This window comes from Centropristis striata, chromosome 3, assembly GCF_030273125.1.
Source record: "Centropristis striata isolate RG_2023a ecotype Rhode Island chromosome 3, C.striata_1.0, whole genome shotgun sequence".
Classification (NCBI taxonomy): domain Eukaryota; kingdom Metazoa; phylum Chordata; class Actinopteri; order Perciformes; family Serranidae; genus Centropristis; species Centropristis striata.
Genome location: NC_081519.1, coordinates 12,796,155 through 12,940,333, shown reverse-complemented (window position 1 = coordinate 12,940,333; position 144,179 = coordinate 12,796,155). Strand labels below are relative to the sequence as shown.

At 39.4% G+C, this 144,179-nt stretch overlaps 6 protein-coding genes across 12 annotated transcripts in view; 2 read left to right on the top strand and 4 right to left on the bottom strand.

Annotated features, from left to right (window-relative positions):
- hipk1b (homeodomain interacting protein kinase 1b) overlaps window positions 1-13,980 on the top strand; it is a 16,162-nt gene extending 2,182 nt beyond the window's left edge. The window contains exons 2-18 of one of the 4 annotated variants that reach the window (XM_059329259.1): window positions 1-474; window positions 1,485-1,676; window positions 1,805-1,986; window positions 2,105-2,228; window positions 2,773-2,892; window positions 3,376-3,462; window positions 3,586-3,770; window positions 4,235-4,385; window positions 4,481-4,667; window positions 5,397-5,515; window positions 6,685-6,819; window positions 7,846-8,003; window positions 9,104-9,175; window positions 9,795-9,959; window positions 11,023-11,237; window positions 11,345-11,457; window positions 12,502-13,980. The exon at window positions 1-474 is cut by the window's left edge and continues 257 nt beyond it. In XM_059329259.1, coding sequence (XP_059185242.1) covers window positions 1-474; window positions 1,485-1,676; window positions 1,805-1,986; window positions 2,105-2,228; window positions 2,773-2,892; window positions 3,376-3,462; window positions 3,586-3,770; window positions 4,235-4,385; window positions 4,481-4,667; window positions 5,397-5,515; window positions 6,685-6,819; window positions 7,846-8,003; window positions 9,104-9,175; window positions 9,795-9,959; window positions 11,023-11,237; window positions 11,345-11,457; window positions 12,502-12,957 — 3,135 coding nt within the window. In that variant the 3' untranslated portion in view covers window positions 12,958-13,980. Of the gene's footprint in view, window positions 475-1,484; window positions 1,677-1,804; window positions 1,987-2,104; window positions 2,229-2,772; window positions 2,893-3,375; window positions 3,463-3,585; window positions 3,771-4,234; window positions 4,386-4,480; window positions 4,668-5,396; window positions 5,516-6,684; window positions 6,820-7,842; window positions 8,004-9,103; window positions 9,176-9,794; window positions 9,960-11,022; window positions 11,238-11,344; window positions 11,458-12,501 lie in introns of all 4 variants that reach the window. The other 3 variants (XM_059329258.1, XM_059329261.1, XM_059329260.1) reach the window with 3 other exon arrangements.
- A 6,755-nt stretch (window positions 13,981-20,735) lies between these two features.
- On the bottom strand, window positions 20,736-22,338 carry LOC131968971 (RING finger protein 208-like). Its single transcript, XM_059330066.1, has 3 exons — window positions 22,259-22,338; window positions 21,784-22,155; window positions 20,736-21,364 (listed from the first exon to the last, which is right to left on the bottom strand). Exons 2-3 carry the CDS (start codon window positions 22,104-22,106, stop codon window positions 21,292-21,294), a joined length of 396 nt encoding a protein of 131 aa, XP_059186049.1. The 5' UTR covers window positions 22,107-22,155; window positions 22,259-22,338; the 3' UTR covers window positions 20,736-21,291.
- A 3,385-nt stretch (window positions 22,339-25,723) lies between these two features.
- ube2j2 (ubiquitin-conjugating enzyme E2, J2 (UBC6 homolog, yeast)) lies at window positions 25,724-34,272 on the bottom strand. Its single transcript, XM_059328536.1, has 7 exons — window positions 34,108-34,272; window positions 31,873-32,003; window positions 28,262-28,302; window positions 27,982-28,084; window positions 27,023-27,161; window positions 26,848-26,928; window positions 25,724-26,751 (listed from the first exon to the last, which is right to left on the bottom strand). The coding sequence occupies exons 2-7, from the start codon at window positions 32,001-32,003 to the stop codon at window positions 26,461-26,463; spliced, it is 786 nt and encodes a 261-aa protein (XP_059184519.1). The 5' UTR covers window positions 34,108-34,272; the 3' UTR covers window positions 25,724-26,460.
- A 3,150-nt stretch (window positions 34,273-37,422) lies between these two features.
- Window positions 37,423-101,565, bottom strand: acap3b (ArfGAP with coiled-coil, ankyrin repeat and PH domains 3b). The gene is made up of 24 exons (XM_059328537.1): window positions 101,310-101,565; window positions 70,114-70,171; window positions 65,781-65,900; window positions 64,471-64,524; window positions 59,670-59,728; window positions 59,273-59,456; window positions 58,756-58,800; window positions 58,524-58,619; window positions 57,402-57,476; window positions 54,732-54,743; window positions 46,970-47,082; window positions 46,063-46,114; window positions 45,728-45,828; window positions 45,405-45,516; window positions 45,070-45,302; window positions 44,464-44,533; window positions 44,247-44,341; window positions 43,721-43,941; window positions 43,506-43,598; window positions 43,177-43,269; window positions 42,694-42,917; window positions 42,211-42,320; window positions 41,749-41,859; window positions 37,423-41,319 (listed from the first exon to the last, which is right to left on the bottom strand). Exons 1-24 carry the CDS (start codon window positions 101,354-101,356, stop codon window positions 41,172-41,174), a joined length of 2,526 nt encoding a protein of 841 aa, XP_059184520.1. The 5' UTR covers window positions 101,357-101,565; the 3' UTR covers window positions 37,423-41,171.
- Window positions 101,566-102,746: 1,181 nt separating this feature from the next.
- Window positions 102,747-121,705, top strand: pusl1 (pseudouridine synthase like 1). Of its 3 annotated transcripts, XM_059330221.1 has the most exons (10): window positions 102,747-102,995; window positions 103,108-103,235; window positions 103,346-103,438; window positions 103,516-103,576; window positions 104,464-104,651; window positions 110,279-110,428; window positions 114,164-114,334; window positions 120,001-120,055; window positions 120,217-120,379; window positions 121,134-121,705. In XM_059330221.1, the coding sequence occupies exons 2-10, from the start codon at window positions 103,129-103,131 to the stop codon at window positions 121,166-121,168; spliced, it is 1,023 nt and encodes a 340-aa protein (XP_059186204.1). In that variant the 5' UTR covers window positions 102,747-102,995; window positions 103,108-103,128; the 3' UTR covers window positions 121,169-121,705. The 3 variants fall into 3 exon arrangements, with proteins under 3 accessions (XP_059186204.1, XP_059186203.1, XP_059186206.1); XM_059330220.1 differs by having other exon boundaries at window positions 102,747-103,235; window positions 121,134-121,703; XM_059330223.1 differs by lacking the exon at window positions 114,164-114,334 and having other exon boundaries at window positions 102,747-103,235; window positions 121,134-121,702.
- A 2,285-nt stretch (window positions 121,706-123,990) lies between these two features.
- On the bottom strand, window positions 123,991-131,011 carry LOC131968715 (ATP-dependent RNA helicase DDX19B). Of its 2 annotated transcripts, none has more exons than XM_059329714.1 (12): window positions 130,647-131,011; window positions 130,144-130,183; window positions 129,961-130,062; window positions 129,719-129,854; window positions 128,133-128,225; window positions 127,829-127,931; window positions 127,580-127,694; window positions 127,256-127,433; window positions 126,793-127,030; window positions 126,304-126,466; window positions 125,358-125,549; window positions 123,991-124,311 (listed from the first exon to the last, which is right to left on the bottom strand). In XM_059329714.1, the coding sequence occupies exons 1-12, from the start codon at window positions 130,701-130,703 to the stop codon at window positions 124,250-124,252; spliced, it is 1,479 nt and encodes a 492-aa protein (XP_059185697.1). In that variant the 5' UTR covers window positions 130,704-131,011; the 3' UTR covers window positions 123,991-124,249. The 2 variants fall into 2 exon arrangements, with proteins under 2 accessions (XP_059185697.1, XP_059185698.1); XM_059329715.1 differs by having other exon boundaries at window positions 129,961-130,050.
- Between the last annotated feature and the right edge of the window lie 13,168 nt (window positions 131,012-144,179).

The following is a 144,179-nucleotide window of genomic DNA, read 5'->3' as shown; positions in this document are numbered from 1 at the left end:
AGTCTGCCCCGTGGATCCAGCCGACGTGTGGCAGAGCAGGCAACATCTTCCTCTTACGTTCATCCCGAGACGTTCTCTGAAACGAGGACGCACAGGCACGGGCAAAAGAGGAAAATCGAGGAAACCAATGAAGGCAGTGGGAGTGGATGTGGCAGTGTCCAAATATTGGAGGAGCTCTCAGCCCCTGCAGCAACTTACTCCACCCGTACGGGTGGTGGGGGAGGAGGCACCGGCCAGTCGATACCTCACTCAGCTCCAACCACCAAGAGCAGCAGCTCCAACGGGGAAGGGGATTATCAACTAGTGCAGCATGAGATCCTGTGCTCCGTGTCCTGCAGCTATGAAGTGCTGGAGTTTTTAGGAAGAGGCACGTTTGGACAAGTGGCCAAGTGCTGGAAGAGGGGCACCAATGAGATAGTGGCCATCAAGATCCTGAAAAACCATCCTTCGTATGCTCGTCAGGGCCAAATTGAGGTAAGCACACATCATGAGGTTAACAAAATGTTTGTGTATCCTGCTTTGATAACACGACTACAAGTACTATGGTTACTGCTTTTATTTGACAACAGTGGCAGAGAGCTGTTGGCAGTGTGTGTATGTAAACGTAGGCCCTGACGATGTATTGGTCTAGCTCGAGAAATGTTGAATTCTTCCTAAGCTATGCAACAATACATTATGCACTTCCAGAAATCCTGCAGATCCTTTGAAGTCTTAAAATGCATTAAATGAATTCATCTAAAAATAAAACCTTCGTTTTAAAGTGTCCTTATCTTTCGAGGGTCCTAAAAGTCCTACGAAATGAATAAGTAGGATTTAATCATTGTTTATTCATTGTAGTGCCCACAGAGCCTCTTACTCACTCACAGAGGAGCTTCACATTATTTGTCTCATTTTCTTGTGTCCTCATTGGACATAATGTTATGTTCTATTTTTTTCCTCTGTGGTATCAAAAATAGTCTTGAATAAATATATTTTTCTAATATTTTCAAGTTTATGGCAGCACTATAACAAACACCAGATATTTACCTGTTCTAATCTACCTCTGTCTCCATCACTTGACTAACAGGTCTTGTTTTGTTGTGATGGAGATTTGGAAAAATTGTCAAAGCTAATTTATTAACACTCTGTTACCCCGTGTGCCAGAGGCTCCTTTTGTGTTGGAAATGGTCCGTTTCATTATCAAACTAAGGATCATAGTAGGGCGTTTATATGGGTTCCTTTTTACCTACAGATGCTACCAGGTTGTTGTTGGTTATGGCTGTTAAATTGAAATGCAGCTGATGTGAAGTGACTTCCTGTCTGTGATACCACTGACATGCAGCATTACTGATTATTTTGGAGCAAACTTGTTAAATAAAACCTGCAGCCATTGTAAAAAAGCATTCTTGTGCACTTCCCTACTTCCCTTGTTCATGCATTTTCTTGTTATGAAACATGAGTGAATCAGCTTTTATTGATACGTTACATTCTTTTCTCTCTAATAGGTGGGTATTCTGAACCGGCTGAGCGCAGAGAACGCAGATGAGTACAACTTTGTGCGTTCATATGAATGCTTCCAACACAAGGGTCACACCTGCCTGGTGTTTGAGATGCTGGAGCAGAACCTGTATGACTTCCTCAAGCACAGCAAGTTCAGCCCACTCCCCCTACGGCACATCAGACCCATCCTGCAGCAGGTTGGTGAACGTCTTAGCAGACATTCATAAAACATTTGTTTTTCTTTTCTTTTTGTTGTTGTTGTTGCTGTAAACGTTTTATTCTAAGTATTGCGGCCAAATTAATACTTGTGTGTTTGTATCTTTAGGTGGCTACAGCGCTGATGAAACTGAAAAGCCTCGGTCTGATTCATGCAGACCTGAAGCCAGAGAACATCATGCTGGTCGACCCCCTCAGACAGCCCTACAGGGTGAAGGTCATTGACTTTGGCTCAGCAAGTCACGTGTCCAAAGCCGTCTGCTCAACGTACTTACAGTCTCGCTACTACAGGTTAGTAGAAGAAAACCAGCTGCGTTCTGTTCACCTAACTACAGCTTCACTTGTGACACTTTGTAGCTCAGCTCTGTTTACCTGATGCTAGTCATTTAACCATCTTTCTGTTTTCCAGGGCTCCTGAGATCATTTTGGGTTTGCCATTCTGTGAGGCTATCGACATGTGGTCTTTAGGCTGTGTGATTGCTGAGCTGTTTCTGGGTTGGCCTCTCTACCCGGGAGCCTCCGAGTATGACCAGGTCAGTACCAAATGCCTGGAAAAGGCTACCATGTTGATAGCTGCTAGTTTTGCTTAAAGCCAAGAGATTCAAGAGATAAGCGCTGCAGACGAAGAACTGGTACAGACTGTCACACTGTACAATAACAGATAATAGCCTGGTTCATTACATACTGTCTATGCACTTTATGTGTTTTTTATGCACACTGTTCATTGCACCTTATTTGTTTCATAGCACCTACATTTTTATTCTGTATATTCATATTTATTCTGCACTGGAATTCTATTCTACTCCTTAATACATACTCCTTCTTTAGACACTTTATTTTTTATTGTATTTTTATATTTTATTGCTTGAAGTATGCCTAGGTTGTTCTTTTTATTTAATTGTGTTGTCATTGTCTATGTGTGTAATGCTGCTGCTACACTGTAATTTCCCAGCTTGGGATAAATAAAGTATATCTATCTATCTATCTAGTATTGCATGCAATCAGAATGTTGTCATGTCTATGTTACTGTTCTGTCTCACTGTGATTCTTAAACTTGAATCCCCGTTTCGTCTCCAGATCCGTTACATTTCTCAAACTCAAGGTCTGCCTGCCGAGTACTTGCTGAGCGCCGGCACTAAAACTGGTCGCTTCTTCAATCGAGGACCTGACTCAAGCTACCCACTCTGGAGGCTTAAGGTAAATAAATAACCTTATATGAAAATTCTGAAAATGAATGAAAATTAAATAGTGAATGGGATTTTTAAAAATTAGATTTTTCTGCACAAAAAATAAAAATGCAACTGATCTGAATCAATGTTTTTTTGCTAATCATTGATATACTGTATCATACTGTGGGGAAAATGGATGAAATCATTTTTGTGTTGTTGTTTTTTTTTTCCATAGAAAACTGGCATGATGTTAAACTGTCACTTAAAAGGTTAAAATTGAGGAAATGACTAACTAATGTAGTTATGATCAGGAATGATGTTTGTTAATAGATTTAACTTGGTGAAAGTGAAAAATAATATCAACACATAGTTTTGAGGCACAAGGCGTAATATAAAGACATTTTGCTGCTAGATTAGATTATTTGTTTGGAAACCGCATCTATATCACTTCACTTCTTATCTTAATAGTTTTGGCACATAATGATAAACAGAAATGATTTTCATTTTGCAGACTCCATCGGAGCATGAAATGGAGATGGGTATCAAGTCCAAAGAGGCCAGGAAGTATATCTTCAACTGTCTGGATGACATGATGCAGGTAGATGACTTTCTCACAAAGCATCTAATTAAGTTTTTGTGCTTCACACCCAGGAAATCACATTACCCATCCCTGATATTGTTTGTTTGACTCAATTTGTGTATTATTCTTTTTGTATTCCAGGTGAACCTGTCTTCTCATTTGGAGGGGACAGACATGTTGGCTGAGAAAGCAGACAGACGAGAGTTTATAGACCTCCTGAAGCGGATGCTCCGTCTGGATGCCGACAAAAGGATCACGCCTACAAAAACTCTGGGTCACCCCTTTGTCACAATGAGCCACCTCATGGATTATCCCCACAGCTCACAGTAAGTATGATGGGAAGACCGTCTTTTAAGCACTGCTGCATGTACAGTACAGGCCAAAAGTTTGGACACACCTTCTCATTCAATGTTTTTCCTTTATTTTCATGACTATTGACATTGTAAATTCATCGAAACTATTAATGAACACATGTGGAATTATGTACTTAACAAAAAAGTGTGAAGTAACTGAAAACATGTCTTATATTCTAGTAAGCAAAGGGTGGCTACTTTGAGGAATCTAAAATACAAGACATGTTTTCAGTTATTTCACACTTTTTTTGTTAAGTACATAATTCCATATGTGTTTATTCATAGTTTTGATGCCTTCAGTGAGAATCTACAATGTAAATAGTCATGAAAATAAAGAAAAACGCATTGAATGAGATGGGTGTGTCCAAACTTTTGGCCTGTACTGTATATGTTGATTACCATGTACTCACTGAAACATTTTATGCCACCCTCTCCAGTGTGAAGTCCTGCTTCCAGAACATGGAGATCTGTAAGCGCCGGAGCTCCTACGATAGCAGCAAATCGCTGTACTCCACCAACGCAGTGCCCAGCGCTGCAGCGGGGAACCTCACTGTTACCTTCAGTAGCCAACTCAACCAGCATAACCAGGTATGATCCATATCTTCGTCACTGATTCTTACACCTGTTTCGGGACCTGTTACTCCTCGAGTAGTAATCAGCTGTGTTTGTGTTTTCTCTAACAGGTGCCTTCTGCGGGGGGAGCGGTGCCTTTGCTGAACTACCAGCCAGCTCTGTACCAGCAGGCGACTATCAACATTCCCGGGCTCACTCAACAGAGTGTCCCGATTCCCACGCGTCCTGCTGGGCTGTGTAGCCAGACAGAACCCTTCCAGCAGACTCTCATCGTCTGCCCACCCTCCACTATTCAAGGTAAAACAATAAGTTGCGATCAGACAGAAAAAGGGGGAAAACAACACAAGGGTTTGCGGTGGTGTGGAGGGCTTATCAAACGTCAAGTAATTCAACTATGTTTTTTTGGGGTTTTTTTACCTCATTTTATCACAGAAAAAAAGCAGATGGCAATCAGAAACCTCAATAAGATGCCTGTGTATCCCACTTAAAGTTTCTGGAGTAAGGCATAGTAACCCCCTGAACCACAAGGGCATTGTTTTAGTCCTGACACATCGTACTCGCTGTGGCCTTGTTGAAGTCCTGCATCTCTACGGAGAATTCACAATTATGGTTAGAAGTAGGAAGAATTGAAAATGTCTTTTTTTGCAGTATATCACAGTTATAATAAATAAATCATGAACATTTTCAATCATTTTCAATAATGAATTTTGAAGAAGTTTGTTTTTACAAAAATGTTCCATACAGCATGCTGTTAAGTTAACTTTCCCTGAATTCATCGCTTCCCAGTTGCCCTGAGGAGCACAAAATTGGATGTTTTCTTGCAAGATGGCAAATGGTTTATTTTGATGAAAACTTAAAACAGACATGTAGACACTTTCAAGAAATGTCACTATTTTAAATTTAGATTTGGCTATTTTTCCTGACAGACTGGAGTGTTGGCAAATTTAAAAGCAAACAACGATTTCTATTTTTACAGTTTCTGGCTATGGTAAATGGTGTAATTTTGGCATTTTGTTTGTTTTCCAGGGCTTCAGCCATCCAGTAAGAGTTCCAGTTTCCCTGTGAGGATGGAGAACTCTGTACCCATAGTACCTCAGAACCAGTCTGCTCAGTCCTTGCAGATCCAGCCAAGTATGCTCACACAGGTAAGAGTTTGTAATGTGTGTGGGTGTCAAATTACAGAGGTCTGTGAGTCGGCTAATTAAAAAAATTATGTATTCATGATGACTTCGACTGAGACACCATGCTTGTATTGTCTTTGGCACACTCGCTTTGACAAATTTGCACAAAGAAATTGGCCTGTATAAAAGAGAGAGAGAGATATGGGCAGATTGAAGAAAAGCAACAGATACTTAAAAGAGTTATTTGATAATCTTTCAGTGTTATGCCGTGTATTTCTCTGGCTCAGTGTAGTGTATTGATGAATGGATCCAGAGTGGGTCCCATGTACACCAAGTACCCTGGTGTCATACACACATCTCCTGTAGGAGGGGGGTATTGTAGGGGAGGTGCATGTGGGATGAGGTATGTATTAGCAGCAGTATGCAGTCTGAGACTGGCTAAGAGGGAAATATTCACCTTTTGTACATTATGACTTCAAGTTCAGCAACTTTAAAGATTTCCTTGACACAGTGCACATGAGCACATGTTTTTGTCATCTTTCATTTAAAAAAAACCCTCAACTCAGGGTTGCAGAAAAAAATCTGGCATCAACCATGAATGATACCATATCATTAGCGCCAAGCTGAGCGAAATGATGCCCAGTTTTGCTCATTCATGGAGGCACCGAGTGCATCCGAGTCTTCCTATTGGCGTTCTCTTTTCATGCCCACTCCTTCTCCATTTGCTGCCAGCAGAGCAAGTTTAGTGGATATCAGGTGAAGACATTTCCTTCAATAAAAAGGTTTGCTTTCAGTGGAAAATGCTGTTTCATTTAGATGCATTTATACCACTCACTTTTGAAATAACAAAAAATTAACGCAGTCCAGTGCTGTTTCTCTTTGTTTCTGCTGTCGCCTTGGATTTGCTTTCAGGACTGATTGGGCTGCCAGTCAGGGCCGAGCCTCTCTTATTCCCAGTCTCTTATCTGGGATGGAGGCCAGATGTTTAATGCGGAAGACTCATCTGGCTCAAAAGTCTACTTAATTGCTGTTTGCTAAAAGTAGGAATAATTGGTGCTCACTGCAGAGGTCAGGTGTCCAGATGGCCAGTGGTACCAGTGTGCATCTCTTCACATACAGCCGTTTGAAGGACTTTTTACTTTTCACCGTGCCTAACGCTACCCTCCCCTATCCTCCCTCCCTCCCTCCTCCAGGGTTCCTGCACACCCCTGATGGTGGCCACCCTGCACCCACCCTCAGCAGGCATAGGCCCCCAGTATTCACTGCCCCTGGGGCTGGGCACCGGGGTGGGTCGGCCCACCCTCCTGGAGCACACAGCCACAGTGCTGGTAAAGCAACAAGGACATCCCAGAAGAAATACATGCACACGTGCACTCTTTATACCACTAACAATGCCATCTTTCTCCCGCCCCACTCCAGCTTTTCTTTTCATTTGTTTGCAATTTTTCCTCTCCCTCTGTGCCACGCTCTGTATAAGGCTGTCTTTATTTTTTCATGCATCATATTCCTTCATTTCAAATGCAGACTTGTGAGAGTCATGTTTGCTCTGTGCTCATTTTTGTAGGAAAATTAATCTTTTTGGGGGCCTGGATTTCCTTCTCAGTATTCTTTTTCAAATCTTTTTTTTTATTCCCCCTTGACATTAAATTAGAATTGACAAAACTGTACAAACTTTTTTCCACTCCAAAGGACTCCCCCTCCCCACGCCTTTCACACACTCTTTCATTCGCTCCCCCACAGTCTTTCCCCATAGGTGTGCTGAGGGCATGGAGCGCATGTGTTGCTGAATTGGTCTGCGCTTTGCTTGCAGCTTCTCTTGTCCTGTCCTTCCTTGGTTTCAGCAAAGGAGGTCGCAGCTACAAAGCCCACTAAAATCCCTCCTCAACAGCCCGACTCTCTGACACACCACTTTTGTTTTCAGCCCCAGAACATGTGGCATGCCTTTTCCCAAGACAGCTTATCAGCAGACTGTTTGGCATCAGTGAACTAAACTAATCTCTTTCTTCAGTATTTCTTCTTTAACAGGAACCATGGTCCTGTGTATCTATAAACCTGATCTCACTATTTACAGTGCTTCATTGTTCGTGCTTTGCATGATATCATCTTGTGCATTTGTTGCAGGGCAATGCTAAAATAAAAGAATGGCTTGGGAAAGGTTGCTCGCTTATCTATCTTTGTGCTTTTGGCCAGTTGGTTTTTCTTTTTGTCTTTTTGGTCTTTGGATTTATTTCTCAGCATGGCTCAGTTTGTCTGGCCCATTTCAGCAATCATATAACTTGTGTTGACTCATTAATATCTGATTGATGATATTACATGTACTGAACTGTTGGTTGTCTGTTGTTTTTATTCAGCAGGCCTGGCCCACCGGCACTCAACAGATCCTCATACCATCATCATGGCAGCAGGTCCCCGGTGTGGCCATCCACAGCTCTGCCCACCAGTCGAGTGTTGCTGAATCACCTCTGGAAACGCTTCACCCCGATGCTTCCACGCAGCAGGGACACAGCTGGAGGTGGGTCATCCAACCACTGTCAAGTCCAAAATGTCTAATTGTTATAGCTTCACATTTATTATAGAGATTCCTGCCATTCCTTTTCAAAATATCACAAAGACTTCAAAATACAGACTTTTTTTTTTTTTTTAAAAGATGCCTTTTTGCTGAGAATCTTTGGTTAAAAAAACTCCTCTTTACATCACTTAATACCTATTATCCTTTTGGCTAATATGACTTACCTTGCATTGTTGTAGATCATCTCAATCATATCTAACCAATTTGATCAATATATTGACCCATTAGTCCATAAAGTGGCTGGACAAGTATGTGAACCCTTTTGAAATGTTTAATTGATGTGTGCAATAAAGACAAGAAATGCTAGGTAACACTTTCTATGAAGACTACATCTATAGTGCATTATGAGCGCATTCATAGTGAATTATAATGCTCATTATAATCAATCATAATGCATTATGACTGCATTCATAAACACATATAAAGCTTCATGATGCACTATGTATGTATGAGTAGTTGTAATGTATTATAAGCCTCATCAGTCAGCCTGTAGTTTATAACCAGTCAAGAGCACTCATAAGACACTTGGATTTATAAGTCATTATAAGCTATATTTATAACTGTTGATATAGTGCATCATGAAGCTTTATATGTGTTTATGAGTGCAGTCATAATGCATTATGATTGATTATAATGAGCATTATAATTCACTATGAATGCACTCATAATGCACTATAGATGTAGTCTTCATAGAAAGTGTTACCAAATGTTATTATTGTTTGTGTGGTATTAGGTTAGGCACATTGTATTTGTCTATACTTGGGACTTGGATGCAGACCAGGTCACATTCTATGATAAATTAGTGCAGAAAACAAGGTAATTTCAAAGGGTCCACATAGTTTTTCTTGCTACTGTAAGGCAATGGAAATATATGCTTGAATAACAGCAAAGTGAGGGATGCAATGCAGGGGATAGACAGTGAAGTAAACACTGACATGCTGTGGTTTTGTGATCAAAGTAAGCTTTCTTTGTGTTTCTGTTTCATGTCCTGATTTTACCTGTGGTGTCCACCTCTGACTTGTTTGATCTTTGGCCCTCTACAGGAGCACAACTCAAGCTAGGAACCAGCAGGAGAGGAAGAAGGTGAAAGCCAGGCGTGCAGAGAACAGAAACAGGTTGGTAGAGCCCTGCAGGTTTATATCTCCAATTTATGATTTGATTTTTGAGTGGTCATCATCGAGGATTAGGCTTTCAAACCAAATGATACAAACTTAGCAAGTGTTTATCCCAGTTTATCATGTTTTTACACTTTGTGACTGAGATGTTAGGGGTGTTAAGATACCAGTATTGACATATTAAACAATGAAATATTGATATCATGTCAAGAACACGCATGTGATAATATCATGTTAATAATCCAGCGCCTCTTAAATATGTTTGCTTTTGTACAGTTATGGTTACAAACACTGAATTTGACTGATAGCATATTTATTTATTTATTTAAATGTTCTATAGATATTGCAATAATATCATTCTGGCCATTATCATTGTGTAATATAAATCTGGTATTTTGACAGCTGTAATAGATGTAAATGAAGATAAACAGTCAAGTCATTTTTTGTGCAGTTAATGTAATATTTTATGTTGTAGAGATGTAGTTTTTCTAAAGGACACTTTTTTTTTTTCCAGTCCGATAGATTGAAACAAAAGATTTGCCTTTATATTTTTTCCAATCACAGCTAAAATCATGTTTAGGTAGGAAAACTCAACATTTACTTTTGTTTCCTTGTGTAGGGGTATATCTGCTGCATCATTATTCAGCACCAGCGGTGTGTCTCCACCCAGCGCCACCTTGTCCCAGCCAATCGTCATCTCCGATACCCCCAGCCCGGCGGTCAGCATCATCACTATCCACAGTGACACCGACACGGAGGACGAGCGCAAATTCCATCCCGCCAGGTGAGGACAAGATACTGCTCTTAATATTTAGTGGGGGGGTTTCTGAGCCTATTCAACTGAGAACTGCTATAGCTAAAGGGCCCATTGGCATCTTTTCTCTTCCATCTTGGCTGCAACAGGTCAGTATTTATAGTTCAGAAACTATCCTACATCCTGGCACTTTTCTAAAATGCTATGACGAGTATTGATGAAAAAGAGTACCGTAATTTTTGGACTATAAGCCGTGCCTTTTTCCCCATTTTTCGATTCTGCGGCTTATATAACGGTGCGGCTAATCTATGGATTTTTACAGCTAACGGCCACTAGGTTACCTCCTAAATCTGGATTTTACAGGTTACAGTCCACCAACTTTAACTCTATGGGCTCTATGACCGGTCCGCGAGGAGCGGCGGGCTCCAGCAGGAAAAGCTGGAGGCAGGTGTACGTACCAGATCGCCTCGGGGTCCTTCATATACTTTTAAGCTATTTTTCACTTGTCTGTGTGTATTTGTGTCGAAAGCTACTTAGTTTGTCGGAGTCGCCGTGCCGTAATCAGCAGCAGACGAAGGACCCCGAGCCAATCTGGCAGCGCGCCGGAAAAGAGTGAAACAGGTAGCGCGTAAAAGTAAAAGTGAAACCGAGAGTGGTACGAGAGACAGAACGAGAGCAAGACCGACATTACGAGAGCGAGATAGTTTGTGCAAAGGAAGTTTTCATGCACAAACCGTCATTATGGAAAACAAATGTAGAAATGCACATGATGCAGCTTTTGAGTTAAAGACAGTCAATCTGGCTGTAAAAGAAGCTTCCTCAAGCAGCCAACTCTTTCCCCACAATCCCCTCTGTGCACGAACCCTTACATATGGTAATTTAACATTAAAACACCTGCGGCTTATAGTCCAGTGCGGCTTATATATGTACACATCATTCAAATTAGCTGCTGCGGCTTATACTCCGGTGCGCCTTATAGTGCGGAAAGTACGGTACTTGTTGAACACAGATCAAAACAGGACTTTTCAAGACTTTGATATAACTTTTTTTAAATTTTCTTGTGCAATAACCCTGTTTTGTTCCATTTCCATAGTGTCAGCATGAGTCAACGCACAAACGTTATCAGCTGTGTGACGGTGCACGACTCGGACTCCTCCACAGCCAGCCCCCTGACTCCTCTGCCCCGCACACTTCACCCTGCTAGCAGCATTTCAACCCGCCAGGCGAAGTCTCTGGCTGTGGTGGCACCCTCAGTCAAAACCCAGGGCTCTGAGCGAGGAGCAGTTTCACGTGGACGCCTGGAGACTGGTGAGAGTCACTCATCTACCGTTGCCTGTGTGTTATTAGGAACCAGTTTTATTTTCGGTAAGAAAACAGTTTAATTTAATAATACTTTGTATCTTTTTACCTCACAGTGAGTTACATGAAACCTAAAAGATCATCAAACCGTCAGCCCTGCAGCTCCGGGGAGAGCATGGAGCGCCACGGACTGGTGCCGAGCCAGTCACACCCCTTAAACCTCAGCCAGGTGAGGCTTCTTTTGTGGTTGTGGTTTTTCAACCGTCGATGTTAATAAAGCTTTGTTGTCGAATTCCATGGAACTGTTTTGTAATATTTTGCTTAACCAATATTAAGATAATTAAAGAGGGAAAGAAAGAAAGAAAGAAAGAAGTTGGCAACCCCATAAAGGATTAAAGATGAGGTTAACAATACCATGCTGTTTCTGAAAGGAAACTTATGTTTTTTAGGAGTTAGATGACAATGTAAGCACTTGATGGAAAATGCTGTGAACCGTGACTGACTTGTCAGGCATTCAATGAACTAAAGCAGGCATGTCCAAACTATTCCACAAAGGGCCATGTGGCTGCAGGTTTTCGTTCCAACCAAGCAGCAGCACACCAGACTTGACTCAGTTAATCAACTGATCTCAGTCTTCACACAGTTGATTGGTCGAACTATGTGCTTTTGCTTGGTTGAAATGAAAATATGCAGCCACACGGCCCTTTCTGGAATAGTTTGGACATCCCTGAACTAAAGTGAGCAACACGAGACAGATTTATGTTGACCTGTAGAAGAGGTCATAGAGGAGTCATAAGTTGCAAAAGACATCTCCCAGAGATGTCGAAGTCATGTGTTTGTTATCTGTAGGACACGCATTTTTTTTAAAACTGATTTTTAAAAACAACAACAACAACCATGCATTTCTCCTTTTAATATATATTGCAAGTATTCTGAGAGTTTGGGTACTAGAGAGTTATACAAACAATCCAAAGTCCAAAGTGCTCTCTGCTGGACAAACAAAGTAATGGCAAATGAGAAACAAGTTTTGTTTTTTTCACATCTGTCAACTTGTGTGCCATTTTTCTGATAGGACACAAGGGCTTGTCTTAAATGAGTCCTGCGTTATTAGCAGGATAGGAAATTTCCCTCTTGCAATCTCTTCTTTATTTTTCTTGTGAAATAGTGGAATGTACCACTTCAGGACTGTGGCAATCGGCCAAGAAAACAAACGTTATTTTGATTTTTAACCGCTTGCACTTCAGAAACAGATCAACATGTTTTTTCATTTCAGGTTCAGCCGGTTGTTTCTTCATCTCAGGAGCGTTCTCACAGTGACTCATCTTTGCGCCGCCAGCCCACGTTCCCTCCGGCTGTCTCCTCTCACTACAACTTCCCCGAGGTGTCGGCCCTGGCCTCGGCCTCGGCCCCCGGCCCCAGCCTGTACGCCTTCCCAGCCTCCACTGCCCTCTCCTCAGCTTCTCAGGCCATGGAGCAGCTGCTAGGCCGCGGTCACGCCAGCCACGGACACTCCCCCTCCGCCTATGCAGCAACATACACCTCATCGTCTTCCTCCAGGAGGGACTCGGCCAGTCGTAAGGATTCTGTCAGCAGCCTGCTACACGGCCTCCCCGCGGCCTACCAGCACCCGTTTGCCGCTTCTCCCTACGTTAGCGTGACGCCCCGGGCCGAGGCTTACAGTGCCTACCAGCTGAGCCCCAGGCGCCTCACACAGTACCCGTACCTATAGGGAGCCACACACACTTTGAACAAAGAAAGAAATCTATTTCCCCTCATACTATGACAAAGGGACATTCAAGCTGTGTTTTGAGTAGATAAATGTTCGTCACTTATTTGTTTGCTGCTTTTGACTCCAAGGCGGCATTTCACCTCACAACTCATTCACATGCTCTTTTGGGTCATTTTTAGTGTTTTTAAAATGTTCTTAGGTATTATTTGATATCATATCAGTTTATTTTCCCTTAACAATATTGTTTATAGCCTGTATTTTATCCCCATTTATCCAGAAGTATGATTAAGGCATTGTGGTAAATGTATTTTACTCCTGTTATCTTGAGGTTTTGTGTGAAGAGAGATTATGCTCCTGTCACAAGCTGCGACGACACTTTAGGCGAGCGTTTAGACGCCTGACTCACGAGAGTTTCTCACGACCCTTGTTATAAAGTTTTCACACTAATCCAGTGAGGCCCTGTGTTTTTAGCTAACATAATAATGACTGTACCTTACCCATGTTCGTTTGCTCACGTCTTTTACTATGTTTTTAAATTATGTTATCCGTGTGAGAAAGGAAGAGGAAGGTCCATGAAGATGTCGAATAAGAGAAATAAGAGATGTGGTGAAAACTGTGATGGATTCATGTTAATTTAAGTGCACATGTGGTAGTCTGTTAATGTAGTGTTTAGGCAGGATTAATCATGTCCTTATGCAATAGAAACCTTTTTTTTTTTAACTGAGTGCTGAATGTATTTATGAAGTACAGAGGAGTTGGAGCACCATCCTGAGGAATGACGTGAAAATTTAAATTGTTTAAAAAGAAAAAAAACAAGATTAACCTTCTCTCCTACTTTTCTCTCCTTGAAATCTAAAAAAAATCTGAAAAATATTCTATATCTGTGAATCCTGACTATGTAGGACTTGCTCATTTATAAATATGGATTTATGGCCAGTTTTACTGGTTTATATAGGAAAAAAAAGCTGATTTATTCCCCATTTTCTCTCCATGACACTTTGGAAAGTTGTAACAAACTACCCACACTGCTGTACAATGACTGATAAGTAGATCACAAATCTGTTAAGAAATAGGCCTTCTGCTCAGATAAGTGTCTGATGAGAAGCCAGTTTAGCAGTTATGTCTTTTAGAGTAAGTCAGTCACCAAACATACACAGTGTATTCCCCCAGAAAATGTGTTAAAGTGGCCACTCTGGCATCATTCTTGTGTGAATATAATACGTTGATATCCACTGTTTTTCACACCTGGATTACTGCAGTGTGCACACAACCGTCACACTGTTGGTCTCGTCTGAATACAGCTGATCTTTGGCTTCTCCTGCCACCATCTTTTAGTTAAAGGAGGTGAGTCTCGGGATGACTTCTGTGGGTTATGAAAGCTTTTTAGTAAATCCTTCCCTGTTGTGTTTGCATTAGTTTTGTGTTGTAATGTCTGAATATTTAACTGTATTTCATCTTAACATAGTATAGTTAAGAGGCTATTTGGTAGAACTAATTCAGGGAAAAGGTTTCAGCTCAAATAATCCACTGTCACTGTTTTCAATAAAAAAAAATAACCACACATTCAGAACAGTTTGTTTTGGTTTTAGTTTCTGACTTTTTCTGCTTGTTAACTCAGTGTCACATCCACAGACAAGAAATGTGTGTTTATCTCTTAAACTTTGAACTGTTAAACATTCCAGCAAAATATTTTGAGCACTAAAACATTTCAACACAATATTTCTACAGCTGCAAAACACTTTGCATAACTCGATAACTCGTTCACAAACCGCGGATAAGCTCAAAATATTACTGACCCTTATTGGATCCCACTTTTTTTCTTTACCTTTCACTGGCATAAACAAACTCACACCTGCCTTGTAGTCACTATACAGTACATAGATTGGAATAACAATAAGGTCCCTCAGAGTTACTAAGCATTTTCTGTCTTACCTGTGGCAGCTCACAGGGTTAATGAGTTTAACTTTGACAGTGTGGTGATAAGTGGCGGAAGAAATATTCAGAGCCTTTACTTAAGTCGGAGTACTAAAATGACACTGTAAAATGAATCCAGTACAAGTAAAAGTCCTGCATTCAAAACTTGAGTAAAAGTACAATAGTATCAGCATCTAAATGTACTTAAAGTATCAAAAATAAAAGTACTCAATATGCACAATGGCCCACTCAGATTGTTATATGTATTCCATTTTTTTATTATTATTGATGCATTAATGTAAGCAGTGTTTTAATTTTGTAAAGATATGGCTCCTTTTTTTTTTTTTTGAACTTCTTTTTATTTCCTTTTTTCCAGGTGCAGTCATACATTCACAAATTCAAAGAAACAGCACAGGTGTACATGGGGTAGAGGTCGTCCATGGAGTTTGGCATCCCAACAATATCCAGACAGAGTCCGTATTTAAAAGTGGGCAGTGGTGCTCATTAAGCGATAAAATTACTATACAGTGTACAAACATTCATTATTCATATTTGAATGGCGAGGGAGGAAAAAATAAAATAGTTAAAGAATAATAAATAAATCAAACAAAAGCAAAACACACACATATAGAACACATCAATCAGATCAAAAGTCATATCAGTTAACAAAATGTGAAGTAATTGGGGACCATTTAGTCAGGAATACATCAGTTTCAAGTGTAACCTTGCGGTTATATTTTCCATATAGTAAACATCCTTAACTTTCTCTCTCCATTGTGCTACTGTGGGGGGCTGCGGTCTCAGCCAGGATATTGTAATCATCTTCTTAGCAATTAGAAGAAGGATTCTCAGCAATACCCTCTGATTATTGTTATCTAGATCTTCTGGCAATATTCCTAACACAAAACAGGATGGTTCTAAGGGAAGATCTACATTTAAACACTTTTTAATTTCATTTTGTATGTTTAGCCAATATCTTAACAATTTTGGGCGATATGGCTCCTTTTAACCACTAATAACACTGTTATGAGGTTTACGTAAAAAAAAAAAAGTCCTATCAATTTAAATGTATCATGTTTTTTTTTATGTTAAATCTTGACCTGAAAAGTAACCAAAGCTGGTAGCTAAATGTAGTGGACTAAAAGTACAATATTTGCCTCTAGCATGTAGTGGAGTAGGAGTACAAAGTTGCATAAAGTGGAAATACTCAAGTAAAGTACAAGTACCTCAAGTTTCGTACAGTACTTGAGTAAATGTACTTAGTTACATTCCACCACTAGTAGTGATCCTTCTGGGCATTCACTTCACATTTTAAACACTCAAGTGAGTCTTTTCACTTTGAACTAAAGTTCGTTTATTGGTCTTTTGGTTGCTGAAAGCTGGATCTCAAGTAACTTGAAGGCTTTTGGCATGTTATACATGAAAATGTGAAATAAATAAATTGCCTGTGAATATATAGCACATATGAACCTCAGTTTATATAAATGCAGGATTTATCTAAGGGTGTATTAATGATTGTTGGAAATATTTGGGATGATCTAAGTACGCAAAATTTAGAATATTGGTGTAGTAAGTGTGACCCACTATCTCAGATATTACATAGTTAACAAACTAGATCAGCAGGAATTCACTTTTAAACATATATTTATGGCAGTCTTAACCCTCTATGGTAAGCATCATGATGCCAGTTAGGAAATAAATGTTGTTGTTTTTGTCTCAAAATAGACTAAATAAACATAATCTGAAGAAATTATTTTTTTGTTGTTTGTTGTTTGTGTAGTTTTTGGGGTTAATTGCCCGTAGGCAACATTGTACCATAATATGCACAAGTGAAAAAGAAAAGTTTTTTAAATTTTTATTTACATTTTAACATCATTTATTTAATAAACATATATAAACGATTCAGTAGCTTCAACAGGGTACAATACATAACATTTTACATTATAAAAGGAACTTTTTAAACCTGTTTCTTGTCTGATGATGCCTGAAGGCATTGAACCAACCACCCATTGAAATGATTGTCTTGAACAGTCTAAGTGTATGAAACTATCAAAAATGAAGGTTTTGAAAAAGAATTTTTTTCCCCAGATGGAATAGGGCCAGAAAATGACATTTTGAGTGTTTTTTTTGTGGCGCAAAATGGCAAAGCTGTTTCCTTTGGAAAAGTCTGCAAAATACGGTTTCAATAAGGCCTCCTGGAGGTCATGCAGGCCCTCTTTTTTAAAGTATTGCGTTACTCAAAAACATGGATTGTAGAAATTTAACAGGCCAAAAATGGGTATGTTGCCTTAGGGCAACACCGTACCATAGAGGGTTAACCTGTGTAGCCACAGTCTGCTGTTGGGAAATGGTAAAGGAAGTACCAGGTACCTTTCCTGCTGCTGCATTAAATTACGTTACCGTAAACTTCAACAGGGTGAACAATTATTAATGCTACATAAGTATGTAGCATGCATGCATCCATATCAGAATTCTGTTACAAGGTTATAAGCAGCTAATTTAATCACTAAACTTCATGCATTGACTAAGGAAAACATTATTTACGGACTGCAGCCTAAAGGGTAGATAAGGAAATGATGCCAGATGTGTAGACTGTATTTGCAATAATTAATTGGAATATTTAAGAAAAAAAGTAAGAGTCTAGTTTCTTGTTGAAGGAAACATTCAGAATGTCACTGTTAGAAATTAGAATTTATCTTGTAAGGTATTCTGAAATTCGCACATTTCTTTTCATAATTTATTCAACATATTTATGGTTGAAAATAGACTATAGAAAGATGGACTAATTATCTGATGTTAGGAAACCTTAAAGGTTCTCTATGTTATAGATGTTAATGGTTGTTTAAGTTGATTTTTTTAAACATGTCTTGCCAAAAAATATTGTATTTTATGTTTGTTTATTTATTCTTGTGAAGCAGTTGTGGGACACATTTTAAAGTAATAAATAAAACAACAAGATAATCAATAATTATGGCTTTATTTATGTTAAATAAATAGATCTAGAGTCAGAGAGGTGGGAAAGGAAGGATAAGATATTAAATGCTTAACTAATCATTATCAACAGGTTGGAGGTTTTAGAGCCTACTTAACTCATGTTGAGACAGGTAATTCTTTGCCAACTGAGTACAGCATAGAAATCCTATATTTTGTTGTTTTAGGTAGTCAAACTATGCACTACATGTTGCAATCATATTTGTGTTTTTTGTGTGTCCCTTAGAGCTCTATGCTGCTCTTATTTTTCCCTCACTCATTGCCCTTTTCTCTGCTGTTTTATTAGTGGTTTCAACTCAGTGCTGAGTTCAGTAGAATCGTCACCAAAGACCTGCTGGAGTCATTCCTGGATGGACTTGATGCCTTGGTGCAAGGTGTTCTACAGATGTACGGAGAAGCTGCTGCATCAGGCAGGAGGTTGCGCCTGAGCAGTGTTCTCAGTTGTCTTCAAAAGGAGATATGTACTGCACAGAAATAATTTCTTGTTAATGTACTAAAATTAGTATTCTGGCTTGGGTATCTTATTCACAAACTCTTGTCTTGTTCTTGTAGGACAAGAACCAAAACAAAAGAACAGCTGTCCTACTTGGTCTTCCATGCTACCTTGCAGAAGATTCCTCTGACATAATCAGGATGTGTGATGTAAGACACCGTATTTACACATTTTATATTACATTGTTTTGTTTTAACATTTTTTATTTTCGTAAGGGGTCATTTTTTACAAAGAAAATAGTAAATGAGTGAAAAATTTATGAAATGTGCCCTTAATTTAAATTGAAAATGTAATGAAACCTAGAATGCAGTAACTTAACCAATATGTAATAAAATATCCAGACTCATATTATAGATTGTTTTTAAATAATGTAATGTTAACTTATCACATTAGGCTACTTTTTAAAATAGCTTAGTATGTAGTATAGTATATCAGAGAAGGGTTTGCTGGGATGATAAAGTAGTAGGCTACATCCTAGATTTATTATTTTTGACCACATGTTATATGCTAGTTCAGAGGTGTGTCCCGGAGTTTCTGTCCATGTGCATCTAGCTGTATGATGCATAGTCTATTATAATCATTCTTTCATTTCAAATGCAATGTATATAACATTGAATTCTTATTCATACTTAAAATCAGAATATACTACATTTTTGAGAAATAGAGAACATTCAGTACATTTTCTCTCAGTTTAGCTCCTCCTAGTGGCCAAAATTACTGTTTTGTTTTATTATTTGGGCTTAACAATGATCATTCAGAAAGGCAATGACAACACTCACTCAATTAATGTCAAAGACATCTGTAGCCTTTCTCTATTAGCCTAGCAGTGATGTTTAAGTCAGTCAGTTAAGATGTGTGTTTTTGTCTTTCAGGCTCATGGTGAAACCCTTGACGTGCTAATGAGCGGGATGCAAGTTGGACTGTTGATTGGACACGAAGGCCCTCTGCATGATGCATTTCCCTTGGATGTTTTCAACGTGGCTCTGGTAGTAGAGGAGAAGATCATCATACATGACCTCCGAGATGTGCCCACAGGCTTTGCCATGTTACTGGATGCAATCTACTGCCTAAACCTCAAGTACCCACGTAATATGAAGTATTCTTTTGAGTTCCTTCAGAGGGTTGTCATGAAAATTAAACCGGACCAATGTTCAGCCAGAATCCATGGACTCAGAAATAAACTGCTTAGATATCGCATGTAAACAAAGAAATGCACTTGTCAAGCAACTACTAGGAGGCAGCAGTTATTTGGGAAGCTTGCCTTGTCAGACTTGACATACCTGTGACACATTTGTCACGCATACCTGACTTATGCTTGACAAATGTGTCACTTGTGAAGTTGAAAAATCTGAAATCGTTGAAAAATCTAAAATAGTTTAAATGTGCAAAACATTTTGAGGTATAATGAAAACAAACTTTTGTTTCAAATTGTGGTTAAAGAATCTTTTAGACGTGGATGTTGATGTTTTGTAAAGCTCTGCGTATACCAGATTTTTCCTCTGTACAACTTCGCCATACTTATTCTCTCATTCACAGTTTTAAAATGTTGTCAACCTAAGTGAGGTCTGTTTTGATGCCAAGACATGTTTAAGATGTATCAATGTTCCACATTGTTCATATTCATGTCGAGATTTTATGATTATTTGTTTACTATCTCACATTCCTCATTGTTCAACCCCACCTCACCTTCTTTCTTTCTACGAGTCCACCCTCTCTCGCTGTCCTGTCTTTCTGCAAGTCCACCCTCTGTCTGTCTGTCCTGTCTGTCTGTCTGTCTGTCTGTCTGTCTGTCCTGTCTGTCTGTCTGTCTGTCTGTCTGTCTGTCCTGTCTTTCTGCAAGTCCACCCTCTGTCTGTCTGTCCTGTCTGTCTGTCTGTCTGTCTGTCTGTCCTGTCTGTCTGTCTGTCTGTCTGTCTGTCTGTCTGTCTGTCTGTCTGTCTGTCTGTCTGTCTGTCCTGTCTGTCTGCAAGTCCACCCTCTGTACATTACAGAGACATACATTGGGTTTGGCATGTTAAAACCTTTAACTTCTGTTAAAGTTTATACAAATGTATTTATAAAATAAATGTTCTTGGAAAAATGCAAGAATTCAGTGTGAAGCTCTGTCATTTACCATGCAAGTTGAAACAAATTTAGAATTTTAATCCTTAACTTTAAATGGGGGTCATTTAAAAAAAAAAAAAGTTGTTTTAACTCACAGTAACAAGTTTAAACAAGATGTGATTAAAAGTTTTCATGTATCAATGATGTATAATTATATTTTGTTTCAACTAATGGTATCAAGTTAAGATTACAAGTGATTAAAAGTTAAGTCAACTTTGACAACTTAAGAAAAAACATTGTGACAACTAGAGCAGTAGTATAATCAACCTTTTGAACTTTATTTTCAGAGTTGAAACAAAGGTAATCTTAAGTTAACTTGCAGTTTTAAGGCAGCAGGTCAACCTTCATTTGCAAGTTGACCTGAAATGTCTTACAGTGTGTAAATACAAATAAATATAAACAACTGAAGAACAACTTAGAATACATAAAGAATATGCAGCAAAACTCAAAATCCCTTATTGCATTGTGTCCTTAAAACAAAAATGAGCATTTCATACTTAAAATATATTTTCAGACGGTCATTAAGATCACCTTTAGAAAACAAATTAGGACTGATCGAAAGTGTAATATTTCACAGTTACTCGTATTAACATATGTACACAGATTTCATTACAAATTCACAGTTTAAAACTTGTTGACTTACAACCCTTAAAACTAAGTAGAAAGGCATAGGAAAAGTCACACAAAGCCGTTCAGGTCCTTTGCAGGTCCATTACAACTGGGGTGCTTCCAAATTAGTGCAGTTCTGCGCTATAATGCACATTTATCAAGTCTGTCTGGTGATGAGGCTGCAGATTTCTTCTGCTGTTCAGCTGTCAGTAAGCGTCCGTTTCTCACTGTTCATGCAGAACACAGCTGAATACTTTTTGGAGAACGGAAGTCAAACCAGAGTGCCTTGAAACAGGACTAAAGGGGGGCAGAGAGAAAGACATATGTTAAGATATGAAGCTTGCATAAAAGAACACAACAGCCATAAATTGCTCTTATTTAAGTCCTAGGGCTGACATGGATCTGTATCGATATATCAATTCAATGATCAAAAATTCAATATCATCAATGCAAAGTGACAATATCTACATAGCTTTAAGATGCACCTTTATTTTGAAATTCACACTTTATATTTATAATTTTTTCATTTAAATGTCAGAAAAGGCGTCTAATCATATTTAATTTGCTGTTTGTGTGTTGATTCAAATTAATATGACTTTGTATCATATTGCAAATATTGTATAATTGTCCAAATAATCGATAAAATAGCCTATCGTATCATGATGATGTAATTTACACCCCTAGTAAGTATTAGGAAAAAACTGAGGGTCACTCACAGTGTTGACTGGATGAGTTTGCTCTTTGTGTCGTTTATATCCTCCCGGATTTGTCGGTTTCTCGCCTGCTCCTCCTCCACAATCTGGTCCCAGATCTCCGTGTTGACCCACAGGGATCCGGATAAGGTGAGGCTGGCTCGGGTGCAGGTGACCCAGCGGCACATGGGGCAAGACACGCTGCGGATGAACCCTTCCTGCTTGCACAGTTTCTCCAGGCAGGGGGCGCAGAAGGTGTGTCCGCAGTGCAGGACCCGCGGGACCCGGTCGCTACGGGAGTACTCGTAGCAGCACACACAGCACTCGAGCTCTTCGTTGATAAACATGATGGATGAGTGGTGGAGAGGGTGAAGCTGAGACTGGAAGCTGTTTGTTCTGCAAAGAACCAGAAAAAAAGAAGGATTTAACATCAAAGCGTTGCACTATTATGCACTACAATAGAAAAGCATCTAGCAGCCTTTTTTAGATCTATACTTACTGTCAGGACTGAGAGGGTAGACTTCTCTACTGACGGTTAAGTCTCTGCTGGAGTGACTCTCTGCTCTCTCTCTGCTCGGGCTGAGCGCTTTTAAATCATACAGGACAGGTATTGTTACACGCCCATTACAGATTTCCAAGGAAGCCATCAGGTAAACACGGTTCAGAGGAACCACATGACATTCAGGTAAAGTGGAAACACGCGATCAAGACTTGCACAACCCGTTTTGCTTTGTATTGTTATCTATCTTTGACCTGATTATAGTTCAGTTTATTTATCTCTCTATAGCATGAATTAGGATACATTCCTTCTAATGGCCAGTGGTGGAATTATATCATCCAGATTATACGGTGGAGATGCAAAACGTCTGAAATGACATCTAAATAATAACATCAATTAACTTCCATATTTGCATATAGTTATTACGGCAACATTATATATATGAATATACCTGTATTTACCTTCTCCATTTAAACACCTGTCTCAACCCTTTCATGCATAGAGGTCACTACAGTGTACAGCTGTTAAAAAGTGCTTTTTCTCTATATATGCCTGTAATTTTGGGCACTGCTGCATATAGTCCACACTAGTGGAAGCTAATGCATCATCCCATACAAAAAATCCTATTGGCTGATCATTGCAAAGGGATAAAGTAGTCAGTGAAACCAAGGTGGCCGACAGACAGGGAGAAAGACCAAACACCTCGGCTATTTCGGTGTCTAGCTTCAATAAAAAGATACCACTGCAGGTAAAAAAAATATAATTACATCAAGTAACATCTAAGGTGACATATTATGTAAAGATTTTCCAAGTTTTGATTTTATATTTGGAGGAAATACGGATTAATCGTCTGTCCACTCAATTGTACATCATGCATCACTAGCTATGTTTCAACTTCAATGCAATGTCAATTACTAACAATGTTGTTCTTGAAAATAATTCATATCCTATAATGTTTTGACTGTGGTCAACTTCTTTATGTTTTTTATCATGTAATTTGAGATTTTTTTTATATATCCTTATATTTTGTAGAGCTCAAAAGTAGTAGTAGAGCTCGTGCTCTCATCAATGCAGGATCCATGAAGATACACACCAGAGGCAGGCCTAGTGCCACTCCACCACTGGCAAAATAGAGAGCAGTGTCTAAGGCCCCCCTTAGATCTGGTTTGCCCCCAGAAACCACTGGCCCCAGCTCAAGGAAGCAAAAAATGCCAGTAGATGCCTAGATGCTGCATGCACACGAAGAACCAAGTAGATCTGTGTGCAGTGTCTTGCAGCTTTGTGCCCCGGATGCTTTGGCAACTATCATAGAAAATAGTCTCTCAAAAATGAGCAACAAGTATGATTTAACAGGAAATATGATACATGCTATAAGACACTATGAGAGGATATGCTCAGTTCAGAGACTTAACAAGAATACAGTATGACATCCCTAAAGATAAATAAAAACGCCTAGTGAAAAAAATAAGTTTTATGTTTATGTTAACTTTTATATTTATCAATAAAGCTCAAATAGAGAGGCCTACAGAGTAGTGGAGGAGCCACCATTCCAACAGAATACCATATTACAACTGTATAACGAGATTACAACTATTTCTATATAACTACCATGTTATTACATTGATGTGTTTTTACAGTACAAACCGCATGAAGTACACTTGAGTGGACAAAAAAATATTTCTTTATAGAATAAAGATAGAATTTTTTTTTTAAACCTTGTTTTACGTCCCTAATGATGTATAAAAATACTTGTTAAAAAATCCTGATTGAGTTTATCATAATTCATGCATGAGAGGGTTAAGCCCCCTCACAAAAAAGCCCAGTCTGTGTCTGCATCATCATTGTCATTGCAGCTGGGATATGACTGTATATAGGCTGTAAATATATATATATATATATATATATATATTTATATATATATATTTAACCATTTTACAGAAAACATCACATCTAAATTTGTTTTATAGATGTAAAAGTTAAAATACTGCAGATATTTAAAAAAAAATAAAAAAAATCTTGCCCAAAGGAATTTTGCCCAAATATGAAACAATTTGTCAAGTTAATCAGAACCGTCTCAGTGTCATGTCCATGGAAAATGGCAGCACACACTGTATGTGATCAATTAATTTTCATATAAAAGTAGAAGTCCCCCTTTTCACAACAAGGTAGCAAACCGGGATTTTATATTACCGTCTTTTAGAAAAAATCTTGATAAGATAACCGTTGCTCATATTGCAGCACCATGCAATAGAGGGCTTAATGTTTGACAGTTTAAAGTCAGAGAAGAACAAGAAGTTTTCTAAAATGCCCTGCCAAGCAGGGTAATTTATTTGCATTTACTATGAAAACATACAATGTCACACAAGATTAACTGAAGCATGGAAATATGGGCATTTGCTGTATAATCACACAAACGCACTTCCATCATCATCATCATCAGTTTGTCTTTTTTTATTTTTAAAGATGGTGCCAAGAAAAGAGCAATAGAAAGGCAAATCTTCTGCTTTCAGACTATTTTTCTGTTGAAACATTAGATACACAGTAGAACCATCTTTACTAAATGCAATGCACAACAGTAAATTATCAGCAATTATGTGAGCCTGCCCCAGGTCCTGTGTGTGTGTGTGTGTGCCTGCACTGCCCTGCTTAGCAAAAGATAAACGTTTCTTTACAACCATGACAGACAAGCTGAGGCCGTTTCTATAAATAAGAGAACAAAAAACACAAAGAAAAAAAAGATCAAAAATAAAATATACAGAAACAAAAATGTTGGTTCTCTTCATGTGTCTTTACTTGGACCTATATAGAGTGGCGCTATACTGGTCAGCTAAGCCAATTTAAAAAGGTTCTGGTCTCTATTTACGGCTGTGTGACACTGGGTTCAGTACTTGGCTCATGGGTTGACAGGAGAGAACGTCTGGACTCGCATCAGACTTTGACCACGCATCAGAAGCTCTTTCACACACTGACATGCCAAGTTTTCTGCTTTTTATCTTTATATAAAGAGAAAAATAGATATAAATACACCTGTCAATACTGTTGCAGGACGACTACTTTCTGCACTGCTTGCTCAGCCTGTGATGCTTCATCAGATGAAAGCTTTGGTGCAGAAAATAAACCCTACCGATGAGATGCAAAGTACTGAGAAGAGTATGAGGTTCAACTTGTATCACATTGTCATGCACTGTTTTGGGACTTTGATTTAATCTTTGCCTACATGTACTGGTAGTTTTGCAGTTCTACATTGTCTCTTCGTCACTAACTGCTGCAGCTTACTGAGCCTACTGACCTTACACGTCATAAAACAGTTGATAAATCTTTCTGTTCCCTTCCTTGTTTGACCTCAAGGTCGTTCCTTTGAGGTTCATTATATATGTGGCATATTTTTGTCATATATAAAACCTCAAACATTACAGGCCTATCAATCCTTTATTACTCTGCATGCCAGCAAGGAAGCGAAACCAGTTCTTGCGCTGCGCTGGATTAAACCCAATGCCGTAGGGTTATTTCATGGAAAGGCATCAATCAGAACGCTGAGTGGAAAAACAGACTGCAATGCCAACATTATTTAGCTATATAATTCTTGTGGCACTCCTTTCTTTTGAATTGTAAAAAAGGTTCAGCGCAGCAACATCTTCATGTCACAGTCTGCAGAGTCTCTATGACCTGTTGAACGACCAGGAAACACTGCAGAGGGAAATATTTCTTGTTGAAGTGATGGTCAGGGGGAAATCTGCTTCAAGAATTATCTACTTACCATTTTAAGAGACAAGCTTTTATTAGTAATGTTCATGATGCAGGAGAACAAAGGTGCATTTTAGCATCTTTCTGTTGTGACCTGCCTCCAGCACAGTGCAACAAACCATGTCCTTAGTGCTACACTTTTCCACAACCCATGAGCCAAGTTTGTTCCTACTGCTGAACATAAACCACTAGAGCACAGAGTGGATCACAACCGTTTTAATAAGCCCCTCCAATCCCCCGGCCCTACTGCCACTCCCCCACCTCCTCCTCCTCCTCTTCCTCTCAATCCTTCTGAGGTGGGTTGGCTTTGAGATTCTGTCTTCCAAAGTCCATGGTGGTGGTGGTGGTTGTGGTGGTCGTGGAGGGGTTTAACCCAGGACTGATCATCCCTCCCCCACGTAGTGTGTTTGTAGAAGTCCACTAGAGGGGGGAGCGTCGCCCTTCAACACCGGCTCCTCTCACTCCTGGGCTATGCTCCTCAGCACGTACTTGACTGTGTAGGCGAACGCCGCAAAGCCTACAATCACAAACAGGTTGGCTAAAGCCCCACCTAGAAGTCCATGGTTGCGATTGGCCTGCTGCAGGCCGGGGGCGGGGTTGGCGCCCCCAAGGGGGACGGGCCCTCCGTTGAGGGCAGGGAGGCCGTAGTGGGCGTGCTGAGGGTCACCGTCAGGCACCACATCGGGTAAGGGGAGGGGCTGAGTGCGCGCGCTTAATTCTTCCTGGGCTTTCTGTTTCTGCTTCATCTCCTGGTGGAGCCAAGGAAAGAAATGGGAAAATATTAGGCCAACAAAAAGAGAGAGGAGAGAAAATGGACAAGAAGTCAGAGATCAGCTAATACGTACATCGACTACATCAGGAAACAGCTCACAGAACACTTTATCCTTGAGGTTGAAGGCCAGGCTTTGGGCTGACAGCTGTCTTTTCTGGAAAAATAATAAAAGAGCCCATCAAATATTTAAGACAACACAGGTGGTTTATCACGATGAGCTGCATTTATGGTCATTTGTTTGCACTCACTGTGTAGTCAGAGGTCTCAATGCTGCCAAGAGTGGGGCCTTTCTCCACCATGAAGCTGAGCAGACCTGTGAGGATGGTGGAGACGGACCACGCTGGGTTCCACGTGTCTGGATGGAAGTCTGTGATTGACAAACATAACCTGTGGAGGAAACGGGAAAAGTTACAACAGAAGAGCAAAGTGGCAAACAAGTTCTAAAACAATGACCAAAGATATTTTCAAAAACTCTTTAAACACAGTATGTAATCTCGGCCTCAAGGGGTCTCTCAATGAAATGAGAAGAAAACAGACTTCAATGACGTCAATGACTCAGGCACAAATACTGTGTATGTATTTTATCCTAACGTAGGAAACCTAATTATCTAGCGTATTGTAAACTTGCTCACTTACCATCACACGAGTCCACTAGCCTACAGCAACTGTAGTTAACAATATGTGGCAAATTGAGTCATAAGTTAACCCAGAGATGTTATCTCTAGTCAAAACAATCATATTAAGAATAACTTTCTGAGCACCTTGAACGTTGTAACATTATGACATCACTGTACACATTAGCATGATGGCTGGCATGGTCCACTTTTAATAGCAGATTAGTGAAAAATTGGTGGGGAAAAAATGACGTAGTGGTGTAGCAGAAAAAGTGCTGTATTACTGTTATGGAGTGTAATTCTGTGACGTGTTATTTACAATTACACTCCGACATATCACCTGGAAGTTCGAGCAACTAGGAGGTTTATAGGTCATATGACATCATTGACAGGCAACCAAATGAAACCGTTACCTTGAACAAAATTAAAGATTTCTGGGTTTGCACAGTGTTGAAGACATTTGGTATTATGTAAGCACAATTAAAAAAACCAAGAATATAGGTCCAGAAATTATTTGACATTTTAATGTGAAATGGTACAGATTAAAACCTGAATTCTTATTAAATTAATCGATAATAAAACTACATTCTTACCTTGTATTACACTTAAATCTCCCATTTGGTGTTATCATGTAGATACTTGGAGGTTTAAAAGGGAATTCTCGAGGAAATATGAGTTTTCCGTGATAATATCCCCCTAAGAAAACAAACGGATTATGACACAACATCACACAGTAAAGTCTAGACAAAACATCTGACTCAGATAGCACATAGTTCACAGACTGAGATCAGCGAGAATCAACTTGTCTTCATCAATCCTGCACAATTACAAAAGCTACTTGCAGAAGTGTGATTAACGCTCTCTAGGTTTTACCTTCATATGGAGTTTTCTCAGGACCTCTGACGACATAGTGCCTAAAGAAAAACAGAGATATTTCTGTTAGTGACGAATATGTTTTCCAGATTACTACAGACACCTATCTAGGGTACATTGATTCCAGAGAAACCCTGAACACACGTTCCAGAGAAATTACTTGATAAAAAATATATAGATAGCAAATATAGATTATGGTTGATACTGAAGATGTTATATTAATATTTTTTATTCATATGTAATGTTCATATTTTCAACCCTGAAAACCAATGACCAATGACTTAGCTGTGTCACCATCTGATAAAAAAATATACCTTAAACACTAATGTAGTGTTCAAGTAATCATTTGCATATTCAGTAAAGAAATCCACAAGTTGTCAAGCTAGAAGTTCAGGTACATTTAAGGTGAAGCTGGCTTCTGGCCAAATACGATAAAAACAGTGTTTGTGACATACAACAACTTTTATTGTGGCTGTTTTATTGTTAACCTTCAGCACTGCAGGAGGCAATAAATACATTTTTGCAGGAATTTCCATCCAAATATATGTGTTTATTTCCTGGTTAAATATCGACCTTTTCCTCATCTTTATTACGCGTTCAGGATTTTGCCATTAATGTCATCTAGTCTTCCTAGAACCAGAAGAAACAGCTTTTTATTTTCTCAGGTTTTATTTCTTGAATTTATCTGGCATTACAATATATTGTATGTATAATGTATTATAATGTTAAATATTGTTTAATAAAGTTATTTGCTTATGGTAGCAGCCCTCTGAGTACCATTCCATAGTCATATTGGTGCAAAATGGGTGCACAACAGTCCACAAGATTTTCATTTAAAAATTCATGAGATCATCATAATGAATAATCCGTGAATTTTTTCTCTCAAAAATCAGTATCCTCATCTGTCCCAAAAAACCCATGTCCCCATTATATATTTAATGTTTAATTTAATTTTTTAAGAAATGGAAAATAAGAAGGCATTATTCATGTGTTTTAACTGGTTTCAGAGTACAATACATATTGTCAACTGTTTGACTCTTCAATAACTTTCAACAAAATATTTTCTGCCTCACTCAGCACTACGTTTTCTCGAAGCATGGAAGATTTTTAAAAATGAGAAGAAGCAAGTCCAGCTGTCCCCTTGAAAGGGCACGGGTCAAAATATGTATTTTTAAAGGCTTGAAATTACCATACACTTCTATAGGCTTAATATAGCATAGTTATACATGTGTGTTACAGCCCATGATGTGCTTTTCACATTACATTAGGACTCAAACAGACTAGATGCATGGTCTTCTGAATATAGGCCATGGTGTCATGTCCCCCACTGAGGACAATTATGAATTCCCAGTTATAAGGAGGATAGATCTTCTCATAGCGTACTGCCTCTAGTGGTAAATGGTCATGCAGGGTTGGTTTGAGTCATCCTAAGTGGTGACGACAGCCACTAAAGGTTTATTTTCTAACGAACATCAGCTTCGATTTTAACTTCATTCTACTGAAGAAATAATAATAGAATCGAGTTGACAGTGTGCTCAGTAAAGCGGTAAAGTGAGCGGTAAATTAAAATCAATGATTTTATTCACAAGCACAACCTTGATTTTATGTTTTTAACTGAAACTTGGTTAAGTCAGGATAATAGTGCAGCAGTTCTTATTGAGTCAACCCCCCCAAATTTTAGTTTTTTCAGTGAAGCAAGAATACATAAGAGAGGAGGTGGAGTTGCCACCCTCTTCAAGGACAGCTTCCAATGCAAAACATGTCTTATGGTCAGTTTGACTCCTTTGAATATGTTGCCATTCAGTTAAAATCACCCTATAGAGCAATCTATTTGACCATCTACAGACCCCCCAAATATGATGCAAGGTTTTTTGATGACTTTGCCAAACTACTGTCTGTTTCAAAGCCCACAACCTGCTGCCTTGATATTCTGCCTTCAAACTTTTTTAAAACTGTTTTCAACTGCATAGCTCCGGATGTACTGCAGATAATAAATTCTTCTCTCCAAGCAGGACAGTTTCCACAGGCTTTGAAAACTGCAGTAATAAAACCTCTCCTAAAAAAATCTAATCTGGATTCCACAACAATTAGTAACTATAGGCCAATATCAAATCTGCCATTTCTGGGGGAAATCATTGAAAAGGTTGTTTTTGAGCAAATTCATGCTTTTATGATGCAAAATAATCTTTTTAACACATTTCAGTCTGGATTTCGGCAACACCACAGCACTGAGACTGTACTTGTCAAAGTCTTAAATTATATTAATCTGAACACTGATGCAGGCAAATCCTCTGTCCTGGTTTTACTGGATCTCAGTGCTGCATTTGACACAGTTGATCATAACATACTAGTCAGCAGACTGGAACAGTGGGTGGGGCTCACTGGCACTGTGCTACAATGGTTCAAATCTTACTTACAAGATAGGGACTTTTTTGTGTCAATTGGAAACCATGAGTCTGAGCGAACTAAGATCACATGTGGGGTTCCTCAAGGGTCCATTCTCGGGCCGCTTCTATTCAACATCTATATGCTACCGCTAGCTCAGATTATGGAACATCACAACATCTCCTACCATACTTATGCCGATGACACACAACTCTACATTTCAGTGTCCTCACACGACTACAGTCCCTTACTCTCATTGAGTAACTGTATTCATCAAATCAATGAGTGGATGTGCCAGAACTTTCTCCAGCTAAATGCAGAGAACACAGAGGTGATCATTTTCGGCCCTAAAAATGAAAGATCTAAGACTTTACTTTACTTTTACTTTACTTTTTAATTACACAATGTTTGACTTGTGCTTTTTATTATTTTATCTCTTTTTTTTATCCTGCTGTAACTTCCCTGTTTTAATTGACTGTTTTTACTGTTTTCAATTGTGTCTTGCTGTTTTTAATGTGTATGTAAAGCACTTTGAATTACCTTGTGTTGAATTGTGCTATATAAACAAACTTGCCTTGCCTAAATCTGAAAAGGCATTTTACAGTGGAATTATGTTATTTAACTGTTTACCGAGGTGTCTGCAGGTTTCAACAAGTTAAATTTAAGATTTACCATAATGACCATAATGAATAGAATTTAAGACCCATTTAACATCGATACTGGCAAAAAAGTACAAAAAGACATAAAGGAAAGTAGCAATTTAGAAAGTATAAAAAAATGACACTGAACTGTAAAACAAGCTTTAGAACCAGGGTTTCCCAGAGGAGACTTTTGAGACTATGATGGCAGGACCCAAACAAAGCAGGGGGGTCTGAGGGCATGCTCTCCCAGAGATTTTTTTTCCCCCTGAAAGCCTAAAGCCACTATTCCATCTTAATTATTGCATATTATAATTAATTATTGTAAAGGAGAATAATGGTTCTTCTGTTTTCATAAGAAATTAAACCTGTTTTAACAAATTAGAACAATAAAATAAAATAAATAATATAAGACAGATGATTTATAGATTCCTCTTTTTTTTTTTAAAAAGAAAAAAGAGCCTAAGCATTTTAGTGACAAAATGTCAGAACTACTGAGTGATTTAACTTTGATAATAGCATAAAATGGTCCAAGCTGAAATGCAACAGATTGCGCTGGTGATGATGATTCAAGGATGAAGACCTTACCATTCTAGGATGTTGGAGGGGAGAGGTTCTGCACAGATGTAAGGCACAGGGTCTTTCTTTATCCTGAGGTAATCCTGCTTAAGTCGCTGAGTGGCTGTGGTTGGAGCTCTCTTATTCCCGTTGTTGTTCATCTGAGGATTTCGAGAACATGCAAGAAGGATTTAATGAAATTTATCTTAAATTGGTCTCTTTGAATCTGTTACTGGTACACAGAGGCACACTATCAGGTTATGTTCCTTTGAAACAGTAGGTCAAAGTGTAGCCTCCCTTTCATGTAGAAATATTTAGACTTTGGAACTGTTCTGCTTTCTGGTACTTCAGCCTTTTGGCAGTTCATGGCAGTTTGGGTTTTGACTGATGACAAAGCATTCATTATGATAATGTTGTTGTTGTTGTTGTTGTTGTTGTTGTTGATGATGATGATGATGACGATGAGTGTGTATTTAATAGACTCAGACTCTGAACACTGTTTCATCTGAATCATTTAAGTTGTTGATGAATACAGGTGAAACTTTAATAAGCATAGAATAAAAAGCCTACAGCATCGAGTATAAAAAATTACAATATTAGAGAAAATATTCTCATACTAATTACCAGCAATCACCATGTACAGCATATTGTGAAAATTCGTATAGGCTAGTAAAAAAAAAGCTGCAACTGAAGTTTGTAAAACATCACTACAGCTTTGAGTAGAGCAGGTGAGAGAACTTTAGCTTATTTCTGATGGAAATTGACAATTGCTTGTTGAAGAATGAAATTTAAAAAAACATTGTACAACCCTATTTCCAAAAAAAATGTTGAACACTGAACACTGGATACTGCATTTAAATTACAAATGATGTAACTCTGAAGATGTGTCCCTTTAGGAGCGAAATTTTCATTCAACCTGGACTGCAACTACTAGACTTATATGGCAGTACATATACAGTCATCACCACTGCAGGCAGAGAGGAGGGACAGATAGGCCCATACAGATGTACTGTGATAGCGGTAGCCATTCCCCAGACCAAAAGGTGACAGCCAGATATGTCCCGACCACAGCAAAATAAAATAAAAGACAAAATACCGGCAGAGTGCAAGATCTCTGCAGATCCAAACATTGCCGCACATTTCTAGTGGCTCATAAATGAGGATTGAGAGATTATTTTTCTAAACAACTTCTGTCTAAACATTGTTTTTGAAAATCTGACCTTTACATGCATCAATTTCCTTTCATGAGCTCATCCTGGGTTATCCTCAGAATTTGTTAAATAAATACAGCTAGCAAGAAGACACAGAACTGTGATTTTGCACCACTTTATTCCATTTGAACTATTTCCTATGTTATATAATCCAGTATAGATATAAAATCTTTCCTTGTGTTTCTTTTTTCATTTTTTTCGCCAGTTCGAATCCCAGTACTGACAGGTCTAGGACTGAAGTGCCCTTGAGCAAGGCACCTACCCCCCTGCACAGCTCCCCGGGCGCAGAAATGTGCTGCCCACTGCTCCTTGCATGGTGTGTTAAATGCAGAGGTTGAATTTCCCCATTGTGGGATTAATAAAGTAATAAAGCAATTCATCTTAATCTAACTAACTAATATGTTCGACTGGGGTGGATACACGATTTGGAATAAAATGTAGTTTAAAGTGTCCTTCCATCTCAGCCCATTGAACTCCAGATAACTCCTCTATCAGCCGCTGTCTGCTGACCCAGTGTCATGTGGCTAACAGCTGATAATGTAACGCAAATGAACTGTAACGTTACTTATGCTGTAACTGTGTTCAAACTATGTCAGCGTCACTTCCCAATTAATAACAGGCTACTTATCGTTAACGCAATTTGTGTTAGCCGAGGCTAATCCGCTATTTTACAAGCTACGCTACTGTTAAATCTCTGACGAGCAGTACAGTATCCATTACTCAACATCCGACTGTAAACAAACCGAGAAGACCAACCTTAAACTGGAGAATGACATATATGGCCGGCACCTTTTTTTAAATTAAACACAGTGTATCGACACTGTGCGCCCACGATACAGGGACATAAAGCTCGCAGGTAGAGCTGCTGAGAAGTCCTGTCTATATGCACTGTGTTGGTCACCAGTGGTCAGCTAACGTTAGCTTGCGGAGGCCGGAGCTATGTTTAGCTACCTAGCGTTAGCAGCGGCTAGCACCAACACTTCTGTTACAAACGGGGGCTGACCCCCCACATCTCTCACATTTAGACACTAGAAGGCGTGTAGTGCAGACATACCTCTCCAGAGACTCCAGTGAAACAAGGTATTCGTGGCTGGACACGAAATAAGGCGGTTGTTTCTCTTGTTAAACTGATAAGACGATGACACCGACGTAGCTTTAGCTATCGCCAGCAGGAGGAAAAACGACGCTTCCGGTTTCCTTCTTCATTTGTGGTAGAAAAATGAGACAGGAAGCGCGTTACTGTCACCGGCGGACCTGGAAAATTATGAGGCCAACTGTAAGCCTACATTATATTCTTATTTTTTGAGCGCTTTGCTTGACAAAGTTTTTTAAAAGAAAACAGACAGGAATACACATTTGATGTTTTAGGCCAATAGGCTTTTCATTTTATTTCTGCCACCATTTTCAAAACATTTCATTTGAGATTTGCAGTTGACAAAATAAAACTATACAAAACATTAAAGGGAACATCAAGTTTAGTTTACTCATCATAGAGAGTACCATTAAGCTTATGAAAACAAGTTGCTGTGGAGATCCTTTTCTTAATGTAAAATAAAATAACCCAGGTGATGTTATCATGGTCATTTTTGGCTTGGGCCTGGAGATAATACATCTTTTAATAAAGTTTGAAAGATTGCATACTGTGCACAGTAGTATACTTTTTGTGAATAAACAGTAACTTTTTGGAAGCACTGAGTTAGCTACCTCCCTGATAGCACTGTTTCCACTTGGAGATGCATTACCGTGGCACCCGGTGCCAACTTGAGCTCCATCAGCATCTGTAAGACTTACAAGAGCTTTACGAAACTCTCAGTTTTTAGATTTTCTTCACATCTGCAGGAGTAGTTTATGCAACTTTAGTTTCCAGTGTTCACATACTGCAATATTTTAATAATTAAATAAATGGTTATACTAAGATTTCAGACATAAAAAGTCTCATATATTGTCTGTTAAAATTTGGCAAATGTAGGACCTAGGGCGACATACTTGAGAGTAATTCTTTATCTTTAATTTTGAAAGATTCCTTTTAAAGATATTGCCTGTGATTCCCCCAAATTTAATGAAGTGCAATACTAACAACTCTGCTGCTAATCAATTCTCTTTACTAAAACTGGTGTCAGTTCAATTGATATTACACCTGTACAAGGAATTGTTGAACTATATAACATTTTCACATGATCAAGGTTTATTATCTTGACCTTCACTAAACATATTTACAAGAACCTGAACGGTTTCGTCCCACTCCCCCACATCAAAATATTGTTTTTCATGGCACGTGGCTGCCCCCCTCTTGATTCCGAAGTGGTTGAAGAGTGGTCAGAACAAGTGGTGTTCAGTGGTCACTGTGACTTCTTGCTGCGGCCGAACTGTATGCTCCTTCTCCTTAACTTCTCGGGCTGGAGAGACGCGAGGAGAGAAAACTCGCGAAAGACATCAACACAGGAGATGTAACCTGCAACAAGGGATACTACAGTCAAGGAGGGGGTCGTCCCACTGCAGGGCACCATGGAGACTGCAGTGATCGACCTATTATGCTTACCTTTAACATCAGTGAGCAACACACCAAGCCTTTTTAATGACATTACACAAAGGCAATAAGCCTGCGATATACTGCAATCTCCAATTAGCCACATTTCACCGTTTACAAAGAAAGACGGAGCAGATGAACCCCTGCATGAAAGAGCAAAGCATCCAAAGCAGGACCTCAAGATGGAGCACCTCAGTCTATCTTGGTGGTACATAGACACCTATTATTCCTTCATACTATGAATGACTCATTAATCAATAAAGCATCTTCAGTAAATGCTTCATAGATATCAGAAACTTTTTTCAGTTTCAGTGTGTAGGATTTAGTGGCATGTAGCGGTGAGGTTACAGATTGTAATCAACTGAATACCCTTCACCTAACCCCTCCCTTTCCATGCATGTAATACTTACAGTGACTGTCAGGTTACATAAAATTGCAAAAGGCATTCTCTAGAGTTGGTGTTTGTTGTCCATCTGGGCTAATGCCGGCCCCTGTGGAACAGGACCGGCTCTCCACGTATACATAAATGGCTCATTCTAATATGACGAAACACAGTGTTTCTGAGTTTCAGGCATTCTTTCTAATAACCAGCAAGGGTCGACTAAACTGGCTGCAAAAATAAGACTGATTGTATGGGAGTCTATGAGAAAATGATCCTACTTCTCCCTGAATGTATTACCTCAGTAAAAACATTTTTCTAATAAGTTTTTGGCCTCAGTCGTTAGTTTCATTTTTTGCTTGTTGTTAATTTAATAAATTATGGTCCAATTTAGAGTAAAGTAGAAGATAAAGCAGGCTATGCTAGTGCATGGATATCTTGTAATTAACAGGTTGCTACATGTCCTGGTACAGTTTTGGTGTAATCTATGTTTTTGTCTGACTCACACATTTCTTTTGAAATATTAAATGGGATTCTTGGTTAGTTTGCAGAAGAGAAAATCCAAAATTTGCAGGAAAAGAGTGGTTGGCATCCTGTCCATTATTTCCTCTTTTCAAGTCACTACCAAGTGATACCTGTGTTGACGCACTTACTAATTCACATTTCATAAAATTAAGTGTACTGCTGCACAGAAGATTTCAGAATGGCTCACAGCTCCCCAGGAGGCAAGAAAATATTCCCAACATCAAGACAGATCCAGTTATTTCCCCAGAGAGTGTGTGTGCAACAGAACCCCGAAGCCACCAGAGCAGAGAGAATCACAGTATCACACTAGTCCCCTAATAAGACGGCCCAGGATGCTTCACTCACTCTATCCCGAACATCCTTGGCTTTATTTCTCCTGCTGCCTGTGGCAACCCCTGTGGTAACAGAAGCAATGATATGTCAGTCAGTCAGTGTTTATTTCCTCAAGTGGACATATGGTGTTTGCCTGAAGTGTAAAGGAAGATAGAAATGGTGTAACAATGCTTGTGAGGTCATATAAATGTTTTGCACATTGGATACACTGAATTATTCAAGGCATGGTGTTGCTGCTGCAGGCTGGAAACTGAGACACTATTTGAAACACCCTAAGCACTCAAACGATCTTTAAATAGTGTGTTGACATTGATTGGGCAGTCTGAAGATGTGCAAGTGTTTTCATTGATGAAACCATTTTATTGCTTTGAATAAGCCAAGTGCTACCCAAAGGTTTGTTATAGACCAAAAGACACACCAGACCAGACTGTAAAAAATAGCATTCTCCCAACATCTGACAATGTTTCTACAAAGCTGTATTTCTTCAAATTAAGGATTCTATCAATTGATCATTAGTGCTTTTCAAATGTATTGCTGCAATGTTGAGAGAATGTTATGCACAAGAGACGAGACAGGAAACAGAAATGAGAGCAAGAAGCAGGAAGCAGGGTTAGTTCATCAAGAGTTTCTCAGTTTTATTGTATGCATTTTGTTTTCTTTTTTTCCCCTCAGTGCTTCTAAAGACAAGGAAGAAAGTATTCCAAAGATATCCAAACGTCAGTGAACAGAAGAAACGCCTCCATGTAGCGCAGAACCGTGGTACAGTTCTGCCTGACAGGTTTTTTTTTTGGAAGAGAATAAAAAGACAAACAAAAACCAGATCAGACAGTCAGGATCCATGATTGAATGCTGAGAGGCAGGAAGTTGGCGTTGAGTTAAAATACACAAGTGTACTATTTACAGCATGTTTGCTTTGAACAGCACCTTTAACCACTCCTATGTCAATACACACAATGGACACAACATTTAATACTTCCGCTATAGAGCGAGGGCCCTTAACAGTTTGGTCACAGTAGCTTCACATCGACCCCTAGACTGGTTCTACTTGCAGTACATTGAACTATTGCAGAATATCAACCTGCCATATCAAAATCTCTCAGGACTGTCACATTTCTGTGACCTCTTTTCAACATGTGAGTACACTAACAGTGTTTCTACCACTCTGTCACTTCACAAAGCATGGTAAGACTATGCTGTATCTACTCTGAACAGTTTCAGTTTAAAGGGACAGTTCACCCCAAAATCTAAAATACCATTTTTTCTTTCACTTGTAGTGTTTTTTTCAATCTAGATTGTTTTGGTGTGAGTTGTTGTTACGAGCAGTGTGATGTAGGAACTAGTTTCTACTATAGCCAACCAATATTGATAACTCACCTAGCATGCCTGATTAGCTACTGTTACAGCTCAGCTGAGAAGGACGCCTTTAATGTTTTCATCTTGCAGTGTCAAAACCAAGAGCCTCTCATCCATAAGTAAGGAGACAAATGGGTATGACACATGCACATTAAAATCTGATCTGGACACCAAACCTTTATTTCTAGTGCCATCTGTTGTAACCCTCTAGTTACACTGTGCATCAAAGAGTGTGTCCTGGCCTTTATTTAATAGTCTTGTCCATGAGTAGAAGCATACTTCCTTCTGTGCAGTGACACAGAAAAAAAATAGTTCCTCCATGAAACTGCGGAAGGTCTGTGGATTACCTTGTGTAACCGGGTCCTGATTTAGTCTGTTCTATTATATTCAGGAGAAGAAAGACACCTCAACTGTCTCTATCTTCAACACTCCTCACCTCACACCAAAACAGATTGAAACTAGATTGATAAATAGAACTACAGATCAGAAGAAAATTAGTATTTTTGATTTTGGGGTGAACTGTTCCTTTAAAAAAACAAACAAATCAAACAAAGGTGATATTATACAACAATGTCAGACACTTTCCCTTTAAAAAGTCTTTGGCAGAGGAAAATAATCCACTACATAAAAAAAAATAAAATCACTGTTTGAAAGCTTATGTGGGAACAAAAAAAGAAGACAGGAATGAGGATGTCACCACAGATTTAGTCTGTGGATGGAAGAATGGCACAGAGGTGCAAAAAGTAAGACATTTCTGACACCAGAGGGGTCATGGTGGTACATGCTTATTCCACAGGACTGCACTGCACGACGTGATCAAACCATAGGAAAATATTTTATCATGCTCAGAATGCAAACGATGTTAAACTTCCCAAAAACAAAGTCTGGCAAAGCATGCAGGGAACACTGCAAGCATTGACCAGCGAGGGAAGCCAGGTCTAAAAGTCCTATGACCCCACAAATGTCTAAACTGCTCTAAAGAAATGTGCTCCTTTATCTCACCACAGATACTGTAACATGGATGAGTATTTACAAAAAAATGGAGGTATCATGGGCACCTTTGTTTTGTATAAGGAAGTGAACAGAAGAGTTGTTTATGGATGAGAAATATATCCAGTTTTATACACTACCTCACTTGTTGCTGCTCTGGTTTGTCTACATATCACATTTACAACAGCATGTTCTCATCCTAAACCAGTTAAAGGGCTGGGTACCGAACTGTGATACTGGATCGCCTCCATAACATTGAGTATGGGCGACCTAAAGAGTAAATCTCATCAGTATCAGTGAGCCAAAAATCATGCAGCACTCTTGTGCCACGATGTATTATAGCTTGTGATTAGCTGGAAGGTAAACCCTACATCTTGCACAGAGAAGAGACTCGTGCATGTGTTGTTGTATTTTAAGAGTCTTTACTACAGTGTGTGTCACAAAAAAGTGTAAAGGAGCTGCAACGTTTTAAAAAAGGACTCTTACTATAATGACGTATTTTATTTTCAGTAAAATATATATTATAAAATTGGAATCTGAAAAAAAGTAGTGTTCCGATATTAGTTTTTTAAAGCAATACCCAGCCCTACATAGTAAACAATGAATGACTGCAATTAATTAAAAAAAGGTATATTGTAACTAGAATAGATATAGAATAGATACGCTAGTAAAATCTCTTTCAGTGGTGTGTTTGCATGCCAATAATCATAGCAATGTAAGGCCGTTCCAAAGGGAAAATGAAAGCAAATGTCTGTTATGAGTGCTATTACACGATGTAATCTAAAGACTTCCTGTCATAAATTCCAAGTAATGCTTTCAGATTAAAATGACAATCATTAACAGGCATGCAGACGAAAACTGCACCCAAGAATGCATTGCACTGGTCCTCTGGGGAGATAAACATAAATAAAAAGACAGAAATAAAATAGACAATAGATATATAGACAATAACTTGACAAGACAAGAACAATGTAAAAACTAACTGAATGAAAAATTTAAAAATGATAATACTGTAGATGGAAAAAGTGCACAGTTTCTTTTTTTTCCCCTTTACATAATGTATCATAATATCATATTATTTAACTCTGTCTCTCAGTATTCTTTGACACATGCACTCATTTACTCTCCTGTCCACTCACTCACTCACTCACTCACTCACACTCACTCACTCACTCACTCACACTCACTCACTCACTCACACTCACTCACTCACTCCACAAATTATCTTACAAAGCAGGCAAGGGTCTTGTCCCCACATGCCTTTCAGTATTTTTGTCACAGTTTTACATTAAATTTCCCTTCCTGACCCCTTTTTATACAGAGTAAACTACCCTGCCAACCTCTACTGCAGCTTGCCGGTTAATCTTTTTCTTTAAGTAATGGAACAAATACCATTTTTCACCTCATGCCACAGCACATAGTTTAAAGATTACCCATATAACTTCTAAATATGCTTATTTACATCTCTGATTGAGAAGAGATGGGTAAGTTGGATGTCACACAGATGGTCTGGATAGATATAAAGTGTAGGGTGGGGGGTTAATGCTGGGAAAGTCTTCACAGGTAAGAGCTGTTAGGCAACAGTAAACCCACTTCCCCACACAAGTTATGTTGAAGTTAGAGGATAAATCAGATGTCATTTTACTGTGTGTCTCATGAAGCTAGCGTAGCGTGGATGTCGCCGAATAATGGCAAGCAGAATCATGGTGATGCAGAAAAATGGAGGTGGTGACTGTATTGTCAGTAGAGTTAAAAAGGTCCATCAGGGGTCTCCCTATGACACAACACACCCCGTAATGCTCAAGTGGTACGCTCCACTCTCCTCAGACAGAAGTTGCCTGTAAGCCTAGATCTACGTAAGTAACAGACCAGTAAGATCAGTGTCTAGAGGCAACTTCATCTAGCAATTATTTTTAATTCCCAACCAGGAGGATAATAAACTGTAAATATATGTTGAGAGAGAGAGAGAGAGAGGGAGCGTGAGCTTTCCTCCTGGATACAGAAGTGACCACTAGCACTCTTCTATGGTGAGACAGATGAATTCCTGGATGCACTTCCTATACTGCTGCTCAGTGGGGCTGCTGCTGGGGTATTGACCTGGTTGACCCAAGGGAGCCTCCGCCTCTCGCATCTCCTCATTCATCCGCGCTAGACGCAATCTGGAGAAAGAAAAAGACAGAGGCAGAGGGAGACAGGGTTGATAGAACAGAGGGGACAACATGTGGATGCAGAAATGGGATAATGAAAGAAGGAAAGGCAAGTGAAAAAAGCATAGGGAGTAAACCACAGTGGAGAAAAGAGGACAGGAGGAGGGAAAGAGAGAGTGAAGACAACAGTGAGAATTCAATTCATATAATCAACAACCGGCTTTCTTAAGTATATTCTTCTCATTGTGCCTTTAAATTGATTACATAAAATTTAATAGCATCTAGTTGAAGAAAAGGATCAGCTACGTTTGAGACAATTTCAACCAACAATTCTAAAGCATGAATATGTAGTAAATGTACAAATGTTTATTATGACTTATTTATTATTACTTGCTCATAAGGGCTACAAAAAAGTATGTAAGAAGAATTAGGATCACTCACAGGGTGACGATGTCTGCGTTGGCAGCCTGAACAGCGATGCTCAGGGGGTCGTGACCCTGCTCATCCACCTCCGTCTGCGACGCTCCTCTCTTCAGGAACAGACACACTTGACTGTACAAAACAAGATGCAGAAACAGAGAAAAGAGGGAAACACTATCAGATAAACTGTGAGAAGTTAAATGCGATCGATTACTATCGTTATCTGGAGACGCTGTGAACATCATTTGGTGACACCAAGTCAAGTCAAGACAAGAATGTAGATAATAATGACTTGCGTAATATTTGGCAGCGAGTAGTTTCAGTTTGTGTTGCAGAGAAAAATGCTTACGCCATACACGTCAATCTCACTGAATACTTTGAAAAGTCATGTTAATGCCAGCATTCCAGGTTGGGTCAGGAGTCGGGCAGAAGTGAAACAATACCACTTATAATAACTTCTTCCACTTTAAAGGCATTCCTTACCCTGTGTGACCCAGGTAGGTGGCGTGGTGCAGTGGGCCTCTGCCTCTCATGTCCCTCTGATTCACATCAGCTCCATTCTGTAGCAGGAACTCACAAGCTATCAGGGAGCCCTGATAGAGAGATAAACAGACAGAGAGAGTTGTTGATATTTATTCATTTGCTCTCAGAAATCTAGTTATTGGTATTTTAACATTAAGGAGGCCAGTTTTAGTGGCTATTTCTATGGTAAGCAACAAAACAGTTTATAGTCATGCAGCTGATATTATGTTCAGGTAGCAGTTGTTTGTTTATGCCTACGTAAAACCTGGGCCCAGCACCATCAGCAGATTATCTGTTATTAATTTTTAACCCAGACAGTCACCACTTTTATTGGACTTCAGTGCCACTGAAATCCGATAAAAGTTTCAGTAATTTCATCTGAACCATAAAATGTTCACACCCTTTCAATTAATGATTCAATGGGATAAACAAACAATCTCTCACCCCGACCACGGCCTGAATGAGTGGTGTTTTGCCCTCCTGCTCTTCACTTGCAGCGTGCACGTCCGCACCGTGTGCCAACGCCTCCGCCATGAGTGGCAGGTTGTGTAGACGAGAAGACCGGTGGAGGAGCGCCCCTGGGTGGAGCTCCCTCGGGTCTTCGGGGTCTGAAGACACTTCCTGTTCAATCTCCACCTCACCGCTGGAGGACTCCTCTGACTCCTCTTCTGAGTGGAGGTAACATGACAATGGTGGATAATGATGAGGTTGGAAATAAAGAGGAATGATGTAAAAACAAATGTAGCATGGTTTCCAATTCCACTAATTCAAAGCAGAATCTATCAGTTTTTTACGGCCAGTTGCTTTTTTAGGTTTCATACTGCCACCTATTTTACTGGAGGCCTTATTGAGTCTATGGGTCATGTTCTAGCTGTGCAATAGACGCCGTTATTCTCCTTTATCATATAACACAACACACATACAAACCTTCTTCTGTGACACTGTCAACCACCGAGCCAAACACCAGGATGTCTGTGCTGCCGTCAGTACTTCCTCCCAAGCCGCTGTCACTGCTAAGACCTGCAGGGCCAAGCATCGCCAAGCCACGGACACGTTAATCATTACACAGCACATGCTGTTGAACACATTCACACATGATCATCACAAGTAGGACAGAAAACACGTCAATGGCATTAAGAACTTTTTCTGTTTTATTTTTTTTGTCACAGTAAGAAACTCTTTCCTGCATCTTACTGAAAATCTACTACTTACTAAGTGCATTGTGCCTGGATGTGCTGACTATGTAGTGGACTTACTGCGAGGACCAGAGCCAGTGTCAAAGTAGGAGAATAGTGAATCCAGCTCATCTGGACAGAACAGGGAGTCCCGGCGAAACTTCGCTGCAGCTGCTACAAAAACACAAAACATCACAACATTATTTCAGTCCAGGCTTCAGAGGATGTTAGCAGCCTTTATGTATGGATTTAATGAGCCTTGTGCTACTAGAGAGAAGTGAATTCTCTTGACTGACCTGCTGAGAGGTTTGCAGGTGAAGCGCTGCCCGGCTCATATCGATGGTATTTCCTGCGGGCCTTGTTGGGGGCCCGAACAGAGCTGTTGTGTCGCTGGCACTTCTTCACTGTCCAGGGTCGGGACTTTCTTTCACCCTCCACCAACGCCTCGCTCCCACTCATCTTCTTCAGGAAGCGTTTCTCCACATACTTAGACTTGATCCAGGCCTCTTTCTCTTGTCTGGAGGCAGATAACCATAAACTGACAAGTTTAGATCACTGGGGAAAGGACATACTGGTGAATCCGAACTGACTTTTTAAAACATCAAACTCACATAAAAAGACAAACAAACTATCTGATTGATGTAGTGGCAGATTCCTGCGTTCTGCATGGTAAAATGATTTAATTTTTTCATAGGAGTCTGGTGGCTTTGATCTACTTTATAGATACACATCTCATACAACCCCACATCAAAAAAGACAACAATGATATGTACAGTATAAGATTATTATTTTCTGTTTGCTATATGGAAGTAAAAGACTGACCTTGAACTGGACGGGCCAGGTTTTTTCGCTCCCAGCTCCTCGCAGACTCCCTCATAAATATGGTTGATGACAGTGTTCCCCAATTCACACATCAGCTAAACGTGAGAGGAAAACCATTTTCAAAAATGACTAGATTAAATTGTTTTGAAACGAAGGAATAATAAATGAAACTGTGTAGAGAGAAGAAGCTGTATGCAAATGTGTCGTGGAGACGTACCTTGAGTAATTCCGGCTCCCATGAGTCTAATGTCAGGGAACGCACTTTAGAGCAATGGACGCCTAAACTCCTGAAAGAAATGAGAGGAGAGTATGTAAAGAAAGTGAAGTGTTAGGAGAATTCATATCCAACCACAGGATTTTAGCACATTTTCACAACTGCCTGAGGTGGCAACTCTTTCTGTGTCTCTACTGCAAGTCTCAGGAGCTCAGCTAAAAAAAGACTTCTCTTATTACTTAAACATCCACACTGGTGACTATAGTTTTCACATGCCCATGTTTAACTACATCTATAATATCTGTAAATATACTGTCACAATAATATCTTCATAACTGTCAGTGCATTTTCTACCAAAATTAGAGCTTTTATTGATGGGTTGATGAAATGGAAAAGTGGAATGTGTTGGACAGCAGATCATAGGATACACTGGAAGATTGCCCATAAATACCATGTGAAGCTTTAATGCAGCTGTTATGTGAGTTATGCAAATTATACACAGGCAGACCATGATGACAGATTGACAGGAAATATTTAGAGTCATTTCTTGTATCAACTTGCTTTTGTTTTGTTATTTTCACACTGACAAAAACCCTCTCACACAGGTACCTATGGATCCCCGAGCACTCGATGCAGAGCAGCACTCCCAGGTTGATGGAGGCCCAGCAGGGAGCTGCTTGTCCGCAGTCACAGCACAGCTCGTTGCCCGGCAGGCTCTGTACCCTCTGGAGGAGGCTTTCCCCGCCTCCCCGAACTCCCTTCTCTGCCCTGTCCCCCCTCTCTCTGGGCTCGCTGGCAGAGTCGATGCTGCTGGTGGAGGGCGAGGCTGTCCGGTCCAAACGCTGCAGAGACAGGTGCACAGGTCAGGGGTTCTTAAGTTATTAAGTTATAAAAAGAAACTGTGTGCTATCATGTTACTGCTTGTGTTCTTTATGTGTTCGTACCTCAATGTAATAATTGTCGGCGATGTCTTTGTAAGCAGAGGCGATGCTTGCCTGGACCGCCTGGATCCAAGCCTGCCGCAGCTTCTCGGACTCAGCCTGCAGCATGCAGCTCCTACAAGTTTGTAGAGGGCAGTTTTATAACACCTGCTCTCAACACTCTGATGCTCTAAAGCTACATGTTATTTGACCTATTAGTCCAAATTATATAGTCAATAATGTGATAACTAATTAGCACACTGGAACATGCAACAAAACGTTTTAAGAGTGGTTTAGTTCAGATGAAGAGTAATAATGTTCAGACAAAATCCCACACAGACACTTACTTTGTGGGCGAAACAACCTCAAAGCAGAACCTCCTCTCATTATCTTCACATGGTTTGACAGAGCACAGCCTCAGGTCTTCCACCACCACAGTCAGGGAGTCCTGTCATCGACAGAGAAGAGTGTTACAACAACTCATCATCATATTTTTCCCTTGAAGCTACAAAAGCAGGTTATCTTCCTAACAGCTGGTAAGAAAATAAATGTTGGCACATAACCCCAAGGTTATTCACGTATATGCAAATTAAGTAAATCATAGGTCAACAACTCTATGAGCTGTCAAACATTGCTTTGTGCTTGTGTGTGGTGATATAATTAAACCAACTGCTAACTTTACCTTGAGCTTCTTTTGATAGACCAGCTGGCTGTTCTGTATAGAAAACCACCGCCTTGAACAGGAGAGAAAAGGTTAGACTGTTAGTGAGAAATAGATGTGCTCAATCAACTGTCTGCCTGCTGAAATAGGTCCTGCAAGGGAAACGCACTGTTCATGTCAATGGTAGTAAATCTTTAGATGAGTATTGACTGACGTGAAGGGCAATTGAGTGTATTCTTATTTCTTTTTAAGGTACAAGTGATCCAACACAAAGAAGGACTCAGAGAGTTAAACTGTCCAAAGTTCAGAAAATGAATCAAGACTTTAGGCCCTTAGAATTTAGTGAAATATTAAATTAAACTAACAGACTTTTCCTTATAAAACATGCATGTTATTGTTATGTTACAGCTTTTTCACTGTTTGTTGTTTATCATGTGTACAGGTACTTAGGGATGTACCGATCTGATACTAACATTGGATATTAGGCGCTTTATATACTATACTACTATACCACATCATATCCTGGAATTTTAATTCTTGATTAGATTTTGACCAATATCTTGCTGCATTGAACAGGTTTACACTCAAACGGTAGTTCCTGTTCATTTTGAGGTCAAATTTGTTTGAGTATAAGTATTTGCTGCAAGAGTTATCATTTCAAGAAGAGATAACAACTCAGTAAATGCATATATATGTATTTATTTGTTAGATTTTGTTTAATAAAGCAAGTAAGCCAACAGATCTGAGTCACTTTCACACAGTAAGGCTTATTAAAACAACACTAGCCGATATCCAAAGATCAGATATCAGGTATTGGGACTGATTGGTGCATTAATACTGGCTAACTTATTAGCTCTAATCAGATTGGATTTTGAACTCTACATTGACTCTCTCTCTCTTAAGCTCTCTCTCTTCACTTCTTGTTTACCTGTTCCAGGTCTTGAACGCGTTGCTGGCCCTCTTGAAGAGGTAGCCCTCCATGACCACACCATTGGGCGCATCTACATTGAATTCCAACTTGGGGTCATCGTAAGAAAAGTCCTGTAGGAAACACATAGGTGCACAAGATGAGTGTTAGGGCCTGGCCCTCTATTCTGCTTGATTTTGTTCCCAAAAAACTGCCTAAAACCAGCATACTAAGGAAATCTTTTTTAGGCTTAAATTGCTCCTTCTCTGCAAGAACAACACTAATGATGATGATGATGATGATGATGATGATGATGGATGAACATTTATTGTCGCTGAGCACAAGTACCAGCAAAATTAGCCATCAGCCATAAACAACAGACACTGTCCATTCAACTCTAGAGGTTTAATGAGGCTCACTTTGTTTTCAAGTCGTACTTAAAACATTGATAACAGATGTACTTTGAAAGGGTTTGTGTAGGCCGTGATCATTGATCCTGTTCACACTGTCCATAAAGAGTTTCCTTTCCTATAGAGATAAAGGGCAAGATCCAAAGTCCTCCTTCTGTGGAAAAATGCATGTTAAAGTTCAGCAGAAAGTATTATGAGGCTGAACCCACTGCACGAATACTCAGTCAGGTGACATAGTGAGCAACAAGTGTAAAATTCCACCTTATCATCACAAAAGGAAACAGAGGTAAACTGGAACTGGCTTATCGGCTCCACATACAGTAGCTGCGCAGACACACCTCTTCTGCTGAACAATAACCTTTTCGTCTGTCTGTGTCTCTCCTCCACATGAACAAATCTTCTTCCCCATCGGTTCATTACCTTTAACAGAGTATGTCAATCTGAACCTCTCTACCTGTCTGACAAGATATTCTCAGATTTCTTATCTGTTTTGTCTATGCAGAGTTGGATTTCCCAAGAAAGACATCTACAGCCAAATGCCACCTGCTCAGTGAGGTGAAAAACATGAGAGCTAAGATTTAAATGAGAGTCGACGCTGAGGTTGGGTTTCACTATTGTTAAGGAGGCCTTTGATTTGGGGCAAGGTAATACTGGGCATATGGCACGCTGTGCACATAGGCAGATGACCACACACACACACACACACACACACACACACACACACACACACACACACACACATACACACGCACACACACACACATAAATCTTCACAGATGCTAAAACAATAACAAATAGGTTCCCCTAAAGTTAATATTGCTCGAAATATCAACTCAAATTGATCATTGTGGCTTTGTCACACACACACACACACACACACACACACACACACACACACACACACACACACACACACAAACTGGATTCAAAAGGAGCATGTACACATACACACAAAGATACATACATGCATCTACACTATATTGAAAATGAAACAAATCACCAGATGTAAACTAGAAACCTAGAAACAGTCCTTGGGTTAAGAAGTTCTTAGTCGACTATTAATGAGTTGAATGATTCAACAGATTTGCTGACAGTTTGTCCACAAAGAATCATGTAGAAGCACTACTTTAAATACTGTGTTTACCAGGGATGTGCGCAGGCTTCTTGTTAATAAGTCATTCAGCATTTAAAAAGACAAATCCACTAAAGAAATCTTAGTGGACTAAGACAAAATTACCAGTTACTCTAGCTATTAATTCAAATAGCTAGTTACTCTAGCTATTTGAGTGAGGTGATGCAGTCGAGATCATTTTTTTCTCAACTTTGAGGAAAAGAAGACAAAATGACAAAAAGAGTGTAGTGGAATTACTACTGCTCTTGAGTGAGAAAATGAATCAAAAATCACGTCAAAGTTCCTTTTAGTTTTCTTTATTATCAGACCTCAAATTACACTAGGCATACCTACAGCAGGGAAAATCACTTTGTCATTCTTAAGGGTTGCTGAAAAAAAGGTGTCCCTCTCCAATAAAAGCCCTTAGTTCTCTCCCCTTTTTCTGTCGGTGTCATGGCATTTAAACAATTTTGTAAACCACAATTGCATCCCATAAATCCGACGTATTCTGTGAACGCGCATGCTGCTATGTCTACTTTTAACCTTAAAAGGATACAAGTTATACTGTTTATATTCTGCCCCCAAACGCCTGACAAATCCCAGATTCAATACTGGGGGCCTTTTAGTAAAGCAGAGGACTTCTGATTAAAAGTAACAGAAAATATACCACAAGAGCATAATTGTCATTGTCAACTTTTTCCCTATTGCGACTTGTGAAAAAAAAAAACAATGTTAAAAGAAGCATTCACAAAAACTGACGCTAAAGAAAACTATAAAACAAAACGAATAAAAATGAGTTTCCTCACCAGCGCAAAGTCCAGTCTGCCAAATATCTTCATCTTAACCACACTGACGTCCAATAACATGTCAAACTCTGTAATAACAGATATAAAAACGCAATAATAAATAAATAAATAAATATGTCTACGTACAGATGCTCATCAGAGGGAACAGAGCATCTCTAAAAACACCACGCGGGTTATTACGTTGTAGCCTACGCAGCGGACGAACCGGGAGAACACGCGTATCTGAAAGAGCTCGTGCAGTTCCTTCACTCACTGTTCTGGCGCGAGCGCTCATTATCATACAGCTGTCACAGAGCCCTCGTGCCCCACTGACCCCGCCGCGGCTGCCGGAGATCAAACATTTCATTTTCTTTATACTGCGGCCGGGGGCCACCTTCCCGCCCCACACCGCGATTTAGGGCGCCCCTCAGGCTCTCCTGCAGCCCGGGGCTCCAGCCACCTTTTTGGAGGAGTCAGCTTTCCATCTGTCTGCGGCTCTGAACACTGTTCCTGCTTAATCAAGCTGACATTATTGATCCCCAAACACCAGCCCGGAGCCCCCTCTTCCCACCTTAAATCAACCAGCAGCACCTCGGAGGATTGCAGCACACAAGTGTCCGACAGCACAGGAGGCCTGTACCCACACTAGGGACCCGAGATACTATGCAGAACTGGTCTTAAATATCCTAAAACACTGAAACTGTGTGATATTTTGTGATATTTTATCCATTGTTTAATCGTTTTATGTGTTATAAGATGGATCATATCTGTTAGTTATTCTACTGGGTGAACAACATGTACCAGACACATTCATTAATGCAGTCCAACACAACACTGGCACAATACAGCCTCATAAATATCACCACCACAGTGTTGAATGTGCTGCATGTCATTACACACATTATGTGTGTGTGTGTGTGTGTGTGTTCATGTTATCTTATATAACTTTCTCTTTGAGGTGATTTTAAAGTTATTTTACTTGTTTGTGAATCTTTAAATGATCTTGATCCTCCTGTTTGAACCAGATTATCATGTTCCTCCACTACTTTTCTTTTAAATATTCCTAATGTCTCGCATTAAACTGTGGAACTTTCTGCCTCTGGCTATCAAAATGGCAAGCTCTCTCTTTATTTTAAAAAGGAAATCAAATATCAATGTCATAGCCTTAGTTTTGAAGATTGAACAATTGCTTTCAACATTATATTTTATTTTGTTTTTCTATGTGCTCTGTTGGTTCAGTTTTCAGCTATCTGAAGCACTTTAAGCTGCATGTTTGGGCACAAAGTGATGCAATGTAGTCTGCACTGTAATGTAAAACACATTTGTAACTCATTTATAAAATGTTTACTCACTACAGTTTTCTTACAATACTTGCATAGTTTTCTCCATGTTTGTGTCTCGCTCTGTCTGTTAACCCCTCTCTGACTGAAAAAGCTGTACAGAAAAATGCTGTAACAATAGAGGAGGAGAGAGCTGAGGCGACAATCCCCCTGGGAGCCACAATGAAGTCCTGCACACATAAAAGAGTGCTGTGAGAGAGAAGAGAGGAGAAAGAGGGAGCATGTGATATAAAGCATGAGATATAAAGAAGGGGAGGGGGTAGTCGAGACAATTGCAGATTTACTGAAAACAGTCAAAGACGAGGCGAAGTGAAACAAAAAGGAGAGGAAGAGATGACGTGAAAGATTGCGAAAGAACAGCAGCGATCATGAGAGTCATCTCTCACTGCCAAGTGATGACAAGGCTTCATGTCAAGTTTTGTTACAGTGGAATTCCACTTCATTGTGTGTTTCCATATAATGTGTTTCTTAATTTAGTTAGTTAATAAACTTAGTTTCTTAAAGTACACTCCCAATGAATCTGAAGAGTATGACTATTGCAGCTACCTAATGGTGTATTAATAAAGAATGTGTACCATCTATAATTCACAAACTCTGCTGTCTTGTGGCTTTGCTTCCTGCACCACTACTTTGCATATGAACCGGGCAGTTTTAAAATAAAAAAAAGAAGGGGAGAAAATTAGAAATGGATCATGGCAACGTTTTCTCTTGAATCATATTTTTCTTCTTTCTCTTTCTTCAGGGATTTTTTTCCTCCACAAAAGGAGGTTATGTTGGGTCAGAATAACTTGAAAAAAAGTTCCAGATCATATTGTAGAGTTCACCTGATCAGTTTAATTTGCTCTGTGGTGTTATGAATATACTGAACAGCATTCAAAGTGTCAAAAAGAATAAATAATAAAATACAACACCTGAATGTTTTTTCCACATTTCAACTTAAAGCTCACGACCACACAAAAGTCGGAAGGACTTCTCAGTGTCTACATGTCTGCGCTTGCCAATTGTCATTCTAGTTGTGAAATGTTTTTCCTACAAATGCAATAAGAAGCTTAGATGATATGAGACAGAAGAATATTTTTCTATTTCACTTTCTGTTGCATTATAACTGATTGCTTTAACTGTTGGTTTCACATGCTAATGACTCTGTGGAAAAAGCTTTTCCTCATAGGATCAGTGTTTAGTCAGTGTACATTTTTAAATTTTAATAGACAAAAGAGAAAGACTAGGTTTAAACTGTCATATTGTAACAACAACTATTTGTAAAATTCTTGACAATCATTTTTTTGATTTGGGATATAGTGTTTTCATTGAAGAAAGTTGCTATTAATAATAATAACACTAAAAATTGTTTTTATTCTGCTTGTGTCATTTTGGAAAATCACAAATATTAAACTGAACAAACAAACAACAAAGTTTAATCCTTTGCATCGAGGACATTTACTTTATGATTTAGAAGTGACAAATGAGAAACTCTCTCTTCTTTTATAGTTTCATTGTCTTTCATACTGAGTCCCTGTTTGGATCATAAACTGATCTCCTTTTTTTTTAAAATCTGTCCTCTGCTCTGTCTTTCATTCAACCCGCTACTGTGCATCGTAATGCCATCTGTTGACTTTGGCAGGAGCTGGCAGTGTTCGCAGGAGGAAGTGGGTTGAAACTGGCATCGTGCACAACATCGGTGAACAGAGCCAGCTGTGTTCAGATCATTTTACTACTCCTCCTGTTGGCCTATTTCATGAGATTAAGAGAATATTTCTCTGTTTATACTGACTGAAACAAGGACTGTCAGGATTTGACGATTAAAAATATGATGCCATGGACATGTAAATTGCTTTTTACTGCAAAATGAAAATGTGAAAATCCAACAGGTGATGTTAATGCACCCTCCTGAGGGCCACCAGTAGCTAATGTTAGCTTAGAAATAGAGTCTGCTAATGTAAACAAATGGCTGGCACAAAAAGACCCTTTTATGTAGTTACTGTCACATTTTTTAAATGTGAACAACGTCAGTTGCAAGGCATAGTCAGCCAACTAGCTAACTGTAAACTAAGCTAGGCTAAGGTTAGCCTGCTAGCTGTAACTTAGCTACACTGCATGTATCTGGTGTTGGCTGCTTCGTTACGTTAGCTGATGAAGTAATGAAGGTTAGTTGGCAATCATGGATAAACATATGATGCTCAGCAATCACGTTTAGTCTCCTGTATGTCATGTCACTGTTTTGGCCGAAAGACAGGACGCATGCTTGCTCATGCTGGAGTGTGAGCACGTGTGTAAGCATTAACAGCAAAATGCTGACCACATTTTGCCACCGGTGTCATTAAAAACAGCGATATTCTGAAAATTCCACATAGTACTTGAAATAATTCAACATCTAATACAATAAGTATTAACCTTTTAGATCTACTTACTTCTGGAAGTGCAGAGAAATGTGAAATTTCACACTGAAACATCTCCAAACAAAGTTTAAATCACCATACTTACCCATAGAAGCACCACCCCCCAATACCTGATATCTGGCCCCCCATTATTCCTTACTATACTAGGAGTCATACTGTATGTTACACAATGAAAATTAAACACCCCACATGCCAGAGTGACATATTGATTAGCTCATCAGCATTAGGATTAATAAGATTTGGGAAGAAAGAACAAGGCAGATGTGTTTCTTATAGACAGAATTAGATTTAAAAGTCTAGACAGAAAGAAGGAGAGAGAGGAAAATCACACAATCACAAGAACTACTGCAATTTAAAAGATGATTAAGAAAATCTATAATGGATTCAGTTTCAAAAAGAAGAAAACAAGACAATAACATCATAGCTGGGGACTATTTTTAAGCTTTTACTTTGACTATTTTATCTTCTTCACTGGCTCACTGACATGTTGACAAATCCTCAGGGTTCAATTTTCAGATGAAACAAATTGGAACAGCGCAAAATAGCAGGAGGATATTTGGGAGAGCTGGATTCTTCAAAGAGAGGCACAGGCAGCAGAGACAGAGGGTGAGGAGCTGTGTGTGTGTTTGTGTGTGTTCGTATATGTGTGTTTATGGGAAACAAAGGAATGTGTGTTTGCCTTCATGCATGTAAGCAATGGAGAAAAACAGGAAAATGAGCGAGCTACAACAAGAGAACAAAGACAACATTAAGAGAGGGACAAAAATAAGCTTGCAGGGTTTGTACAATGAAAGTTTATCAGTTGGATAGTACAGGCAGGGTGGAGAAGAGTATCAGAGGGTCTTTATGATGAGGTGGGACTTGATGGACACAAAGTCATGATGAGTAATGACACGCACAAGCTCAAATTAGGGGGAAAACAAGTGCACATCCCCAATAGTTGCACACACACACACACACACACACACACACACACACACACACACACACACACACACACACACACACACACACACACACACACACACACTTGACCTCCATGCCAAATTTCAGGCAAAAACTGTGGCTGCTAGAGGGGTAATTTTGTAGATTGCAGGTAAAGCGACCTATTGAGCTGCTGGATGTAGCTAAAAATAAAAGTATAAACCCAAACAAAAGCATTGAACTAGCATGCACAAAAAAAGTGGATGCTGGCTCGCCCACACGAGCATGAACATACCACCCACAGACACACAGAAGCTCATGTAGACACACAAAAGCACTGAGCAGCATTAATAGGCAATGTTTTGTCTGCAGGCATCCACATTCATACCTTCAAAAGATAAAGGAATTTCAAGGGCTTCAAGCAGCCTATTGACTCAGCCAGCATGCAATGACCACAAAATTATCACACAGACACAAATCTGTCTGTCACATCAGCTGATCCACATTTTTACGAGACACAGGAGTCTGATGTAAACACAGGAGAGGTCAGATGAGGAAATGTGAGTATACACATATGAAGTGAGCAAGCGGCAACCTCCAGGACTGGAAAGTGAAGCCAATGCCCATGTGCCGTAAGCCTGTATTCTACCTATGTCCAGCAGGGGGCAACTCCACTGGTTGCAAAAATAAATCTCAAAGTCTATAAGAAAATGACCCTACTTCTCACTAATACGTTTATGGTCTCAACCACTAGTTTCAAGACTTATTTCATACTTCAGACTTCATGAAGAAGTAAAAAATAAATAAATAAACTCACCTGCATCAGAGTCTGGAGGAAGAACATGGTGAGGAGAAAAAAAGAAAGGAAAAAGTGTTAAATCAAAATCAACACTACTTAAATTTCACCACATGAAAGCAGATATGTTGAGACATCATGTCCAAGTCAGTGTCAAGAACGTGTTTTACTTCTACTCCATGCATTTTGGAGGCAAATATTTTACTTTAAATTTACCTGACAGCTTTAATTAGTTACAATCAATTTACAAATTAAGATTTTTGCAAACAAAAACGTGCAAAGAGCATATAAAATATGAAGATATGGTATCAATTGAATGACTTTGTCAATTAGATACAACTGATAGACAGAAAACTAATTATTTTGATTATTTAAATAATAGGAATAAAAAAAGAAGTAGATGGCAGCTCAAGTCACAAAAACAGATTATGTAAAAATACTTCCTTTCCACAGAAAGCCTTTCTTTAAACATTGCCATTTTAGATTCCAGACAGAGCGTGTCAGTGAGCTTCTTCCACTGAATTAAGAGAAAGCTGTCAGGTCTAGTGAGCTTGAAAAATGTTGACATGATGTTTGTTCCGGGTAAAAAAAATAGTTCAACAACCTTTTAGGAGTCTCATAAAATGTCCCTCCAAGACGGAAAATATTATGTAGAAAATACTCAGTATAAAAATAGACAAGATTTTTGCAAACAAAAACATGCAAAGAGCATATAAAATAAGAAGCTATGGTATCAATTAAACTACTTTGTCAAATTAGATACAATGGATAGACAAATAAACATCATTTTGATGATTTAAATCATTTTTCATTTAAATCACTTCATGTTTCCAGCATCACTAATATGAAGGTTTTTCTGCTTTTTGTTATAATAATTCTAACATTGTTGTTTTTGATAATAATTTAGAGGAGCTTTCTACTGTTGGATGGACAAAACACACTTTTACTTAAGTAATATTTTCAATGCAGGACTTTTAATTGTAACAGAGTATTTTTAACCCTTTATCAGGCAAATAACCATATTTGGTAACTTGAGCGGACATCTATAACCGGTCTCCTCGATCTCAGTGAGCTCATAGAACCACATGGATTTCTACATCACAGATAGTGACACTGTGGCATCTGACCAATCAGTAAATCACACAAGATTCAAGCTTTCCTTTATTGTCATTGTATTAAAAATGTATATAACTAAATTTACGTGTGCTTCTCATATATAAGGTGCTTTTAAAAAAGACATTCAGACATTACGCATATGTAATAAGTAGTCTAAAAAGATAATAAATAGTTTAAAGGTAAAAGAAAAACTGGTGATGGAAGCAAATTATGTGTTATTGTCTATTTAAGGTTGTTGTGGGAAAGAGACTATAATAAATATAATAATAATGATGACTCAATTGACCTCAATTTACAATATAAAAATGAAACATTTTGTAAAAAGTCTTGTAATATCCTCCAATAACACTTCAGGGTTGACATTTTCAATTTCCAGGAGTGCCCTATAAAGGGTTAAGTAAAAGATCTGAATACTTTCTGCACACCTGATTGTTTCACATCAGTAGTAATTAGTTAGTTCAGAGTGCTTGTGAAGCACACAAGGCCTCTGGTTAATAGTTGTTCCTTATCCCATTAGTGTCGCTTGGACATTTTAGAGAGAGTACCTTAGACATGAAGCGTGTTCACCTTGTTGTTTAAAATCAAATCAAATCAAAAATAGAGTCCAGTAGCATCACTCAGTTCTAGGGTTTTTGATTAAAGAGGAAGTGTTGCTGAAAGGCCATTAGGTCAGGCATAGAGCTGAGTGCTGTGTCTGGCAGGTTGCCTCCACTTGGCAACTGATTCAAGCAGAAGAAAGGGCCAAGTCAGGCTGAAAAAAAGACATGTTTTTGGCATCTCTTCAGGTAACAGATGGAAGAATTTTGTGCATCTGTGCATGAGCATGACTTTTGAGCAAGGCGAGGGTTTGAAAGAATTGTTTTTGTTCAGCTAAGGGACCCATAAAATAAATATATCAAGCACGTCTTTGTGGGAACTGCTTTCCCAAATTAAACTCTGACTTTGAGTCTGAAGGAAAAAACAAAACAAAATTCCCTCAGAAAATTGTTCTAATTAAAGCTATTTTTGTTCGTCTTTGTGAGTCAATAAAAGGAATAGATGGCAGTTCAAGTCACAAAGACGATGATGTAAAAATAATTCCTTTCCACGGAAAGCCTTTATTTTAACTTTCAAGGCATTTGATGATAACATAAGATGCGCTTTTTGTTTGTGGCAAGACCCGTTTTGGATTCCCAACAGAGTGTCTCATTGAGCTTCTTCCACTGAATTAAGAGAAAGCCATCAGGTCTAGTGAGCTTGAAAAATGACATGACGTTTGTTTTGGGGAAAAAATATAGTTCAACAGCCTTTTAGGTGTCTTATATAATTTCTCTCCGAGATGGAAAATATTATATAAAGAAAATACTGAATATGCAAATAGAGTAGGAGTAAAGGAGTAGAAGAAACAACAGTGGCTATACAAATAATAATAATAAAAAGAATACTGTGTAAGCGTTAATCATGGCCACAGTCTTAAAGAGCTCTAACCAGATTTTCAGTAGAATAAATGCAGCAGAAAAACTGTCATATTTTAAAAGATTGCTGTCTAAAGTTTGCACAAACTAAATACTGGGAGAAGTTGTATTGTTGTCTCACTCTCTGCTGGATGAGGGCGTGTTTGTGCTCCAGCTCTCTCTTCTCCATGGCCGAGTCGATGACCAGCTGATCCAGCTGCACAGAGACAAACGACAGCAGAGTCAATCAAACAGGTTCAATAAAGTGTGAGCGGAAAAGAAGAAACACAAAGACAGAAAACTGTGCACACATACATTTACACAATGGAATATGTGCTTATCCTTGCTGTGTGTGTTTGGACCAGTACAGCCACTGGCACATTTCTTTTGAGTCATCTTATAACTATTTATATTATGCAATCAACAAATAGTGTATATTGATATAATTATAACTATTTCATTTCAGTACACAAAAGGCCTAAATGCCTCTATATGCCTAGAAAGTTAGGTAAAGTTTGTAGGATTAAGACATTTTGTCATATCTCAGAGGTGATATTATTTTTAATATATTGGTGAATAATTATTTTTTAAGGACAAGCTCTTTGGCTTATTAGTGTATTTTCCTAAACAAACCTCTATAAACTGCCTAGTGTAGAATATAACTTCAATATAAGTTTATTGTTTTATTTGTAAGACATTTTGTATGTCATTAAAGTATGAGGGCCATTGTAGGTTAAAAACAAAAAAAAAGGGAGGAGGAAATAAAAAAAAGGAAAATAATATTCTAAGAACAACATCAGACTTTGTGAGATAAAAGTATGTATAAGAACACCACCTCCAATATTCCCCAATTTGCGAGAAAAATCTCAAAGCTTTTTGAGATTTAAAATGTAAAACTTGAGAAAACAACGCCACACGTTGTGTATTATTCATGCAGTTGAAATCATAATTTACAAATAAATTGAGCAATAAGGAATTTTAGCCCACAATCACCATATCATTATCAGCATTCAGACTTTGCAGAGACATTGCTGTTGTATATCAGGAACTACAACACAGTGGAAAGAATATGTGTGTTTTTTCCCCAGTAAATTTACCACTTCAATTTCAGAGAATATCAAAATTTTTCTTCTCTCAAAAATATATGACTTTAATCTTGGAATTCTGATTTTTTTCTCTGAATATTACCAACACCTTCCAAAAAGTATTGGTACTGTGCACATGTATTCCCACTTTGTGTGTGTTTTCAGTTTATTAGTCTCACCTGTGCAGCCAGTTTCTTCATATAGGGGTCAATCTCATCCAAGATGTTAAATCCTTGTTGGAACAGAGTGTATTGGGCGCGCATGAAGGACAGCATCTGCAGGAGACATGCGGAGACAATGATGTTTTAATCCTCACACCACAGGGACTCCACTTGCGTACATGACATGCACATACAAAGTTGAGATGTAAATCAGAAATTAGAAGATGTACTGTTTGTCTGGGGTACTCACTGCATCCAGGATTTCAAACTTCTTCTTAGCTTGAAGCACATTAATCTGAAAGGGGGGTGGGGGGAGAACATTTTTAGGCTGAATGCTTGAGTTTATGAATGATGTAGTCCCTTTTTTAACATCTTAAAATCCACCTGCCTACAAACTAAAACCTCCCTAGCTCCAATAAGGTTAGGCCTGGATATCTGGAAGGTAAGTGGTTATTTGCAAAGTTCTGGCATCAAGCACATGTTTATTATTGATATTGAATTAAGACTTATTAAAGACGAGGACAAAAAAACTGTTTTGAGCCCTGTGGAACTGACGTTTATCTTATGTTTTAGCCACATGGTAAATGGCTAATTTACCATGTGGCTAAATTTAAGCCTCATAGATGCCTTTTTGCTATTCAGTTCTTCTGTTACATAAGCTTTTCCATTTAGGTATTGAGAGTTTGTTTGTCTGGGGTAAACAACTTTTGATTGTGAGCACCACCTGCTGGACAACACTGGTAATATGGTCTGGAGTGTGTTTTTACCTGTAGTACATAGTCTAGAGCCAGGTGCCTGAAAGCTTTACGGCTGAGGATGAGTGCCTGTGTGGCCTCTTCAGCCTCGTGCACCTTGTTCCTGGGAGCCTGGGCGTTCTTCACCTGGGCCAGCTCCATGTCCTCACGCACCCGGTCAAACTGCTTCTTGGTGTCCTTGAATTTACGCACATCCCTGAAGGAGGCGCAGTAAAACAGAGACAAGGAGTTCAACATGTGTATGTGCATGTCTACGCCAAATCACAAGAACATGCAGCTTGTTTAATTTGAAGTGCATGATCCATGTTATAATTGTGCATTTGGAGGGGATCAAAACTGTCACTTTCTCCCTTAATATGTCAATTTTTTGTCACAATACTTGTTACGTATATTGTAATGAGATACTCACTCTTTAATGAAGGTGTGAAGCTGTTGCTTAATCGACCTCTGAGCCTGGTCAAACAGTATCTGTGCAAAGAGAAGGTAAATAGGTTGGAAACATGAATATTTAATTTCATAACATGAGCTACTCACTGCAATGAAATGACTGTTATGGCTGTAATGACTGGATTTAGTCTGTAAACATGTAGTTGCTACATCTAACCACAAGATGGGAGTATGAAGCCTTCCATATTTTTGCTGTAGCAGATTGTGCCACAGGCAGAGGAAGGGAAAGGAAAGAGAGATGAGCACAAACACACATGTGCGCTCACTCAGCTGCTGCCTCAACAGATTTTGAGCCTTAAAGGATGCTAGATTATTCTTCCTGTGAACGGTTGGACTTTTTCTTCCATTTCTATATTTCTGACCACTCTTCAAATGAAATGCACACAATGGTTGCTGTTGAGCAGAACGTCCATTTTTATGTAGGAGATATGTATGTGGAGGCCTCAACGCCTGCACAAACATACACACGCACACACATAATGCACTTGGATTAGAATGTTGTTTCATAGTCACATACACAAACAATGTATACAACAATCACTGTCGGATTAAACTTCCTATAGAAATCCCTAGTTAATAAACGTACACATGAAGGATTACAGGCTTAGTCTGTGTGTGTGTGTGTGTGTGTGTGCCTCCATCCATATGACTTTCCTGCAGTCTGATGACTTCACAGGAAGGTTCTGACTTCTTGCTTTAGATGGCAGTGCACATATTTTCACAAATGTACACTGACCACAATGTGGGATTATAAATCACCTGCTGCTCCTCTGTTAATGGGTTTTTAAATGGCTGCCTTTTGAAGCTCCTCCAGTTTGGAGGAGCTTCAAAAGGTCAGTTAGGCAATTGCGGTGCAATATATTATCAACGTAAGGAGGCAAAAGTTATAATGTAGATCAAATGTAACAGTTCACAACTCATTCCACCCCGTGGTTATATCAACAAACATCTTCTATTGTCTATCTTTGGCTCCTTGGACTGGATATCAGTTCTCAATAACTTATAATATAATAAGTACCAAGTAGTATTGAAACTTCTCAAGTAAAACAATACCTGCAGTGATGATGGCATTTAATGCAACTGCTTCCATTCATGTGATGGGTATGTATGTGTTTGTATCACTTTAAGGATGCTGGTATCAAAATGTTTTAAATGATACCCAGCCATCTTGACTAGCCATGTTAACCTTTTGACAAAAATATCCCCTTTTATTGGCAACTCTCTCGTACAGGTTTGTATGAGAGTGTTTCCTGTAATGATACATGGCATCCATCAAAAGACAGTGTCCAATTGGTACACCAGCAATTAATTACTTACAATTAAATGCAAAACAGCATGTCGTAAATTATCTTTGTAGTTAGCTGAACATCCAAAAATAATTATATGCCTCTGTGCAATTCTACACAAATGAAGAACAGACTTTCTATAAATATAATTACAAATCAAGATGAATAAATATTTACTTGGGTTTAAAAGGAGCATTATTTTCAAGACACTGTTACTCTTTCTGTAATCATATTAAAGATGGCCAACAGTGATGGACACCTCCTCCTCTTTAAGAAATTAAAGACTGTGTCTGTAACCAAATGTGTCTAAATGTGCAAAATGAAATGCTGGTACTTTCCAGGGTGGTATAACTAGTTCCATGTAAGTGAATCCAAATGGTCCACCCAAACCTGGACTGGATTATGGTGCCCCAACCCAACCTACAGCATGACTACACTGAATTTTCCAGCCCTGTTGTCCCCAAAAGATCTCAGCCTCTAAGATCATCAGTGTCTGCTCCTGTAGAAGTCCCATCAGCCATCTCTCCTGTATCTATTCTTCACGAGAACTGCACAAACCAGTGTGTTGATTTTGCAGAAAAAAATTCCACCACAGCAGAGAAAGTTGCACCCAAGTAAACTGAGCAAACTACAACCTCACATAAATCTGTTGAAATCCACTGTGATAACATTCTCTATCTGTTAAGATTAGGAGTAGGAATTATGTATGTTTGAATGTAAACACATTTTGCTTATGGTGTGATTTACTGGGAGATTTGTTTTTCTGTTTGAATGGCTTCTTTTGTGTCTGACGAGAGCAGAGAAGGTGCAGAAATAGGCATCAGTGGGTGGTCGAACAAAGACAGATTTCCTTTCACTGTGTCTTTCCCTCCCCTCGCTCCATCCCTTCATTCATTCTGTCTGCCAGACAAGCTATTAGTGTAATTCCTGGGTGTTAGAGTGGAGGAGTGGGACGCCTGTGGTGAAGGGTAAGTGAGTGGGGGGGGGGGCAGGAGAAGAGGGTGCATGGATGGATGAATGTAGAGGTGGTGGAGGGGCAGAGGAAAAGAAACAGGTGGTGACAAACACAACAACACTGTAAGTAGCCTATCAGAACGGCTAAAGCTGCATTTCCTGGAATGTTTAATGGTAGTAGAGGATAAACAGGCCTGACCTTCATGGGCTGAAACAGACTCAGTGAAGACAGAGGATGAATGTAAAATGTGGGAAACACAACAGTTTGATAAGGAATATTGAAGGATCAACATTTTTATGCATTGAATGCTTGTTACTTCTTGCTCTATTTAGCCACTGGTGTCTCTTTACCTTGACAGCAGCGTTTCAATGGTCTTCAGTTACTTAATCACACTACAAGGAGTTTCTAACTGGTTATAAAACAGTTGCAATTCAATACCTAGAGCCTTTGTTTATTTTTTTCCCCCAGTACATTAGCCGGAAGCAGGAAAAGGATTTCTTTAGAGAATTTTATTTTTGACATTATATGTTGTGGTTGTGGCTGATACTGGGGCAGGATCGGCAAAGAGAAAAAGAAAAGAACTGAGCACAGGCAGAGACACAAATTAACCTTGGTTGGTCTTTCAACAAATGGAAAGAATAGCGTGATTTGATTTGGATTCAAAACCAATTCTGGATTATTTAGAAATACACAGACGTGGTTTTACATCAATATATTAAATTACTTTGGTGGCTAAGACAATGTTACTTTGTTTCACCATCATCATATTACAGTTATTAATCTTAAATAGCCACAGATAAATTACTTCATCACTTGCATCCTGCAAACAGCTGTGTTTAAAAGAGAAAAAAAATGTATTAAGATAGAGTTGCATCTTTCTTTCTCTCAAAGGCGGTGGTGCTCATGGAAACAGTACCGCTGTCGTCCACAGGAGCCACCAAAACAACACAAAATGAAAGTTCTTATAGTTGCTTTAAATCAAGTTCATTTGTCCTGTATAGGAAAGTACGGCATATTTGTTTAGAAAAAAAGCTCTTAAAAAAATAAACATAGGAAGGAACTGCAAAAACTGGAGCCCCCATCACATGCTTAGAGTTTAATGAGCAGTATGACAAAGTATTAATGGCACATTAGTGCATTTAGATAATGTAGCGGAAGCAGGGCAGTAGCTTTGTAGTTGTGTAAAGGGGAAGATAAGAGTCTCTGACAAGGTCAAAGAACAATGTTGAGGTGAAAGGGGAAGTTAAGAGTTGCTGATAAGTGTCTCTTTTATACACAACACACTAGAGTCTGCAGCAGTCCGGCAGAAAGATGTGACTTCCACTTTCACTAATAAAAATAAAGGTTCCCAAGCGTCTCTGTCAGGGGTGTTTCTAGGACCTGAGGACATTCAGGCCTAGCCCAGATCTGTCGGGGGGTCCGGGGTGGATCCCCTGAAAGCAACCATACAGTTCCGCATAATGATCACTTTTACTTTGTCTTTTTTATACAGTCTATTAGACCAACATGTATTAGTCTATAAGACCAACATGTATTTTCCTGTAAACCCTCTCTGACTGGTTTCGTCTTGCCTCTGTTGCATTCACTGAAGATATAAAATTACATCATTGCTTAAAGTGGGGAATTATTTGAGGCTAAATGAATATCTCTGGGGTTAAAGCCCCGAATGCCCAGACCAGGGTACGTCATGGTCTCTGTTATAATAAAGACTGAAATAATACAAGTCTGAGTATTGAAGACCACTGTAAGAGATGTAGGTCTTGTAAGTCTTCATGTCAAACAGACAAGCTATAAATTCAAAACCTTAGCAGGACTTTGAACTGTTAATTTGAGACCAAAATGATGCCATGCCACTAAAAAATATTCTGAATCATGAAAAATGTGTCTGAAAGGGAAAACTTGGATTTGCAACAACTGTTGATTGTTATGTCCTGCAACTGCCTCTTTTTCTCATCATTTCCTTTCATTCCTTTCTCCCCTTCTCTCCTCCAAGAGTCCTCTCTTTTCTCCAGCTCACTTCCCTTCTCTCCCTCATATTCCCCGTTTCACTTTTACAAATCTTGTTTTCACCTTTACTTTTCCAACGTCATATCTCTTTTAATGTAGAAATGCCGCTAGGCTTCCCAAATTATCAGAAGATTCCCAGAAAAGAAAATTTCTTAATCACACTTAGTCATGAGGAGAGTCATATGAATAAAAACAGGTATATGTGTGTGTGTGTGTGTGTGTGTGTGTGTGTGTTTTACATTTGCATTAGAGCTGCCATACACATATGCTGGAGCATGTGGTTTGAATCAGACACACGCACGTGGACAGATCCACCGTCACAGAGTGAGGTCACACTTAAATTGTATGGAAGTATGTGTGTTGCAACACTGGGCCCAGGAGGAACTGGATGTCTGAAATATGTTAACATGCCAAGAGGACCTGGGCGTGTCGGAACAACACTCTACCTCGACCTCTTGCCTGTGGCTAAAACTAGTGTGTGTGTGTGTGTGTGTGTGTGTGTGCGTGCGTCTTACCATGTGGTAGTTGACGATCTCCTGGAGGCTTTCTCCGCACTTTTCAAGGCATTCCTGCAATGTTGACGACACACACATGCACATATAATGTAAGCACAGAGGTTTTCTATAATTTTACAGAATAAATAACATCAACCCTGGTGCCTCACTTGTTGTTTTAAAATTTTTCGTTATTTGACTGTGCTAATGCACATTTTGGCAAGTGTATGAGATTTGTTTTTCTTTTGAATTTTGGAATCTCAACCTCAGCTGCTATAATAAGTCTGTGCAGCCAAAATAACGACTCTCATGCCATTAAGGACAAATATGTTTCTAATGAAACCCATTAAAACCACAATTTACAATCCCAATGGCCATTAGAGAATGAAATCCTGCATTATATTATATCAGGCTTTCAATCAGCCCTGGCTTCAAAATTGTAGTTTTTACTATTTTCCACCAGACTGAGCCATTTTCTCATGTTTGCCCTATGGGACAATTGCATGCTATTTTCCAGGTTTATTGCTGCTGTATTGTGGAGCACTGCAGTGTTTGAAACAATGCATCAAAATCAGAGTTGTTGCTGATCATTGACATATTCCAGACTGTAAAAATTGTACTTTATGCATGGAAAATAATTCAGTTTTTGTATTGTTGTTGTTTTTTTTTATAAAAAGCATTATTTTAAGGGTTACAATTCAAAAAGTTACGGAATATTTGGTAGTTATGATCAGGACTGAAGTTGGTTTAAAGATTTGACTTCATAACAATCGAAAACAATATTAATACAAGACTCTATTGCAGGTTTTTAAAGCAGATGTTGTTTTCTAAATACATCAGATAACTTTTTGAAGTGAGGCACAAGAGTTCAATCCCTAAAAAACACTCTTCTAAACTGTCTACAAAATGTGATCTTGACCTAAGCTTAACATTAAAAGGTTATTGACTGAGAAACAAATATGTCTTTACTGCTTCACCCCAAAGCGAGCAGGGCGACCCTCAAACTGACAGGAAATCTAGTCCAAATGTTTTCCTAGAAGAAAACCATAAAGCAGGTTTCAGATGTCTCTGCTTCCAGCCATGTAAACTATCAGCATAAACATCTCTTGTCTGCATGTGGTCACATCTGTCATGTTTAAAACAGCTGGATGACTCTGCGTCTGGACAATACTGTTTACACTGCTCTACTGTTATTATTCATGTGGGGATCACAGGAATGTCCTAGCAAAGATAGATGGCCAGTCATTCGTTGGGACGCTGATCCTCAAACATCCCTCAGTGAATTTGCAGATTTAAGGTCAGTTTTGAAGACAGTGTGACCATCTCCTCACCGATATCGTCTCCTCTTTCTTGCACTGCTGTGACAGGTCCTTGATGCCGTTGACAAAGAGCTTGTTGGCGCTGACGTAGGCCCTGCCAGCGTCAATCATCCCACTGCACAGCTTCACCAGCTAGTGGGGACAGAGACGCATAAAAATCATCACTTAAAATACACAACAAAAACCCTGTCTATTTAAAGAGTCACATGTTTTACTCTGTGAGGTGCGTGGATAATAATAGTTACGGTGATGGCATAAATCACAAGTATTGTTGGTCACTTGCAGAATACAGGAGGATGCTCAAATTTAGAATAATCCTTGTGTCTGAATCAAAACCAGTGCAGGCATTATTGAAGCTAATATCTGCTATCCAAATAAGAATTTAGTATTTATTAAGCGTTATGATAGAAGTGCCAATTTAAAAATGGCAAATTAATAAGATGATCAGGGGCACATAACTCCCTCCATAGTAAACTCTTATAAGTTTACTCTATAGTGAGCAGTAAATTGAGATGTCTAACACTTCAATCCTCACAATATTGCACCATCTCTCAGGCATATTGAAGAAATAAGCAATACATATTGAAATTAGTGTGTTAAAAACCCTGTTAAACATGACAGCATGCCTCATTTTCAGTCAATACTTTTAAAGTATAGAGTACTGATAACAGCCCTACTAAAAATGCCTATGAAGGCACGTCATTTGTGAAAAAGGTATGAGAGCCACTGATTTATAGAGTGCAAATTTTCGCCAGTTAAATAAAAGAAAATGATATAGTGTACATACTGTGTAGTAGGTAGCAAAATAAGTGATTTTAAAAGCAGCCATATAAAAGCAAAAGCCTAATTGTATACTAATATATAATAATATATTACCAGGTGCAGACAGTTCCCAGCGATGGTATTTACTCTTTTAAACACCACAAGAACTGGCAACCGCTGCACTTTCCCACTTTACGGGTTATATGATAAGCTACAGAGTGGAACACTGTCATTACCACCGCACTGATGCAGCTGTGTGTACTACAGGACCAGAACATGTGTGTGCTGCTGAGGGCTTATGCAGAAGAGAGAGTAGCAGTAAACCTTTAATTATCTCATTTAATGCAGTAGTTCCCAAGGTTGTCGCTATGCGAGTGTGGTTTTCTGGCTAGCTGAGAGGCCAGAGATGAGAAAGCAGAGAGTGAGGACTGACAACTGCACGACAGCATGACAAAAAAATAACAGTTACGATGTATATGTGAGCATTGCTGAAACAAGCTGCTGGCTCAAAATGTGTGATTTGCAGAACGTACAGCGTGCACACTGTATAGAGTTACGTCACATGTTACATGCTACATTCACATGTACGTAACTGATGTTGTTATGAATCCAAAAGACAAGGCAGCATGATTCCTGCTGCAGCTCCCGGGCTGGTCTGACAACATATCTGTCAACAAATTGGTCGATATGGTTGAATCTGATCTCATCATGTGCTGTACAGAGCCCAAAGGGTCTGAGCATTGCCATTAAAGGCACTGTATATGTGTCAGGATATGTTGATAAATGGGCTGGAAGAACCACAGGAGTCAAAATGGCACATCTGGTACCACATGACAGACCTCACCCCCTTAATTGACCGAAACAGTTACAGTGTAACAAAGAGGTCAATGAGGTGTGGAATAGGCATTTTGCATTATGGGGAGATTAAAAATGATGTATGGCAGTCATAGTTTTGCTAGTTTTTTAAGTACTTAATTGCAGTAAACCTGTAAGTAGGTTTACTGCAATTAAGTACTTACAGTACAACGATCAACATCACTGCAGGCTGGTTCAGCCGTCATAAATCTCATAAATGTTGCGGTCACTGCTGCCAGAATGCCCTCAGGCAGCTTCAGAGCATCCTAACAGAGCAGCATGAGGACCCCCGCTGAACAGAACAAATCACTCTGATGGAAACCCCCCCTCTGACACTAGCCATCTTTCAATGGTGTTCAAACGGAGCTCAAACTTCAATGAGGGTCCTGACCTGTTGGGGGAAGGAATAATCTGAGGTTGTGTGTGTGTGTGTGTGTGGGTGGGGGCTTGGACATTTGTTTGAAATGTCAAAGTGTCGCCTGTTGGTTCGCCAATTAAAGAGAGGGGGCTGTAACGATGTAGACCCATTTAATAAACCTGAGATAGACTGCTACAACAAGACAATGTCGCAGTCATCTTAGTATCCACTTCATCACTTTAAAATGGACATTAATCTGTTTTTGTTATCTACCGGCTGCACAAGATGTGAGCCTTAAATTGACCTCGATCTGAACATATTATTGATGCAAGAGAGAGCAAGAGTAAAAAAAAAAGAAAAAAACCTACAAAACAAAGTGAATCAAAGGGAGAGAAAAGAACAAAAAGAAGGTGCAGTCATCACTTAACTACATTAATACTATCTCATCCTCTAAAAGCTCTCTCAGTTACAAGTCTATTAGTTTATCTAAAGAGGCATTATCTCAGCTCATAGACTCCCTTGAGACAGTTAGCCATCAATTCTTCCTGGTCTTACATACTTGAAGCCATTGAAGTAATAACATTTGACAATGATGCAACTAAGAAATTAATTCCTATTGTCTTGTCTACCATTAACTAATTAGGCCCCAGCACAGAAGGGTTTACGAAGGTTATTGTTCTCTCAAAACATTTTTTAAAGGGGCTAACAGTGCTGGAAAACTCAAAACTTGCCACACAAAGCACAACTGGTTAAAATGTTGTTATCTTATGGGTCATGTGGCTCCATAGCACCACCAAACAGCTTTTGAAGTTGAAGCCCACACCTTTATTTGAGATAGATTACTGAAATTTAGTAGGGAGATGTATCATGTGGAGACTTAAAAAAACCCATTTGGACTCATACTCTAAACTGAACAGGAATTAGGACATTTTTAATTTATTGTGCAATTTTGTCTTCATTTCCAGGCTCTGTAACTTTTGGGAACTCTTCCATGAGATTAACCCCATAGACTTCCAATTTGGTCAGAGAAATCTTCAGACATTCACAACGCAAAGTTGTAACAATATCACCATCCATTTCACCATGGAACAAGTACCGTAGTTGGTGTAACTGCTGGATAAGAGTTCAGGTCCAGGCCTGAAGACATATACATGCCAATGTTGACTCATACTCATAGTGTCACCTACTGGCAACAGGAAGTAGGCTTTATGTGACAAACATTTATCAATTAACATGAAATTTACGTTGTTTGGTCTACACTTGATGTCGAGCAACATAATGCATGTTTTCTAACCCAACATTGTGGACACTGGAAGTGATCCAAAGTTTGCAAAAAATCCTCCCTTGTGCCTCATACCCAGCGCAGTATCCCATCCACGATGAAGGTGTAAAGGTCCATTCATTGCTGTTTGCAGCTAAAATTATAGTACAGCTAATCCATAAGGTATCTTTTTACTATTCATTGTTCCACTTATACTATTTCGAACTTTGACAGACTGCTTGCACTATGACAAGTTGTATGAAAATGAACATGTAATATATGTATAAAAAAAAGACACATTTTGTGAAAATAAAATTATCCATAACACACTTAAAAAAATATGGCGTCTCAACTGTGGGTGTTAAATGAGCTTACAGCTTTATTTAATATCTTATAAACACTGAGAGTTAATGATAAGCTGTTGTATTGTTTGCTGCATTTTCTCAGCATGTAAAGCAGAACACACAAAGGCATCACATGCTCAGATAACAGCGGGCTGTTCTCACACTACAGAATATAAACCTGCCTCTGTGACATTAATCAGTGTTTGCTCAGTGTGCTTTCCGTACACCAGCACCAACGAATGTGTATATCTGTGTGTGTGTGTGTGTGTGTGTGTGTGTTATCTAGCAGTGCATGAACCTATTAAATTTAATAACTCCAGTCTGCGGCGTTTCCTGGTTTAAATAGCCTTGACATTTAGATAAAAGAGACTGAGAGACAGACAGACAGATATACAAAATGTAAAGGGGAACACAATAACAGAGAGAACAACAGACAGAGAGAACAACAGACAGAGAGACAGACAGACAGACAGACAGACAGACAGACAGACAGACAGACTTCTAAATTCAGTTCCACACTGTCTAAAGAAAATACTTTTTATAGACAATGTCAGCATTTAATATCTGGTGGCTTTTTTCAATTAAACAATGTGAATTAAATCAAGAACGCCCCTTTTTTATTGTTCTAACAATGTGAAATATAATGTCCTTACGAGTGACGTTTACTTGAGACATGGTGGGAACACCAGTGAAAGCAACACACACTCACTATATCACTCAAATCTGACATTTTAATGAGCAGCACAGACTTTGAGTGGTTCGTACCTTGTCGAGCTTCGCCTCGATCTCCACCACGTCTGTCTCCACATCATCAATGCCAGCCCTGCAGAGAGAACACAAAGCCACACAGTTAATCAGATCTGCTCTTCAGTTCTGCCAGACTCTGTACAAACCAGACAGAGTGCCATTTCTGAGAAGAGGGACCGCATGTTAAGCTGAAAACCATTGCAGTCAGAATAAGATTCCAACTGTTGTTTGGGAGAAATTCTTGGATTAGTGGTACACCACAATGTCACAGCAACTACTTACAAATAAGCATGTCTGTGACATTTTAAAAAGCAGATAAAGGGGACAAAAGGGTGTGAGAGATGAAAAAAAGATTTGAAAGAAGAAAGAACAAAGTGACTGTGTAAAAGTATATTGTGCTGTACTGTATATTGTACTCCATTCAAGCACGCGATCTAAGCATTTACAGTATCTGTATTTTACCCCCACTGAAAATTAAGCTGCAATCAGTCAGCACACATCACAGTCTCACACACTCAAACATTAATCCTAATGACTGGATCGACAAAGGCATCACTCTGGAAGATTAGTGGCCATGGCTGAGCTGCAAGATCAATGAATGACATCATGCAGAGACACAGACTGCTACTTAGGTATCCATAAGGTGAGCGTCAACACAAAAGGTTTTATATTGAGAGTGAGCAGCTTTGATTTTTATAAACAACAAAGGCAATAAAACAACAAGATATTCCATACTTATGTGTTGTTTTACCTTTTTTTTTTCCTCCAGTCTACACTTGATATGCAGATAATGGCACTCGATGGCCATAAGCAGGGTGTGTGTGTGTGTGTGTGTGTGTGTGTGTGTGTGTGTGTGAGGTGGTTTAGGTTGGTGAGAAGCCTACCATCTTCCCCCTAGGGGTCTTCTTCCATTAGAGTGCAGGCCAACACACACACACACACACACACACACTAAAAAAGCACATCAGGCTTAAATTAATTAAATTTTTTACTTTGCTGACCATCAGTTACAACCATTTTTCAACATATGGAGAACAGGGATGGCAAATAGCAAAACATGCACCCCAAAATATATCCATTTTTAATATTATATATTTTAAAATATTTACTGGTATTCAAATATTGCTGTTACCGTCAGAACTGTACAGTTATTTTGTATCCCAGGCACAGAGAGTGGACATGTTAAATGATAATTGATAGATTATGACTCAAATTCTGTAGAGAATATCAAATTTTAATTGCTAAGCTGACGTATAACTGAATATCTTAATTAATTCATAATTTTACTAAAAATAGGCAACTGTATTTTCAGTTTCAGCAACCTCAAGTTCATGCCTGGTTGCCAGCCTCAAACATCAGTATTGAGCCATGCTAGAAAGTAATGGTTTAAAAGAAGATAACACAGAGCATCTCCTCAAATAAATACATATACACTTATTTCCCTTTTTGTATCCAGTCCTCGGGATCAGCTGGAGCTTATAAGTGATGATCTTGTCAAAGATCAGCGTCACACCCTGCATGTGTTGGAACATGTTGGCTGTAACCCCCAAACTCTGGGAGACGATGATCTCATCATACAATCTGAACCGCACCCTCGTCTCCAACTCTTTAACACTGTGAAAACATCCTGACAACTGATGCATATCATAGCAGAGATTCTGTGCAGAGTCAAAGGATGAACGTGTAAACAATTAAGCAACCTGCTCTGCTAGTTTATGTTATAAAGGTCGTGACTCGATCTGTTCCTGCTTTAGAGAGGAGCTGAGATGTCAGGCTGCAGCTTTAGCACCTGCTCCAGAGAACAACATTCCCAGAATTCCTTTCTGCTGCTGAGATTTTTTACAATGCTTGGAGATGCTCAGCTAATTCTTGACTTTTGTATGTCCTGCACTTGTCTTCTTCTTCTCCTCTCGTCCACACTGTTTATACAAACTGCACTTTTCTCCCCCACAACATGACACAGCAGGCGGGCGTGTGTGTGTGTGTGGTCTGCACAGAAGGCCGTTTTATATTGTTTCAAAGAGAAAAAGAGTTTGAGAGACCTTTCATTTAGCTGTCTGAGTTTTTTTTTTTTGCACTTGAGTGTTATTGTCGGGGCGTGCTGCGTAATCCATCAAACTGGCTTATACGAAGTTTCTGCTCTTTAGCTGCGTGTCAATTAAAAATACAACAGCTCCACTCCCAACAGCATCATGTTCTCCATTAAGTCACTGTGAAGCAAACACATCCAATGTCAAACAGCTGTTCAATCTGGAGGATAAGCTCATTAGAAGCGTGTCGTGTCTCGGGCAGCACACACCGCCAATAAACACTGACTGACATCTGATGACGAGGACGACATTTAATACAGAAGCAGCCGGTATTTATTGATCTGAGTCTTCAAGTTCAGCACAGGCTTCAGAAAAAAGGATGTCTGTAGTACTTGAGCTCTGTGCTGCAGGTTGGATGAGTGTTTTTTTAAAGTATGTTCAACACAAATGTTTGTATGTGCATTGGGAATTATGAAGGGCTTTGAAAATCAATACACAAAGAAGGTTGTCAGCTCTGGCAAGGTTAAATACCAAAGAAACAATACAACAGACGCAAATGTGTGTGTTTGAGAGTGTGTGTAAGTCAATGTATGTTTGTCCATTTTTGCCTCTGATAGTGTTCAGTATCTTAGCTATTAATGTGCATCCAAAACTAAAAGCACAAGAGAGTTATGAGATTAAAGTGAAATGGAGAACTCCCAAGGAGGATTATGGGTATTGCTGCAAGATACGATGGCTGCACGAAGACAGTAAGAAAAAGATATGTGTGTGTGTTTTAAAATCTGGTCTCAATGACACTTGCTTCCTGTGTGTTCAGCGTGTAAACGCTGGAGGAACATGATGATGATGATGATGATGATGATGATGATGATGATGATGGTGCAGCTCAGGAGGGAGGGGGGATGGGCTCATGCTTTGCTGCCAGTAGTAGCGTACTACTGTACACGGTCTGACATCATCAGTGAGGGCGGGGGAGGGGACCCTCACGTGCACAAGCTCCACGTGCACTCCCATCAGCCCCAACAACCATCCACGCTAGTGTACAGAGTCTATTCTTGTCCCCAACGCTGTGTGTGTACTCTAGCATGAAGCTTGCGTGGCTATCCTCTCGCATCTCCTCACGCGAGAGCGAAGTGGACACACACACAAACACACTGCACAGCTTCCAGCCCAGAGACATATCCAAGACCCCCATGTCTTCCAGACTCGATGTGTCACATGGCATCACATCCACATCACTTCAAGGACCAGAGGACAGCTGCAGAGGGAACAACAGCTCCTCTGATACCAGACAAACCGGGACCCCAATGGGTAAAATACTCACATGCAACTAGACATTAACAAAGATATTCACTGGCAACGACATGATACATGTCTGTTGGACATTAAGTGCCTTGAGTTAAACGAATGTGACTGTGAAGAGTGAGATACAAGATGTTTAACAAGGGGACAGAAGCAGCAGTGAACAAGCCATGGAAAACAGTGACTAGTATTATACAGTGACTTTATTGGCTGATTTTGGCATATTACAGATATAAAGGGATCTATAGTTATTAGATATTATGTAGTCCATGTGCAGATATCATGGGTGATTAGAAATGGTTTTAGCCAAAATGGCCATTTAATTTATTGACATGATTTATTTATTTTAATTGTGTTTTTTCGTATAATGTGAAATATTCTTCAAGAAAACACGCTCATTTAGGAAAGCAGCCTTCTCAATACCTTTGCAGATTCACATTGGTATAAAATCAGTGCACGATCCACATAGAAATGGTCTATTTTCATTCAAGCTAAAAAATTCACTATATTGGCAACAATATCTGTGATTGGTGAATTTTCCCCTCTTTATTCAGCATCCGTCTAAAATATCCCATATCAGTTGGCCTCTAGTACAAAACATGTAGAACTGAAACCTAAAATGCAGCATGTCATCACATGTAATGGACAATCTATGCCAAGTGTGCGTGCACATGTGTGCCCTGGATAAAACTTAATTTACCTCTTCTTCCTAATCTGAGCAACTGACCTAAAATGCATGTGTGTGTGTTTATGTATTTGTGTGTCACACATTTGTGTGCATTTTGCTTATTGGATATAAGCATACTGTACTTAACTCATTAATCACAAAGACATTTTATTGTAACAGTTTGTCATGAAATTCCTGCACATTTCATTTGACATCATTTGCGAGCTGACTCAGCAAATCAGGCTCTGATGGGCGACGACCTCATTTTCCACTGACATCAGGTGGATGGAAAGCAAATCCATTCTGTCTCATACCCCCACACACACAATGAATAAACAAATGAATGAGATGTGGGATATGACAGACTGCAAACACATATACACATATAAGCAGACAACAGAAATAAACAAATGAATCAGACACTGAATATGACAGACGACACACACACTGACCCAGAAACCTACTAAATACATGGGTTTCATCAGAGGACTCTGCTAGGACATGAGCCAAAACTTCATGTAAAACATTCAATCTGCCAAATGTAGTTCTATTCACACAAACAGGTACTTTAACTTTGTGCTAAACAAAGAGGATGAATAAGTCATGGCGCTCTTGCTGCTGTGTGAACAACTGTTTGCTGACAGCTGGAACATTTATCTAAAACAACATTTTCATGCCTCAAAGAAGATGAACGGCAGTGAGCAGGAAACCAGCAATAAAGTTTCTTTAAAGCATCATCATGCATGTTTTACTGTAGTAACTGTTATACACATGCATGCATGCCTAATGGCACCCAGCCCTCCGGCGCTTAAAAGACTCTATTATCCTCGACATCACTGAGAATAGACAAGTCAGACATGGCACTTACTGTGGTGGGTGATGGAAAGATAAATGCAAATTTGTCAACCATCTGATATGATGAAAAAAACAATAAGCAGGGCTTCTTTATGGAAACGTTGCATGATTATATGACAATAAAGTCTCTTGATTTGTGAGTTTTTTAACCAAAAAAGTAGAAATTCCAGATTTGCCAGAACATATTTAATATCATGATGTATCACAAAACATTTATTACAGAAAATAGATGCTGATAAAAATGATTTGTCTGCCAATATTGACCGATAAAATTGAAAAACTAAAATTGTATTAACTAAAAATGACCATGATGGGCAATTTTATCCATTTCACCCACCAAAAATTTCAAAAAATCACATGGATTTAATTCACATTGAAATTTTTATTCTAACCCATATTGCTCAGTCCCTAACTCCATAACTTCCAAAATATAAACCTTGTGGTTTCAAAGAGTAGCTGAAATGTTTAACAGTCTCCATCACACACAACAAATATATACTCAGTTCTGTTTCAATCCAATTCTGGGCAAAATCTTGAACTTTGGTGATAGGAACCTTTGTCATTATTTCCCCAATGATCTTAATATTATTTTGTATATGCAAGTCAGATATTAACTCTGAGATTTACTGCAGCATGCATTGTAACAGTACAGTATAAACAGGAGATGGTCCATGGTAAAAGTCTTGTTGTTGTTATTAAGCTGTCTGTACTGTAAGTTCACACATAGAGATTCAAACGGTCTCATTTATAATGCATACACACGCTTTCATCATCCTCCACCCACAACTTCAGACGACACACACACACCCACTCACATCGAAATATCCCCTTCCCAGAATTCCAAGAAGCGAGCTCCATGGCAACCGTTCATTGACCCCAATCACCATGGCAACAGGCATCAGCATTACTCACGCTTTTTTTACTGACCAATTTCCTCTTTGTCTGTCTGATGTGTCTGTACATCTCTTCTTTAATCTCACCAGCTCTGTCATTTCAAGAACGCTCATTTTTAAGAGTTCTTAAAGCTCTTTTCCCCCAAGAGAGAAAATCAGCCAAAACACAACAATCTGTTAATAGGATCTTTATCACGGACAGGCTAATGTGTTACAGAGGTGAATAAGTGGCTGTACTCTGGCTTGTGGTGCATCTGCAGTGCCCGCCGCCACAGGAAAAGTGCCCTTGAGTAGCATACTGATGCCCAAAAGCTACAAAGACGCTGTGGTCCGTCCTGCTCACTGCAAAATGATCAACATGTCAGTTGTTATCTAATTTAAGTGGGTTTACATCTTTTTACATGCATTGAAGAATACCGTTAATAATAATTCTTTCAGTCTAATGAAGTCATCTGCATTATTCTCCACTGACTTTGCATCATGTTGCAAGAAAAAAAGACATTTTTAAATATAAAATCAGCACACTTTTCAATTGGGGAGTTTCAGATTTCAAAATAAAAGCGTAGCCCACATGTCTTGTTGTCTTTGTCTGACAGTGAGCAGGCGCAGGTGGTTTTGGGGTGGGGACAGTAACTGCAGCCCATCCTTCATCTCTTTGTTCTTACATCCTAAACCACACTCACGCAACCCCTATATTAAAAACCAATTTTGGTCACCTCAAACAAACATTTGCAGCTGTTACATCAATCTATTGCATTGTGAAAAGGTTCTCTAAAACAGGATACAAGTCATGTCGCCTTCATGTTGTTAAATCGCTCTAATTTTCCTCCATAACAGCCTCCTGCCCCCAGAAATCATCTATTCCCTATTCTCTCTTTGTTTCAATTGTGCACGCCTCCGTCTGTCCATCCGACAGTCTCTGTGTGTGTCTGCCTGCTGTCTGTCTGCAACCCTCCTTCATTAGCTGCTGGCATGAAGCTGCGGAATGTGTGTTTTTGTGTGTGTGTTTGCAAAAGAGAGCGAGCCTGTATACAAGAATACAAAAGGACAAACAAAGAGAATTACAAATACATAGTAGGACATATATTCATATAAAATAATCAATTTCAAACATTTGAAGCTGTTCATTCATCCCTGAAACCAAATTAAACTTGATTCAAGTCTCGATAGCACTATTAGCACATGCACGTGTCTGGACTCTATCAAAAGAGCCTCCAGTGAATGATCCTCTCACAAAAAAACACACACACTTGCCTAAACAGACTGGCTTTTTTCACACCAGTAACAAGCCAAGCCAAACACTAGTATCTTATGTGTGGCTAACAAAGACGCCTTCACTGCTTCCCCTGAAACCCCCCCTCCCAACACACAACAAACATCACACTCATTCCCTGAAAAAACATTTGACTGCACTGATGGCTGATTGGACAAAGAGACCAAACATGATGCTCACAAAAAAGGACCATTACTTGTGTCCTGGAGCTTCAGTTTAATGGTATTAAACAAAACTGGGCCAACTGAGACAAAGTAATGTGCTGATCCGAAGCTTTCAGGCATATTTTGTTGAACTATTCCTTTGAGGTGAAATTACACTTAAAGGAATAGTTCCAAATTTTGGGAAATCGGCTTCCTGCCGATATTTACAAGGTACGTTTCTCATATTTGTACCATGAATATAAGTCTACGGTCAGTTAGCTTAGCTTAGCATAAAGACTTTAAACAAGAGGAAACTAGCCTGGCTAACACCTGTAAAGCTCACTAATTATCCAATGACCAGAGAGACTCATAAAACTACAAAGGGTACTTTTCATAATTGTGTTAAACGAACAAGATGTAATGTTTTAATTTGTGAGCTTTACAGGTGTTGGTAGTCGTGGTTTTTTTCAGGCTGGCTTTTCCACTTGTTTCCAGTCTTCCAGTCAGTGGCTCTTGCTCCATCCTATACCTAGATAAACTGATACATATCATACAATATCTCTCAGAAATAAAGTGGTGTGCAATTGAACTTTCTTTTCTTCACAGGGGCTGCCATCAACAGTTAAGCGATTATTTTGTCAGCTACATTTTTCAATTAGAAGGCTATTAGTTTTGTATATATATATATTAAAATTAATTTTGCTGCTGCCCCTGCTTCCTGTAATATATATACTGACTATTGATAAGTATAACATACAGACGCTCTTCAAAAAAGGTGAACTATCCCCTCAAGAGATTAATTGGAGATTAATTTTAATCTAGTGTGGATTATATTTAGAGTTTGCAATAGTACATTGTTCCTTCTCTGTGTTATAATAAAACAAGAAAGGAGACTTTCCCGTTAAAAGAGGACATTGTTGTATATGCTGGTGGATTCTTCCTTTAAACTATTGGGATATTTCACAGAGTTATAGTCTTACAGAGGACATGATGTCATGAGCAGCAGAGGATAACAGACAACTGTGGCTGCACATTTGTCTGTGCAGTATCTCTATAATTCAACAAACACACTATAAGTCAGTAGATACAGTTTCTCTGCTTCCCAACAGCTGTCAGACCACCTGCCTGCTGGCCTCACTAAAGCAGACCATCAGCTCAAAAGTGATGCATCTTTGTTATCATTACTCATAAGCAGAATTTTTCTCCACCACTCTCTATAAACACGATGCATTAATAAATGTTTCTGGTGGAGCAATCTGGGATGTGGGAACGTCATTATATCATTCCAGAGTACATTCCATCAACAGGCCAACAGGAAGTGTGTTGGAAGCAGACAGGAATTATTTCTCTCTAATGTATTGTAACCGCAGCTCAAGCCAGGTGGAACTGTTGGAAAATACAACATATTTCTCTCCTCTCCTGCCAAGAGAGACGGGCTGAGAGAAAAACAGGGAAAACTCAGTGACCGTTTTCCACAGGAAGCCACTTTGCTGACATAGAGAAAAGCAACGTGAGTTACATCATCATCAAGTGACCGTAATAGTACTGCTGCCAGAAAGTCTTGTGTGAACCTGTGTGAGTAAAAGTAACAGGGTTTTTGTGCTGTGTGTTAAAGTGGCAGAAAATTTCAGCACATTTTCAGCTTAAATCCTTTTGATTACCATAACAAAAAGCCCTCTTAATGTGGTTCATGGTGGAGCGTGTTGGCTCATTCCTGTTTCCACGCTTCATCCTCACAGCAGGAGGCAACAGCGCTGATCTGCAAAACCTCTGTTTGGTCGGCAGTAAAAATTGATCCAGATTTGGCCATTATTTACTGCTCTGATGTTGGCAGATCATTTCCAAAAGGGGCCTACTATGCTTTCCCTTATTTTATGTCACATATAAAATGTAACAGTGTTGGATGTTCATATTAAACAGGGCTACAGTCTCTAATAAAACAGTAAAATTATTCTAAAAGTAATCCCTGTGAGCTTTTGACCCTTCTTCCAACTGTTTTTTCTACTCTCAGCTAAGGCTGATGTCAATTCATGACAGATTCCTATATATGGTCGTCTGCTCCAGGCACGTTACTGCAGGTTTTTTTTGTGGATTACATACACTGCTTTATGTAACTACATGCTAATGTCAGGGAAACCTGTAATCTGTAAAAAGAAAATTTTCTCCAATTTCAGATCACATTCAAGCATTTCCGATTGTGTAGTTTGAGTTTTAGAAGCTACTGATTTTTCTCTGCAGAAAGTGCTGTCGCCGTACTTCTTAACAATCATTGCTCTAGCTGCAATGACGGACTTTGCAAATAGACTGAGAGCACAGATGCAGAAGACTCAGAAACACTGACCAGCTGGAGCAGATTGGGCTTCAATGGACTATTTTTGTATTTCTGAACATTAAAGGATGTAAACATGTTCGAGTTGAAACCCAAAACACAAGTAAGAACTTAAAAATGTGTCAGCCCTTTGACCTATCCAGGGTGTACCCCGCCTCTCACCCACTTTCAGCTAAGATTGGCTCCAGCCCCCTGCGACCTGCGTTTGGATAAGCAGTTAAGGAAAGGATGGACCTGACAATTAGCCTAGTAGGTCCCTTTTAAATATAGCAAAAGAAGGAATGACAAAGGGATACAAGTACAACTTGATGACAGGCAGCTCAAACTCCTGGTCTGTCATAACCTACTGTACGGAAACACACTTTGCCAACAGCAGGTTTTAAATTTGACGAAAGATGGCAGAAGTTTGGCCCAAACATCTTCGTACCCTCTGTCCCAGGGGAGGAGAGCTGTGGCCTGGGTGGAGCAGGGAGTTTTGGTGTTGAACCCTTTAAGGGCTCGAGGGCACGTTTGATCATGCTCCACTCACACTCTGAGGAATGTGCACTCAGACTCACTCCCCACATTGTGTAAATGACGGGCCTCATCTTCTCAAATTAGGGGGTTTGAGAAATAGTTTGAAGATGAACAGATGGACAGACTGTGCATCTACGCATCTGATCAAGCACAGGAATGTCAAGATCACTTGATGCAACCTGACAGCAACACTCTCTTCGTTTTAAGTGTTTCTTTTTTGTGATTTGAGAAACTGTGTGATGGCACAGCAGAGCTCCTACCACACACCGAAAGCAGCAGGAAGCCAAAAAGAACAGAATTAAAAAGGGGGCTACAGGCTCATCCCATACTTCAACCTCTTTAACCTCTGCTGACCTCCCACTGTGGGGTAAGAGCAGACGACATGCACGCACAGGCAGCTTGCATGAGAAACGCAGGGGAGGAGGAAGACCTCCTGTGGTGTATAAGCACTTTGTTCCCAGGACTCTTTTGCTTCCGTCCTCTTTATATCCATCCAGATAACAGCCAGCTGATTGTGAAGGATGACAGTGGGGGAGTGAAGGGATGGAGGACACATCCGCATTAATATGTTTTCAATTTCAAAGGAAAAATATCTTTGTCCACACAAGCACTGTAGAGCTGTACCAAAGATAATCTCCGGCCATATCAAGTGTCCTGAAAACACATATCACAGGACATTTGTGTACACTGGGCATGTCCATGCTGGGGTAAACAGGAAGCAGTTTGTCTTCTCTGTGGTTGAAAATACAAAAACTACTGTGGATGAAGATGAGCAATGGTGAAACGAATTTCCAATGAGTTGGAACCATTACTAAAACTAACACAGCAGTATAAGGTGGTCAAGGCGGTGGGAAACATATTTTTAGTGTTGTTGCAGAACACATATGGCGACACATTAGAGCAGTACCGGGAGCATTATGCATTATTCGAGGAGGCAATGGCAATGGGAGAGGAGTAACCACAAGAAGGATGAAACCATGAAAGATATGTAGAGCTAGCTACAATGTTCTGACATGTCGTGACTAATGGGACTCAATCAGGAAGCGAACACTGGTGTCTCCATCAGTTTTCAGAAGTCTCCATTTCCACCTGCAAGGTACAATTTTAATTTAATTTAGTTAAAGTCAGCAGGCTTTTTCGGGTTAGAGATGTCAGAGTAGATGTTTCAGGCGTAAACTGGGGCTAAGAGATAGTGTAACTCAGAATATGATACTATCACATGGTATCACGATACAACAAATCTGCCATATTTGATTCACCACATGACAATCATCTAGATAGTTCATGATATCAATGTAACTGAAGCGAAAAAAAAACCCTGTGGGAAAAAGTATATATATATATATATATATATATATATATATATATATATATATATATATATATATATATATATATATATATATATATATATATATATATATATATATATATATATATATGTATTCACTGCATTGTGGTGGCAATTTCACAGAATTTGACCACTGAGATGAAACAATGTGAAGAGAGTGAAGGAGGTGAAGAGTCTTGGCTTAGTTCCTCTTTAACCACCTTACACACACACACGCATACACACACACACACACACACACACACACACACACAGGCTGCAAATTGTCCATGTTCACATGTGTCATTATTCCAATGTAAAAAAGCCATACACTGCCAGAAACCAGAACAGTGCAGGGATTATAATGTTTAAAGGAAGGATAGAACTTTATCTCACTAAATTGTTTTCAATCTGTGTTTATTATGTTAACAGAAAACTATAAAAACTGAGCCTTTCTGATTTGCTTTCTCACGCTGTCAGTGCCGTTCTTCAACCGTTTCAGTGTCGCTGAGTCGCACTGGAAGATGATCCTCTCTCCACACAGCAATGAATTGTATAGTGTCTTGGGTTTTTTGTTAAGACCACATCTAAATATTTACATCACATCTGTGTATTAGTCTGGGAGGGAATGAAAGTATGTTTCAGTGATACTTTTTTTCCTCAGACAGACACAAGAGGCTATATGTAGTGGATACAGTAGCTCCCCACTGGCTATTGTACACACAGAAACAGAACAGTTCTGCTGGGCTGATGATCTACAAAGGACCAGTGTCAGTATACAGTTCACAGCATGTCTTTAAATTTTTTGTTGTTTGGTTATGAATTGAACTTATTGTGTCTTTTGAATTTGTATCCAGCTGCCTCGTCACATTGGAGGAATCAATCCTCCCAGGAACATGTACAAACAAATGCATCCAAATGCAAAAAGAATTATTTTTACAGTCATGGAGAAATCTTTTCAAAGCAGAGTTTTACTGTGTAAAACACTTGCTGTTCTCACCATACTCGGATGACTCTACATTGCAAAATCTACAGAGATATTATGATGCTGTGATGCCAATGACTAACCCAGCTCTGTATCACAACCCCCACACGCCTGCAGCTGAGAGCCACAGAGACAAACTAAAATCAGAATGAAAGTGCATGCAATCCTTAAGGATATTTCAGCCCTTTCCTTCCATCACCACAGCCTTTTGAGGACACAGTACATTAAGGTAGCAGAATGAGGTATTCTTTACTGTAAACAACAACAACAGTAATTCACTACATGACAAAAATAAGCAAGAATTTGGATTCTAGCCACCTCTGCATTGCACCTGTCAAAACTTGTGTTACCAAATATACAACAAGTAGAAACAGTCAAAGGAAAATCAGAGTCACCGCCAGTTGTTCCCCAATGGTTTGTAAAATGTTGATACATGACTAAACAGAGCATAAGATAGACATTAATGGACTGATAGAGACAGCTTTACAGGTAAAGTAAATCTGCATTCCCAAGGACAAGGAGACACTGTTCTACTAAGTCAGCCCGGAGCATGACTTCTTTCTTCAAGAATGTCTGGCACAGATAAGGCCTTTTGCCTTTTGTTTCAGCCCTGAAAAACACACCCACACATACTACTATATATACATAAGCTGAAAGAGAAAAGCATGTATACTGAGTGTGTACTGTATTAACAAATGTTAGACTTAAGCACATGCACACACACAAACACACACCTGGCTGATTGTAAGAAACATGATCACATGTGTGATGAAAATACATCTGATATGTTCAGAGGTATATTTAACTTTAAAAGGAATAATTTAGATTTATTAAAGTGGGGCTGTATGAGGTACTTATCCATAGTCAGGTTATTGTCTGCAGTAGATGGCAGTTGGTACGCCCCCAGTTTGGAAATGCAGACAGGAAACCAAGCAATGTACTGCTTTGGTCGAGGGCAGCAGCAAAACTTATTTTAGCCAATTAAAAAGAAGGCCAGCCAAAAAAAGCAATATCAGTTTTAGTTTGAGCTGTATTTAGAATATTTTCACCACTTTAAATTGCCGTTAGACAGCCCTTTCCAATGGGGGAACAGAAACCTTTACAAATGCTTCCTTCAAGGCCACCAGACTCCATTGACAAAAATGTAATTTTACCTCGCAGAAAACGGGAGTTGGTGGTCTACCTATGCCTTGATCAGTTAGTTTGTTTGTGTTTTTGTGCAATTTTGGTGCTTTAAAGGGTTAATTCAGATTCACCAAAGTCACAGGATAACATGATAATAAGCACACCATGCCTTATATGGATGATGAGATCATTGTTGATTGGATTTTATGATTTTGCTTGATTTTTTTCTGTTTTGGGACACAATTATCATCCATAAAGATTTCCAAGCAATATGTTTATGTTTTTTCTGACTGAACAGGTCATGGCTTAGTATAGAAACTCTATGTGTTAATATTTGATTATATCCCTCTTCCCACACTAACCTACAGTAGCAGAGCAGAAGACGTTCTAAGTTAAGGCGTCTATTTATGGCTCTGTGTGATGTGAGAGAGAAGAGATGCTGCTTTGAACCAGCTGCGTACCAAAAGAAAGAAGTGAGCTCTGCACAACAGCCAGCTTCCCTCCTGTTATCTTTGGCAGCACTGACCGAACATCAGCAGAATAATCCTCGTGCTGACACCACAGTCAGATGTGCCAAAGAGGAAACAACCGCAGATTTACACTTTTATGCATCTGAGAATGGTGCATCAGTGCCAGAAACTCAGGAAGAGGCACATTCTGGCTGTCTGGTTGGCATTAAGTAATCATCCGATTATGTACCTTTCACTCACGCAATATGATCAGATCTGCGCCAGAAAGTAACCTGAGGTCTGGTTTTGGTTTTCTGGGTTTAGCTGTGGTTCACTGATACACTGCACTTGCATAAACAGGAGTTTTTCTGATATTTAATTGTCAAGGAACGCAGCTACTCAAGGTAATTTTAGGTTCATGCAAATGAATGTCACAAAGTAAGAAAAACAAGCTAGAAAACACTATTAAGTTAGTTTAAAATATCTATGCTGTTGCATGTACAACTGTTACTCCTTTAACTTTATTACTATGTGACCATCACTCAGCTCCATATAACACATTTTATTCATCAAGAATGATATGCTGATGGCATATTAGAGTACTGAGCTACACGGTGGTGTAGTGGTTAGCACTCTCGCCTCACACCTCCCCGTGTCAGCGTGGGTTCTCACCGGGTACTCCGGCTTCCTCCCACAGTCAAAAGACATGCACTTATTGCCCATAGGTGTGAATGAGTGTGTGATTATCTGTATCTGTATCTATATGTCTATAGTCTCTCGACCTGTCCAGGGTGTACCCCGCCTCTTGCCCGAGTGCGGATAGCAGTTAAGGACAATGAATGTTAGAGTATAGAAAATGCATATATGCATGATAGTTTGGCCAATGTGAGCTATTTTTAAAGTTTAGTATAATCACCTTTATTGTACTAAAACTGGAATTTGACATGTTGTAGAGACTCCACACGTAAATGACTAGGCTGCATTGATATCTAATTATAAAAGTCAACGTTTAAACCAATTTGAATACTATGTCGGTTTGATTACATCTCAGAAATTGCTGATGACCTAAGTCCCAAAGTCTTCAGAGGTTGTTATCACAGGGGACACTTCCAAATGTCAATACACCAAAAATACTACACAATGCCGGACTCACAAACACACAAAGTGATGCACTGATTTTGTCAGCAAAATAAACATCGGCTGCAATCTCTAAAATCCTAAACCACCCATCAGCACATTTTTAGAAGTCACACTGACCTGAATGTTTTCAATGAATGGCTGTTCAATAAAGCACTCACTCATTCACTCACTCACACACACACACATGGTCCCTTATCTTCGGATCGTGAGTGTGTGTGTGATGCAAGAAAGGAAATGGAATTTGCTGAAGAGGCCATGTCGACGATCTGGGACACAGAGCTCACAGACAGATTTAGTTTGGGATAACAGTTATACAACTAATGAACTCTAGGACTATACAGTAAGTTCTATTAACCACCTGTATGTGTGAATGTCCAGTTTCTGCTGGCATGATTTGACAATTCATGCACTTGAAAGTACCAAATGCTGGATTAAGGATACAGATGGACCAGATGAATATTTTACAGTTGTGGACAATGACCAGCTTTTTATTTATTGATGTGTAAGTAATACCATTATGTATATATGTATTACCTAATGATCACATGAATGTATGATGGGATAAAAGAGAGACTGGATGGAAAGTGTAGAACAAGGTTCAGGGGTTGAGAAACAATGAAGAGACAGGTTTACATTAACACAAGGGGTGGTCTTTCGCAAGACCCCCGCACACTGAGACAGCTAGAGAAACAAAGCATGCAGGACAGAGAGCCAGGGTCTGGAACTTGTATGCAGTTACAGTCAAAGTGCGTGTGTGTGTGTGTGTGTGTGTGATACCCAAATACTCTACTGTGATTGTCCTCAGGTTATCTCTTAATGTTACACAACATTTTATTTTTGAGGTCCTTTATTTTATGTGTAATGGTTGTTACGAAGACTCCAGTTTACTTAGCTGCATTGAGTTTATAAGCAGGTTTCAATCTGCAAAAATATAATGACTGGAAAATTACGATCTGCTGTGCACTCAATAAACACTCTAGGTTGCATAAGAAACTGCATTGTCAGTAGGTAAGCGCAGACCTCCATCAAAGCCAGTGGTGCATTCACTTGCTCCTCATGAGGTCCCATTTCCAGTTGTGAAGTCATTCTTCGGACTTTGGTGTGTTTATGAGCTCTAAGTCATAATGTGGAAACATGGATGCTGTAAAGAAGATGTGTTGTATTTAATTGCTCAGAACAGTTAAACAGCATGTTGATAGCTGTTTTGATTTGACTAACGTTGGTGCAAATTTTTCTGATTACTCAGACACCACATAAATGCAGAACAGATGCCCTATCTGGCAATGTTATCAAAAGGTGAAACTTGTGAATCCGCCGCGTAATTCGGATCTACTCCAAAATGTTATGTGTTCTTCCGTGGGCCATGCTACATCCTTACACCAAGTTGCATCAAAATCAGGCCAGGAGCTTTTCCGTTATCCTGTTGACAACCAGACAACCTGAGCGGGAAAATAAACCTCCTCTTTATTAATGGAATGAATTACTTGGATGTGAATTGAACACCATCTCCACCAGTCTCTCAGTGATGGATTACATAATCCTTTCCAGGAACCCTTCTAGTAATGTGTTAGGAAACTAAAGTGACAATAGAGGCGTTATTGTTGTGCAAGAAATTTCAATTTTTACCCAGCGGTTTGCTGACTCAAGTTATGCATCACCAAAACATCAGTCCAATGCACAAGAACAGTTGTTACAGTCTTGTGCCATTCTTGAGCACTAACACTTGCATAACATTCAAGTTGAATGTGATACCTTTACTATTCAATGCAAATACCTTCACAACTGTGGAAAAATGTGTGAAAATGGAGCTTTAACTGCCCATACTCTGATATATTTTATTGTCCAAAGTAAACCGCAAGTTGCAGTCACCATGAAGCTTTTAGTTATGCTTGTTGCATATACAGTTGAGTCTTCCTTCTCTCCGGCCAAAATCTCTCTTACAGAACCCCCCTGTTGAGCTTGCTACATCTGTCTACTCTACAGCGACATATGCACACACACACACACACACACACACACACACACACACACACACACACAAACTTCCCACCATGATTCGATGACACCCACACACCAAAGCTATGGTATATTGAGCGTGGTCATCCTTCCTTCCTGCTGCAAGACATATTGTCCATTATCAACCGGCGACTTTGCTTCAGCTGTTCTGATTTTTTCCACTTGTATGCAATGGGCAATCCATCCAACAAATGGAAGGAGCCACTCCCCAAGCGAAAGAGTGCATGTGTGTGTGTGACTTTGTGGGGGCGGGAATGATGGATCCAAGAAAAGTGCGGGACTGCTGACACGGCAGATGGGAATGTTTTCATTTGGTTACAAGGAATTCCACAGAGATCTGAGGCGAGGATGCGGGCTGAATAATGTAACAACGGGGAATGTGAAGGGAATCCGCCAATTTTTAAGAAGAGCAATCAGTGTTCCTGTCTCTTCTTGTGTCTCTATACGAGATTGGCCTGTCAATCACACTTGTGGTTGCAGCATTGCAGGGGTGTTTGGATTCAGTGCTGGTGGGCTGCCAAGCACACAGCAAGCCTGTGTCAACAACCTGTGAGGGGACAATCAACAATGAACGTAGCGAAACACAGGAGCTGAGGTTACAAAGAAGCAACTAAGAAGATGATACAAAAATAAGCCTAAACAAACGGATGAGTATTGGTGTTCTATACAGACACTTGAAGTTAAATTCAGTGGTCCAAAATTCTGACGAAATCCAGTTTCGCTTCCTCCACACCGAGTCACATACTGCCTGGGGCGACAGGAACGTGGGCGGAGGGAGACAACGAGAGGAGTGAAATGGTTGAAAAAGAGTAAACAGGAAGAAGAAAAAACAAGCTGAATATTAATAGGATGTAAAGGAAAACTACAGTGCAGAAAACTAAGAGAGCAGAACTAAAACAAAGGCCTAGAAAGTCGGACCAAATCTGAACCAGCTGCTCGACTGGATCCCAGATGTGAGAGAGTGAGAGTACACACACACACACACACACACACACACACACACACACACAAGCTCTCATCTCCTTTTAGTTTGCATGAGACGGCAATGAGCCAGAGTGAACCGCATGACTATTTCATTTGTCACCTCGGGGAAGCTGTGTCGGTGCAGCGTTCGCCGTTTGACAGGACAGCTGTCCACTTCCTCCACTGGACCAATGCTCTGTCCTCTTTCTTTTACCAGCGATGTGTATTTTCATTCATGCTTTGCTGCCAGGATGTGTCCAGCCCACTACATGACGCATTCAGTACATTAATGTACGAAGTATCAGGCAGGTTACCAGGACTACAGTAACGATGGAGACCGTTAATCCTTCCCTGTCTTCCAGCATGTGTCCTCAGTCTACACCTCCTCTGACTCCATCAACCCAGTCAATTCATCCTTCTGTCTCTGTGCTTCTCCTCTCCATCAATTATCTCCACTACCCTGTCAGCCGTCTATCATCCCTTCGGCCATTCCGCCTTCTCTTCCTGCATACTTTAAGCTACATCCAGTTAGAAAACAGGCATGCAGACAGGCATGGGTCATCTACTGAAACCCAATCCGCCTTGCTGCAGCAGCTCTGACAATGATTCATATCCATCCCACATCTGCATCACCCATGACGGGCACAAGGAGAAAATATGCGAGGGAAAAAAAGTGAGAACAGGAAAAAATACCTGGACAGATGTCAAAAGGAAGACAAACGTGCAGACCTCTAGCTCTTTTCTCTTTTCTCTGCCTGTCAGTTGAACCAGTTGGGCTTTGTTTTGAAGGCTCAGAGACGCCACATAATACCCACATTGTGTGTGGATGACAAACGTCCGCTGTGGCTAAATGTTTGTTTTTACAGTAACATTGTAACATTAGTCATACCAACGTCAGAGGCTGGGATTTCTTTGACCAATATGATCTTGTATGATAAACAGATAAACAACTGAAGAATGTCTATGTGTGTGTGTGTGTGTGTGTGTGTGTGTGTGTGTGTGTTGAACAGACAGTCTGTTCTGGTGGAACTGGCTCGTCCGATACAGTTTTGACGTTAGCCATTTGAACAGGATGTAAACAACGAGGGCAGCAGTTGATATTTCATGGGTGAGTTTAGTTTCTAAATGGTTTACCCCGACCAAGAAACGCTTCAGGATGAGAAATGATTTACTGATCTGTCAACTCTACTGTATAAAGAAATGCAAAATTGTGTATGAAGAATCTAAAACAAACAGAAAGCCACCATGAAGTTGAAAGTTCTGCTTCTGCAGACAAAAACCTCACTGTTTTGTGACTTTTCTTATGCAGAGACCATGTTTTCCCCTTTTCTAAAGCGTGAGCACCCTTTGGCTGGTTGACCCTTTAACCCTACAGAAAACAACCATATAAATGGTTATATGACACTGTAGCACCACATGCTATATACCGACAGTCTTTAATGTGTGTGCTGTATGTGCAAACACACACATGCTGCTGCATGTTTAACAGTTTTATGCATGTGTGCATACATGTCCTAATGTCTTGAGAGGGTTTATCCATGCATGCCTAAATGTGTGGCAGTCGGCATAGAAGTCTGGCTCACCGCAGAGGCATTCCACATATTACACGCCGGCTGGTCCCGCTTGTTACCTCCAGTGTGATTTAACGACTTCCTGGGGAGCGAACTCTCCACGGCAAGTTTTTTGGGGTTCACACTTCAGAGAGCTTAAAGTCTGTCTGCTTGTTTGTCAGCCAGTCATTATAACAAAATCTATTATTTCAATAACATGGAAAACCGGCACAGAGGATTTTGAAACCGGAAAAAGCCTTGAAATCTGCAGTTTAGTGAAGACAAAAGAAGTGTTTAAACTGGGACGGACACCAGGGATAGACAGACATTTCCCACTGAGAAAATAATATGTAGTGCCAAGATGAAGAAAGCAGCCCAGGAACAAGATGCAGGCAATTTACTTAATAGTTTTGATTCAAGTTTCAACAGGCCTTGGCAGGATTTTAACAAACTCCCCACCGAATCCTGATCTCGGCAGGGACAAATGATTGCAGTGAGAGCCGTGAGAAGGTTCGATTTGTGCCACATTTTTTAGTCTTGTAACTCAGGACAGGAATCACAGTTTCTATTGTTTCATATAAAGTCATTTCAAAATAATACCCAGAATCCCTTGCACAATGCCTGATGTCTATGATCTGAGCTACATTGACTAGTGAGCAGTTTAAGCCACAACTGAAGCTTCTCTTTCATGCTGCTGCTGCTGGTGGTGGTAATGTCTTTATTGAACAAGTCATTACTTTAATTGGGAGTTTTAATAAATTGTCTATTACCCTTTAGTCTACCTAAACATCAATCATTGCTGTGTAATTGAAAAACTGAAGCAGAGGCATTACAGTTGTGACTATTAAGTGTCCGCTCTCTGAAATGCAACTGTTCAGTCACAGCTTAGCAAACATAACCAAGCAACTGCTCTTTATTTGGTTTGAGGAAGTTAACATAATGATCACATTTTATTTATAATACTGTCTATAATGTAGTAGCTAACCAGCTCTTTCTCAATAATACAGGACTGTTGCTGCTTCTTTTATCTCATGGATCATTAGCTGGTCATGTCTTGTTGCCAGCACGTGCAGCTTTAGCCTCAATCTTTTAGCATTATATGATGTATACAGAAATCATGTCCATAACTGGATTTACAATGATCAAGCTGAAGACAGTTTTAACCATGTGAGTTGGTGTTTTTCAGGTAGCTAGTTTCATTAGCTGCAGCAGTAATCACTTTAGCTGACAAAATGTATGGTCACTGGCTTGAAATGAGTAACCTGTTTTTATTTACTTCTGTGTGAAATCAAAGAGACATTCTTACAAAGATGACAACTTCATTTGATTGGTAAATCTGCCTCCATTATAATTAAATACTGTAGTTTATTTTCCTTCCTAATTTTGAAAAACAATCCCACCCACACAATTGCTTTAAGAACGTTAATAACACAATTAAAGTGTTGTCAAGAGCATGCCAAACCAACAAGCGGTGACAAAACGCTAGCCCTAAAGCCATGTTGGCCTATCAATCAGGCAAAGAAGGAAAAAAAGATGTTGCTAAGTCAGAAGTCTGGAAAAAAAGTGATTACCAGAAGGCTACCTGGCTGCAACAATCACTCCATAGCACATTGTGATGCCACTGTTCCTCAACATAGTGAAGAGTTACTGTACATAAGTGTGTAAACATTTAAAAGCCTTGTAAGCAGGTTAGAATCAGCTCTGTTTTGTCTTTGTTCGCCTGAAATGTTACATTATTTGCGACCCGCTACAAATGAGACAGCGCACACTGAGGTCTCAAGGCAAAAACTTGGTATTTCCTGACTACACATCAACACTGGAATTCATCCTGGCCGCGGTTTAACAAAAGCTGTTTTCATGACTAGAAATGCTGTTTCCGTATGGACAAAAGGCCAAAGGCATAATGGAGGCGGATCTTAGCAAAGGTTAATTTGTGCACATCAAAGTGTTGAATGCACATCTGTACATAAAGAGCATTCGTATTAACCCTTGCTGCCTTTTTTAATCTTGAAAATCAAAGCAAATTCTTAACTGTACTGTAGTTGAAGCATCCTCCTGTGAAGCATGACTCATACCACGAGGACATGTCTAAAAATAGCCCAGGATAGATAAGGCAAAGGGGTCAGAGTGATATATGGATTAACCCATAAAGCCAGGGCGAATGGTACCTGAACTGGCAAAATATTAATATTCCACAACAAGCACAAAAATCCTGATCTATAACAGACTGAAAGCTCAAACGTCCTTTGAACTGCAATCAGACAAACTGTGTCAAACCAATTTCTGCAACTCCACATTATCCTGCACACTGCTGCTGAATGGGAAGGGAAATTATATTGAGGTTCTCAGGGTAAGAGGCTGATAGTGTGTGAGCTTTAATAGGTTGTGTAGGCTATCCAGTTGATTTAATCAGAGAGTGTGGTTACTGATAATCCTATTTCATATATGGGTCCCCGCACTAAGTCCGCCGGCAACACGTGCAGCAGAGCAGCAGAAAATCTGCTGCACCGTGGATTCAGTGGAAGTGTCCACGTGCTGGACTGATGCTCTTCCACGAACATGTCAAACTACTGTATGCCTGACAAGCAGGAATATGAAAATATGATTAGCTTGCACACATGTATGCATGCACGTGGGACACGAAAGCAGACCAGATGAGGACAGCGAAAAAAATAAAATAAAAACAATTTCTGCACTCCTATTTTCTAAGATCTGGTCATTGTGCATATAAAAAGTTACAGTTAAAATAATGTAACAATATTAAAGTCTCTTTGACTGCAGGAGTTATTACACGTATCAACTCCAGCCTCCAACAACAAGCATCAGTGCCAAAACTGGTAACAAAAATGGCCTTTTTAAAGATTTTGTTTAAAGCAATTGGTGGTGGTAGAGGGATTCTGATAAAGTGGAAATCCCTGTTAAACCGTCTTGATGTGATGTAGGCCTAATTCAATCAATCATCTGTGACAGGAGGACCGCAGTGACACACCTACTCTTATTCTATGCTTCAGAGTCAGGCACAGCTTGGAGATTTCCTTTTAAGTCTACATGTTGGCAATTATTACTCTTTTGACATCTGAATTGGGCTTCTGTATATGAGTGATCACTCTGGATTAGGCCATCAAATCCTGTTTGTTGGTAAATCTCATGTGAGAGGAATTTGAGATTTGTAAGCAGAGAAGCAATCGCGACCCGTACACTGACTGCACACCATGTTTCAAACAAAACAGGTCAGTAGACACACAAGATACTGTGTGGGCAAATATGCAGCTTGAGAGCTCTGGGGCTGTCAAAAACACTAAAAAAATATTACTGGCTCCAAGATTGTTGGATTCAACAAACATCTGCAAACAGCTACTGTGTTCTGCCTTTTCTCATTTGAAACTCTTTAGGTCATATGTGATGCCACATGGCTCTCATTTGCTGAATCAGTGTGCTTATTTTATCTGACATCATCCAGGGGCATCAATTCGCAAACACACATGCTTTGAAATCAACAAGGGTGGGGCTGCCCTCTTTGTTCAGCAGTGAATGTTGCTTGTTAAGGAGAGAAAGAGCACCACAGATCTTTATATTAGAGGGTTAGATCAGATGTAGATGCTGCAGTGCCGGTAGGAACCAAACCTAGTAACCCCTATCCTCATGCTCACCGACACCACATCTCCACTCACACAACTCCTTTGAAGTAACCACAATTTTTCATGCTCCTGACATGAAAGTCGTGTTTCCTGCAGTTCACAGTGAGTGTTCCACCAAGGCCTCTACCTTTACGCACACAGTGGGAACTAAAATATTTATGTGAACTGATGGGAGATGTCAGATATTTTTACAAGCCCTGATGTTCTGCATTGTCTTTTTGTGACACTTGTAGGTTACGAGAGTTTAAAAGGTCAATTGGTGCTTAAATGGTTGCATCCCTGGGGAGGGGGAGGGTTACTGATCTCACACCAACATCATTAGGAGTTTATTAAAAACTATTACTGTCTCGCTGATCGTTGACCTACTGCAGCCAAACCTCAGAGCTTTTAGCCCTGAATACAAGAGTGTGTTAGCAGCTATTGAAAATTACTGCATCATGTTCATCTTTACAGTTGGTTTTAAGTTGTGAATATGGAGCATAGTGTTCTACACACTCACATACAATAATCCCTCTCAATCTTCACATATGACCCACTAGAACAGTGGTTCTCAACCTTTTTGAGCCGCGACCCCCAATTTATCATGCATGTTGTCCGCCCCATGTTGTTTTAAGAGCTAATTTCTTATTTTAAACGTTTAACATGCTTATTTCTAGATTTAATAATCTTAATTTAAGAAATCTTGTCAAGTTAATTATCTGTCCATGCAGCAAGATCATTTCCCTTAGATTTAGTGTTTTTATTTTGTTTTTAGACACACCTTTTTTTCACTGAACAGAATCTTACGTGCACAGTTCAGATCACACAAACTCAGTTGATATGACAAATATTGGACAAATAATGAACCAGAAAACAACTAAAAGATCTCCCTGTCTGAAATTATGTAATTTAATTTAAATTTTGTGCATTTATATTTTTTCCAAAACGATTTGGCAACCCCCAGAAATCATCTCGCGACCCCAATTGGGGTCGGGACCCCAAGGTTGAGAATGGCTGCACTAGAAGCATGTGGTGTGGTGTCTGTACCTGCAGAGGGCATGGAGTTTGAGACGTTTCTGGTAGTCAGCCTATAAGCCTCCATCCAGCCTCTGTCAGATCGTAAGCACACATCCCATGGAAAACTAGATGGTGGACACAGTGCCAAAAAAATGCAAATGTAGCGAGGGGATAAGCTTAGTAATCTTTGCTTAATTTCTTACACTGCCATCAGATAGATGCAGTTATATACTGAGAGAGGAAACAAAATGACATATTTTTGTAGGTCTTCTACCTGAAAGTTAGCTTCACCATGGGGTCCGTGTCCGGCGTGATGACATTTAATGTCCCCGACAACCATTGTACTCTCAATTAGTTACCTTTTTAAGACAACATAAAAGCTCCAAAACTCACAATTGGGAGTTTTTTATGTCATACAACAAACATCTCTGAAGCTTGTGATAACCACAGACCTGATTTCAGGCATCTAACCAAAAACCCATTCATAATCCTCATTGAGTTTGAGAGGTTAGACCCCGATAAGGTGCTAACTTGCTTCCTGGTTTAAGAACTCATTCCTGAGGCGCCCCATATATACACTTGATATGCATCTCACAGTGGTAAACATTATGGAACCGGACATTAATTTAGTAATTCTTTACATTATTTGCAGTTGGCTGCATTGTGCAGATTAAAAAACACTATAACTATAAACTTCATTTGCTGAGCCACCACAGAGATATTAACCTACATAAATACATCCTCCCCATGTGTGCGACTAAGTCGAGCATAAATAAATTGTTTGACCTTCCTATACCTTCAAAGAAAAGCCCATTGCTCGGAGGGCAAATCCCTCAACATAAGTGCCAAAGGCCAGAGATTTGCTTGCTGTTTTCTGGTGTTTGCCAGTAAACACTGATGGGTTTAGAGAAAAGACAGAATTCTCAAGCAGAGCAATTTGGTTAAAGTCATCTTTAGCATAACAATAATAAACAGGACTTATAAAAGCTTTAACATGCATGGGGTAGCCCCATATATGGGGGGTAAGAGGATTCTAAGCCGGCACGGTGGTTTTCTTTCTGTCGGAGCACATCTCCTGCCTACGTGGATGCATTAGGGAGAGTGGTCGGGAATGGGTGTCTTGACATTAGCAACTTAATGTGAGTGGTCTGGAATCTTTCTAAACGTTTGGCCAAGGACTTGATGGTGCAGAGAGGATCTATTTTTGGAGAAGTTCAGAGGGTCACGGTGGCTTTGTGAGAGGTTTTCTGAAAATAAGTTAAAGACAAACAGACAGGAACACTGGGTGAAATACTTCTATGGCTTCTGGTCCGGGACACTTTCCAGGCATCAGTGCATTAGAAAAAACACGCAGTTCATCAATGTCAGCCCACTTTGGCAACAGGTAATCTTATTCAGCATTTGAATGCATTTTCTTCTCTGCTATAAAATCATCTGCACTGTTTCAAGGTCACCACTCTGCGATGAACGCAGCTGTCTGCTGTGTGTTTCAGAGTTAAAGAGGACACGTGAGCCTCTCCCTACACCCTTGACCGAGACAGAGGGAGAGGTAGTTGCCATACCTGCTGAAGCAACAACACCGCCACTACCCCTCTCCCGACAAGAGGAAGCAGCGTGGTGCATATTTACATACTTCACAGGCTGCTGACCAATAGGAATTCATTATCTCAGATAAGCAAAATGATGATGTGTGTAAAAGGAGGATTATAGGCGATGATGGCACAGGTGGGAATAAAACTCCAGACAGTACAGAGAAAGCAGGGCGCCAGACGGATATCTGGAGCATCAAAAAGCACTTCAATCTGCAAATAAATGGAGAAGTGCTTTTAAAATAATGTAGGAAATCACATGTAAGAGAAGCCAAGAGGCCATTTTTACATAGTGCTTTCAAATATCCAACCAAACCCTGCTCACTAATGAGTTATATAAACTTCTTGAATCTCCTTTATCAAAGAGAATGTCATGATGTAAACTGCCTCTCTCTGGATTCAAAACAATTAATTTATGAGAATTCTTCAAGGCTACAGATTTAACTTAATGATCATGGAAGGTGACCCACTTGGACTGGAAATGCAGCTGAAGCAAAAATGCTTTGTATGAAAGTGAGAGAAGGTGCCAGGGAAGGGAAAGAAAAAATAATCCCACTGGATCAGTCAACATAATAAGACATACATAGTTTGTTTACCTTTCCCACTGAATGGGGGGTTGAGGACCTCATAGCTATTATTTCTGCAAGTAACTATAGAAACCATAAGGGGAAGACAGAGAAACAGTGTGGGACCATAATAAATCCTCATTCCAATTAACTTGTAATAGGCAAGGACGCTCCGATATAATTAGATAAACACAAAATTTAAACTTCTGATGATATTTAATGTGTGTGTGTGATTTTATAGCTTACTTTTCTGCCCGGAGCCTGAGGAGATTATCTGAATATGAGGTCAACAGGCACGCAGGTTTGGTAACTTTCAAGTGAAAGGAAGGTGGTGATTGTAATACAATCCTACCCAGTCCTGTATCAGAAATGATTCACTGTTGTTGTTTGGTGACAGTGGCTACTGTTTTTTGTCTTGGCTTAATATTTTATGTAGGGAATTATTATCTCTGCCAAGGGGGTTATGTTGTTGGTTTGATTTGTTTGTTTGACTGTCTGTCAAAAGGATTATAGAAAGTCTACAAACCTGATTTCCATGAAACTTGGTGAAAGGGTGAAGCACGGACCAAGGAAGAATCCATTACATTTTGGAGCAGGTTGGAATAACAGAGCAAATACAGAAATCATTTTTTACTTTCTTTAACATTCTGAGATAGGTCATTTTCGCTGCATTCATGTTGTGTCGGAATAATTGGAAAAATTAGATCCCAATCATATCTCATGGCTCACTTGATCCGTTTCCTTCATTGTTTGCATTGCAAAAACCGGAAACAGCTATCTATGTGTTATAGTAATAAAATACAACTCACAATCTTTGTAGTGTCCATGTTGTTTCTACATTACAACTTAGATGACTCAAATTTCAAAGAACAACTTCCTTATTCAGGAAATGGGACCATGGGCCTTGGCTTGAAGTGCCGACAAAAAATGTTGTATTTTGGTTGAAGATTGATTTTAAGCCTGATTTAGGTTATGTAACTTATTTGCAACATAACATTGTGTCCACTCTGTCGATCCGTCTCCTCCTGTCACTTTCTGAATCTTGTTGACTCACTCACTCAACCTGTCTGGATAGCCTGCTGCTGTGTACTGACTGCATGTGGGTGGGATAAACACAGAAATATGACAGAAAGAGGCCGACAGGTGCAGCTGGCTCTCCAGATCGGTAAAAGCCCAGCTGTACACTCACTGACCTGAGATACCGACGCTACAGGCAACAACTGCTCTCCCATATCCGGTAGTTTCATTTTGTCATTAGTCTACATATGACACTGATGCATTGGACTCAAACAAGAACCATGTTTTCTTACAATAACTAACGAACTCTAATAAATCTACTACTAGTAAAGACTTTACTTTTGCTTTCACTACCAATGAAAGGTTTTAAAACAGAAAGTAGGAGCATCTGTTTGTCACAATGAAACTCTGTTGTGAAATTTAAAGTAACGAGGGTGTCTTTTCAAAGCACCCACTCTCCTCTTCCATTCTTAAATTCGGTGTCCTCTTTTTCTCCGAGCTCCCATTTGTCTCACTTACAGCAGCTGTTGCTAGGCAACGGCTCACACCCACATATGCACATTAGTGCTTATATCATAACGATTTCTTCAATGAAAAGGATAAATATAAATTCCAAAAGGATCATGTAATATTTGCCTTAAGGATCACTAAGTCGCTGATTAGGGCTGCTTGGTTATGGCAGAAATCATAACTATACTTACTAATACTTACCATTACTGAATTTCCCCTCGCGGATAAATAAAGTAATTTAGATTTGATTGATTCGATTTGTTATTATTACTCACTGACTGTGGGAACATCATGCACTATTTAACTTTAAAATGATTTTCAATATCATTGTCATAAACTTTGAAAATACATAAACTGAGACAGAAATTTTAAAAATGAGAATAAACATTTGATAAATTATTAAAAATCAATATTTCAATATATGTACATGTTAATGATCTATTAAACATATATTCAATATATTAAAAAAATAAAAATAAAAATAAATTTGAATAAATGTGTTGTAGTGCTCTCCAGCGATCGACAGCCTCGATTCCAAAAAGACTTGGACACTGGAAAAGGTAAATAAAACAGAATGCATCAAATTTGAAAAAAATAAAATAACATTTTGAACATAAACTACACTGGCATTATACATTTTTCAAAAAGAATTTGATGAAGTATGATAATCATCGTAACTGCTTATCAAAAATAATTTTATAGTCAATTGGTTATAATAATGACCTTGTTTTTTTTAATACTTTATTGCAAGGCTTCTTACTTTCACAAACATAATGAGTAATTTCGATTTCTTTACAATATTGTACCTTGCATTCCCCCCCCCCCCCCCCCCCCCCTTTTTTTCAAGGTATATATTCACAAAGTAAATAAAAAAAACATAGGGTAAACAGGCAACATATATACAAGGCAAACTGGTATTCCCCAAATGAGGATCTCTAAGAAAAGAAATAAACAACAAACTAATGACACAAAACAAAACAAAAAACAAAACAAAAAAAGGGACCTTGTTAACACCTTGTCTGACCACAGTTCTGTTCTGCCATCCGAATAAAACCACAAAGGCGATAACTTCTCTGGACTCGAGCCAGAAACAGACCCAAAGTGCCTCCAGGGAATCAGATTACAACCATTTAGTACCAACAACTCCAGGCAGGTGCACAGAGCTTCACCTCAGCTTTTGTTACAGAATGAATGAATGCAGCAGGTGACTAAAGGCTGAATAAAAGGCAGAGAAGAAGAAAAAAAGCAACAGGATGAGTGAGAGGGAGGCTGAACAAAAAGAAGTGTGTAAAAGATACCCAGACATACTTTTAAAAATTATTTCACACTCACCCAATCATGCATACGCACATACAAGCCTGACACAAGTTAAGACCTGCAGTGAGAGGGCGTGTGTTACACCATGTGTGGGAAGACAGACAGGACCGGCTCTCTGCTCTTCCTACTCCTGTTTCTCCAGAATGACACAATAAGGAGGAGAAAGAAACCTGGGACGCCGGCCACTCCAGCATAATGGAAAACTCTGCAAAGACTGTATATAATTAAATACTGGTTTAATGGTTGTGACACATGAATATGCTCTTTGGGCAACATATTATTAATTAATAGTTGTTTCTGCATTTATGACAGCTCCTGCATATTTGTATAATTATATTATGAGGTAAAACTGGGCTCTGGTTTCAACTACTACTGTCATTTTATTTGTAGGAAACATTGTTAACATGCTCACAAGTATCCTGAGCCACATCCAGAAAGCCAGCAACTCAACTCATGACATGCCTGCAGCAACAAATCATCAGAAACCTGGATAATATCATGAAAAAAAATGCTCCCTGCTAACATTATCCAAATGTGATCTTTACCAGGCTAAGGCTTTTTATCACCATCATCATGATCACAGTATTACGCAACATTACATTTTCCCTACTGCTTGTAAAACCGAGGAAACATCAGCTTCCTTTGACAGTGCTGGAAGTTTCCAAATGACAGTCTTCATAAGACCATTGGAAAGTGAAGCAGGCAGACAAATGTCTCTTCCTGTGGCCTTCCGTCTTGGCCATCCATCAGTGAGGTGGGATTAAATTACAAAATTGAACATCTGTCTCTCTCAGCTCTCTTTCTTTCTTTCGTTCTGCTTTCTAGCTCGGATCACAAACTATCTGTGAGTCGCGCAACATTCAACAAACAGGAGAAGTTGTGTCTGAGAGAGAGGAATAGGGAGAGGGAAGCAACAAAAATGACAAACAGACAACAGACGCTGACATGGAGGAACAGAACATAAAGACAGACACAGAGAAAGCAGACCACAATATTTGCCTATAAACAAAATAAACCTCAAAAGATCCTGCTGCTTCTCAGTAAAAACACTGAATAAAATGACACTAGCAGCCCATCGCCCTGGCATAATTAACTGGGGATCCCTGGCCTACATGCTCCAAGAATCTTCTCTGCTAGTTCCCCATCGGCCTGCACAGGAGTGCCAGACTGGCACGTGGACTGAGTGTGGCTACTACAACCCTCCAGCGGGCAGGCAAGGGGCCGAACAGCTGGATCTGTGCCCAGGATACGAGCTCCCTCCCTGCAGAGAGAGAGTGTACTCCTCTCCCTGATGCCTCTTTGCCAGCCAGGTCAAAACTGCTGCTGCTGCTGCTGCTGCTGCTGCTGCAAGGGCATCTCGTCTCCAGTCTGCTACCAGCACTGGGTGACAGGGCCTCCTCCATGAGCAAATGAAAGACTGCACCCAACCTGTATGCCATGCTGCATTCACACACAGCAGGGTCCCATTATGCACTCACTTGTTACAAGGCTGCATCAAAAGGAGTGCCCCTTTCTTATTCAGTGCATATCAGGTTATTGATGGAAACATGTTGAAAATCATTTTTTACACTCAAGCAAAATGGATCCTCACTGTGCGTGGCAATGAGTGTCCCTCCTCTCTCATGCACTGAGCTAACGTTACAACCCACATTCTAAAATGAGACAATCAATTTGGAAACCACTGACACACGCGTGTCTTTCAGTAAATGAATCAAAATGCGAATAATAACCAGTTTAATATGACATTTAAGAAAAATTAGGGCGCGTGATTGAAGATTTGATGAAAAATGTACACAAAAAAAAGACCAAAATGAAAGAAAAACGCCATCACGCTGTTGAACACATGCGCAGCATTAATCACCACATCTTGTATTATTTACACTGTTGATGCCATCACAGATTATATAGCGGAAAGCATTCAGTCCCCATGTAAAAAAAAAAAAATCATGCGTAAAAGAAGGTGTGCCATTTTTGCGCACCGCTGTGATGTGTCTGCCTATGAGGAGCAGTCTTACCTGAATCGGGGTGAATCTTTAATACATTCTTCAAAGTCCACCGTCATTTTTGCGTTTTCTCGTGTATTCCCACTTCAGTCTGCCAATGTCATTGCCCGCGGCGGGATGTCGCTTGAACCGTGCGGATGGTGACTGGTGTCCCCTGACGCGCAGCAGTCTGTCGCCCCTCTCCCGGTGGCACCGTGACACAAAATGCGAGCTCAGTGCGCGGCAGGCAGATTACTACTACACTGCTGCCACTGCTGCCGAGACAGGCGAGAGGCGTAGCTGCACCGTGGAGCCTGAAAGAGGAGAGGAGAGCGCCCACTGGTTACAACCCGCCGGAACAGCTCTGGAACACAGGGGGAATCATGGGAGGATAAAAATGGACAAGCTAAGATTTGAACAAAGGTCTTCCCACATGAAGCCACTTAAAACAATGTACATAAAGTCACTATACATAAGTATGACAGACAATACAATAAAAGCACCCAATCATCTTACCCCCCCCCAGCTTACAATATTTACATAATATACATTTCATAATAATTGTCTGTTTCACTCTAAAATAGTCGTAGTAAAGAAATTGAAATGAAAAAAATATGAGTTTAAGTCCATTGAAAATGTAAATTTAATATTTTAACTTTTAGTTCTACTACTACTACTCCTACTACTACTACTACTACTACTGCTGCTGCTGCTCCCAATTATTCTGCCAAAACCTGGATTGCAATAATAAAAGCTCAGTAGGCCTAGATAAATAGTCAACCCTCACCTTCAAATTAAGCAATCTCCTTACCCGCATTACTATAAAATAGGTTATAAAACATGTTAATGAACCCACATATCTAAAACATAAAGCCATTTTAACAAAGCAAAGTATCTGAGGCATGGCTATGTTCTATGATGAATAATGATTTATTTTTACCATCATTGAGGAAACTATCATTACACATCAAGATAGGCGAAAACATAATATGGAGCAACATTGGACATACAATTGAAGTCAAGAAAAGCAAGAAACCCTTTAAATATATTCTTTGAAATAAAAAGTCATTAGGGTTGGAAGCAAGGGTCTATGCTAATGAAACCAATAACAAATAACAAAACATTTCACAAAAAAATGTTGACCCATGCTTTGTAAAAAAAAATATATCATTCACACTAAATTTCAGGGGGGGAAATCAATAGAGACCTTGAGGAATTCAGAAATATGAATTTCCGGCCTAATTTTCAATAGTGCAAATTGTGCAATAATGAAGTGATACATTTCTGGCTAATTTTTATAGCATAAGATTCATTTCAGAAAATCCATTTTTCTTTTTTCCTTTCCTACTCCTCTCCCAGTGATCTTGAACCGGTCTGCTCGTGTTGCCTCCCTTTATCACGCCCACAGCTGTCACATCTCCGCTGTGTTAGAGTCTCTGAGCTCAATGATTTTAAAGCAGATGGCTTTGCGGCTGGATGACGACGACACACACCTCCTCTGTGGATTATGACGCTATCAAAAAGCGACCGACCAGTGGCTCAGCCATCAAGAAGAATAACGTTCGTCCTGAAACTATACATTAATGTTTCAACGCGTGCTTCATTTATAACACCTGCAGTGACCATAGGTGTCACATCTCCAAGTGCACACCTGCAGCACGACTGTCAAACAGACGGCCAGAGGCGGGAATGCCCATGTCGGTTAGCTTGAATGAACTGGTGAATATCAGTGTTGACACAGGGCTCGTTGGATACTTTATCGAGTTAAGTTTAACAATGATATGCTGATGAAAGTGATACACTAACCTGTTCTGTTAATGCTTTAACGGAGACGCTGCACCTGTAGTCTCCAATGTTCTTCCGGACTACAAATATAACTCCACACGGAAATGCGTCTCGTGTCGAGGATCTGCATGCTGGTCTGTGTAGTCTGTCGCATGTTGGTCACGTTTTAAAGAGGTTAGTGAAATTCGCCCTTCAGACTCCCAGACGCGATATTTATGTCAAAGTTGTACCCGTGAAATTATTTTTTTCAATGTGACACTCCACTTTACTTTAAACGCAAACAGTATGATCAAGAAGTGCCTAACACAATCTGCAGAGACCATGCACAACTGGGCACGTTATCTAATTTTCTTCCAGTACACTGGAACCAAATACAGGTAGGTTAAATACTGCAGAATGACTGGTTGCACTGTAAGGTGTGCTGATTTACATCATTGTTTGATTGTTTGTGCAGTGGTGTAGTGAAAGTGCCTCCACATCAGCTGAATAAGAAAGGAGTCCAGGACCACTTGGAGGTAAGTTTTACTGTTATCTTGTCCTCCAATACACATTTTCTCTTTTCCTGTTTTAGTCCTGCAAACCAGAAACAAGCTAAAGAAAGTTTTACATTTATTGGAGTATTATTTGACTATCATTGTAAAGTTACCTGAATACCATTTATCATGTGAAAAAAGTTGTGCAGAAGATACCACGTCATATGTGTAATTACACCCCAGTTTATCACTCAAAAATAATGCACTCCACACAACAGTCCTACAATACACCCTAACTTAATGAAGGTTATAATATATATATAAAAAATGTTTTAGGGAGGTTTTACTGTATGGTCATGGGGACTGCAGCTTGTGGTGCTGTTGAATTGTATTGTAATGAAAACATGAAAGTAGAAGGACGGCTTTTATTTTATCGAACTGCTGGAACGCAACTTATAGATGCAACAATGTCTCAGTTAAAGTAGGTGGTGGCGGTATGCAACCTCAAAAGCAATGGATGCAATCTGTTAATAAACACAAAGAAGATGGGTGAAGCAGGGAGTAATGAGATATTTCCACCGTAAAGTGATGCAGAAAAGGCACAAGTCATTCTTTCATTCTCTCAGCTATCATTTTAATACTGTACTTGTAATGAAAGCCAGAAGAAGGCCAGAAAAAGAGGGAAAAGGGTAAAAACACACACACAGGGAAACACACAACACAGCAAAGAACATCACAGCCTTTCTATTCACGTCATACTGCTGTTTACAGCTCCTCTTGAGATCCCTTTTTTCTCTGTTTTGATCTAACTCATCTGTCTAACTATTTCTGGTAAGCTGAAAGTTCAAGTTATTCTTTCAAAAGTTTTTGTCCTAACATTACAGCCAACACCTTTTTATCTCTCTTATGTTCTTTCTGTCTGTGTGCAGGATGCAATAAGGAGGCTCAAGCCAATCAACCCGGTGCATCTGTCCGTCTCCAGCAGGACTGACACAGGCGTCCACGCCCTCTCTAACTCCGCCCACTTTGACCTCCATCGCAAGAACGATAGGCCACCGTTTACTGAAGACGTTCTTGTCTTGGCTCTTAATAATCACCTCAGAGAAGAGCAGATCAGGTAAGACAGGACACTAGATGAGTGTGATTTTTTTTTAAAGTTCTGTGGTATAGTTGTCATGCAAATTATACATCTGGACACATTTCCACATTCCCCTAACAAAGTCACCTCGGAGTAGACTGAAAGGCTTAGAGAGAGGTTGAAATAGAAAAAAAAAGTGTGTACTATTCCTTTTCATATATTTTTATTGAAATATGTCAAGACACAATCTTGTCATATTGACTCAAATCCTAAGAGAATTCTGTTTAAAACCTGTTAGGCACACAAATACAAAAACATCACTACATTTATTCTCATATTCATACAACAATGCAAGCACTAACTGAGGATACACAGCTGTGTGAAAAAAATCATAAATAGCAGCAATTAGCATAAATATGCAATAGCTTTGGTGAAAAGCCACAAGTTCACCTGTTGAGCATTTTTTGTTTAAGTACTTTGCACTGATTACACTACATACATTAACTTAGCATTGGTCTTTTTTAACTACTGCTTTTATTATTTTACCATCGTATTGTCTTGGTATTAATTATTATGTTTCTTTTTTCTTTTTTTTCTTTTTTTAAAGATAATTTTTTTGGCATTTTTGCTTTATTGAAAGTGATAGATAGAAAGGGGGAGACAGAGGGGAGGACATGCAGCAAAGGGACCTCAGGCCAGATTCGAACCTGGGTCCGCCGCATGAAGGACTCAGCCTTAATGGGGCTACCAGTGTGAGCCACCGGGACGCCCCATTAATTATTATGTTTTTTAGGCATGTAATTGATAATTGCACTTTTTAACTCTGGGCCTGAGAACCCAATTTTGTCATTCTGTATAATTGCAAAACTTGATATGAATAAATGGAGCAGCATTAGTTGTATGGAAATATTTAAAATCTTCTCCATTTCTTATCTCACTGCACTTTACTTGACCTCAAATTTTTAATCCAAAAATTACATGTCGTTGCATTATTCAAAGCCATTATTTTGACTGATTTAGACTGCTGTGATACTTTAGGATATTTAGACAGCAGGTTTTCTGCAGAGAAAAGGAAACAAAACAAAGAAGCAAAAAAAATGACTAAGAGGAGAGAGCGAGAGGCACAGATAGTGTGTGATAAAGGGGTGAGGAGAGACAAAGTAAAAGCACCAAACAGATATGACACAGACTGAATTAAGTCGGAGGAGTGAGAGTGTGAAACAAAGCGAGCCGTTTGGGAGACAGAGGGGAGAGGAGGGAGGAAAGGGAAGCTCCCAGCTTCCTGCTAATCCCTAAACCTGCAGAGAGAAGGTTAGAAAGGATTATCCCTGCTCTGCTTTTTGGTCTATAGCATCCATTAACACACACACACACACACACACACACACACACAGGGATACACTCATCTAGCTAAATGGAAATTACCGTCTTGAGTTGAATGTGAAACCCACTGAGAAATATACAGTTTAAAAATGTTTTGTTTTTTTCTCACTGGCTTTTTAAAGCAGAATTATTTCCGGCCCCTGAACTTCCTTAAATACACAGTGCCAAAGTGTTCAGCCACTACTCTCCTATCTTCGATTTTGCTCTGTCATAAAAACAAATTGTCAGATTTGGCACCCCAGACTGTCATCAGATTTCACATCTTACTTGGCTGAATTAACCAAAAAGAGTTCTTGTTACAGCAACAATCACTATGTGGCTCCCTGTGTGTAGCTTTGGTCTGCTACCTCCTGAGAAGCAAGATTTAAACATAGACTAGTACACTGTAAAAAAAAAAAATACCTCTTCAGATGGGGGTTCACTCTTCTGCTGTGAAAAAAAAAACCCAGGGCTTCAATTAGCCTAAAATGAACGGCCCTTTTCCCATAAGGGGAAACTGCTGAGTAGCAAAATGGTGCCATGCCAAACAATGCCCTAGTTCCCAAATGTGTGAGGCCATGCTTTGTACACTGCTTATGAAAATTTGATGTGTGTGTGTGGTTTGGGGGCCAGGCAAAAAGGCTGTCACTTCACATCGGAGCTGGCGCTGAAGGCAGACGCAAGGGTTCCCTCTGCCACGTGTCGCAGCCAATCTCCTCCCCTGGAAACGTAACCTAGTTTCTTCAACTGTGCACTGGCACACACACACACACACACACACACACACACACAGACTATGCATGCACCGCTGTGTACAGAAAACAACGTGTGTGCGCATACATGGGGTGTGTGTACTGGAACATTGTTCTCATGCTTCCATGTACTCGTACATGCTAACAGACCTTTGTCACCTCCTGCATGCATGGATGCATACTCATTGTATACAGGCGTGTGGACCCACACTGCAGGGTGCTGTTTAGGTCACAATCACACTGGCACAGCTGGCTGCAGCTCTTTGTTCTCTGGCTTTACAGATGTAAGCATTAAGGATTCCCCTCTCGTCACTGTTTTATTACTGTACAGCACATCTCTGCCTCACTGGAGGAAGATATTGTGGAGTTTTGCTTTCTTTATCAGCCGTGAACACCAGGGTGGGAATTTCACGACGGCCACGACGGCCATGGCCGTCGTTGCCCCACACTCTGGCCTTGATGCCCTGTGAAAAAATGTTCAATTTACGGCCAAGGTGGTCTTTGAGCCCCTGTCAAAGTTCCAGTAAACACAACGCTAACCCGACCCACTCCCCGTCCTTGAGACGTGTGCATCAAATAGCGGGACAAGCTGTTTTGATATGTTGTGACTGAAGTATGTGGTAGTATTTGACAGGACTTAACATTTACGTTTTTATAGAAAGTACTATTGATAGGTAATTACCATTGTATTTGCCTATTTAAAGTCGACTGTTAACGTTACATTTTTGCGTCATGAAAACTAGCGATAGCTAGCTAGTTGGGATAGCGCTAACGTCTTCCCTACCTCAAGGACAAGGGCTCGACATTTAGCTGATGTAAATTTCACCTCAGCAGGTTCCTTTTTATGGCAGGAGGAGGCATTTCTCTTTCCTTACTCTTAGATGAACTCAGGCAGGAGATTCATTTTGCCATCTTTTCAAAATATATGCATTTGCTGTCTTTTCAAAACCGGTTCATTTGTCATTTTCCAAAAAGGTTCTTTCTAATATATTTAATATATTGTGCATTAATGTTTCTTGGTGAATGAGAATGTTAAGGCATTAATCTGAAAGGTAAAACCAGCGTAATTTAACCAAACAGCCTTTATGCCCCGTCATGTGGCCTTTGTGCCCTTAAAATAAGTGTGAACAGGAAGGCCAAATGGCTTTGCCCCTAAAATGACGAAATTCGAAGCCTGGTGAACACATGACGGATAATATTTGCAGCCAGTATATGACAATAGATTTATATCACAACCATGATTCCAGAAAAGTTGGGACGCTGTCTAAAATCTAAATAAAACAGAATGTGACAATTAATCATTTAACTTCAGATTAGACTTTATTGTCCCAGGGGGAGATTTGTTTTCACAGCCCCTTTTAATACAGAAAACACACAGATATAACATATACGGAACACAGCAACATACAACACACATTGCCCATTATACAATTAATAACAGAACATAGTCTCCATGAGTCTCCATGACTACATCCAAACATACTAGCACACAACACCATTTCAGCAAAGCAGAATTATACTTTTGTACATTAACAGCAGTCTTTGTTATGGATGGAGTTGATGTGATCGAAACAGAGTTTATTATCTATAATGAGTCTGAGATATTTGAGTTATTGACCTGTCCAATGTGGGGTGTGTTTGATGTGACAGTGACCAGTTCTTTTGCTTTATCCACGTTCAGCTGCAGGTAGTTGTCACAATCCCGTTGTGTGTGAGGTGGGAAATTGAGTTGTGATAGGCTGTGACAGATTATTGATATGGAGCAAAACCCATCAGGGAAGGGAAGGGGTTAGATCAGGGGTGTCAAACTCAAATACACAATGGGCCAAAATTTAAAACTTGAATAAAATCGCGGGCCAACATTGAACAAATAAACCTTTTTAATATATACCCAACATTTTTTGCTTTAACATTAAATATGGAACCAGCAACGCTTATAAACATACAATATATAACTAAATAGTGCAGACATGCAAAATCAAATTTCATATAAAAAACACATCAATGTCATTAATTTATTAAATAAAAATTAAATAAAAATCGTATGCCTATTTTCTATTTGCATCCTTCTGATTTAAATATCAAAATAAAGTTTTTCAACAGGTTAATACATTTAAAAATAAAATAGCAATAATAAATCTAGTATTAGTGGTAAATGCGCCGTATAATACCGGCGGGTCAGCTTTTATAGTACAATAATAATATAATAATTTGATATTGGCTCGCGGGCCAAATAAAATTACACTGTGGGCCAAATTTGGCCCGCGGGCCAGAGTTTGACACCCCTGGGTTAGATTAAAAACAATCTGTCTGTCTGAACTGTAGTTCCAGTTGTGTTGTAGCCATATACCAAACCAGCTCAATTCATAAACTAAAAGATGTAACCTTTATAAATGAAGCATCATATACATGTATTTGTACTTGCAGTTCTTCTGTTATAGGCTTTAGCTCAACGTTTTTGTTCGTCAAATTCTAATCATCCCTCTATCACCTAACCTACCTGAACAGATGGGTTTTCAAGAAGTTAATGTAAACAGATCAATTTTTGTTTTTTAAATATTAACTCTGAATTCTGAATTTGATGCATTATTTATTCATGTTTCACACAGTGTCCCAACTTCTTTGGAATGGGGGGGGGGGGGTGTTTGCTGCTCAGTTATTATTTGAACCATTTAAAAAGAAAATGCTTCAGCTGTTACAACATCAACCTTACCCAGCAGCCATTTAACTTCTTAGATATAATAGATTTCCGTAAAAGCTGCCGGTGTGTTGGTTACTGTAGCACCAACCATGAAAACGGCTGAATTCTCTCTCAGTCACTTTCACTCAGTTATCACAACAGCTTGAAGAGTTTGAACAACACAGCCAAATACATTCAAATATATTCACCCAGTCAGATTCTTAGTTAAACAAAACAGTGTGTTTCATTGTTTCAGCAAGTGGATTTAATTAGCAGAACTCTGATCAGAAGTTACTATAAGATTTTACACTCATGAATTGATCCACACTGGTTGATTTAAATCATAAAAGGAAGTTTTGTCTTACTGCATTAGAAATATGACATGATCTTTGTGCTTCTCCGTGCACAGACACACGGGACACTTCCTGTATTAGCCGTGCCCTTTTGGAGTCACATCAAAGAGTTTGAGCCTTGGAGTGTGTTGTGATGCTAACTGTGTGAGCATAAGTACTTGGCTCTTTCGGGTTCTTGGCAGCCCCTTTTAGGACTCTGACGATGGGTGTGCTTTTGTGTAAAAAGCTGCAACGCTGGCATTTTGGACAATAACTTGTTCACAGTTTTTCTTTCTGGCAGTGCAAAAATTAGAGTATTAACACCATCTGCGTCTGGGGACGGCTTCAATCTGAGGAAGGAATGAAAAACTGATGTCTTGTTGTTTGGTTTTTGTCCAACCAGAATTTAAATGTTGAATATTATTTGCTGTGATTTTTTTTTTTTTTTTTTAAGAAACGACTGCATAATGCAAATGCAGATTTTTCATGCCTGAATGAATGTCAGCTTTCACTCCAACTTCTCTTTTGTCGCTCTGACAGGGTCACCCGTGCCCACCGCGTGCCTGATGACTTCCATGCCCGTTACCGTGCCCAGTCTCGGACCTACGTCTACCGCGTCGCCCTGGGATTCTCCCACCACACTCTTCTTCCCCTCACAGAGAGCGAATTGTGCTGGCACATCCCCGACACGTGAGTAATCCCAGACGATACACCGGCCCACCCCTCATTCACGCATCTGTCTTTTCATCATTGTGTTTGATGATTTCCCTTAAGAAATGAACAAAAAGAAAAGCTCAGACTCAATCGAACAAGTAGGTTCAGACACAGAAACACGCAGAAACACGCCCTCGATAAGCTCACGCCAAGCCTTGCAGAAACAATGGCACGTTAAACACATGAATAATCCACACGTGCCACGCCGGAACCGCAAATTAGGGCCAGTCAAACAAAGTGTTTTTATCTGAGCTGACATCTGCAAAACAAACAAAGTCAAAGCAGGGAGAGAAAGGAGAGGGGGATGAGGATGGACAGAAGGAGAGAAAGAAAGAGATGAAATGGTGAGGGCTTCGTAGCTTAGACGATGTTCTTTAGCTGTGATTGGAAGGAGGGAGCGTGAAGAAACACATTTCAGAGAGCGTACGTATGAGCATTTGTCTGCTCTGCTCTCCACACTTTTTTTGGGTAAAAGTAGGGCAAGATAAGCTGCGGGCTTATACGCATGCAGAACAACACCCACGCACATTACCCTGGCTGTTTTTTTTTTTTTTTTTTTACTCTCTTTCACTCTCTCACCCTTCTCCTCCTCTCCACTACATTTATTTCTCCTTCCCTCCCTTGTTCCTCTCTCTGGTGTCTTTTTTTACATTATTTTTTTTATCCCTTCTCTCATTTTCAGCATCCATCTCGTCCATCCAGCCCTGAGCGTCTCAGCCTCAGCAGCCTCTCTCCACTCTCTCTTTGATCTGCCTCCCCCTCGTCATCATCTCCCCACTGCAAAAAATAGAAATCTCCACTCTTCATTTTATTGCTGAATTTAGGCCCCATTCACACGAGGACGGTCTGAACAGGAGACGCAAAAGTGGCGTCGCGTCTTCACTTTTTATTCCTCGTTTAGACGAGCATTTTCGGGAGGAAATCTGCTGCATACGGTGACAAAAAAGTGTGTGAAATTCGATTGTATGCAGCCAGGCGGCATCACTTAAAGCCATAAGAGCATCTTTGGGCATGCAGAAGTTTTCACGCCACACATTTTCATCAGCTACTCCTTCCACAAAGTTCTCCACCATCACTAGATCTCCCAGGTCTCGTTCACAGCCGTCTGGCTCGCCTCCGACGAATTGCTGCATCCAGAATGTGATAGAGGTAATTCCAGATCCTTCTCTGTTCACTAATACTATCTGTACATATCCTGTACATTTGGTGGAACGACTCCTGTAAGTTTATTAGAGCTGCCAGAGCAGCTTGAAGGTCCGACGCATGGAAATAATCCCACGTTTGTTTATTTTCCTGTACTGGAGCATGTATGTGACGTAAACACATACGTGACGTGAGCAGATCAGATCAGAGTTTTGCGTCTTGTCAGTGTAGACGACACGCTACGGCGGAGCGTATTTAACTTTTCCACTTTGGAAGGTGGTTTCAGATTTTTGCGTCTTTAAGCCCCAAAAACGCGTCACTGTCTAAACGAAAGGCACTTCCGATAAAATATTTTGTTGTTTTCACCCGCGAACGTCCTCGTGTAAACGGGGCCTTAGTCTTGAAATCTCGCATTTCTTAAAGCAAAGGGACATAATCTGTTTTCTTTTAACTTCAGTGTTCATATTGTAGCAGACTTTTTGAAATAATTAAGAGATTAATGCACAAGCAATATCCTTACATATTTTTGTAATTTTTGATTTATATTCACATAAGGTTTTCAAAACTTGTGATTGAAAAAAAATCTTTGAAGATATGTTATAACCAACAACCAATGCCAAACAGGAGCTGCAACTCAACAGTATTTACTTGTATGTGATTGTTTAGTCTATAAAATGTCTGAAAACGGGAAGAACAAACAAACAAAACAAAAAAAACCCCAAAGCCCAGGAAAATTGCTTGTTTTGTCTGACCAACACTTAAAAAGCCCAGAATAATAAAATTAAAGTCATATTGCAAAGAGAAAAATGCTCACATTTAAGAAGGTAGAACCAGAGAATATTATCTTGATAAATATTTGACATTTTTGCTTGATAATCAACGTTCACTTTTAATTGAAAAGTAAAATTTTGGCAGATTAAATTTCAGTTTGACGACTGATGAGTTAATCAATTGCTCTTATCTCCTCAAATAAATAGATTAAGAATATCATATAATAATATATAATATAATAATAGATTAATAAAGAGATGAATTAAGCAAAATTAACAGTGAGGCTGTGTTGCTTTGAATTATGCTCACAATACAAATACTAACAATATAAACTCAATATAACATAATGATTTTTACCATGTTTCCCTGCTTAGTGTGGTGTGTTAGCATGCTAACATTGGCTAATTCCCACTAAATACAAAGTGCAGATGATGCTGCTGCTGTGAATGTGTTCAGGTTCATAGGAAGAGTTCATTTGCAAACTCACAAAAGCTTTTTAATGAATAAACCAACACCGGTCTAATTTATTTTACCTTGATTGCACAATATGAACACGGTTTAGTATTATTAATTGAGATAGCTAATGGAAACAACCCAAACCCACCCTTTGATTGATGATTGCACCAAGAAATTATTTGGGAAATAAAACATGGGTGTCTGTTGTTGCACAAGAACCCTTGATAGATATCTGGTTTAAAAAAAATTGGTACAAGAGTTTTGAATTGTTATTGTTTGAATCATGTGTTTTATACCATATCGTTAGCCTCATAGCATATTTGCCCAAGTCATATTTGAACGTTTTCGGGAAACGAGAAAATACACAATTTTTAGTAAGCCCATTGGTATTCTTAATTGATATTGTAACAGTAAGTTCAAATAGAAGTGTGAACAAGTTTGCATAAAACATTAAACACATCGATTTCATAACAGATAAAAGGCTAAGTCAAAGAGATGACTAAGGCAGATGTGATTTTGGACTCTAACATGTGTTCTGATAGGCTGAGAACATATGCAATAAGGCAGAAAGATGCAGCAGTGGTAGGAGAGTAAAGTTAGGCAGATATAACAATTTGGCCAAAAAATGACTTAGGCAATTATGCTATGAGGCTAACGATATTGATGTTTCAGTTCTAAGACAAGTATACCTTATTTAACTGTTTTTCTTTTCCTCTGAGTGACCTGATCTGGGAGCATTTCTTTTGAAAAAGAAACTCAACACAAGAGTAAATCAGCTGTCACTTTTTGCAGCGCTCCTCCACATCTTCATTCATGACTCACATGTTCAACATTTTAAATTGGTGCACTAAGATTTTAATTAGAGAGCCACTCAGCACACTCCTTCATTTCCCAGCTCGCTGTATTGCTCCCTGTCTCCCTCTCTCCCTCGCTCTCTGTCAGATCATATTTAAGCAGTGACAGAAGCATCAGACTCACCAGAGTCTGAGCACTGGGTGCACTCTCCCTCTCTCCCTCAAATGAGCCTCTGCTCTGCTCACTCACGTGCCATTGTGCTTTAGCAAAGTTCATATTATATAAGTCAACCAATAAATTATTCTGCAGGAACATGAAGGCCTGAAAACCTGTCATGCTTAATGTGCCCATCACATCCCAGCTGCTTGACCTCGCTGCTCAGGCAGGTCACGCTCAGGTCAAGTTGAAATATCACAATGAGCCGGCGAAAAGTTGATTTAAAAAGTGTGTTGACTTCGGCTGCTTGCTCTTAATAGCCAGAGAAATCTAGCATTTTTTGAGGTCTCTTATCAAAGAAGACTGTCTCCTATTTCTGTCTCTCATCAGGAAGCTGGACGTGGGAGCCATGCGCGAGGCAGCCGCCCTGCTGGTCGGGAATCACGACTTCAGCAGCTTCAGGGCAGTCAACTCCGACATGCATTTAAAAGACCCTGTGAAGACGTTGGATGTGGCCAGCATACAGACAGGGAGCTCCTTCGTACAAGCACACTTCCACAGGTAGACTGATCACATAAAAAAACATTGCTATAAGGTGTCGCATTGAGGCCCCGTTCACACGAGGACGCTCGCGGGTGAAAACGACAAAATATTTTATCGGAAGTAATTTTAATTGTGAGCTGCATCTCACAATATGGGCATTATATATGGGTTCATTAACTTTCTATAATTTCAGATTTTTGCGTCTTTAAGCCCCCAAAACGCCGTCACCGTCTAAACGAAAGGTGTTGTAGAAAAAGATTTTCTACAACACCTTTCGTTTAGACGGTGACGGCGTTTTGGGGGCTTAAAGACGCAAAAATCTGAAACCACCCTCCAAAGTGGAAAAGTTAAATACGCTCCGCCGTAGCGTGTCGTCTACACTGACAAGACACAAAACTCTGATCTGATCTGCTCACGTCACGTATGTGTTTACGTCACATACATGCTCCAGTACAGGAAAATAAACAAACGTGGGATTATTTCCATGCGTCGGACCTTCAAGCTGCTCTGGCAGCTCTAATAAACTTACAGGAGTCTTTCCACCAAATGTACAGGATATGTACAGATAGTATTAGTGAACAGAGAAGGATCTGGAATTACCTCCATCACATTCTGGATGCAGCAATTGGTCGGAGGCGAGCCAGACGGCTGTGAACGAGACCTGGGAGATCTAGTGATGGTGGAGAACTTTGTGGAAGGAGTAGCTGATGAAAATGTGTGGCGTGAAAACTTCTGCATGCCCAAAGATGCTCTTATGGCTTTAAGTGATGCCGCCTGGCTGCATACAATCGAATTTCACACACTTTTGCGTCACCGTATGCAGCAGATTTCCTCCCGAAAATGCTCGTCTAAACGAGGAATAAAAAGTGAAGACGCGACGCCACTTTTGCGTCTTCTGTTCAGACCGTCCTCGTGTGAACGGGGCCTGACTTGCCGTCACATTTAATTTTTACAAGGAATGTCAGAGACACCCAGTTTGTAATACTGCCAATGCAAGGGCGTTCATCAGTGGGCCATAAGCTCAGTTACTGCATTCAGTGAAAGATTGTGCTTTAACATTCATTCAAATGAAAAGATTTTCACTAAATAAATATAAAATACAAATTAGTTCAGCTTAAGATGAGAAAAATTACAATATTTTTAATAAAGTTCTAATTTTTATTTGTTTAACATTTGACATTTTAGGGGAAAACATTTACCTGAATTGCTTTCTTGCTGAGAATTAGATGAGAGAGCGCATGTAAAATGTTATGAGGATGAATCATGAACCTGTGAGCCCAATGTGGCTTCCCAGCAAAGCTGATCTCTGGCAGGTGAAAAGAAGCAGCAGGCTGTTGCAGAGAAAGCACATGGCTTCCTGCAGCCTCCCCAGGCCAACAGTGGAGTCAGCAGTAACACAGGGAACTGATTATTCCAAATTAGAGGAAAAAAAGCAGAGAAAACAAAGAAACGATGCATGTGCATTTCCACTCCGAAAAAGATCAATCTTGTGTTTCTCGATCTTGCGTCAACTGATGCTTAAGAAGTTGGCCAAACTTTTGAATCATTCACAGTCACTCCACTGCTTGTACCACGTTGAACATTTCCCTTTCAAGCTTCAGTTAGACTCAGTAGCGTGTTTGATGTGATATATAGTTGAATCCCAGGTCAAGCAGACTGTGATCTGCACTGAAACTAATCCTGTTCAAAATAAAATGTTGAAAAAAAGTGTAAGTGCAAAGAAAGAAGCATCATAGGAAGCATTGCTTTCTGTTGTGTGACAGCTGATGTCCAGCTGTGACGCCTGTTAGATCATACATAGTGTTTCTGTTTGTGTTCATTAATGTGCTCTGTGTGTGTGATTGTATGTCATGCAGGTACTTTAGACAATGAGGATCCAACATAATCCATAGCAGAGATGGAGATGGGGGGGCTGGGGGAGACAGGGCCGTGTGGGCTCTGGGAGATTACATGTCCACGGGGGTCACACTGCATGCCAAATACCACTTCCATGGGCATGAATTATTTGCCCTGAAAATATGCTGCACAATATGGACATGGGACTGTTAGCAGCTTTCAGAGTAAATGTCACACAGTCCCTTAATCCCAACACACGTGGTGCATTAAAAAACTGTGAGCATCAGCGTTACAGAACTGTAACATCGTGTATTTGAACTAAAGTGTCCGTGGTTGCATTTTAACCGAGTCGTTTCCCTGTTTTATTCTCTTCAGCATTACCATGAATGAGAGCATGCAGCTGAGCTGTGTTTATTTTTTGATGAGGGTCTCTATTCTAAGTAACAGTGATAAAAGGAGAAGGAACTGAGGGTTGAATTGTTGAAAAGCAAAAGTAAATTTTCATTCCTAAAACAACGAGCTGTGGTATGGGAAGCTGGTTTCTGTGTGGTCTGTGACGGGGGAAAAAATTGGATATTTTTTTATATGTCATAAATACTTGAAAAATGCTCCATTTCAAGTCTTTGTGTTGGCCATACTGTACAATAGCTGTAGGAGTGTGTTCACTCCTGGTGGGGATTTATTGTAGATTTAATCTGCTGCTAACTATGAAAACATTCAGCTACCCTGTAATAAGTACAAGTTGGATGTTTGGGAATGTTTTGTAAGTTATACTATATAGCATGTGAACAGTATTGTATGAAATGTTTTTCTTCTACATTTTCCAATTTGAAGAAAATGTGCGATATTTAGCTTGCACTTTAACACTGAACACCTTTCTCCTTTGAATGTTTCTGAAGGCTGCAACCTAAAATTGTTTTTTTTTTTTCATTTAATTGGATATATTGTTGATAAAATTCAAAATAATCAGTGCCCCAGAGCCCAATGTGATGTCTTCATAGTACTCATTTAATAAAGTAATGCTAGCATTGTAACAAGGGAATATCTATACCTTTTGGACCGATTGTCAGGACAGTTTGGGATTTGTGGTCCCCAGAAGATAAATCCTACTGATTTATCCTAATCCTACCAACAGTTATCCCTTGAATATTCCTTCAGCGCCAATATGAGGTTAAAATGTTTGTCTTCGGTGACATGTCTTGACAACTATTGGATGTATTGCCATGTATAATTGTGACCATGCCAGAATTTTCCCCCAATATATACTAGCATTGTTAGTATAGGTAACAGAGTCGCCATTTTTGGGCTGCAAAGCATACATAGCTACACTGTAAAAAAAAATGTCTGTAGATTTTACAGTGACCGTAAAATGATAAATGGGTTATTTTATTTTTTGAAAAATACATTACTCCAATGTTAAATACACTGTAATATGTATTAAATATTAAATATATATAAAAGCGTCACTGTAATTTTTGCATTTCTCTTTTGTAAAAAAAATACTTTTTCTCAATGTTAAATATACGAAACACCATATCTCTAACATAAATATACTGTAATATTTTATGGTAAAATCTTTAATTTATGTGGCATTTATAAAGTATTTTCTTGTCAATTATATGGCAGAACAACGTTTCTTTTGATGGAAAAACGTATTTATACAGTAAAAAATTGAATAAAATGGAAATCTTAAACGTGAAATCAACAGTGCAAATATCTTTTTACCGTAATATTAAAAAAAGTTCTACCGCATTCATTACGGTAAAATTCTGGCAACCACAGCTGCCGGTTTTTTACCGTAAAAACAACGTGTTTTTTTTTACAGTGTACAGTAGCTGTCATTATCCGAAAATACATTATTAGCAGATAACGAGTGGAAGACAAATGACCAGATAAAGAGAAGCTCTTGACATAAGCAAAGAGTTATTTAATGCTTGATCCTGACAAATCAGAAAACCTAAAATATTAAAGGACCATGGCAGCTTGCCTCACAATACAGTCCCTGATGATGGGACGTTTCTGGTGTTTGGCATTAGCACCTTTGAAAACTTTAAACCTTCGGAAGTCGTTTCATTTAACCCGAGTCTGCTACCTCCGCTGAAAGAAAAGAAAAAAATGTCTATCAGAACGCCAAGGGGTTAACTAACTATCTCTATTTCTTTTTAGTGCGTATTATTTCAATTAAGCATTGTCCTTGTGAGCATGCTATGGCAATATAAGCATTTAGCTCAAAATACCACTGTGCCTAAATACCTGTCTCACAGCACTGTGGGCATGTCTGATTCTTGACTTTTTTTGTAAGTGATTCATCGATTATCATGTGTTCAGGAGGCTTTTATTATTTTCTTTCTCATAACCACGTCATTAAATGAGTCAGAGACACACACAGATGGACGTGTGGCTGTGCAGCATGAGACCCAGCCTGCGTCCAACCATGTAAAGATAGCGTCTCTCACCAGAGTCCATGAGCTAACAGTCCCGCTGTATAAATCTGTCTCTGCACTCCTTACATGTCAAATGTAATCAGACAGCAAGAGCAGCAAATTTGCATTTGACCCAATTCTTCACATGTGGCTGCTTGCTCAGTTCTCTCTTCCTATCCCAAAATATAAAGTAAAAAAAAGTCTGCTGTGACTTAAATGTTGAAAAAAAAAATGAATGTCCAATTGCAAAAGAAGCAGATTCTTTTTATGGCATTGAACATAATCCTGTTGGGCCTAAGCTGCAGTGGCGTATTCAGCATGTGACATTTAAACAAATCTGTGCACGAGGAGAGTCCCCAGCTCTATCTGATGACTGGCATGAGCATGAATGTCACATCAGCCCTCAACTCTGTCCACACAGTGGGGGAAACAGGGAAATATCCAACAAAAGAGAGATAAAGGAGACGTGTCTTAACATATAATGGACATGATAGGTGACTCCTCCTATGTTGTTGTCCTCATGTGACTGAGTAATGTTATATATGTGACAAGCATTCATGATATTGTTTTCCTTCTGAAATGACGCATCACCCCCCTGTGGCAATATTTAATTTTTTTTTCTTTGTTTTTTTTTGGTCAATGTGTTTTTATTGATTTTTCATTTAAACAATGTAGAGACACACCATGAACGATACAAACGTAATGAACAGAGAAGGATCGAAATCAAGTGCAACAGAAAACCAACCAACAACAAGACAGCAAATAAATAAATACAATTTAAAAAAATATATATATATATATAAAAAAAATAACAAAGACGGACAGAGACACAGACAGCACACATACATCAGTTTACGGAGTATTATACGTACAAAGCAATATTTTTTTCATGTGTTAAGTGGCCAATTAAGGCGTTTCAAGTAAGGAATAAAAGACTGCCAAACTGCATCTAATTTCCCACTGGAACCCTGTATTGTGTATATTATCTTTTCTTTTTTTTTTAAACACACTTTATTGTTTTTAAACACATTAACAATACAAAACACAGAAACAGAAGATCCAATTTTTTAATATACACTTTCGAGCAACAAGAAGGAGTTTATCAAGGAGCTTATGATGTGACACAGTGAGATGTAAGTCCCTAGAGGGAAGGCCTAGGAGGAAAACCCCAGGGTCTTTCTTAATTTGTATTTTAAATATCCCACTGACCACCTTTATTTAATCTTTCTTGAACATGGCACATTCACTTATACCAGGTAGACTGTTGTGACTTTAGGACTTTATGTTTTCACTGTAACGCTCCATGAGAAGTGTCGGGAATGCGCCTTAAAGTCTTGGTGCACTTTTTGCCCAAATGTGTTTTTTTTTTAACACATTTGTGCAAATCTAACACAAGTTGTTTCTTTTTTTTGTTTGTTTTTCCAGAGAGATCTCATTCTTGGAGCTGACTTTTAGAAGCAGATCTTTTCTTTATAGGCAGGTCTGTTCCTTTTATTGTCCTTAATTACTTTACAATATATATATGTTGCAGTTCATTGTAAGTAAGTAGCGCCATCTGCTGGTGAAAATATGTATTAATTACAACAAATATTTTTGTAGTATTTTCAGCAATGTTGATGTAAGAATGGTTGCTTTTGCCAGGTGCGGAGGATGACGGGTGCCTTGGTGGCTGTGGGCCAGGGACGGATCTCTGTGCCACAGCTGCAGGAGATTTTGGAGGCTCGGGACTCTCTTGCTTACCCATATCACATGCTCGCTCCGGCCCGAGGCCTCTTCCTCACCAGGGTGGAGTACAGAGAGACAGGTGAGGAGGCAGAAATTGAAATATCTTGTTCTCAATCTTTTAGTAAAAACTAAATAGCCTGCAAAGCAGTGTCTTATAGCTTTCATTTACACCAGGGGTGTCAAACTCAAATACACAAGGGGCCAAAATTTAAAACTTGAATAAAATCGCGGGCCAACATTGAACAAATAAACCTTTTAATATATACCAAACATGTTTTGCTTTAACATTGAATATGGAACCAGCAACGCTTATAAACATACAATATATAACTAAATAGTGCAGACATGCAAAATCAAATTTAAAAAAAAAAAAAAAAAATGTCATTAATTTATTAAATAAAAATTAAATAAAAATCGTATGCCTCTTTTCTATTTGCATCCTTCTGATTTAAATATCAAAATAAACTTTTTCAACAGGTTAATAAATTCTGCCTTTCTTTTCGCCATTTTTGGGAAGGGGTAGCTCGGAGACAGCTCTAGCTTGAGGTTGCTATGACGACTGTCTCAGAGGAGCGTTTCTGGGTCCTGTCCTGATTGACGCGCCAAAACAACAGCAGGGCATTGTGGGATTTGTAGTATTAGCGGTAAATGCGCCGTATAATACCGGCGGGTCAGCTTTTATAGTACAATAATAAGATAATAATTTGGTATTGCCTCGCGGGCAGAATAAAATTACACTTCGGGCCAAATTTGGCCCGCGGGCCAGAGTTTGACACCCCTGATTTACACCATCAGTAAGTTGTTGATTTGTTGCCTCTCCTTTGCTTCCTCAGACCTGCAGCTTTCACAGCAGACGTCAGAGGAGTAAATTATTTCCAGTGGAAACTCAGAGGATTAACTCTTCATTCATTCATGTTGATTAACTGTATTTCCCTAAACCTTTTGCACTGTTCGTATTAAAGTTTTGTATTTATGTGTATATTCCTTTTTTTTTTACTTCCAACAGAAGATGGCAGTCTCACTTTGAATGCTCATAATTAACTGTGCAGCCAAAATATAGACACTCAGACCCTTAAGGACAAAAATGTCCCCACTGAAACCACTTTTTTTTTATCCTACAACCATTGCAGCATAAAATTAATCATTCTGTTATGTCAAGCTTTCGATTTGAAGTCCTGGGTTCAAATTTGTCATTTTAATTCTTTTTTTTTTTTTTTTTTACCAGATTGATACATTTTTTCATGTTTTCCCTATGGGACAAATACATGTTATTTTCCTTTTTGCAATGGGGTTATTGCTGCTGTATTAAGGAGCACCACTGAGTCTGATGCAATACATCAAAATATCTGTTGTTAATCATTGAAATATCCCAGACCAAAAAAAAATTCCCCTGGCATTTAGTACACGGAAAACATAAAAATGGCATTATGTTAAAAACACTTCAAAAATTGATAAATGAATATTTAGCAGATATAATCAGATGCTGATGTTGATTAAAGAAAATACATGGTGGAAAATCATATTTAATATTTTTAGGGGACATTTTTGTCTCAATCTCAAAAGGAGATTGTTTAAATAATTTTTAATCCAATACAAAAATGCATCAAAATCATTGTTGTTGCTAATCAATGACATATCCCTGACTGAAAAAAATAATTAGAAATGTTTTTTCCCCCTGAAATAAAAAAAAAACATTTGGTAGTTATGATCAGGCCTGAAGTTTGTTAAAAAGTTGAACTTAATTTATATTTTCATGGAGGCTTTTTAAAATGGACAATAAGATTGAGCAACTGTTTAAAACCCGAGGCATGATGATAAAAATAAGCATTTGACTACATACAGATGAACATCAACATGTTCTTTTAATTCAACAGATTAAGAATACATAACTGTGTCCATGAACGCAGCTCAGCTACAGAATACCACACACCTTGAACCTATCATTGTCTACACATGACCTTCAGGTTACAACAGTCAACTTGCTTTAAGCCTCTTCGGCAGTATTACTCCTATGTATACATGTATGAACTGGGTTTTGGTAAGTTCTGACATTATCAAACAAGGTATACAACATGTGGAGAAGAGTGTCAAGTCCTGTAGCCAAAACTGCTGTTGTGTGTCCATGGCTCTCATACAGTGGTATTACATTATGGATCAACAAAGTGCACACTCACTGATAATGTATACATCCAAATGTCCAAATAAAACTGCATACATTGGTTCTTTACCCAAAAGTATTCACAGAGCATTCTTGTGGGATTTTCAGCACACTCCCTTGTTTCTAAATTGTCCGTAAACAGTCCATTAAAACCAGACTGCCACCAGCAGTCGTCTCGGTGCCGATGGGAGCCAGATGAGGTTTGTACAAGGTTCAGACTGACCAATCACTGCCCTTAATGTTCCAGCGCATTGATCAAATACACCAGACGTCACATTTCCATAATTTCCTCCTGATGCAAGGTTAACTGATTTAGGCTCACCGTGTTCGAAGTGCTGCGTCTGTCAATATTGAACCTCATGAGGAATGTTTTTTTTTTGCACTTCTTAGAAGTGACAAACTCAATAATTCAGTCACACTATTGTTTTGACCTAAAAAAAATGTTTTTATATATATGTGTACACAAGTACATGTTTTCTATCCATGCAACCATGTTGGAGCACAACACAGTGAATCTGATTGGCATAGGTCCTAAAGTCAATTCAGCATTTGGTTTCAAGATAATTCACACATCCTAAAGACGCTCATAATTCAATATATAATCAAAATTTCAAGTGTTAGCCAGACTATTAAGCCCGATGTCTTAGAAACAAAATCATATGTATACATAATGCACTTGAGGAAGGCATTGTGTTATTATTTTTTACTCACAATCCTTAATAACAGCACAGTCTGGGTGAAGAATGTAGCTGAGCTTAAGTCAAACTGGGGACCCTGATTGAAAAGATTGTGTAGGACAGTGAGACACAAAGGGAAACTGATCACATCAGACCTTAATGGCCACATCTTGAATTAAAATGAGGTTTTACGAGACAGATGAAAGGAAAAAAAGACCAATAAAGATTAATGCTCAGCAGTGGCTGCCAAGCCTGTCCTGATAATTGTTTTTAAAATGATATAAATAACATGCGTGTGAGATGTGTGGTTGGCTGCTGATTACTGGCTAAAACAGAAACTCTAAATGTCCATGATTCGGAGTTAGTAGTGTATTATCACTCTAGGCAGCCTTTTTTGGCATTTGACTACACACCCTGATGCTAAAGCTGAGGTTAATTCATGATTAATTTCTATCATGTGAATGCAGGTTGATAGTATTTAAGAATAGCTATCACAGGTTGATAAGTTTGCATAGACCCTTGAAACCCAACCATCACCATCTCAATAACAATCTCAATGATTAAACTACTCGGAGCAGCATACCCAACGTCACCCTTTGTACTGAGGTTTGGTAGTCAATAAAAAGCACAATAAATGCTGTAATAGTCTACATGATACAGTTACATTCAATTATACTTTGTTCCTTTAAAATTAAAAAACTTTGTGGCACATAAAATGGTTATTTTTCCATTAGGTTTTTTTTGTGTGAATCTCTTTACAGAATAGCTTGTATCATGCCACCACTACAGCAAACACCAAAAAGTGTTTTTTAACTCCATGTGTGTTTTAAGTAAAACAGAGTCAACTATGGCTGCTACACAGCAATAAAATCATAGACTTTATTCAAAGAAGTACAAAGAGTGAAATGGGGTATGATCCAGAGACTTACAAAACACTCGTCTGAGAGGAGACTTATCCACATGTAAACATATGCTGTGTTTGTGGTTCTGCTCTTTTCTCCGACGGCTAAAAAAATAAAAGCATAAAACACTGTAGGAGCGTACAGTCCTTGGAGAGCCAAGAGGGGGAAGGGAAGTCGGGTCGGCGTTCTTCATGCGATAAACGCTGCTCCATTTAGCTGGCGATTTTCTCAATTTCATCCAGATCATCTGTGTCTAGTTTTTCAATTCTCTTACCTGCAGAAGGAGAAACCACAGAAAATGGTTCACTGAGAGGGCTGATCACTGAAAGCCACCACCTTCCTGAATTTAGGATCAGTTAACCATCTTCACATTCCACCAAAAATAGCATGACTGTAGCAAATGTCAAAACCTCATCATCCTAAATAAATAAATAAATAAATAAATATATACACACACATATAGTACAGGCCAAAAGTTTGGACACACCTTCTCATTCAATGTTTTTCCTTTATTTTCATGACTATTTACATTGTAAATTCATCAAAACTATTAATGAACACATGTGGAATTATGTACTTAACAAAAAAGTGTGAAATAACTGAAAACATGTCTTATATTCTAGTAAGCAAAGGGTGGCTACTTTGAGGAATCTAAAATACAAGACATGTTTTCAGTTATTTCACACTTTTTTGTTAAGTACATAATTCCATATGTGTTTATTCATAGTTTTGATGCCTTCAGTCAGAATCTACAATGTAAATAGTCATGAAAATAAAGAAAAACGCATTGAATGAGATGGGTGTGTCCAAACTTTTGGCCTGTACTGTGTGTGTGTATGTATGTATGTGTGTGTGTATATATATCTATATCTATATCTATATATATATATCTATATATATCTATATATATATACATATATATATACATATATATACATATATATATACATATATATATATACATATACATATATATATATATATATATATATATATATATATATATATATATATATCTAGCCCAGGGCTCTCCTTTGCCTTTCTTATCTATATTTCTCACTATCAATATAAAAGCAGGCGTGTCCAAAAAAAACGAATAATATTACTGTAGCCTAATCTTAATCTGCAACTGTGCAAAAAAATGGTTTAAACATGACACAAAAAAGGAGCTGTACAACCTTTGAATGTTGATTTAGAGTTTTAAGTTATGAAGTTTTAAACTGTTCGGTTCAGCCCTAAAAACATAGAATGTATGAATGTAGCTGATCAACTTGATCCCACTGTTTGGGTTGTGTGTTTGGGTAGCAGCTGCATACTTACTGAAATGCTCCTGAATCCTGTTGAGGATGTTCATGCTCATCTTGCTGTCCACCATGTTGATGGCCAGTCCTCTTTTGCCAAATCGACCTGTGCGGCCGATCCTGTGCAGATATGTCTCGTTGTCTGGGTTGCCGTCCTTGTCTACCGGCAAATCAAAGTTGATCACCACAGAAACCTGCTCAACATCGATACCTGAATGCAAGAAAAGTGAAGAGAAAGATACAGTGTGAAGGGCATAGTGGTGACATTAACTGACCTATATGGAAACTTTGCCTAATCATGATATCAGAATTGATGCACCATTAGTCATCCGAATAAGCCAGGATAATCACTACTCTGTTAGATGCATTGGATTTGAATACAATGATATTAATAGGATATTTATTCTCATGAGGTGTCTGTGAAAAAACTTGAATCGTTGTGCAAATTATCCAGGTTTATACACAATATCTACTTTTCCTTTTATGTTTTTATGTTGAATTGTAGTTCCAATCAAAATGAAAAGTATTGAAACTGTTTTAGCTCTGTACTACAACACGTTCAATTTGAATTCAAATTAATTGAAAGACATAGCAGGTGGAAATTGTTGCTCTTTTGCAGTTTTTTATACTTTCAAGGGCCATACAACTGACATGCAGCTTCCTGCAATGGACTGTCCCAACAAAAGTGTTTGAGTGTTTCTGTACCAGGTAGCATTAAGTTGTTTTAAAGTCTGATTTAAACACCTCACACCCACTATTATTTCACAACTTCTACATCCACGTATTCATTGCATAACACATCCTATGTAAAGGATCTGTCTCAAATGCAAATCTGTTATTAAATATTGTAAAGATTGTAAATATGGACAAATGTCCTTTTTTCATGTACGCATGAGTATATTTGAAAGTCATATTACGACATGATTTTGATTCCATCTGCTGTGATGGCACATGGTCCTCCTTACCTCGAGCACAAACGTTTGTGGTGACCAGGACCTTCTCCTTGCCGTCTCTGAAGCGGTCAATGACTGCAGCCCTCTGCTCCACCTGCATCTCTCCACTGAGCAGCGCCACCTGGTGGCCCTCTCTAGACAGCTCCCCTGCCAGCCAGCCTGCAGTCTTTCTTGTCTGGAACACAGAGAGAAAAAAAAAGCTCACTACCTAACCGGCAAACTAGTGCTCATGTAACAAAAGACTTACTGTAAAACGCAACTTGGCAGCACCAGCTGATTTACAGGAAGAGTTAGGGTGTGATGGAGGCCCTGGGCTGAATGTGTTGCCAAGTTATTTTCTCACATATGGCCAACAAAGAAATAGTTTGCAGCAAGAAGAGCAGGTTTACTGGACTTTCTGATCATAGTGACATAAGAGAAACTTAAGGATTTTTTTTATTTCTCTACTCCTATCAAGACTAATAGATATGAAGTGAATAAACATTAAATTAATGAACTCACATGGCAGAAGATCATGGCCTGGGCGATGGTGATGGCTCCATAGATGTTACAGAGGGCTTGGAACTTCTCCTCCCTGCTGTTGCACAACACATAGTACTGTTTGATGGTATCAAGTGTCTCCTCTTCTCTTTTCAACTTGATGATGTTGGGGTCAGGCACAATGCGCTGGGCGAAGTTCCACACCGTCTCTTCAAAGGTGGCAGAGAACAGCAACATCTGGCAGTTTTTAGGCAACATTCTGTGTGTTAGAGGGGAGAGGAGTGAGAGGTCGGTGGCTGCGGATTTGGATAAGATCCAAGCAGTCAAAATTTAGAGATATATATTGCAAAAACTCATTAACAAGGTAAATGACAGATCATTTGTGTGAATTTTATCACAGTGCATGATCTCACAGCTTTTCAATGTGTATTTTTATTTTGCTGTGTGCCAATTGTTTCTTCTCAATGTCTGCATGAATTCTGACCTCTGGATGCGGATGCTCTGGTCCTGGTGGCCCTGTGTGGCGATCATGACATCGGCCTCGTCAAGCACAAACACCATGATCTTCTTGGGGTCTATGAACTTGAATTTCCCACACCAGTCCAGCATGGTACCAGGTGTGCCAATAACTATCTGTTCCTGCAGTTTCATGCCCCGCTGCACTGCAACATTCACAGGAAACAAGCACTCATTAACACACAGAGAGATCTCTTTGTTTTCATAAATATGAACGGTTTAAATATTGAAAGAATGTAATTAAAAATGATATTTGTTGTCTATTATAGTGTATCGTTTTAGAAAGCCTTACATTTATTCCCTCTGATTGCGTAGACGAGTTTGACCTCTGGATAGTGCTTGCCCATCTGCTCGATTACCTTGCCAGTCTGAAGTGCCAGTTCATACGTGGGTGAGACACACAGGCACTGATGGAGAGGGGGGAAGGATTTAGGCAGCAGGAAATGTTCTTGTTATTTAGTTCAAGTTACCAAGGATATCATCAAGCAACTTTGAAACTCAAGAGTTTGATCATATAACATGGAGGGACATGAAAACCAACCTGGGGATATCTGTTGTTGGGATCTACATGACTGAGCATGGCCAGGACAAAGGCAGCTGTTTTCCCTGTTCCTGACTGCGACTGGGCAATCAGATTCTGTGGACTGGAAGACACAAAGAATTAAATTGCAGTTATACTTATCAGTAACTGATGCAATGGGCCTTTGGCTTAATTTTACAGTTTTTTTAAAGAGGTGTGGTTAAATTAGTTTCAAAGCTATTTAATAACTAGGGTGAGTGATTTCAGTGAGCTTTATGAGACAATTTATGCCTTGCCAGAGAACTACAGTGCAAAGTCTACTCACGGTTCAGCCAGCATCATGGGCAAGGCAGTCTCCTGGATTTTGGACGGCCGGTTGAAACCCATGCCGTACACACCCTGAAGAAGCTGTGGTTTGCTGCACACAGGACAAAATAGTCAAATGTCACATTTTTACCAAAGAGTAAAGATCTGGGATGTCATTGCTTTGATTGCATATACATATTGCAGTAAGAACACTCCTGCCTATCATGCACTAGAAAACTTCACCCTCTCACATTTAAAAAAATGTCAAGATTTTTGCACTGACTGGGGGTCTTGCAGGGCAACTAATTTCCTTTTGAGATTGTTTTCCTGGGGGAAATATTTAACCAAACTACCTTCAAGAAACATGACACATTAAAAATTCCTTATATGGCAGCAAAAACACACACCTTTAGAAAAACAAGATTAAAGACATCAAATGTTGCATGTGTTCCGGTCAATTTGGCATCAATATAATCCACAAACTGTATTTGCGTACCATTAGTAGATTTTGGATTATGTTGCCTCAACTCGTTTCCAGAGGGGTGTTCCATCAACGTGGCTAAACAAACCGCAGCTTCATTGAAAAAACCTGGTTAGAATTAACACCAAATTTCACTTGAGGCTAAAGCCGTTCCACTAATGCAGCTCAGCCAAGACAAGTCAACGCTAACTCAACCCAGGCTAGACAAGCCGGCATTGTGGGCGAGCGCAGAGTATATAAGCAGCCCGTATTCATCGATCATGGAACAGCCGGGAACAGCCAATAAGATGTCGCGAAAAGTGGTGAAAAGCAGCGCTGAAGGAGCTTTATAAAAAATATCAAGTGACGGTCACAAAAGAGCCGAAAAACAGCACAGATTTTTCCTCGGTGGCTTTCCTTTAGACTACATTCAATGTGTTTTTTGTCTTAACAGCTCGAATAAAATGAATGAATAAAGGACTACTAAAACAATTAAATTATACATGTTTAGCTTTCAAATAAAGGGTTCACTCCAAAAGAAAAAGTTGCATGAATTAAACAACAGATTAACTGAAATACGTCTGTAAATTCATGCGTTGTCACATTGTGAGAAAAAAGGTCTAAACCAGACTGTAAATAAGTCTCAACTTTCCGCACGGACATGACAATAGTGACACGCACGAACAGAAACGTGGCGGAACTGTCTTTTGGGATATTGTTTCCGCCCGTCAGGAATTATTTGACACACAGCTAAAGTAAGCTTGACAGTTAGACTGCCCCGGAGCAGGCTAGTTCAGTGGTATAAGTTACCATGGTTACTGAGTGGCAAGTCACATTAACCACTTTGATGGAACGCATCTCTCACTTAAATTAGCCAGACTTATCAAAATGAGCCCGGCTTTTCCTTAATCCACGTTGATGAAACACCCCTCAGCCTAGTTTGGTTAGTTTGTTCATTGAGTCTTGATGGGAATATTTGGCTCCAAAACAGGCTTTCTGACTACACGGTACATGTATGTATGTATAATAATAATAATAATAATAGGTAGTTATTTTTCTGGATGACTGATAAGTAATTATTATCTGATGCTCATTTATTGTAGGACAACAAGAAAGATGAATGGACAAACAGAAGATTCACTTACAGTCGCAACTCCTCAAAAGACTTGACGGAGTAGAGCGGAGAGTTGGGATCCTTTTGAAGAACTTCCACTTGATTCGTGTTACTCACAAGATTATTCCGGATCAACTTATTTAGTAATGACTGCGCCGCTTTATCCTCTGGAAAAACAAGATAGGTTTCAATGACTGAATAGCTTCACCGAAATACAATCAAGAATGTCAGATTCATATTTTGTAGCGTGTGTGTACATAACAAACTTCCCACCTTTGTCATCGTCATCTGTACCCTTGTTTTCTCCCTCAGCTTCTGACTTTGGAGCTGCACTGCTGGACTCTGTTGCATTTGCAGCCGTGCCTTCAAAATACACTACTCATATTTACATTCAAAACATTTTTGGTATAACGGGTCTTATTATTGTATGTTATACTTAATGTTGCACACACTTACCATTTTCCTCTGGTTTGTCTTTTATTTGGAGGCCACCAATCTGTGGGAGAACATTAAGAAAGTTTACAGAGTTGACTGAGAAAATTATGCTTATTATAAAATTACTCAAAAAAGATAATGTATGAGAGGAAGAAACTGGGGCTAACGCACATGTGCTTTTTAGTGGAGCTATTTTAAAGCCTCTTGCATCAGTTGCTTGCTAGCTAACTGCTAAAGCTAGTAACTCATTGAGCACGCAGCATCTCAGCTCGAGCTAGTTAACTTAGCTTTCTCGGCAAAACGGGGCCACCCGGTACTTTCGTTTTTAACTCGATATGAACAATATTGAGACAAACTGTCACAAAAGCCAACTTATTCACTGGCAGCACTGTCGTTAAGCAGTTTCTACTGTGATAAATGCGACCCAATAGTTAAGTTTCGTTTACAGTGAACCACAACAGGCCATAGCATCCTCTAAACATGCTAACAACACGTTAGCTGGTGTTGCGTAAGTTAAGGTTTACCGATTCCGCCGCGGCTTCTTGCTCGTCCACCGCCTGTGCCCAGGAGTCCGAAGCCATTGTGGAGCAGTTTCTTCTTTAGTTATTATACTCGGAATAACTCAAGTGGGGAAGCAAGCTCACAGTGAGGAGTCAGTAATGTGAAAGTAACTATTTTCCACAATGGCGTGCCGAAACCGACTCTGGGCACATGTGCAACCGCTCACATGTCCGGGTAGCATGCAAGTGTCCCCACGATAACAGTCCCCAGCTTGTTGAATGTTCCCACCGGACTCACAGAAAGAAGCAAGTATGGCTGGGTATTACATTCAACATCTGGATGTATAATTTAAATGAAAATGAAAAAAAGAAAAAAAAACTCAGTTAAACTGTTTTTGTTAAGATTTGAGAGACTGGAGGCTGAATCTCAAGAATCACTTCTCTAATTAACCTGTAGGCGGCGCCAAAACGCTCTGCATAGACTCACCCACCCTACTAATGCCTGCATGTGAACACACACACGTACCCACACATACAGACAGACAGACACACACACACACACACACACACACACACACACACACACATACACTGCACTGACAACAAAGATGATGCAGGTCTTTTTTATTTATAATCCAAACAAGAGGCCGGACAGTCCACCTGTCTGACAAAGCAAGTCAAGTAAATTGTATATATATATTGGCCAATATCACAAATCACAATTTGTCTCAATGAGTTTTAGTTTTACAGTCTGTGCACCATACAACACTGTCTGTCCTTTGACCCTGTGTGTACAGAATAGACCAATAAATAAAACAAAATAAAACCACAATATAGACAATCCATACTCAAAGAAGGCTGGATCATCAACCAGGAAACCAGGGACCCGGAGTCTCACTGTATGGCATCTATTATTTAGCAAATAATTGGTAATATTCACCTCTAACACAACAGTATAAACTGGATTTGTAAAGGCTTTAAGGTGGCTTGTGCTTTTTTATCTGAGGCTCTGTCTTGCCAAGGGTGCCTGTGTCAAAGTGTATTCATGAAATACCAGTAATATTTCAGTTGATTTAAGTCTTACACAGTGCACTGTCCTACATAAAGTCGAATGTCATCAAATTATGACAAACTAATCTGGAAGAGTGTTAGGGGACCTGCACCAGGGCCCCCTAGTGGTTGATCCAACCCTGAGGACAGAACATGGTGCCATGAAGCACTGAGTGACAGCCTCAACAGTCAGATGTGCTGAAATAAATTCAGTGGAGCTCAATGGATTCATGTTGGATTTAAACATGTTAAGTCACTTTTTCTAAGTTAATTTTTTTTGCTGTTTTGGTTATTTTGTTCCCTGGGTAATCCCTTTTATTGAGAAGACAATTACTTTTTAAGAGAAACCCTTCTCCAAGTCTTCACTGAGATTGTCACAAAAAAAATATTTTGTTTTGTTTTGTTTTGTGAAAGAATTGTTGTTGTTTATTGTTGTTGTATAGGCTTTTTAAGAATTACAACAGCATTGGCATACTTATAGAAATAATGAGGGAGAAAACCCCAAATATCAAGACCAAATTAAGAAACTGACACATGATTGAACTCCTGTGATGCAATCAGTGCATCATCATCATTAAACTGTAACAACCAGTACTGAGTGAGAGCAGCTCATCCCATGTGGGAAAATTCCCTTTAAAAGTGTGAATTATTGCAGTTTTTTTTAACTGTGTGTATTTTTTGACTAAACCAACTTTTTTTGTGAAACAACAAATCAGCAAATAATCATTAAATATGTGTACAAGTTCTATGAATACAAGTCAAAACTAGGTTTCTATAAAGCACATTGAAGCAAAAAGGAGCTGCTCACTAAATCGCATTGTTTTTAAAAATGTTTTGGAGGACCCTGAGATATTTGTAACGATTTGGAAACTTTATGTGCGACAGTTATCCTTTGATTCAGCCTTGCCTACTTTCCTATAGAAGAGCCACGTAAGGACAATGACTGGATTAATGTGAGTGTCTGTGTACTTTATATATCTGTTTCTATGTGAGTATGTACGTTATGGGGACATAGGTCTGTTTACACAGTCAGACTGTGTCTTTTAAGGGACATGATAAAAGACCGCACAATGTAAGGACTTGGTTAAATGATAAGGTCAGGGTTGATGTTGATGTAAAATTAGGGTAATGTTTAGGGTTATTCAGGTCATATCTTCTTGCAGAGAGCTAGATTAGAGGATTGATACACTGTCAGCTGCTTAGTTTAGCACAAACACTAGAAACTGGCTCTGTCTCATGTGTACAAGCAACACTTTATGCTTTTATGAAAGCTTATTTGTGGACTGTGGCACAGTGAATCGCTTTAGGTTACTCTTTCACCAGCTTGTTGTTTTTATAGTATGGGTTTTGTAATGATTAAACTAATGAGGTGAAACATCAGAGAGCCTTATGGTGTGTTTACACCAAATGTGAAGCAAATGTTTCATGCAGCACAATTACATAAAAGGTCAATGCAAGGACGTGAGTAGAATTTTTTGAGAAATTTGTGTGATGCTTTGTCATGAAAGTGCTGAGGTTCTCCTTCATGGCATAATCCAGATAAATCCAAACTCCGTTAAAAAAAACAAGCAGTTTAAAATATGTCTGACAAAGCATGAATATAGACTTTTTTTCACAATCAGCATCATGATGTAATTATTTTTGGCTTACTTTTGTGATCTGTTATTTTGCAGTTTAATCAGTTTATTTTGTGTTCATAACACTGTAGTAGTGGCATTCATCCAGATGCAGTTCTTGGAGAAGATGGTGCGATTCACAGGGCTGTGTCCACCTCTGGAGGATTTTATGAACCCAGACTTGATGGTGTTGGGTTTTCCAACGTTCCTGGAACTTCCTCAATAGGTACAAAGCAACAATTGTGGTTATTTCAGCCATGGTTGATGAGAGATAGAAATTGTTTACACTGTCAGTAATGTGCTATGGAAATTCAGTGTAAGATTGGTAAGCAGATTTTGTCCCCTGAAAGCTGAGCTGGTTCCCCCTTTCTCAAGTGTTCATGATAAGCTAAGCTATTTGGTAGGCGGTAGCTTCATATATACTCAAGAGTTGTATCAATGATCTCATTTATGTCTGGGCAAGGAATGCGTTTTAGTTCAACTATTCCTTTGCAGTGCAGCAGTACAGACAGAGAGTTCTACCCTTTACTTGGGTAAAGTGCTGCAGCATAGTTATAGCACCAGTTTGGTGCTTCAGTGGATAGCAGGCTATTAACCAGAGCTGGCGTCCACTAAGGACCATGCAGGAGCACTCGGGGTCACCTCTGGAGCCAGACTGCTGTGGCTGGCTGCTCCTTAAATGAATGCAGAATTGATTTCACACATGTCCCCTGTTCCACTGGGATAGATAGATAGATGATGACAGTGGCTTTGGATTGTGTTGAAGGAGATCACATTGATCGCTGTTCCGCTGTCATCCAACGGTCAACGCTGCTCAGAGTGTGCGTCAGCCTGAGTTTATCTACTTGTACTGTATGCGTGTGCATACGTTAGTTGGTGTGTGTCAGCATGTGAGAGAGGGTATATGGAGTCTCTTAGATCGTCAGTTTGGAGGCAAATTTGTCAAAGGCTTGAAAGAGCGGCGTTTATTGTTGCCTCCAATCAGCTGCCTTGCCGGAGGTATCCATGGCAACTGAAAGAGTAAAAGTAAGACTTGAGGTCTCCAGAGAATTTGGAAGAGACAGAGAGAAGGACTTTGTATTGCCACATAAGGACTCATTTCAAGCGCTGAATATGACAGAAAGGATATCAAAGTCGAGTGGTCGCAGTAGAAATTGGTTTTCTGTGTGAACAATCTGAGGAAAAGGTACACACTCAGCCCACAAACACATAACATAAGATCACTTAAACGCTACTCTATGCTCATAAGTATACCTTATGTCACAGTTTAGGTAGGCAGTATATACACTCTCGCACACTCTCCATAAATACATGCAGTAACACTTCTGCAGGGTGTAAACACAAAAGGTCACACTTTATGATCTTCCCCTGGTTAAAAATAATTTAAAAGAAAATGCATTAAAACATGGGAATTTAGACAGAAGAGGAAGAGGAGGTAAATATCTTAATAGTTTTTTCTCAGTATCTGCAACTGTGAATGTTTGAAATGTATACCTTTGAGTCCCTTTTTGTCATTTATTTTAATTAAAAAGTGATAGTTGAGGTACCACTTCATCTGGAAACTGGACATTCTTTTGGTGTTGATGATTACTTTTTTTGTTTTTTGTTTAATTAAAACACAATTGCATTGAGTATTGCGCTAAAAATGTGTTTAACAGGTAGCCCTATCATTGTCTTTGTCCCGTTTTGTGTGTGTTAAACATGTGTTCTTAATTAGGGCCCGAGCAAGCAACAACTTGCGAGGTTTCTATTGTATTTCAATTTTTTTTTTCTTCTTCCCAAATGATCGCATTTTTCACTGCCTGAACATACCCCAAAACTCATGAAACTTTAAATCAAAGTCACACCTGGCGAAAATTTTTATAATCTATTGTCATCCTGAATTTCCACCACTAGGTGGCGCTATAATAAAGGAAAGTGCGTTTTGGCTAATAACTCCCACATACTTTATCGCACATTCAAAAACCTTATATCCACGCGTTCACTGAGTTGTGCTGAATCTTGTGATATAGGCCACGCCCTTTTTCGCATAGTTTTTTCCCCACCAATTTGCAAAATGTTGTAAACATACTTTTTCGAACTCCTCCTAGGCAATTTCATCGTTTTGCACCAAACAATTTTATAAATTATTTTGGGTTATCAAAATAATTTTGATAGCCATTTTTATAAATTAAACCACTTAAAGGTTTATTAGCTAGTTAAAATGAGCGGAGTGAAGTCATTTCACAGTGTGGTATTAGTACTTTTACTGAAGTAAAGGATCTGAACACTTCTTCCACCACTGTCTTTTTTACTTCTTTACTTTTATTTTTTACTTTTAAAGTACTAATACCACACTGTGAAATGACTCCACTCCGCTCATTTTAACTACCTAATAAACTTTTAAGTGGTTTAATTTATAAAAATGGCTAATCATTTTAAATGTATCATGTTTTTCATTTTAAATCTTGACCTGAAAAGTAACTAAAGCTGTCAGCTAAATGTAGAGGAGTAAAAAGTTCAATATATGTCTCAAAATGTAGTGAAGTAGAAGTATAAAGTTGCATAAAATGTACATAAAAGTACCTCAAAATTTTACTTTAAGTCCAGTACTTGAGTAAATGTACATAGTTACTTTCCACCATTGCTACCTGCCTCTTCTAACTTATACATATCAGTTAGAGTCCTCCTTCAGACACTGTATGAGGATTAAAGGGATAGTTTGTGCATTATTATACAAAACTTGGTACAATTATTGTCAATGCCCTCCTGAGGATAACCCTTTAAGTTTTTTTTGATCGGCACTGTGGTGGCAGTCTAATTTCATATTTGGTACCGTGGCCACACTATAACACTTAAGGCAATGAAATTCATAGGGGTGGTATAGACTGGCCCCTGTAACGCACACACCGACGGCAGCATGCCCCGACACGCGTGTACTGCGAGGGCCCGTTCAGTACTGCTTGTTTTGCTTTGTTTTTTTGCATTTTATTACATTTTCTGTCCAGTATGTTTGTCAGTGGGATTATGAAAAAACTACAGGCTCAATTTCTATGACACTTGGTTTATGTGTGTAGCATGGGCCAAGGAAGACACCTCTGAATTCAGGCGGACACACACATTTTTTCTTAATATTTGTTAATGTCGCAGAACAAGGCATGGTCTATGCAGAGCTCTACAGTGTCAGAGTGCCATTCTGGATTTCTTTTGGAATATGTCGTATGCAGTAATGATTTATTTAGTCTTTGTTTCAATGTGGGTTTTATCATGTGTCATGTAATCCCATGTGGGATGGTCCATTTCAATTGCATGACACAAAAATAAAAAATTAATTCAGTCGTTCATTTAATCATTCATAATCTGCCTCAAGGCGGGTTTGAACCATGAAAGGGTGAACGAGCAGTTCACCAGTGGCCAGGTGTGGAGACAGTTCAGAGCCAAATATAGAAGTGTTGGATTGTGTCATATGATTATCAGCTGACTTTTATTCTGAAAGCAACCCAAAATACAGAACAGAGATCATTTGTAAAAGACATTTAGAGATAAATGGAACATAATTATGGACCATTCTTACACTGTGTGGTGGCCAACCACACCAGATGGTTCAAATCAGATATAAGGTCAGATGTAACAGCATTGACACAGATGCAGAATGAAGAGGCAGGAAAGGTGTGAAAAACAGTTTTTGTATGACAGACTTACAGATGCTAAAGACAAGTATTTTCACTAAGATTTATAACAAGGCAGACAGACAGTAGACCACAGACTGGCATGAAAGCATAGCAAGTATAGACATGCAGAACTGAACAAAAGATAGCAGGCTTAGAAAACTCAGCGACAGACAATCTGGGTGAAAGTGAGCACTAGTTGTACATATTAAACAGTGGGGGTGAGGAGCGGCTGGGCAGACAGGTGACAGAGACAGGTGAGGAGAGGAGTCTGTACTGACAAATGGTGGGCAGGTTCAGAATTGCAAGTCTAGAAAGACGAGATCTTAAACAGCTTTAATAGTTGAATAAAAACAGCTTTAATAGTTTTTCATAGTTTTAATTATTATTATCATTTTTTTTTTTGCAACTTGGCAGCAGGAGGTGTTGACCTTTTTTTCAGCTTCAGAGAGAGATCAAAAATCCCTATTTAAGATGTTAGAAGAAAATTAGTTGCTAACTTTGTCTTCATCTGCTGCAAGTAGCAACCTCCAAGCCCGAAAGGTGAAGCCAATGCAGAAGTGCCTTGAAACTGCATTCTTTCCAATGACCAGCTGAGAGCGACTTCACTGGTTGCAAAAAGAAGTTTTATAATATGTAAGTCAATAGGAAAATGACATGAAAGAATGAAAGAAGAAAAACACTTCACACAAAAGACCTGGAAACTGCTGAGTTTGGAGATTCTGTTGGTTTGTCTCTGAGTGACATTACACATAGTCTTTTAGTCATAGTCTTTCGGTTCATGTAATTGATTTGTGGCAGCTTTAACATGTACAATATGGTGCAGATGTAAATAAAAAACTACATTTGAGGGCGAGCAAGAAGATGATGGCATTAATGTGGCATTTTAAATTTGTTGCTTTGGATAATGTGTAATGTGCAACTTATGGCAGATTTGTTGCAGTCATAAGGCGTGTTTCCACTGACTACTTTTTGGAAAGCGAGTGTTTTGGCTCAGTCCAATAGTTACTTCTCCTCGGCCTCTGTTCCCACAGGTACTTTCTTCTGCGACTAGCCAACGCAGTTCGAATGTGATAACAGACTGATAAGCAGTGTTGCCAACTTAGCGACTTTGTCTCTATATTTAGCGACTATTTAGACCCCTATAGGGACTCTTTTTGAATAAGAGTAGTGACAAATCTGGTGACTTTTTCTGGTTTTATTGGAGACTTTTGGAGACTCGTTCCTACTCTTCTTAACGAGTAGCGGGCACCGTCCCAAAGAACTTACAAGCGGCCCAGTCCTCCCACAGCAGTCTCTCCCAGCTGCAGTCAGCAGAGCAGGAGATGTTAACCCCCCAGCGTCCAGTTTGCACCAGTCTGCAAATGAATCATGCATGAGCAAAATCAACACCTCAACCGTATCCAATCAGCGTCGACTAGTTAGTAGCTAGTAGTTAGGCTCATTAGCAGCTCAGAAAGTACCTAATTGAGACAGGTACTCTCTGTTTGTTAGGGGATTTTGAGCGGATCCTTTCTCCCAAGCCATACCCATAGCAGCTCACTAGAGGGAAACGTGCCTAGAGTTGAGGTAAACACTTCTTCCCATTACTGTAGTGGGACCAACAGCACACTCCATGATCACAGTGAATTGACATCTAACAAAGCATGACACTGAGACATTTCACTCATGTATGATTGTTGAACATCATTAGAATGGCAACAATTAGTCGACTGACAAAAAAAATATTTTGATAATTGGTTTATTGTTTTAGTTGTAGGTTGCCAAACTGTTCTTGATTCCAGCTTCTCAATTGTGAATATTTGACCCTTTTCTTCGTCACATTATAGTAAACTGAATATTGGTGGAAAAAACTGAAAAACTGGGTTTTTTGACTGTTGGTTTGGCAAACATCAAGACATAAGATTCCCATTGACTGGAACTATGGGACCTGACCAAAACCATGACAAAAAGCCTCAAAACCAAAATGACACAGATGTGGCCATGTATAGTGTCAATACATTTCACCCAGGGTGGGGTCCCCAACTTGTCATAGGTCTTTTCTTCATTATTTCTTGAATTGACTGAGTAAGAATGGTCTAACAGTCACCTACACATTGCTACCCCTTACATATGCATCTTTCTCAACATGGCCACCACCGTGGTTCCATTAAAAGTGCTGGCTGTGATGTTACTGTGTAGTGATGGCAACACTGTGTGTAAAACTCTGCAGCAGCAGGAGTCTGTCTCCCCTGTCTTGTTCTCTCTGTCTTTAACATGGCAGCATTCAGGTCGTTGGCTGTCCATCGTCAGCTAATTAATCCGAATCAAAGGGAGACAAATCCTGTAAACACAGACGAGCTGCATTCACCGGCCCATAGGTGAGAGAGAGACAAGCAGAGGGGGAGAGAGGGAGATTAAGGGCGGATTCTCCCCAGACCTCCTCTCCTCACTTTCTCCTGGTAGAAGTCATTAAGATTCATACCCCTGATCCTTCACTCTGTGCCGGCTCCTCACTGCTTGCTCCATGCATCTCTAGCAAGAAAAAAACGAAAACAGAACCTGCACGCCCACGCCAGAATTAAAATGGTGATGCAGCACTTGTTTTCTGTCAACAACAGAGAGCATACAGAGAAAGAGAGGGAGAGCAAGATAGCACGAGAGATGGTACGAAGGACAGAGAGAGAGAGAGAGAGAGAGAGAGAGAGAGAGAGAGAGAGAGAGAGAGTAAGGGGCTGACAGCTGGTTGATATTCCTGAGGCTTAGCCAGAGAGGCTGATGGTGCAGAGTGGACATCACCAAGGAATTTCAATGTGGATGGAACGGCTTGCTGTTGTCAGACTTAGAGTCGAGCCTTTATATTACAGACCTGACCATTTTACAAACGACTGTGAGTCTAATAAAGCAAAAGCTGTTCATGCACAGGTTCAGATTTTGTCTATCTGAAAATGTTTTTACTCATGCCTCTTTTTAAGAATCACATAACATTAATTGCACATTCACTATATTTATTATATATTTTAAGCAACACCAAGGAGTTTTTAAGTTGTTATGAAAGTTATTTGAATTTACCCCGATGGCTTAAACAAAGTTTACTCTTTTCACCAGATACATTACCTCTCTGCTATGCGTTCTGCAAACAGCTGTGTTTAAAAAAAAAAAAAAAAATAGCATTAAAAACAACTCTTTCTTTCACTCACTTATAAAGATATGTGTTTGATGGTAAAGTATGCACAATACTAGAGTTTCCACCTTGCACTTGTATGCCTCTGCCTGATTCTCAAAATTGGATGTTTCACACATATCTTCAACCTGGCAGCTCAGAAGATCTATACATTCACCACAGTTTCAAGGTGGGCACCCAAAGATTAATGTCAACAACTTAATATCAGACCAAATGTGTCCCCTTCTGTTCCTGAGTTATGGCGTTATATAATCATCAGAAAAATGTTATGATGTCATAGCGAAGTTGACCTTTGACCTTTTGGATAAAATGGCATAAGGTCATCATTTTTTCCTATTATATATTTCACTTAAAATGTGTTATGACTAGCGAATTAATTCTTGAGTTATGGCCCAAAACATTTTGTGAGGTCACAGTGATCTTGATCTTTGACCTCTGAAATAAAATCAGCTAATCAAATAGGATGTTTTTGCAAAATTAAAAGACATTCCCTCAAGATGTTCCTGAGATATCACATTCACGAGAAAGGAACGGACACAAGAACACAGTACTGTGACCTTGACCTTTGACCCCTGGAATCAAATGAGTTAATCCGTGATAAATGATGATCCCCAAAGCATGATACTGTCAGACAGAGTGGAATAAGATGGTTTAACAACTTTATGGGATGTTTAAGGGTAAATAGAGGACAACTTCTGTATTTTGTCTGTAATTTGTCCTCTATATTTAGCAGACAAAAAATAGAAAGAAGTATAATGTTTTGTTAAACATATTTAACATGTCAGTACAGACTGCTTAGCCATCAAAAGCAGCACATGTAAGACTGACGTGTTTATGCCATAAATCCCGGTTACAGCTAATCCGTGCCCTCTGTCACTCTGTGCTCCAGTAACCTTGTTGTCGGCTTTTTGAAGCTGCATTACCTGATGACCGACATTATCTACACCAGGGGTCTCAAAGTCGCGGCCTGCGGGCCAATTGTGGCCCTTGTGACGATATTTTGTGGCCCTCACCTTGATATGAAAGTTTAATGTGAGTTTTATATGAATGGCATTTTACCGTGTTGTGTGTGGAAGGTCCGTTTATTATCTGCTGTATTGTTTTTACCGGAAAAAGTAGAAATGTTATGCCATGTAATTTTGTGTCTTTTTTAAAGTAATTTTGTGTCTTTTTTTTCTAGAAATTTTGTGTCTTTTTCTAATAATTTTGTGTCTTTTCTTAGTAATTTAGTGTATTTTTGGGGTCATTTTGTGTCTTTTTGTCATTTTGTGTGTTTTTAAAGTAATTTACTGTTTTTTCAGTCATTTTGTGTGTTTTTAAAGTAATTTACTGTTTTTTCAGTCATTTTGTGTCTTTTTTTTGGGTCATTTTGTGTCTTTTTAAGTAATTTCGTTTTTTTTCTGTCATTTTGTGTCTTTTTTTTTAGTAATTTTGTGTCTTTTTTTTGGTCATTTTGATACTGCCTCCAGCGGCCCCCAGGTAATTTGAGTTTGAGACCCCTGATCTACACTGTGGCATGCAGCAAAACAGAACTGGTGTGGCCAAGTTGCCTTTTTATCAAGCTTTGGTCACACAGAGGAACAGTAACTCAGGGGGGTAAGACTTTGGATTGGTCAACCATCACAATGTCCTGCTGAAACAAACCTGTTTACTAAAAATGACGTTCACGTACAACAAAGCTGCATTCTCAATTATGTTTCAAGGCAAACAAATTTTCTCTGACATTACAGTCACAGTTTTGTGGTTAATGTTGAATTGAAACAAAACTACTTGGTGAGTTTGAGGATCAGGATAATGATTTGGGTTAAATAAGTAGGATTTGTTTGTTACCTAACTTATTTGAACAAAATAAGTTAACGTTGGTTTCACACTGGATACCAGCTGTGGTCTACTGGGTTTGCAGACTTTGATTAGAACTTATTTTTGATAACTAAACAAAAAACATAATCTGGGATACCTGTCCCTCGAACTGACAATGTGGTTTCGTATGGGAACGCACTTTTAGGGAAATCAGGCTGGCTGAAAGGCAGCAATAATTACCTTCAACTATTTTTCATTTTGCAGAATTATTGAAAGAATCTTGTTGTTGTTTGAATGATTCACCAGTAAGAATGACACCAAAGATCAGTAATTGTGGTTGTATTTTTCACAGAGATGTGGGACAGGTAAGCTGGAAGAATCAAAGTGTTGGGACACACACACATACTGAGCCTCCAGGATTGAACACAATTTCAGTCCCAAGGTTGGCCAGGCAACCACGAGCATCTGGAACCAGCCTCCCTCCTTTCTCCGGGGGAGATCCAGCTCTCACTAAAGCCAACCAACTCACTCAATAAACAGCTGGATTATTACATAACACAAGGTGGGGGCTAAATAGCCTTGAGTCCTTTGAAAAACCCGGAGAAAAAAAAAGATTAAGCAGACTTTTCATTCGCTCATGCAGTTTGGAGTTCAACAGTCATTGACGATCATGCGGCCGTGTTCATTCATCTACCGGGGCCAAAGAGCTTGAAGGCTGTCAAGCCCCGGCCCAACAATTTTCAATTCCTTAATAATTTATTGATGGCGGGCAGTCAAATTGCATATCAATAATGTAGAAGGGCTCAGTACAATGTTGATACAAAACACCCTTTCAGTCAGGCTCATTCATGCTCACAGACCTGCAGACATATGTACTATGTTTAGTCCCATGTGGTCCGGTGCTGGCACATTGCATGAATCCAATCTGCATCAGTGAGCTGTGTAATGTTAGTTGATGATGGAGCAACTATAAATGCTTCTCATGTTGCCTTTTGGAAAATGTGAGCAGGATAAAACCCCCAGAGGGGAAAAATTAAGCTTTTTATAGGTTGAGCTGGGAGCAAACAACATATACACCACAGAGACACTGATATGAAGAGCAAGCATAAATAGTTAGACTGGTAAGTGTGATACATTAATAATGTATACATTCTTTAATCTATCCTGCACACACGTTTCTAATTTGTTATCTTGAAGACTTTAATTCTGAGCAACCTGAAGTTCGCAACATTTAAGTGACACATACACAACCACCTCCTTTCTTAGTCGATTGGACAGCTACATATATTATCTGTTTGGGCATGGGCCAATCACGCATGTAGGACAAATTAAGTGACCAATGGCAGATTTCCATCTAGGTCAGCATCTTTTATTCAGGAGGCACGCGTACACAGTTACATGCCATCCCGCCCCGGGGGCCCTGCGGAGACCCACTCTGCCACCGAGAGATGGCCCACCATTTTGTTCTGTTTTGAAAATGATCTCCATGCATGAGATTAGCTGGGGGGGCACAAGCTCTTCCCATTGTTGTGTATCCCAGTTTGGATATTTCCCGGCTGGTGTCTGTGTGAATGTGTGTGTGCAAGGCGTGCATGCATGCATGTGTGGTGCCAGGCTTGCATTTGTTTGTGCGTATGCTTGTGTGCTTTTAATGTGTTTTTTTACTCGTTGCAGGGGCGAACACGATCTCGATGGAGACATCTGATGCCCATTCTGTGTATGAAACTGTAGTGCGCTGCTGCTGAGCTTGAGGAGGACGCTTATAGCATCTCAATCTGTCTGCAGTGTTTACAGCAATGCACACTTTGCAATACAGACCCTACATATTTGTACATGCAGTAGATGGCTGTGTGTCTGTGAGGAAGGCAGGGTCATAGGTAAAAGATGGCAATTGTTAAGGTCACAAGAGACTCTAGCTTTCACCTTTCCTTGAACTGTTCATGACCCCACACTGCACTGCAATGCATGGCTCATCATTCCTAACACTTAAACATACATGAGCTTTTGCAGGGAATTAATCCAAGGGAGGAGACCACTGCATCAGTTGGTGTTTTTGTGACAGAGGACGGCAACCAGGAGGCAATAAATAACGTCATACTGAATCTACACAAGTGGCCACACAAGTACGTAAAGTTGGTGATGAGGCTTTACGATGCCACTGCACCAAAATGTAAAAAGCTGTCTCTCTCAGCCGTTGGTTTCCCTCCACAGACTTAAAGCAGCAACAAAGCAACTAGGCAGAGAGAGAGAGAGAGAGAGAGAGAGAGAGAGAGAGAGAGAG

What these genes read in the sequence shown, in the direction of transcription:
- LOC131968971 (XM_059330066.1), bottom strand. Translation starts at nt 22,106, where the DNA reads ATGTTTATCAACGAAGAGCTCGAGTGCTGTGTGTGCTGCTACGAGTAC. An exon ending in AAACTCATCCAGTCAACACT is followed by an intron (nt 21,365 to 21,783) that starts GTGAGTGACCCT and finishes GCCCCCCTTTAG; the next exon opens with TCCTGTTTCAAGGCACTCTG.
- acap3b (XM_059328537.1), bottom strand. Translation starts at nt 101,356, where the DNA reads ATGACGGTGGACTTTGAAGAATGTATTAAAGATTCACCCCGATTCAG. An exon ending in AGAAAGAGGAGACGATATCG is followed by an intron (nt 64,525 to 65,780) that starts GTGAGGAGATGG and finishes TCAACATTGCAG; the next exon opens with GAATGCCTTGAAAAGTGCGG. An exon ending in TCATTCAGGCCGTGGTCGGG is followed by an intron (nt 42,321 to 42,693) that starts GTGAGAGATTGT and finishes TCTCTCTATCAG; the next exon opens with GGCTCCCTGATAGCTTGTGA.
- LOC131968715 (XM_059329714.1), bottom strand. Translation starts at nt 130,703, where the DNA reads ATGGCTTCGGACTCCTGGGCACAGGCGGTGGACGAGCAAGAAGCCGCG. An exon ending in TACAGATGACGATGACAAAG is followed by an intron (nt 129,855 to 129,960) that starts GTGGGAAGTTTG and finishes TTGTTTTTCCAG; the next exon opens with AGGATAAAGCGGCGCAGTCA. An exon ending in TCTTTTGAGGAGTTGCGACT is followed by an intron (nt 128,226 to 129,718) that starts GTAAGTGAATCT and finishes TCCTGTGTGCAG; the next exon opens with CAAACCACAGCTTCTTCAGG.
- pusl1 (XM_059330221.1), top strand. Translation starts at nt 103,129, where the DNA reads ATGTTCTTCCGGACTACAAATATAACTCCACACGGAAATGCGTCTCGT. An exon ending in TGCTGGCACATCCCCGACAC is followed by an intron (nt 110,429 to 114,163) that starts GTGAGTAATCCC and finishes GTCTCTCATCAG; the next exon opens with GAAGCTGGACGTGGGAGCCA. An exon ending in GATCTTTTCTTTATAGGCAG is followed by an intron (nt 120,056 to 120,216) that starts GTCTGTTCCTTT and finishes TGCTTTTGCCAG; the next exon opens with GTGCGGAGGATGACGGGTGC.
- ube2j2 (XM_059328536.1), bottom strand. Translation starts at nt 32,003, where the DNA reads ATGAACAACAACGGGAATAAGAGAGCTCCAACCACAGCCACTCAGCGA. An exon ending in AGATTTAAGTGTAATACAAG is followed by an intron (nt 27,162 to 27,981) that starts GTAAGAATGTAG and finishes TTTCCTCCACAG; the next exon opens with GTTATGTTTGTCAATCACAG. An exon ending in TGTTTCCTGATGTAGTCGAT is followed by an intron (nt 26,752 to 26,847) that starts GTACGTATTAGC and finishes TGGCTCCACCAG; the next exon opens with GAGATGAAGCAGAAACAGAA.